The following is a 143,818-nucleotide window of genomic DNA, read 5'->3' on the forward strand; positions in this document are numbered from 1 at the left end:
GTTCAGGAAAATGAAGGAAGAAATAATGCATGTAATTCTTCCGAACTTTGTAGATGGAATAAGTACAATAAGAATCAAATGACATAATGAGAATTTAATATTTTTAACTACTTAAGTAGACTTTTGTAGTATTGTGCCTCTATAAATAGTGGTGATAATTCTCCCTGTACAAGTTTGGCAGTGTTGTCAGTAGCTTGCTATATGTACTTAGTTGCATAGCAAAGCTTATTAATTGTCTAATATAAGGCATAGTTCTTGCCTGTAACTTTGCACAGGACTTATCACAGTAGAACCATCTCTTCTCAAAAGCAGCTCAGTACATTTACAATCTTAAAGCCATTGAAAATATACAGCCAGCAGGTCTTTCCAATTACTGTGGAAGAACAAGCACAGGGAGTACCATCTGAATATGACAGGGCATTTCTTTACTGTGAGGGTGACAGAGCAGTGGAACAGGTTGCCCAGAGAGGCTGTAGAGTCTCCTTCTCCGGAGATACTCAAAACCCACCTGGATGCCATCCTGCACAATGTGCTTTAGGTGATCCTGCTTGGCAGGGGGGTTGGACTAGCTGATCTTCAGAAGTCCCTTCCAACATTCCGTGATTCTGTAACAGAAAGTAGCATGAAACATTGAAGCTGTAACTCACGTGCTTCTCCAGCAATTCATTTTCTGCTACTGCTTCTTAGAAAGCTACAGAGGAGGTAGAGCTGATGAGGGCAGGGAGGTATAAAGAGATCACTTCAGTTAAAGCTTCTTAAAACTTAACATGAAGCACCCTTGACATAGTCTCTGTCTCACAAACCAAAAATAAGTAAACAGTATACTTTCATTGAAAAGTATAAAAAACTATTGAACAGAGGACTTCAGTAAGAGTGAATGAAACTTATAAGAAATATCTTATTCTTCCTGTTGTTCCATCCCCTCCCCTCCCAGACTTTGATAGTTTTTCCAGAATTAGGTATGTTATTTTCTGAAACACAGTAGAACTATGTATTTATTGTTGCTAACTACATTTTATAGCATAAGCTGTAGTCAATTTCTGACTTACACCTGTTCGGTGACATTTCACTATCAGCTTGTTCAAATGTCATTAAATACAGTATTTTTAGTAGTTAAGCATCAGATTTCCCATCTCTACTCAGTGAATTATTTTTTACTGCTCTTTTAACATGTCAAAGCTGATCACTCTGAGCACTGCTAGACATTTAGTGGGAACATGTAACCCAGGAGGGATTGGGAACAACAGAGGAGTGAAACTTGCAGAAACAGTAAACAAGCTGTTGTATTAGCTTGCAATTTCATAGAACAGTCCAATTAGGCAGGTTCTAACAGAGCAACATTTAAGTACTTTGTTCAGAAACTATGAGCTAGAGGTTTTGTTGACTATTGGGACTTAACTGGCTGCAATACTATAGTATCATTTGAGATGGAGGTAATGGACATCAGTGAGAAACTGAAGTTGTGAAGTTACCATAGTAACTTCCGCAGTAGATATTCTTATGACTCTTTTAAAAACATAGTGGTACAACTATAAGCACAGTTAAAAGAACTGCATCTCTATCAGTGAACATGGTACAGAGCAGTGTGCTTATTCTATAGCATGTGAGAATTATTTCCTGGCTGGATGAAAACAATAGAAAATCATTACTTCTAGAGTAGAGTTCTTTACGGAGAGATGAAATGTGAAACTAGTGCACTTGGAAGCTGAGGGAAGAATATTACTGAAGAGGAAAAATAAGGCATGGAATGGTTGAAATTTACAGGAGATTGATTGTATGAGAAGCTGGTGGTTGGGTCATAGATGGATCTAAATGTGAATCATTCTTATGATTAAGGACAAAAAAAATCTGTCATTGCAATGAAATTAATCTGATAGAAAGGTAGTTATTTTCTTTACATCTATCAGAAATGATTGACTTCCTTGGCAATTAATAGTGAAAGCTTTTATTTTATGCAGACTTTTAATTTTGATTTTCAACAACTACATTGGGCAGAATACATGGAACACTACTGCATGGGAACAAAGAAAGATGCATTGAAGGAAGAAATGTCTGGCCTCCCTGCAGCTTGGAAACACTTGAATAAGTAAGTGTGCATCTTATTTTTGTTTCTCTGTCTTTGTCAAGTTTTGCTTTTCCATTTTATAATTTACTCTTCTTTATAGCACTTGTTTAGTTCCACCAGAGTTCTTCTATTCCAGGCATATTGTCTAAAGCATTTCCTAATGCTTTTGTCAGGTGCCATCTTTCTTCTTTCATTTGTAGATCTTGCTTTGTTCTCTGTATTAGTAATCCTAGTATGTCTGGGTTTATGCATATAGCTCTGATCACTAGTGTATACTGGAATCCAGGTTTCTGATGTTGTGTATACTTCCTGGAACATCAAAAAGGTACACAGTAATATGGGGTAATAATGGTTTGTTCAACTACAGTGGTTTAATACAACAATAATTGTTTCTTTTGGGAACATGACTGCTGGAAGCAGGCAATTAAACAGGCATGGACTTCTCACCTCAGCACAGGAAACTTTGATGTTGGTGCTGTAAGATGAAGTCTTTTAGCCTCTTATCTGTGGCTTAATTTCTCCAATTTGAATGTGTTGTAATTATTCAGAACTTTGATGGCATAGTTCCATTTGTTTTATTCTTGGGCGATTCATAGAGACAGTTGATAATCTTTTTGATTTTTCTCTTTAAAGAATGAAAAAAAGAACAATTTATCTTCTTCTGCAATATTGCTTATCTGTTATGCTGACAACCTGAAGGAAAGTGGACTAGATCATCTTCAAAAGAGATTGGCATGGCACAATCTCAGTGAGAATTCTGGCCAAACTTGCCAGTGTTAACCTTACAACAGCATATTCAGAGACACAGCTGTAATACATGCATGTAATATACACATGGTACAGCAACAAAGTAATCTGAATTTATGTGAGAAATTATGGGCTTCAGCTAGATGTGTTGTAGGCCTGAATTACACATTTACAGGCAATTTTTAATGAATTAACACTGATAGAATAAAAAGATTGAAAAAAAGTGAGGGATCTAAAGGACTAAGTGAATATACTAGTATGTTTACTTTGACTACATTTTTCCTGAATTCTCTTATGATGTGTCTCTTTACAAAAAAAAAAAAAAGAAAAAAAATACAAATAAATTTAAAATCTCAAATATACTCTTTAAAGATGGTGATCTTTGATAATGGTGGGCATAGCTGAAGAGGTGTCCCCTTCTAGTTTTGGACTTAGATGCAGTTCAGAAATGCGCTGAATACAATTGACATTCTTTGTACAAAGGATCATGCCAAAATAACACCCAGTATGCCTGCACAGTGACATAAGGCCAGTGAGTATTTTCTTAAGAAGAGCTGCCTTTCAAATACAAATTGTTATGGTTTAATGAACCAAAGATCTCATGTTCTTTTTAAGAAATCTGAGCAAATTCTGGTTTCAAGTCATCTTGGAGCTTCTATTTTTACATGAGAAGGTTGCTAAAAATCACAGATACCCTAAAACAGCACTTCCTTTTTCCTAATCCTTAAAGGATTAAGAAGGAAGTTCTCTGAGAAAGAACGAGTTTAAAATTGCCATGGAGACTATGAACTTTGCAGATGGAAAAATCTTAAACTTTTTTGTCAGCAGTAATAGATGTTTTTACAAATACATCATTTTAAATACATACCTATAAGTGCTAGGAAGGGAGCTAGGGTGAAATTAGCCTGGTTTTGGGTGAATGGCTGTCTTAAGGTGAGTCAATGTGGCATTCAAAGGTTTTACCAAGCAAATTCTGAAGCAGTAATATAAGTAGTTAGCTACAAGGCTGGTTCTATTCCTGAATTTTCACGCTTCTCTTTGAGCAGCGAACAATTGAAAAGGCCTTCTCTGCTTGTTCTTCAACTTACTAGCTTACTTAATGCACTAACTTAATATAAATTTAATAAAGTATCTGAGTTGAATAGATGAACAAATTAAATTCTACATTAGAAGTTATTTTAATGTTCTTTTCCCTGTAGTTCTTGGTACCTTGGCTTTTATGTTTTGTTTTGTTTTCTTTTCTTTTCTTTTTCCCCACTTAGGTTAAGGAATATATGTTATGGATTCAATACAAGTCTTGTGATCCTGATCTGGCGTATCTTTATTGCAAGATCACAAAAGGCGAGAAATATCTGGTACTTTGTGGTTAGTCTGTCTTACAAGCTCCTCTCGTACTTCAGAGCCTCCAGTACTATGAGATACTGAAGAAGAGACCTGAACATTAGGGCATGTATGCATATGGTGGTCTAACTACACAAAGCCTGTAATGTAATCATCTCACACTTTGTAAAAGCATAATTTCATCTTAAATTGGAGTGCAAAATATGTGGTATGGTATATGTACTGTTAGTTGTATATCTTCCAGAAGACATAGAAAATAAAATGGTCAAGTGCCGGTCTCAATTGGCATTAGACAAGTATTTAAATAACTTTAATTCATTGACCTGGGGAGAGAATGTTTTAGACCACTGACCAACATAACTGTGCAATTTGGAACGTTTTGATTGAAGTCTGCCTTAACATACTTATTTTTTTCTTTTAATTTTTACACCACATTGAGGAAGGTAAATATTGTCATCGTAATTGCTAGTTATTGACCTATTTATTTGAAATCCTAAAACTACAAAGGATTTTGAGTTTCAGAAGTGTATAAAAGCGGGTGGATATCCTGGAAAAAACTAGTGGAGGACTTCTATAATTTCTTTACTTTTGCCACTTCTTCCCTTCTCAAAGTAGGGTCATAATGGTGACTACTTTGCTTTTAAAAGGAAAAAAAAAAAACCTCCCGTCATTATGGAAAAGCCTTTTGTCCTATCTGTTTTTCAGAATGCACTCAGTGATTCAGTTCTGTGATCAAAATTAGCCCAAAATTTTGCTTAAAATCTGTGTTTGGCAGCATGAGCAATTTGCTTTTCCAAAAGCAGAACTGATCTTATCATTGAAAAGATGCAAGGGAACATTACCATGAGGGGGGAAAATATTAATTGATCAACCATCCTCTTTTTTTTAGTGATTTTTGTTGGGAATACAGAGCCAGCACTTGATTGTTACATTTCCGACTTCAAAAGGTAAATGTATTTAAAAAGAATTTATTATGCCTAGTTGATGCTTATGTTACTGGTAACTGTAGTTGGACAAACTGTAGGCCTTTATTGATAGATAGCTGTTCTTAAATTCTAAGTAATGCTAGCAAATACTTCATGAATTAATAGCTTTTTAAAAACTCTGAGCTATGAAATTTGATGCATGGATAAACCAATGCATAAGCACACTCTCATCCCTGCCCCAGTAAAACCGTTTTGTTTCACTGGGCAAGCAGAGCAAGAGACATCTTGCTTCAAAGTTTGAAATATGTTAATAGTTTTTCATCTATTACTTAGGTTTCTTCAGATTTAAACCTAATAATTTAAACTTTTTCTGTGTAATTTGTTTTGGTAGGTAAAACTCAGACAAATAACAAGTTGTAAGAAAAGCCTGAGTCCCTGTTTAAGGCAATACATAAAGTTTCCTTGAAACTCTGGTTGCACAGAATTCTATTTGAGAGCACTGTTCCTCTTACTGATGCACCCTTGCCCAGTGTTTGTTCATTAAAATCAATTTATACTGTGTGTGAATGTTCTGGAATCTGCTTGGAAAGGCAAATAATAACTTAACTACACAAGAGCTACATTTTACTTGCCCTTGGTAGTTTTTTGTCCTATTTGAATTAAGTATGTAAAGAACTTATTTTGCTATTCTTGTGGAAACTTACTTTAAAGAGAACACCTTTCATGCAGGTATATATCATTTTGAAAAGATAATGGCTTCCTTGTTGAAGCTAAGTATTATGTAGTTAGTAGTTCAGCTGTAATTCCTTTTTAAATTGTTCTGTGTGTGTATATATATGTAAGGCTAGCAATGGAAAGCCTAAATGTTCTGGGACCACACCTTGTGTGAGAGACCTGACTGTGGCTGAAAATAAATTATGGCTTCTGTGACTGAAGATGTTATCCTTTAACAAGTACAATAGGTATGTTACATTTTAACTTACCTCCCCAGACTTCTTACTAGATCTGAAAGTATGCTTAAGCATTCCTGCACTGCAGACGTTTTTTCAGAGGTGACTACAATCCAATGATGTCCCTCTACCTGTGTTGGCATGTGACTGAAGTTTGCAAAAATGCATGCATCATATTCTGAAAATTATGTCTATGAAGCAGTTGACTTAGAATTTTTGTTCTTTATCACCATTATACGTGATACTTTTAATGTTGATTTGTTAATACTGGGAACTATGAAGCCAATTAATTGATTATTTCTGATCCATACTGCTTAGGAATCTATTCTGTTGACTATGAAACTGAAGAAAAGAATTGCTTCAAATGTAAGGACACGTAACCTCTACTCCTTAAACACTTGGCAGTTTAGAAACCCACCTTTCTCTTTGGAGGTTGTGGTTATGTATCTGTTGACTATTGGTATCTTTACCAAGTGGATGTTGGTAATGGATGTTGGTCAGAAACAGACTTAAACTTTATTTTGATAGAGAAAGTTTGATTCACTGTACTGACTAGGAGGTTACACAAGGTATTCTAATTGGTTAGGTAAGAGAAGAAGTTGAAACAAGAAACAACTTGGTCACTTAACAGTTACTGGTATTTAAATTTGGGACCAGGGAAAATCTGCTTTTTCCTGTAATGTTTTTCTGCTATAGGAACACACGTTTGGAAACAAATGCTAAATCTGTGAGCTTTTATAAGATAAACAGAAATATTGTGTGCCTTTGTTTGTAAACCAAAAATAAACAAAACCCCTTAAAATGTTGTTAGTGTTTATTGCATTTTTGCATGGTTTTAGTGTAATTTGTAGAAAATAGCTAAAATGTATAAATTCTGTCCTACTATACATATACATGAACATGTTCTTTCCCTTACAAGAGACTTGGAAAATCAAGTTAATGGCGAAAATTGCACTTAAAAATCAAAAAAGCAATCCAACAACACCTTCTTTCTCTCCCAGCATCCTCCCAAATCAACCCAAAAATAATCAAAAGGTAAAAAATTAAATCTTCATGAGGTGATAACGAAACACGTGGTGCATGGTCATGGAAACTTTTTGAACTTCAGGTAGTTTTCTCTTTACTGTTACTGTCATCTCACTTGTAATATCAATTTCAGTTTTGCTTAAATAGGTAGGTGCTTTTTCACATAAGTTAAAGGAGCCCTGTAGTTTAGCAGTAGCTTGTGGATTACCATTTCAACAACTGCAAGCAACCACAGCTGTTGTAGCATCTACATTTTTTGGTGAGGTAGAGGAAAGTACCATTGTTAGTGTATTACCTAAATGCGGTGGCTTAGTCTGTTTGGCTTCTGTTTAAAATGTTAATTGCTCAGAATCCTCAAACTTAATGGATAACAACCTTAAGGTGCTATCCCTCATGTTTTGTGCTGTTAAACATTTTGCCCTTTCTGTGTATTACATAATGTATTTTCAAAAATGATGTACAGGCTGATAGTGGTAACTTGAATCTGGAAAGTATTCTGTACAGTGTTGGGAAGCATAACTCTTCATAATACCTTTTTTTACATATTTCACAATCTGCTGAGACTAAAAGAGAAGTGAAACAGTAACCAGAGAAAGGCTACTCAGGAAAAATGTGGTTTGCATTAAAATGTGTTTTGCTGGTTTTCCATCTCTGTGCCAACATATGTGAGATTTGTTTGGGGTCATTCATTGTGTGTTTGAATAAATCCATAGAAATTTTAAAACAGCTTCAAAGGAGCTAATATGTATTGTCTACCCCAAGTTTTAAAATATACTATAACTGTAAACTTAAACACAAAAGTTGGCAGGTACTTTAAACTCTAGGTTTTCTTGCTTTCTTTTTCTAGAGCATTCTTTAGAGCTTCTTCAGACACCTTTGTCTTCCTTTCTGTCTGGAGATGACTGCAAGTTAAAGGCTATTTAACCAAACTAACTTAACCAAACTGAGCTACTTCTGTCATCCTGAACTAAACGTAACCCTGTGCTGCTTTTTAGATATTTGTTGTCTTCTCTAATGCTATACTGGAGCTTCAGTGCATAGTTGATATGTACTTTGGCTTTCTTTGCTTTGCAACCACTATGACTTACTGATAGTAGTTATACAATTGGTGATAGTAATTATACAATAGGTTTGTGTGGAATATTGAACAGTGACAGCTTTGAATGGCTTTTATTCTGTACGTGTGTGCTCTTAATTCAGCTATATTCATTAATTGCAGGTGTAGCAATTATTACCAGAAGCTTTTAATTTCATTCTAATTGATTTTTATTTTTTTCAGGATGGTAATTCTGTAGTTACAAACAAACAAACAAACAAAAAGATAACATCCTGGTGTAGAAGCAAGATCTACTGATTTTTTTTTTTTATGGACACAAGGAAAATTAAAGCATTAACTTTTATCCTAAGTCATTATCAAATTTCCATAAGGTTCTTTGAGGAAGTGAAAAGTTAAAAACCACTGCTTGATTAACCTTTTATGGATATAGGAAAAGCATTAAATCTTCAATTGCTCTTGGCTCATAAAGTATGGCATACAAAGGACATATGGGACAGTTCTATCTGTACTGTAGAAACAGCAGTTTGGCCTCTTACCAGAAGGGTCAGAAAGTAGTTGTACTCTTGTTTTTTGTTGACAGAAGTCTTATTTACTAATTGCACTTCAGTGCAAATTATTTAATGCTTAGCCACTATTAACTTTAAAGTAGCATGTTAGCCTTAATCCAGATTCAAGACAGTGTCATGTACCTGAAAATTTTTATCCTTATGAAGTTCCATATTTCATCTGTTCCTTCATTTCTGATGAAATTATCTCAGAAATGGATGTCTAGAGACATAAATAGTTATTGTTTTAGACACATAACTAAGGTGGAATTCAAGAATCTGAAGTTAGGAGGCACGATTTGCTCTATTATAGGTATTTTCTTAGTAAGATTCAGAATCATAAGGCAAATGTTTAAAATAATCAGGGTCTTCTCAAAAGCAGTCATACTGCAGGGTGGAGAGAAATATATCCTTTGGAAGTGGAAGGAAATAGTATCAAGACTGTTCCCATCATTCAACTGTCAGTATTTGTTCTCATTTTAATAGGTATGTGGCGTGGCTGTATTGACACTGTTCTGTGGATTGTAATTTGCATTGTATATAAAGCTTCTTGTCCAAGAAGATAAATCAGGGAGCAGAAGTTAACTCTTAGTCTGAGTAAGTCTGTCATTAGGTAGGTTCTCACTTAATATACTCTCATAGGACAGTAGTCATTCCAAGTTAAGGGACAGCAGCTAAGGAGATGCCTGTTTACAATATTGCTTACAGTGCATGGAAACTTGCGGAGTCTGTGGAAGCTGAGATCTTTTTCACAATTTATGGTATAGAAACTTTTTTGCAAGTTTATTTACACGACATAAAAGGCAGCAGTGTGTTCCTCAAACACACATTAACCACTCCTATGCAATATCTTTTCAAATGGGCTTAAAATGTATCATATACTTCAAGGAGCTAACAGATCTTGAACAAATTGCGTAGGCTAGAACAAGACATCTTGGTATCTACTGCAAGTCCTTAGCAGGAAGAATGGACACTTCCAGATCCATTTGCTGTACTGTTACACTTTCTTGCTTCATGTTCCCTCAAGGACATCTTGTTCAACACAATTTTTAAATTGTAAATTAATAGGTAAGTATAATTATTCAGCTGTTAGTCTAGCTTTTTCTTTGCCTGTATCTTTCAAATCCATCTTACCTTTTCAATTTCACACAGGCCCTCCCAATTTTCATCAGCAAGATGCTTTTTGTTGCATAAAGCACACAGCACATACTTTCAGAGTTTTGTGCATAGTAACTAGGAAAAGGATTCAAGTCTAATATAGGCCAGAACAGCACAATCCTCCTGAATCTGATGAGCCTTCACAGAGTAAACTGTGAATCAACAACATATGCTATTCTGACTGTTAATGTGATGTTTTCCAAAACTGCAAGTGAAAGACCTCTCTTCTAATGCTGTGTTGGAGGATTCATAAAATAATTTCTCACTACATTGTTCGTTTGTTGTCAGAGCACTTGTCTGTAATTCTGTATCTTTTATTTAACAACAGATAGCTTAGGACTCACAATCATCACTCATCTCTATATCATACTGTACAAATGACAATCCTGTAGGTTGCTTCTGTGTTTGGATTTTTACTCTCCCATTTCTGAGGGCGTGCTTTTTTTGGCTTCTCGGGTTTCTTCCTCCACTCAAGTTTTACCATTGGTTCCTATGCTCTTGCCACCCACTCAGTTGACTGACCCTAGCCATAGTGCTAGGCTTACTGAGATTAAAAAATGGTATGCTTTTGATGGTAAACACTTCTTTAATTCCAGGCACTGAACACATCGGGAAATTGGCCAGTTTGTTACTTTAAGAAAGAATATTAAATTCTGACTCTTGGAAACAAATGAAAGACTTCTAGTTCCTCTGTGATAACAAATATCAGTCTAAATTATACACTTGTGTGGCCACTTAGCAGAGCAGATCCCTCTACTTTTCAATCCATGTGTGTGGTTTTAAGCTACAACTAATTTTCTTTATCAGTCACACCTGTGTTTTTCCTGTTAAATATTTTATTTTGAAAGAAAAACATGCAATGTAACTTCCACTCTTTGACTTCAATTTAAAACCAAGCCTATTCATTTTTAACAGGAATGTGTTGCTCTTAAGCTAGTAAGTCAGTTTCTGGATGAATTAGTTACTTTATTGCTGTTTCGTGTGCCATGTAGTTTCTGCATTTCAGAACCAATAGGTGCTTAGCATCTATATATACATACTCAAAGCGTATGAAATTACTTGAAATTAGAATAGTAGGCTGCTGAAAATATTTTATATTCTTTCCAACAGTATTCCACGAAGGCTTTCTTTATAAAAATCTTTCGTTAGAGAGAGGCAAAGAACACTTGACTTTTACAAATGTTAAGTGATAACACTTTTGGATCAGTCTCCACTATTAGAATGGAGAGAGAGTTAAACCACTAGTAGGAAATACTAACTAGCTATGTCTAAATTGAACTGTTTTTAGATCATTAAACCAACTTCATAGAAGAGAAATACTGGAAGAATTCAGAGCTGCAAAACATGGAAGCAGTTGGTGCTTTTCTCTTTAAACATAGTGCCACTACCTATCAAATAACTTTATTTTCAATTAGAACTTTACTGTTACTTTGTTAGTTTTTTTCCTTTCAAACCCAACACCAGAAAGTAAGTATTGGGGGGTGGTGTGGAAAGCAGTCCTTGACATTTTTTGTTCTTTTTCTTCTAGAATTAAGTGTAATCTTGTCATTTTAATCATTCTGTTATAGATTCGGATTTTGTGCTTCTTGTTTGTCTTTTGTGGAAACGTCAGAAGTTATTACCCTGTGTGTCAGCAGTGATCACTTTAGCTGGCAATTAAGCTGAATGGGGAATCTGAAACAGATGCTCCCTTCACTCACAGTAGCTTCACAGGTACTTGGCATCCAGATTTAGTAATTAACCTTTTTATGTCTTACATCTCTTAGAGTAAACTGGATATGAAGCTGAATATGCAATGCCATGGTAAGATAGCTTGCCTGAAAAGGCCATCTCTTTCAGTCACCTGTGGTGGGGAGAGCAGAAAAAAACAAACACAAAACAAACAAACAAAAACAACACCTAGAATAGCAATGCAAAGTGGAAAGCCGGTGTCAATGCAGCGTCACTGTATACTTTAATACCCTTTCTAACTCCTGAGGTGGTGTTTCCACCCATGAATGTTTTTGCATTTGAATGTTTTGCTCCAAGACCTGTTAAAACACAAGTGAGGGTGATGACTTGCATCTTGATTATAATATTTAAAGCATGAAATCTCTTTCAGGACATCTATCTGTTAGTTCTTCTTCCCACCAATGAAAGCATTGGATGGCTTCTATGTTATGACAGATTGCCTTAGAAACCCAGGTGGGAGAGTTTAGAACAGGTACTTAATATCTGTTTTTGTACAAAGACACAGGTATTGCACATAATTAACTGCCTGGGGCTCTGATATGGAACAAGAATCCCACCTGGGACCCCAGTCCTGGTGAAAGAATGGGCTGCTACTGCTTTCAACTGAAAGTATCTGTTGTTAGTCTTTCTGCACATTTTGCTTCCCATTCCTTTCATTCCTTGATCTTCAAGGTTGTTCACAGCTTCATCTTCTCAATCACTTTTAGAAGCTTTTGCTTACTGTCTTCATCAGCAGTTTCATAAGGTTCCATGGAAAATTGGTTTAGAGATGAACGCAGGCTTTCAGGTAAGGCAGAAGCATAAATGCATTGTTTATCTACGAGGAGAGAACAGAAAAAGACTGAGATGTTCTTCTGAATAGCCACTTGGTTGAACTGACCCACAGTGAACTCCTTGCTGATCTGCCTCTTTATCTTTTCCATGTAATAGACACGCCCCTCCATGCTGGCTTATAAAGAGTTGCTTCCAGAAAGACTGTTTGCTTCCTCCACTTCACTGCAAATAATTAAAGTATTTGTCCTCAAATGCAGGCCTTTTGGCAAGCGTAGTTGTTTTGATATGACAGTATTTTTTTTTTCTGTTAGAATTTATATTGTATTAGCTGGCATTCAAATTTGTTTAATGGATTTTGGGTTTTGTAGAGCTTCTGAACTGTCCTAATAAATATATATATATATTTTTTTAATGTGAAATGTTGTATACTTAAAAATGACTCTTTGACTTTTCCAGATGGGTAATGTGCTATTTTTTAATTGTTAAGTTTTATGTGACTAACTTTACATGCAGTACATACAGTTTCTGTTGTCCAGCCTTCTGGCTCTTCTATTTACGCTCCTTGGAAATAGTAGCCAGTAGTTTCTTGCATGATTCTTTACTTCCTGTAACAATGAAAATGGTAGACGCTAGTTGAATTATTAACTCTTCATGGTCTTAAATCTGGAATCCTTCTGGCAAGGTGAGAAGACATTTACCCAGTGTGTAACAGACCTGAAGTCTCAGTTCTGCCTGTTTTAAAAGCAGGGACCTGGACTTCATCCCAGATACCAGTTCTTGCTGCTGGTTCTTCTTGCCTCATCTCTCCACAATTCTTTTAGCAAAGACCTCAGTTGTTGTGTTTACATATTCAGAATTCTGAAAATGCTTAATATCTTGTAAGACAGACTTCTAATTCCCTTTTTTTTTTTTTTTTTTTTTTTTGTACTCATAGCTACATCTACTACTGCAGAGACAGGGAAACTGTCTCCTTGACTTCATTAGAAGGCTTTTGTACTTCTCTTTAATCCTCCTGTGTGGTATGTACTGCAGCACAGCATGCACAGTCTATTTTGCTAAAAGGGAGAACTAGTAGTTCCATTGCTGGTTGATAATACCTAAGCAGTGAGTGTCCTATGGCAGAAAGTACTGCAGGTGGTTGTAGTGGTAGAAGCAGCTTGCCCCTTCTTTGTTTCTTGGAGGCAGAGGGGTAGTTACAGAAGTGGGAAAGTAAGCATGCTAATCTAGTTAGGAAATTTTAAGCTAGCTAAAATTTAAACAATTCCAGGAAAGTTGGACAATGCTGTATCAGTGTATAACCACATGCTAGGATTATCCATGTGTACTAGGATGAATCCTGCTTAGATTTGTCAAAGGGAGAAACAATTCAGAAATGACTGTCACTTGCAGTCAGCATGGGTAAGATACAAAACTGGCAAAGCCATACAAAAATCATGTAGGGAGAGCAGTGTTGATTGTTTCACTGTTATTTCTAGTAATTTTCCTTTTGATTAGATAGCATTTTAGGCTTCTTGGTTTTCTTCAAGTTCTCTCTGCTGTCATGGAAACAGTTTAGAACTGACTTTTTGAAAGTCTGTTAAGAGGATTATGAACAAGACTTTTGATCGGTCTGATGTGACTTTAGATATTTCACTGGATTTAAATGAGGTTTGTCTTACACAACCAATAGCAGTACAGGAGGAAAAACTTTTTTCTACGGATATTTTTATTGCAGCAACTATCAGACTGTCAGATATAGCTCAACTACACCTGTGACAGAAATGGTGTTGCTCTGCCACCTTATGGCAGAGCTGAAGCCAGAAGACACCAATTCCTACTTTAATTTCAGTGGAGATTACTGTGTATGTATTAACGTGTGGAAGCTAGAACAATAAATAGGAGTGCAAATGCTTCTGAAAGGGGCTGTGTTTTAATTATAAATTAAAAAAAAAGTATTTTCTCTTATTGTTCTTATTAACTTTTCACATCTCTACTAAATTACCTGCTCTTTGGGCTTGGACTGACCTTCCTTGTACTTCCTGTATTCCTGTGTTACTGTGATAGTGTGAGATAAAAACAGAACTGTCTACTGGCTCTGTTAAAGATTTCGTCTCTGGCTTTTCTGCCTCTGTTTCCCTATTTAAATGTACGGACTGTAACTTCTGACATCTTTCACCAAGAAAAAAAAAAAAAAAAACAAAACACAAAACAAAAAACCACAACACGCCTACTGCACTCTCCCCCCAACAAAACAATAACAACAAAAAAAAACAAAAACCTATCATCCTGCTCTGATTTCAGTCTGAAAACTACCCCTAAAGTTTAAAAATCTGCCTTTCTGCACAAAAAGTTTTCTGGGCATGTTTCTTTTGCCTTTCTCTTCTTTTCATGCTGGACCTCTTAATCTAAACCAGTACCTGCAGGCTGTTACCCTGCTTTCTGCTTCTTCCTATGCTGACTACATTGCATACTGGGTCCTGAAAATAAGCTATTAAGCCACAGAGACCATGTATGGTCAAGACTGTGGTTATGTGCTACTTTTATACAATAGCAGAAGCTGTCTCATCAACTGCTCAGGAGCAAAAACAGGGATTACTTCAGGATGTCTTGCTCCTGGAATTTTGAGCTACTTTGACAAATCTTTCATCTCTAATACCACATCATTTGGACTTGGTTTTGCCTCTGCACTGGTAAAGCAGTGATACCCTCACTGAAATCAGCTGCACAATGATACTGAGTTTTAGACTTAGTATATTGGACTTAACGGCATCATAGAGTGTGGTCCTTTTATGTCCTTGTGTTGATGTGATGTGACGTACAGACATCACACTGGCAGGATATCCACGCTAATGTGCTAGACATTTATATTTAGTATGTTTCTGAAAAAATATGAAAGAATTTATCTAATTGCTGTTTGACTGAGATGGAACAGTCATGTATTTTGAGCATATTTCTTAGCACTGTAGTGCTGTAACTCCTTTTCCCGAGTGTTAAAATCAGACACTAAAATGCGCATTCACTATGTTCTCTGAAAATCAAGTTATTTGTTGGCTTTATTTTGGATGATGTGTCTGTCATGCATCAATTTAATAAGAGATGTGCAATTTAATGAGAGATGTTCTCCTTCTAGGCCTCGCTCTGTTGTATGTGTGCAAAACTGCAGACTGAGACAGCTGGTGGGAATGGACGGCCTGTTTCTTCAGTGTCAATCATTTATCTCTTGTAGTTGAAATGCCTGCTGAGTGGGGACATGCCCCATGCCCTTTGTGCTCATAATAACTGTGGTACAAGGCCTCATGAGCTCAGGTTCATTGCGTTTCAGGCTTTGTTCTTCTGGATGAGAAAGGGTGCTAAGTATAAATTCTATGTGCCTGCAGAGGAGGAAAACAAACAAACAAAAAACAGTAAAAGCTAGTATGTTAGCTCAGCATATGGTAGTACAGTTGCATGGAACTAATGCTTTAGTGTTCCTACATTTGTTTTATGTTTACTGAGGAGCTTCCACTGTTCTTGGACTACGTATTTCATTAGTAACAATACATTTCTGAGAGGATGCTATATGTCTGAGAGCTAAGCAACTAGGGTACTTCTGACCAGCACTGATTTCCTTAGTACATATGGCAGTCTTTCCTTAGCTAAAAAAGTGTAGTATTGATCTTTTCTTATGAAGCATTTTGAGATACTCTGGCCAAATACTTAAGCTAAGCCAAATTTTGTTCCTTCTTTTTCTTCATTTGTCCTTTACCAATTAATCAGTCATGCTCTAGGTCTAAGGCTGGACTTTATCCAAGGAAAGCTTTGGCCTCTTTCTTAACATGTCATGCTTTTTATAGTCTGCAGTGTTTTTGCATTTGTTGACATCATTCATCTTGATTGGTTGTGATCTTGTTTCCTCTGAAGGATAAAATCATCATCAGTTAGAAGGCTTAGTTACAGAGGGAAGAAGTATTTCATGGCATTATCCATTACAGATACAAGTAACTGAGCGTACATCTATAATACTCATATACTGCTGAGTTCTGAGAGCAGGAATAACAGAGCTACTGTGAAAAGTGGGAAAATGCTAGCAGGTGTTGTTTCTTATGGTTTTCAGTCACTTTTGGCTAGTATAGCAACTATTCCGCTTTGCGTTGCATAATGAAAAAGAGCTTAATGCATTTTCTTTTGAAGTTGCACTTTTTCTTTGCACAGGAAACTCAAATAGATTTTAATGTGTATCCAGAAGTTTGAAATGAAGACTAAATGTTCCAGGGAAATAAAGTTTTGGGTCACTTCTGAGGGCTTTTATTCTACCAAGTAGTCTTTTGAACATTCTTGCTATTGTGTGCTTTGTTTTGTGCCTTGACGGGTCAACTTAAGAATTTAGAAGGGTGTAGCAAGTTAAAGTAAAAACACTGTCAAAAGCCAACCTTTCTTGTTTTACTGCTCCCTCTGAGTCCTTGCCTTAGTTGATTAGAAGCAATAAAACATAACTAAATGTCTCTCTGTGAGGCAAGAACACTGGCCCTTTCACTTGTGCTCTAATGGGAGCACAGTGGTAATGGGGGAGGAAATGATGAACATGAAGTCTTAGAAAGTAGTCTGTATCTGAGGTAATTTGTTATATCAGGCTGACTAATGTTTGGGAGGATGAGGAGTGGGTGTAAGCTGTGCAGGGGTGGTAACAACTATCCTGTTGAAGCTATGGAGATATAGGGTGACCTTGCCCTTTAACTTTTGTTATGCTGCATTAGGATGCTTTGTCCTTTCAGGGATCTTCATGCTCTAAGAAAAAGAACTTTTTAGTTCCCAGAGTGTGGTAGTTGAGAGTTAAATATCACAGAATGTTCATCTCCGATGTATTTGCTAACCAGATAGGAGGTCGTGGCAAAGCTTAGAACAGAACTGAAAACTCTTAAGTCTGGTTTCAGGACAATATCATGTCTAAAGTCCAATCTGGCTTCAGTTTCATGGTTGGTTTAGGTATTCTTAATCATGGAGGTTGCAATCAAAAGCAGAGGTTGCAATCAAAAAGAATGAACTGATCTGTTTAATGTATGTATTCATTCCTCCTCCTTTGTGTTGGCACAAGCATTCAATTTTTGAGTAACAGCTTTAATCAAGAAGCCAATCCAGCTATAAAATCAAACCCAGCTACAATAAAAAAAGAAGAATATTCAGCTCTCCTCACATCCTGACCGTAACTGGGGCTAGTGAAAGGGGAATAGTAGTAAGAGTGGCTTTTTTTAAGATTGGCACAGCTGTCTTTTTGGTAGCAGCCTGAACTTGGGTTGGTTTAAAGCAACTGAACCTACAAGCACAAAGGGAACATACTTATCACTTGTGAAGAATTTGCCTTGTGTGTTTTTAACAGTTTGTCCTTTGTAGAGTAGCAATCCATCATCAGCGCTGTTTTTGTTAGTAGATTCAGAATGGTCAGAACAGTCCTTGCTGAACACTTTTATCTCTGGCCATTTTTAATAAATATTTATTTGCTGAATTTTCAGTCAAAATCTGTCTTCCTAAAAATGTTCTAACTGAAAAAACATGGGTATAAATCTTTCTGGAAAATGAGTTGATAGCATTGTGAGCATTATTTAGCAAAATTTTAGTTTGTTGATCTTTTCAGCAATGTTTGCCAAGCTTAGCTATAATCATAAACCATAAAATAGCTGAACTAGGAGCTGCAGGATTGATGTGGGAATATTGAGGTGAAACTCTGTGGTTTGTAGTATGCAGGAGGTCAAACAAATTTATTGAATTATCTCTGCTGGTCTAAAAGTACACAAATCCCAGCCATGTAAATCCCAGCTGAAGGTATAAAAATATGGCAGAGTAGCATGGTTATGCTCTGAGATGAAACATAATTTGTGGAGGCAGAGGAGAAAATATGTTTGAGTAGATGAATTATTGAATATTTTTGACTCTAGGAATGGATGATTTCAAGGAGGGAACTCCTCCAGCTTTTCAATACACTGCTCTCTGAAGTAAGATGAAGGTTTTGTCTGAAAAAAGTGAACAAAAAGTTAACCATTCATGTGTGCGGTTTGTTTTTATGCTCATTAAAAATGAAGTGACTGTTTTTTGTGCTGGTTACATGTGGTGTCTTTTATATGTATCTAAATTACTTTTACTTTTGGAAGATGTTAGGCAATAATGGAATTATGAAAGTTAAACTTGATTTGTTGTTACATCAGACTGAAGCATGATTTGAATCAAGTAATTGGAATTACAGTAGGCTAAAATTGCTGAAAAATGAGTTTGGAAAGTTGAAATACATTTATTTCCTATTAAACCTTAATTAAAATATTTGGTTCTGTTTTCAGTTAAGAACTACTGGATTCATAAGTGTAATACACAAATGATAACATTTATGAAGTTTAATATTTACTATTTAATATTTAAACCATATTTTCAAAATACAGAATTGTTCATTTTATCAAATAAGTTTTCCAGTTTTCAGGCAGTGACCTTGCAAACAGTTCAGATGATCGGTGACCCTTAAAAGCACAAGCCAGTGTTTTCAAAACAAAACAACAAATCTCTTATTTATAGCAATTGCTGAGCAATTGCTGCTTATGTTACCATCCTCATCCTCCATCCTTCACTCCTCATCTCTTCTCTTAAACTTCATGTTGTCACTGTTATTTTCCACCTTTCTTCTTAGATGAATGGAACAACACGAAACAACATGAAACAACTTTTCTAGTCAGGCTAGAATAATTTCTGAAATTTATGTATTTACATTTTTCAGTCTGGTCGTGTCAGTGGTCTACTGACCTTAACTGAACAGCAGCATTCATTCTCTCCTACCAGCCCCAACCACCCCCCAGACCAGAAGAACTGAGCAAACATGCTGGAAGGTTCTGATGATGAATGTTATCTATATTATTTTCATTCTTCCAGTCTTAAACTTATTTGTACTTTTTTTGTTTAATAACCTGATAGGTAGAAGTAGCTATATACGTTTCTACAGCATTAAGCATCCTATGGAGAATAAAATGTTTGTAAATCAAATGTACAGCAAAAGAAGAGACAGAACAGACAATGTTATTGATTCATGCTGTTATTCTGTGGCTAGGGACTGGATCTACCTGCTAAAATGGGGATCAAATCTAGATTTTAAGCACAAAGTAATTTTGGAAAACAGGTGATTTAGTGGCTTTGACTGGTCTTACTTTGAAGATACAGGATGCTAATGAGGTATGTAGCTAGCTCTGCACTGGGATTTGGAGCACGTGTGGATGGAGATGAAGTCTGAGATCTGATCTTTGCTGTTCTTTCAGAAACAATGCTGGTGGTGCTGCCTGCCAAAGCCACAAGTTTTAGGAGCATCAGCAGCTAGCCAGTGAGAAAAGTAGATAAAATCATTGGTGCCTTTGTCCGTGCACACAGTAACAGCTTCAGAAGGAGAAAGATAAATCAGTAGTGAATGAGGAAAACAAAGAATAGTTAGATGAGAAAGGCTGCACTCCTGTTTTGTCATCCCAGACGAAGGGCAGGTTGTACAGAACATGCCATTCTGTGCTTTGTCTTTCTGACCTTTTTGGCTGCTGCACAGTAAGTGTTGCCTCACTGTCATGAATTTGAAATGAGCTGATTGTTTCTCTGTTTGCCAGTGGGGCTGGATGTTTCTATTTCTCATCAGTAATGTGACAGGTAATGTTTGCACAGTGTCACTTAAAAATGCTGAGATTGATTCTTCTTTTTTTTTTTTTTTTTTTTTTTTATATCATCCTGTTGGATGGCATCATTCCAAGAGATGTCATTGTGGTGGTTAACCAGAGAGCTCAACATTACACAGAGCTGATCTGGGGGATTGGGACTCTTGTTTTGTCACAAAGGAACTAATGATAGAAAGCAGCCTTCAAAGTTTTTGATTATAGCTCATCCTGTCTGTTTGGAATGATGTCGGTGATGCAGGTTTCAGAAGTTGCAGAATTAGGGATCACTGTGTAACCAGTAGAAAACCTGCAATCTTAAGAAGCTCTGTATATTGATAACAGAAGAAACAACAGTTTCCATAACAGGGTTTGTATTCAATTGCTTGTTATGAAATTGCACATTCAGGGTAAAATCTTCATCTGACTGGCAGAGGAGAAGAACAACGAAAACCTAGAACTGAATAAATACATAAACGATTGTTGGGATGTTTATTGGTGCAGTATTTGGGGATAGGAGATATTGTGAAATCTTTGGTCAAATAATAGAACACAGTAGACTGGGGCTGGGTATAAGATAGTTTTCTTTGGGAGACAGAGCAGAGTCAAAAAATGTAAGTCTTCTCCGTTCGGATGATAACTACAAAAAGAGAAGCTGTTTCATTACTGTTGTAAATTATGTTAAAAGCAGATATATCTTGCTTTTTCCTGTTGGCATCTTGAAAAAATAGTTTTTTTTAATAGGTTACGTCTATGAAACTGTTCAGAATTGAAATGCATATTAGCATGCATGTATTGTTCACCTTGTATCTCTCTGTCTTCAAAGTTTAATGCATCTCTCATGTAAAAATTATGTTTCTTGTGGGATAGTTTAAGGTGAAAATATTGAATCATTTTTTTCAAAGACAGGGAAAGCTGAGGATCTCAATCAGTTAAGCTGCGGGGGGGGGGGGGGGGGGGGAACAACAACTATCCTTTTCCCTGTCTTGTATAAATATTTATTTATTCCCAGGTATAAATATCCTTTTCCCTTTCTGGCATAAATGAAACTTATTGCTTCTGTCATCTAGAGTTAGTTCTGCTGATTTTCTTGATGTTTTTAATGTCTTTCTTGGTGCTTATATTTTTCATATGGATTTAAGATTGTTTGGATAATATTTTGATTGTAATTACCACTTCATTCAGTCATTTCTAATGCAGTACCTTCTAAAAATGATGAGACAAAAGTTTTAAGTGGTGAATTCACAGGGTAATTTAACCTACGGTTTCTGTTTTGTGAAATCTCTTAATTTAGCTGCTGTGTTCTTTATCTAGGATTCAAATATCCTTCTAAGAGACTCACACTTAAATTATTTTTAAAAATGGTGCTTAGCCATTGAAGTGACTGGTGCTGCTGACTGCAAAAAAGCTGAAATTATTTTTAAAAAGCTGAGCCCTGTCTTCCTTAATTGCTTTTAAAAATGGGTTGACAACACCAGTCCTTTGGAAGAATGATGCTTTGACGCAGGGAGCTATCTTTGTTGACAGTATGCTGTGTTGTATGTGACAAAGTGATAATCTCTTGGTATGTTTCTGAGGTCTTTGAAACTGTCTAAATATAAAATATACAGGAAATATAAAGTATTGCCTGTTCAAGAGACGTAGAAATTGTCAGTGCAAATAGCAACTGATATTTTATTCAGGTGTGTTCTATGTGCAAATTAGCCTGGGTAAGTGTTGATAGAAGAGTGTGCAATGGTAACTTCTGGTTCTGTCATTTTGCTTGGAAAAAAAAAAAGTTCTGGGGGGATTTCAGCTACTATTTTACAGCAAATGCCAGTATTGAATTATAAAAGAATCATGCTCTGGTAAATTTGGAAAACATATTTGTACAGTTAAGTGCTCTATGTCTGGATTAATGAGTAACTTCTACTTCAATTAGTTGTTCTCCTGCGGTGTAATAGTTGGGCTTCTTTTTCTCTATAAAAACTCTCCTTGTTTTCATTTCATCACTTAGCACCCCAAGATGCACATTCCCCCTGGTAAGCTGCCATTACTCCTGATGGGGATAGTTTGTATTACAGAATTTCATGCTGTACCATTCGTTCTTCAGAAAGGTAGGATCAAAATTTCACACCTAACTTTAAGAGTTTTCTAAATACTAAAACTTTTGTTCATACCCAGTGAAAAGCAAAGAAGTTTTTATTCTTATGCAGCTTTTGTCAGATTCCTTAATGATTCAGTATGAATAAAATTAAATAAATGTGATTTTTTATAACTAAGTAAATAAAATTAAGTACTCTCAAAGTAGCAGCAAGTTAATGAAGGTCCTGGTTTAGCATGTTACCCTTGAGCTGCAAACAAAATACAGTGAGTCTTCTCTTACATTCTTGTATCTTACAATCCAGAGCACACTTCTTTTTGGCACAATTAATGATTGTAATTGTTCCATTTCCTTCATTAAGATTTACTAATTTGTGTAATTGTACACAAATGTACATTAGTGTACAATTGTACATTTGTGTACAAAATGTACACATTGTACATTAGTGCCTCTGTGCCAGGCCATGCCTTCCAATTTCAATCTGCTAAAAAGCAGAAAAACATTAACCCAAAATAAATCATTCCTTCTTTTTCCCCTTCTATTTCTCAGATCCTAAGTGTGGGCAGAAAGTTCATGAGACAAATCCATGGAGTTACCTTAACCTTTTCACTCGGATTGTTGGGGGAAGCCAGGTGAAACAAGGCTCACATCCATGGCAGGTTTGCACAAGCATATGTCGTTTTATCTTCAGAACAAAGTCCTTTCTTTCTTCATATTCACAGAAATGACAAAAGAAGACTGGTATACTTTGTGCTTACTGACACTTAATGACATATTGTTGAGCTCCACCTTGCATTTATGAAAAGCGGTGAAGCAGGTTGAGAGGACATGAATCTGTCCTGCTCTCTAAGAAACCTTTGCGTATTGTTTATCATTAATCTAAAGATGCTCTTTCAGAATTATTCTATGTAAAGATGCATGGGTGAAACTGCTTAGAAATAGGATTACCCCAACACCCATAAACATTGTCAGGCATCATGGATTTGCATTTTGGAAGATAGGGTACCTCATGATGCTTGTGGTGATTTAAGCTTACAAACTGAATAAAGGTTATGGAATAGATGTCAAGGGCTCTGTGGTGCTCCCAGTGACCTACAAAGGAAAAATTCTTGACTAGCCAGTAGCCTTTACAGCATGCTGAATAAGTCCGTGAATTGGCATTTTTTATATGTAAGATGCTTTTATCTAGGTATCAAGTCACAGACAATGAAAACAGCAAGGTTTAACATCTCTTAGTCTCAAGGAAAGTAGGAATACTGTGAATGCATCTTTGCTTGAAGTGCAGCATGTACCTTAGCTATCTGAATCTGCAAAGTCTTCTTTATGTGATACAGGTTTCCTTGAAACGAAGGCAGAAGCATTTCTGTGGAGGCACCATTGTTTCTGCTCAGTGGGTGATCACAGCAGCTCACTGTATCTTAGAAAGGTATGGATGTGATATTTCAGGAGCATTTTGCAGGTGCAGAAAAATATTGTGTGTGCCGTGGCATTTTTCTTTGGAGATTACTTCCAAGTACTGCTCTTCCACCAATATTTTCCATCTTTTAACAAGAAGGGAGAGGGAAAAAAAAAGACAAACAAAACCTTTGTACGTTTCAAAAACTAAGAATAAAATAGCCATACAAAGTGAGATGAAGACTGACTTTCAAGTAGGTAAAGAGTAGGTAAAAATCTATTATGGATGTAACCTAATTATAATTATCAGGTGATTGCAATATTTTTTTTCCAGAGGTAGTATCTAGCACCAGAGGTGCAATTAAATGGTGAATAGACACAGTACTTACTTATTGCATGCTGATGACATTAATGACATTCAGCCTTAGTTGAAAAACAAAAACAAAACACAAGGTTTCAGTCCTGATTCTGTTGTGGCTTCAAAGAGATTTTGAGATTCTACATTCTAATTCCCTGGCAGTTAATACTGAATCTTTATACTAATGGATCACTTAGAATTTTACATTTGATTTGAAATAGTGTGTGACCACATCTTGGTTAAATTAGCTATAACTAACTACAGAAGAACTGGCAGTACCTGAATCAGCATAAAGCCTCCTGACACAAAAGTAATACATCAAGTTGGTGAATAAATCTGAAGCAGAATAGCAAGTTCATCATTATTGTTTTTTTTTGTTTGTTTGTTTTTGTTTCCTTGCTGTACATTTTGATTCAGTACTAGGAACCCCAAAGCAGGATTCACTACGTTTGAAGGCATAAACAGGGAATGCTAAAGAAGTGGTTTTTTTTTGTTTTGTTTTGTTTTGTTTTTGTTTTTTTTTTTTTTGTACTTCCCTATACTCAAATTTTCCATTCTCTGAAAATTCAGTGTGATCAAACGTTTTTAAACAGAAGAATAGGAGCTGGTTCTATAGCGAACCACTTAAGCACAGTCAGGGGTGTAGCAAAATGTATTTCTCTCGGTCCTTTTATTTCTCAATTTCTACTGTTGGGCATGCATATTGACTGTAGATGTCCATGTAAATGCTTTAAAATTTGAAGATGAAAGGTATTAAGTATCAGTAGTAATAACTTCTCTGTTTGTAAACAACTACATTTTTACTTTCATTTTGAATATTCTATAGTTGAATTTTTATTTTACTCTTCTGCAGGAACATACTCGAGTATTTGAATGTCACTGCAGGAGAGCATGATTTGAGGATCAGGGAGAATGGAGAGCAGACACTCCCTGTTAAATATGTCATTAAGCACCCAAACTTTGACCCCAGAAGGCCGATGAACTACGACGTTGCCCTTCTGAAGCTAGATGGAGCCTTCAACTTCAGTAAGACCATAGTTAAATATGGGAAATGTGAAGATGGAAAAGCAAGGATAAATTGTCAAATACCTAATTAACATTTCAGACACCACAAAAATAATTAGAGAACTAGACAAAAAATAAAGTATTTTTTTGTTAATGCTTTTTCAAATATTTATCAAGAAACTTCATGTCCATGTGTGGCAGGTTCATCAGTTTTGCCAGCATGTCTTCCTGATCCAGGTGAGAAGTTTGAAGCAGGATATATCTGTACTACTTGTGGCTGGGGACGTTTAAATGAGAGTAAGTCACTGGAATTGTTCTTAAACATTCTAGTTTTATTGACACTGGCTGTGTCAGTCTTTACTTCCTTTGTGCATCCTTCTCTTGCCAATGGGCAAGGACTTGTATAGCAACTTTGTATCTGTGTAGCAGGTAGTTATTTTCAGATGAGCAAACATTCTCTTACCATATTGTTTGGTTTCAGATATTTACTTGAAAATTATGTCTGTCCCAACATGCAGTGTTAGCTTATTTCTGAAGCTAAGAGCTTCTTTGCATAGGCTATAGATAGCCCAGAAGAAATGATAAACTGGTCATAAGAACTGTAATCTCAAAATGGGATCTTTGCTAGCTTTTATGTCTACCTGTGAATTACCTCGATGGATCACTAGAGTACATGGACCCGTATTTCATGTTGGAGACACTTTGAAGTTTATTTAAGTAAAATTGCCTATGTATGCAAAACTGGATGTTTATCAAAATATGCTTGTAAACATAAAATGGCCCAGAGCAAGTTTCCAATTGTTTTTGTTTGTGTATTAGCAGTGACATTAAGTTCATCTCTCAACATTTCTTATGAACAGGTTTTTTGTGTTTCAGACGGAGTACTCCCTCAAGTTTTATATGAAGTCAGTCTACCAATTCTGAATAGGAAGGAATGTTCAAGAGCATTGTCATCTTTAAAGAAGCCCATCCAAGGTGACACTATAATGTGTGCTGGATTTCCAGATGGAGGAAAAGATGCCTGTCAGGTCAGCTGAACAGAGGGCATTGTCTACTTACAAGTATTCCTCTGATGCTCAAGGCTCTGTGCACATAAATGAATAAATACACTGCACATAGTGATATTTGGAGTGTATTTCTTTTGATGTGTGAATTCTTGGAAAAGTTCTGTATGGAGGAATGCTATTAATTGCATGATTCTATTTTAATTATTGTGTGAATTGCATGATAAGTGTCTGACAGCAATTTCACAGTGTATCCCACTGCAGTAATGCATAGAGCTTTCTAACTTTAGAAAACTTGATACACATTGATTGGTGAATGCAGCTAACATAGTATTGAGGAAGTTAGAAAGTTTTGCCTTGGAAGAAAGTGAGATAAGATTGATTGTTGCTTATCATGTAAAATTAAAAAAAAAAAAAAAGTTCTTCACTCCCTTTTTCATGCTGAAGCACAGCAGATGTGCGCTTCAGAGTGAATTAGTCTCTCCCCATCTTCAAAATCCTGCCTACTATGTCTTTTTTTTCTTTTTTTGCCTTTTTTTTTTTTTTTTTTTTGAAACTACTATTTTGTTTTGTGGCAATTTTATTAGTATGATTAAAAAAAGGCAACTCAAATTCTTAGAGGTTTGCTCAGTGGTTGGTATGCATGCACTTTAAGCTGTGGGTTCTGGGGGTTCTTACAGGGAGACTCAGGGGGCCCTCTTTTGTGCCAACGTAAGCATGGTGTGTGGATTCTCGCTGGTGTGGTCTCCTGGGGGATGGGATGTGCTCGTGGCTGGATAGGTAATGAGAAGAAGAAATATTATGAAAGAGGATCACCAGGAATATTCACAGACCTCAGTGCAGTACTTTCGTGGATTCAAGAAAATATGAGTGCTGGTATTAAGTCTCCACAGTAATTTCTCTTTGTGAAAACTTTTCTGTCTCATAACAACATTTCATTTATCTTTTTCAAGATACAGTACTAATATTATCCCATTATTCCTGTCAAAGTATTATAGCTTTTCACAATGCCTTTAAGTAGATGGTACTGATTGGTAATTGCCAAAACCAAACTGAGATTATTGTAAACAATTGTTTCTCTTCCACTTTGTCTTCTACCTGGATGATATATATATTTATTTATTTAGTATTACTTATTCATATATTACCTTTAAGGAAGATCCTTTTATCCAGCTAGCCAGTTAGCCTGGTATTTTTGGTTTTAAGTGGAAATTTAACCAGTTGAAAGTCTCTGAAATTCCATATGCACCTCTTTGAAGTTGCTTATTATTTTTCTCAGCTAAAATGTGTTTATTGGGCATTTGACTGCATGGGGAAAAGTCATGGTCTCAGAAGCATTTCTGCTTACTCTGCCCAAAAGGCTACATGTCCTCTGTACAACAGAGCAGCATGAAAATTATCAACCACTTCCAAAGTCATGCAGATAGAGATATAAATAACATCCTGTCTAGGTGTTAATGTCACTCAGAGCATTAAGACTCTGAATTAATATTTTCTCCCAGTTTGAGCTATGTTCTTTAAAAGATGTTTGTAATAAAATGTATGTGGAGAATTGGAAAACTGAGGAGGTGTGTTTGAGAGGTTTTGTTAGTCAATGCTTTAAAAAAAATGATGAGGAAAAAAATAAAAATGTCCTATCTTCACTTGCCACTCTTTTACACTGTTGCACTGGCGCAAAGAATCTGCAGTGTAACTGCTGTCAGGCTCAATGTCTCTGTGTCCCTGATGTGGTGGAAGCAGTTGGATTCTGCTTCCCTGAAATGTATCATATCTACTCAAAACAGAGAGAGAGTGCTGCTCAGATTGAGCAGTGGCCTATCAATGTGTGGTTAATTCTAGAAGTGGTTGCTCTAGAATTGTTTATTCTGAAATTAGCATTGCATGAACTTGCAATTTTGTTTTAGTTCCAAGCCTAATTTACTGTAGGTGCTATGTCCCCAGGAAGCATTCAAATTTGTGTCAGTGCTAGCTGTATAAACTTACTATTTCACACTGTTAAAATTAGAATGTATGTTGTGAATACAAAACTACAGTAATATATTCTTCTTTTTTTCACCCCCTTCCTCCCTTATGAGACCTGAAAATGAAAAGTTCTACACGTGAGTACAGTATTTTTTCAGAATCTTTTATCTGTGGTAGAGCATAACCAACCTGCTCCCTGAATAGTCTGATATATAATCCGTGAAGGAAGAAACATATTTATAGCATGACTCATCAATGCACTTTAAAATGTATACTTTAAAAATACACTTTTTTCTTCTGACTCAATTAAAAAAAAAAAAAAAAACAAAAAAAAACAACAAACAACTTATGTAGGATACTACTTATGTGCTGGTGACTTCAAAAAGGAATTTCCCTTAAGACAGCTACATATGAAAAGCAATACCTTTTTTTGAAATGTAAATAGGATTAATGGGAAAAATATAGAACAGAGCCTCAAGCAATGCAAGAAATCCAGTTAGTGAGGTTGATTCTGTATAATAATATAGATTATTATACAGGAAGTATGAGATAAATTGATAGTATTTCTGAGCAGTTTATGATGAATCTACTTGTCTGATGTCCATTTCTGTGAATAAAATATAAAAAACAAAATCAAAAGCAAAAATAACTAAAAAAAGGAAATATGATATAATTTGTTTTACAATTGAAGTTTTATTTTGATTTTGGTATGTTTATGTTTTTTTTGGGCACAGTTCAACTACATACAATTTCACATAAGGGTAATAGTAACTCCTGTGAACTAGATCATAGAATTTCAGTTTTTACTATCTAGAAATTTCTCAGATGACAAATGACACAGTCAGTTTGCATAGACTTGTTTATACCAATGAGCATTGGGTGTTTAAGTGCTGTCAGTCTTTTTAAAATTTTTTACTGGTCTTCCTAGGACAATTTAGGTAAGATAATCGTTAAAATTGTTAAAGTACATGACTCTTTTTTTTTTTTTTTTTTTTTTTTTTTTTTCCCCGTGAAGTGTTGATAAATGTCTTACTAGCTTATCTTGGCAAGGAGAAAGAAAGGCAAGAGGAGGTAATTTTTGTAAGTAGTTATAGTTTCCAGCAGTAGCTATCTCGACAGAAAATATTTTGCTTCTTCCAATACCATGTTATAGAAGTTTCCTTCTGTAATATAGCTAAGAACATTATTATAAATGGACAGCAATGAATACTTATGTCTTGTGATATGCATTTTTTGTCCCTGAAAAATACTTCAACCAAAATCTTAATTTAGCAAATAGTTTATTGAAGGTAAAAAGCAAGCACTGCCATTTTTACAGTAAAATATGATAGGGCACTGGCAGTGCTTGGTTTTTGCCTTCAAATTCTGTGCTTTAAAAGTGGCTTGCTGTAATTTTAAATAAAAGAAGGAAGACAGGAAAGACCCAGCATCATTCTGCCATCAGTTACAAGTTACAACATCAGTTACAGTTACAACATCAGTTACAAGTTACTGCTGAGCAGTCTTGAGTCTCACAATAGTCTCAGATAATTGCAAATGTATTCTTCCTATTTTGTTTTTACACTGCAATGCAGCATTTTGTGGTGTTCAAGATGGCAAACTCCCAGACAATGAAGGAGAATTACATTTTCCTGGAAGTCTCAAACAGTTCTATCAAAACCACCAGTGAGTAGACAATACGGAAACCTTGCCCAGAAACTCTTCCTGGTACCTGTGTGGTTGTTTTATATTGTAGTTTTGACAACAGGAACAAATCTATCATTCCAGATTGTGTGTATGGACTCTACTTGTACCAGAAGGAAATTATATATTGCTTCATTTTTCCCACTTTGATATAGAGCCAGAAACATTTTGTGACTTTGATTCTTTATCAGTATATTCAAAAGACAACAGACTTCTTGGTGAGTTACTGTCCTCTTGTTCTTTGGAATAATCTGTTAGCATAACCTTTCGTTCTAAAGGTAACCGAACCTAGAGAGGACATTGCAGTTGATGATGTTTTACTCATGTTTTCATAATAAACACATTGTGACATGTGATCTAAACTAAATGATGAGAGGTTATGAGGGGAAAAGAATGGAAGAATACCTGTTACGGAGCTGTGTCAGCATGTGAATTGATGGTGTCAAGGATTTTCAAATTTTAATATTTTAATTCTACTTTTAATATTTTTATTTTCTTTTATTTGGGCTAATGGATTAATAGTGAATAGAGGGGATTGGGTAGGCAATTTCCTTTTCATCTTTGTTTTTTTATAGCCAGGTACAAAAAATAGTACCTCAAAGTTTTCTCAAGTGACTAAATATTCTGAACTATGATTACTATGATTATTACTATGATTACTGAACTATGATTATATCTTGTTACAGGAAAATTCTGTGGAGGAGATCTTCCATTACCTATTTTGATTGGCTCCAATAGTATAAGGCTGAAATTTGTTTCTGACAGCAAGGATTATGGAACTGGTTTTTCCGTGATGTATAAAGCTCTTACACCAGATATACTTCCTAGTAAGTCTAAGTCTAGTAATATACCTGTCTGTGCTCTTGGGCGGTTGCCTGAAAAAATAAACTGGAGGAGAACACAGAAGAATTTAGCTTGCTGCTCTTTTTCTGTTTTCTTTCTCAATTGTGTGAAAGCACCATGAGAGGTTTTCTGGATTTTATTTTTATTTTTTTCCAAATGATTTAAGAGGTGCCTCCTTTTTTGTTTTTCTCTGGATTTCCAGATTCTGACTGTGAGTCCATAGCTGTCCTTTTTGAAGAAGGAGTGTTACAAAGTATGCACTATCCAGAACAGTACAGTAATCTGGCAGACTGTCAATGGATTATTTATGCACCAGAGGACCATGTAATCAAGGTATAATATGAGTGCTTCTTGTGTCTACAGAATGGAAGCGGGTAACATTTAGTAGACACGAAAGCGTGCTGCTAAGGACAAACAAGATCTCGCAGCATAACCTTTAATAATGCCACTGGATACAGTTAAGAGAAATTGCTTTCCATCCCAAAAGCCAGATAGGTTTTGATTTCTCCTTTAGGTTAATAGTAAAATAGGATTTTCTGGTTTATCATGTGTCATCTTATTTTGACACATTTTTCTATGAAATTTAATATGACGTGTCACTTGTTAGAGGTCTGAATGCCACAGAAACCAGACCCTAAAATAATCTTTGAGACTATTAAAGATATTTTTGTAGATAATTGAATTTTAATTTGTGAATTTAACAATATTTTTTTTCTTTAATGTAAAGCTTACATACAAATCTTTTGAAGTAGAAGAGAGTGAAGATTGCTCTTACGATGCTGTGACTGTATATGAAGATGTGGGAAAAGAGGAGGAAATTGGTTTGACTTTCAATTTTCAACATATTTTGGGGATGAACTATCAGTCCTATGATTTTCAGTAGCTCTGTTTTACAGTGTAAAACCAAGTTCAACATTAGAATATCGGGTGATGTTGAAGGTACCAGTCTGAGTACCTTGAAAATACATGTATTGGTTCTTCTGTTCCACTTGTTGAGGCAAAAAGACATCTAATAACTATCTGGTGTATTTAAGTTCTATATGGAATGAAATCTGAATTCATGTAAATGAAGAGAAGAATTTAGGACAATAATTTGTTTTTATAGTAATTATGTTGGTCAGATCAGGAACAGAAAGCAACCCATGGGTTTCAGAGTCCAGTTTTTCTTCACTCCAGATGTGCATTCATGTTATTCTTACCACCCTGATAGAGATTCCCCTGGCTTATATCAAAAGAAAGGAAGACCTGTGCCAATCAAATTTTTTCAACACTAATTAATGCTGTTGCTTAGATTAGCACTGGCAGATGTTAGTGCTGAAACAGCAGTAAGGAAACCAATTTAACAGTGTGTTCTATATGTAATGGCAACCTAAGAGCGTGAGTGCTGCAATATTATCTTGCAAAATGATACATGATTCTCCTTGCTCTTACGAGATAATTACTAAACAGACTGACAAAAATAATAGAATTGTCCTTCAGCCTCAGTCTGGTTATCTATTTCTCTCTTGTGTACAGTTCTTTTTTTATTATTATTTTTTAACCTTCCTATGTGGCAGCTGGAATGCACAGACTGTTGAAAGAGATAAGGATGAAAAACTACCTTCTAATCTTCTGTGAACATCTGCTTTCTGATCTCTAGCTAAGTCTTGTGGATTTGACCTACCAGCACCTGTTTTAAGCTCCTCTGCTCTGATGTTTGTTGTCTTTCACTCTGATGAAACAAAGACCTTTGGAGGATTCAAAGCTACAATCTCTTTTGTTCGTGTAACAGGTAATAGAAGTAACTTGGGAGACTGCCTCACCGGGGCAGCACAAAGGGCTCTGCACTGAATCTGGATATTCAGAATGATTTTGTTCTAGGAGATTTTCACATAATACATAGTTTCAGTGAAAAATAATATGAACCTGTTGAGACATTGAACAAATGACTTACTGAGCAGGTAAAGAGAAACAATGGATCTCCTCCAAACCTCAGGGTTTTGTTTTGTGTAAAAGTATTTTGGTGCATTTTAAATGATACTTTAGTACCATGTGAATATGTAATAACACAGGCCCCTGCTGTAGAAATCTATTCCTTCTACAAAAATGATAATAGGGAAATAAAAATAATTTTGAAATAAAAGTATCATTCAAGACAACCCACTAACACATTTGTTATTTTCATTTGCTAGATTTAGATACTCTGAATTCAACTAGTGAAGAAGTTTTTGAAGATATGGATACGACTGTAGAAGAAATACAGGTTACAACAGGTATGTCAACCTGAAGTATGTTTTCTTCATGGGAATGTGGATTACCTCTAGGACTGAAATAGTGTTTTCTCCAAATATTTAATGGCTGCATTCTGAGTTGTCCTAAGATTTTTTCCTTAGGATGCGTTGAGAAAATAAAAAGATGAATAGTAACCTTTCTATGTTTTAGCTTTTGAATAATAGAAGACTTTTTTGCTTGTTTCCTTCATCTTCTTCAGTCACTTAGAGCAATACACTGTCATTTTTACAGCCTGTCAGTCAGTTTTACACCCTGCTTCTTGGAAAATAATTGCAAAGAGTATAGGGTCTTTTCTGTTTCAGATGATATTTGTGGAGTGCCTTCAAATCAGCCCAGGTTCATCTTCAGTAGGATAATTGGAGGTGAAGAAGCAGTACCATACTCATGGCCTTGGCAGGTCAGCATACAAATTTCAAATGAGCATATCTGTGGAGGAGCTGTCCTTGCCAAAGAATGGGTTGTCACAGCTGCTCATTGCTTTAATTCTAAGTAAGTACACTGGGATGAACCCTTTGCTGTGAATATCTGCAATTGCACAGTGCATCTCTGCAGTGTGGTGGTCCTGCCTAGGGAGGCTGGTATGGTTTTGGTTACTACCTACTTGCAACTCAGTCAGGACTCTTTCTCTACACACACATATTAGCCTTACAGTGGCTACTTAGGAAGCAGCCTCATTCTGTAGGATTGGTTTCCTTTCAGATCAGTCTACAGAGGAGATGACAAGACACTGTCATCTTGTCATCCATTGTTTATTCTCAGGCAGTTTTTCTCTGGGTCATTTGCAGAGCATTATTTCCTCTAGGTAGAATCAACCTATCAAAAAGTCTTAAAATTACTAAATTTATATAGACTTTAAGAGGACATAAAGGTAGGTTTTGTGCACAGAAGCCAAGAGGGCAGTCTGTGAGACTTTCAGACTCTTTTTAAAAACACTTTATAAAATGTGCTTTAATTATTCATCTCATAGACTGAACTACCAATTTCAAATGAATCACACTTAGATTTTTAAATTAAACTTCACATACATCTTGAGTCATTAAAAATGACACATCTTGAGTCATTAAAATATTTTATAAAAATCCTCCCTGATAATGAGATATTCTGGACCAATTTTTAAATAAAGTAGTAATTACTTGAAAATGAGAGGAAGTGTTCAAAAGCTAAGAATGACAAAGATGTTTAGATATGTACATGTATATTTTCTATTGAACTCTGAAATGGAAATGTTGTTTTGAATTTTTGACTTTGTCTTTGAAGTTTCTAAATATTAGTTTGCAAAATTTTATGTCTGGAGCATTGTTGTACTGTGTTGAAAGTACTGCTCTAAGAGCAACAATAAGGAGGATTTTTCTGTCACACATTGCCATTGCATCAGAATTTGTGTACATGGCTTAATGTGATTTTATCAAGGAGTTATGACATGTTTTCAAGGAGCTGAAAGGATTTGGTTAAGATAACAGAGGATGAAATGAAATGCACCTGTTACATTTCTTCATATCATTTGATGAGTAGTTATGATGTATAGGTTACCCATTTTTTTTTCATTAAGATAGGGACCAGCGCCATCCCTGGATGGTATTGACCATGCAGGCCTTGAGTCCTGCAGCAGACACTCTAAGTCTTTTATAAAGCTTATCTTTCTGTTAGTTCACTATGTGTTTGAGATATGCTATGGCTTCATCATGAGATTTCCATAGATTTGTATGGTAGTGTGGTCCTCAGGTGGTGTTGGTCCAGGAATATGTAGGGCTCTAGTATTTGTTTTGGGTGAGGGAGGTTATAAGATTCTCACGTTTTATGAATGTTGTTATAGCAGCCTGAGAATGTGCTTATATTGTATTTACATTTTTTTGGCAGGGAATTTTACAGAGACCTATGGATGGTGGTCACAGGACTTCATGATCTTACAGAGCAAGAATACAGACAGGTACTATAAGTTCTGCTTAATAACAGAAAGCATATTAATCTTACAAAATACATTTTAAATGTAAGTGTATCTTTCAAGTTGTTCATGATGCAGCAATTTAACAGCCTGAATGCTGGTTTTAATCTGCATTTGTGCAACATTTTTTATTTGACTGACAGAGAACTTGCATCAATATAGTGTCAATTAATCCATCAATTAATGGTGTCTTCACCATTAATGAAGTGTAAAGCTCAGTATCCTGGAAGATGTCTGAGGAGTATATTGTTTCTAAATTTTGGTAATAGTTGGCTTGGTAATAGTTCCCAGAAATAATGAGGACACAGCTTTGCTTTCCACTTTGCTCAGACTGGACAAATGTTTTTCCAAGATCCTTTTCCTACATTTGGTGGATGAAGTTTCCTGCACATTTCCTGATCCATGTCCAAGAAGCATAACCCTGACTTCTTAATAAAAGCAGCTGCTGAAGTTACCTGCTTTCTTATAAATATTTCTTCCTCCTCAGACATTGTGCAAATTTATAAGAGATTTTAAAAGAGCTTTAAAAGAAGATCTATAAAACCAAAGACTCAAATTCTCAAGTCACTCAGCAAATGTCAATGTCCTTGCTTTCCTAGAAAAGATCAGTGAAGCAGTATATTATACATCCAAGCTTTAACAAAACCACAATGGACTCAGATATTGCTTTACTGCAACTGGCCAAGCCCTTAGAATTCAACCACTATGTGCGGCCAGTGTGCCTCCCTGCGAAGGACGAAGTGATTCAGCCCTCAACAGTGTGCATCGTCACAGGATGGGGGACACATGAAGAAGGTATGTAGTCTTTGCCCTTTTGAGGGCTGATCAAGCTGTGGCTGTCTCTTATGGTTCGTTCTGTGTTGTAATGTTAATTCTATCTATACTTAGTCTCCTGGAGAACTGATTTGCTAAGAAGTTTTCACTTGTGTAAGCTCAGCTAGACGTGCGTGGATCTGAGTAGGAGTAAAGCAATCAGATAATACAGATTTATGCTATTTGAAAAAGAGAAGAGTAAAGCTGCTTTCTGGAAGCCTTAAATAATCAGGCTGTCAAAAGCACTAGAGATATACTGTGGAGAGCAGTCCTGCTCTGGAGGAAGAAAAAACTGAAGGGACCCAGAGATATTTCTCCCTTTTTGTGATGTCAGGTGAGGCAGGTATTGTATCATTAATCAAAACCTCTGCTGGTTTCTAAAATGTTTTTTTTTTTTTTTTTTTTTTTTTTTTTTTAATTTTTTTAAAGACAGAGAAAAGAGTAAAAAACTACGTCAGCTGGAAGTCCCTATCCTGGTGCTTGACAGATGTCAGACCTATTACATAAATCTGCCCAGTAAAGTGACTCAGAGGATGATCTGTGCTGGATTCCCTCTGGAAGAAGGCAAGGACTCATGCACAGTAAGTTGCACACATCACCTTTGCTTTCTAATACTTGGGGTATGTCCAGATGTGTTCTGAAAAGACGGGAATGTTGAAACCTCCCTAGGAGCTGTTCTCTTGCAAACAGGTTGTAGGTGATTTACAGTGGAACACACCTTAACAGTAGGATTTTAATTAGTCATATTGTATAAAAAGGTACATCCCTTGATGAACGGTTATTTCTCTCACTGCCCTTAAAAACAGGGGCACCCAAACACGTGAGCAACCTTGAGCCTATTGTGTAGCTGAAGTTATCTTTCAAAAACATAAGGAGTGCTTTTGGATTGTAACAGGATTCCTTTGTCCTTGAGCAGGGTGATTCTGGTGGTCCATTAGTTTGTCCTTCAGAAGATGACTCACGATTTTATACCCTTCATGGAATCACTAGTTGGGGCTTGGGCTGTGGAAGGAAGAGCTACCCAGGAGTATACACAAATATCGCGTTTTTTGTGGACTGGATCAAGCAGAGTGTTAATACTAGTGGTATGTATGCAAGCAAGCAAAAACTGATTAAATTAATCCTTTTGCTGTTGCTAGCGGCTCTCTTTGAGGCCTTTTCCAGGATGCCACTTTTATACTTGGGCGTCTAGCACTTTCTGAAATCTAGGCTGCTTAAAATACAACTAGCTGAGTGCCCAGAAGCTGGTGAATCTAAATCAATAGTCAGTTCTGAAAATCTTACTACTTCAGGATGTATTGTTATTCCTCTTCACCGCATTTCCCCTCCTGAAGAACAGTGCTTTTTATTGTTGCTGCTTTGCTGCCTCATTTCTAAGGGTTGGGGGAGGTAGGGAGGTGTGAAATGACACTTGATGACAGGTGAGTCCACTTCGAGGAGTTGACTGACAGACTTTGGTGTTTGCAAAGTTTACCTGGTGTTTTTTTTTTCCTTTCTTGTAGATCTTCCCATGTTCATGGTGTAGCTGTCAAAAGAGCAGTTCTGATGGACTACATTGTAAAACACTTCCAAAGTACAAATGTCGTTGAAAGCAACATTTGGTGAAGCGTATTAGATTATGACTGGTGAACAGATTACAAAGTAGCTGATACTTAGCTTGATTCTTGTACTGCCTATTTATCCAAGAGAGACTTTGACCATACCTGTATGTTCTTGGGAAATACAAAGGTTACTCACATGCTTCTGGCACTGTCAGTCTGTATTAGAAGGAACGATAGGAAAAATGAGTCACCGTATACATGTACTGTATGTCAAGCATGTCCTTGAATGTAGCACTGGAGAGAACAAAAACGAAGATGAAATAAGCACTTGTGTAAAACAGCTCGAGGAATAGTCCGTTATCTTTCCATTAAGGTCAATGAGAGTGTTACCCCTGGCTCTGAAAGGACCTAGGCAGTGGCAGTAGTAGTGCATTTGTGAGGAGCAGAAGAACATTGTCTAGTGATTAGTCAATCAAATTGCTGTGAAAATTATATTTTAATATGACCAAGCGATGGTCCCTATAGGCCTGATCTGACCAATTTGATTGTTAAAATACTCTTTTCAGCTGAAAAACCTGGCCAGTCATACCAGTAATAAAGGTACCCGCTGCAGCAAGGAAGTTGAATTGCAGTGTAAAATACATTTTTTTTTCCCTCTGGTTCTTTCCTATTATTTTTAATTTTTAAAAGCAATGTTTTGTTTAAAGAAGTCATGCAGTTTTGAGGAGTTAGAATGTGCTTACACCATCAATCCCCCATTGTTGTAACAATTTTTCTACATGTAACTGCATCAAAAGTACTTCAGTGCTTGTAGAAAGCCACTACCAAATGAGGAGAAGGCATAACTATCTCCAAAACTATTCAGGCTTTTAAGATGTAAGGTAGGATCAGCAATGAGCCAGGATGACTTGCATGACCACTACCTTCTGGTCTGCCTTCACAGTGGAATTGTCCATTAGTGTGAAGCCCTATGTATTAGCTCATGTATTCTGCAAGATTTTCATGGCTTGTTAAGATTAAAATTCCTCTGAAAGACATTTTCTTGACATTACATAAGTTGTTGTGGATGTATGGAATTCTACAAAGTCAGGGCCGTGCTAGGTGGAAATGCTGATCTCAGCTATCCACAACTTTTCAATAATCTCTACAACCTGGGATGATGGAGGTATGCTTAATCAAAGGTTTCCCTTGCATCAGCCATGCACCCACTTTAATTCCATGGTTGCAATATTTTTTTATTGATTGAGAGAAAAGAGAATCTGGGTCATTAGCTTAAGTTTTCACTATACTTTTGTGAAGTCTGTATTTAACTGAACTGTTTGACATCAGTTATGTAAAGTATATTACTTAAGGTCGGTTCATCTTGGTTAGCAATGCAAGTATAGACTGAGGTCTAAATGAAGTCTTGATGACTTGTCCAATATTTGTAGTGTGGTGTTGCTATGCCTGTGGGGAATCTGAAAATGGCTGAGATTCCAATTACTTGTATTCAGGACTTCAGTAATGGTCATCAAAGTTAACAGATGTGCTCACAAAGCATTAGGTATTGGATTGTCTTTGGAATCAAACCACTTGCTGGTTGCAAACTGTTGCAATTTTCTGGATTGAAGGAAAGTTGATGTTTTGATTAAAAAGTAACATCAGTTTTTCAAGCTGCTGGACATTTCATATATTCATTAAGTTTTGAAAACAACAACTAGTATTTGCTATTTTAACAAATCGTTTGTTGTTCAAATAGAAATATTTGAAAACTCTGGTGTTCTAGGCCAACCACCTTTGGCACCATGCAATAACTGGCAAATTAATCTATTAATTAATATATCCATATAGCCCAATTAATCTATCCATATAATCAAAGAGGTACTGTGTAATCCACATGGTAATAAGTGAGCACGTCTGCTTGTAAACAGCAATTTGTTTAATGCCTCAATGGCTGCTTGCACAAAAAGATGTGATGACAAGCTCCAACTAGATTTGCAAATTGTGGTGTGTGAGGGGTTGCATAGAGGCTCCCAAAGGGGGTTCAGGTCCACCCAAAGGCTTCCATTGGGAGCACTTTTTGATGGGAGAAACTGACGACATATATGTTTTTTAGGGTCATATTTAGTGTTAGGGTTCCATTTAGAGTTGTTTGGAAAGAGAGAAAATGCAGAGTGCTGTTGTGTGTCAGGTTGCATAAAGGCTACCAGAGGTAGTTCAGGTCCACTCAAAGGTTTCCACTGGGAGCACTTTTTGATGGGAGAAACCGGTGACGCATGGTTTTTTTTTTTTTTTTTTAGGATCCTAATTACAGCTAGGCTTAGTATTTCATTTAGGGTTACATTTAGTTTTGTTTGGAAAGAGAGAAAGCAAAGAGTCCTGTTATGTGTTGTGTTGGAGCGTGGCCATGGGGGTCGACAAGCCCCATGGTTGGCGATAACATTGGACTCAATCATGAGGCCAGGAGGAATGTAAAGTGTTTAGAAGGAACAAAGAAGGACTATTCAGGAGACGCTTTGCCATCTGTGACTGCTTTTTCTTCAGTTGTTAAGACACGGAAGTTTCTGGGTGTTAGTGGTTGGTGGGCAAAGTTGTTTTACCAATTAATATTTAGTGGAAAAGTAACGCTGTAGAGCGAATGCTATAAGAAGGGAGGCTGTCCTCAATAAGAGATAGTTAAAGTTATGTCCTCAGTGAGAGAGTCCTGTCATCTGGAATGAGCCTGAGAAAGTGCATTTTGATAGGGGACTGCCCTGCACTCAGATTTTGTCCTTCCTTCTTGCCTTCCCCTCCTCACCTTCGCCTTTTCCAGCTGTGAGCATTTCTGTGCTCTCAAGACCTTTTCCAGGCACTGCTGTAGACCTGCAGTTTGCTGACCACAGCAGCGGACAGATGTGAATTTTGGATCAGCTGACAGGATGGACTGCTCAGGAAGAGCATCCTTAGCCTTTCCTCACTTGTGAGGTAGACATCAAGGCTAATCTGTCCTGTGTTACCCTCGTGACAAGCTGATCAAGTCAAATAAGGCCTGGCTGGAGTGAACGCAGTTTCATTAACATTAACCCACTTCACACGCAGTTCTTCCCTCACTTAGCCATATGAGGGTAGTGCTTTGTTTTCACCCCAGACCAGTGCTAGAATAGTTGTCTAGATGCTCTAAAACAGCATATGAACATTCAGTACATCTGTGAGAAATCAACCAGGGAAGTTAGGAAGACAAACAGTACTCCCTGACCTCTTCCAACTCCTTCATTTAATGTTGACCTCATTTTGATATGGGTTTGTCTTGCCATTTCTCTTCATTATTTCACCAGATTGGTACCTGTGTCGACTTAAAGGGAAAACAAGCATAAAGTCAATTGCACTTCCTGTAATTACCTAGTTATTAAAAGGGAAAGACATTTATTTAATTTGCTTTGAAACCTATGAGCTCATGAGGTTTGTTAATTTTGTAGGAAGTAAATAAGTTCCAGTGTTCTGTTCTGGAATTTATCACTTTTTACCTATTTCCATTTGAACTCATAGTTCAAGCTCTGCAGGGGTTATGGGTTAGGGTAAGGGTTATGGGTAAGGGTAAGAGTTAGGGCAAGGGTAAGGGTAAGTGTTAGGTTATGAGTTAGGGTAAGTGTAAGGTAAGGGTAAGCTTTAGGGTATGGGTAAGGGGTAGGCTAAGTGGAAGGGTTAGGGTAAGGGTCAGGGTTAGAGTAAGGGTAAGGGTATGGATAAGGGTAAGGGTTAGTGTAACTGTTAGGCTTACGGTAGGGGTGAAGGTAAGGATATGGGTTAGCATAACGGTATGGGTAAGGGTAAGGGTTAGGGTAAGTGTAAATATAAGTGTTAGGGTAAGGTTTGGAGTAAGGGTTAGTGTTAGGGTAAGTGTTAGGGTAAGGGTTAGGTTAAAGGTATGATTTAGGGTTAGGGTACCGGAAAGGGTAAGGGTTAGTGTAAGGGTTAGGGTTAGGTTAAGGATAAATGGAAGGGTATGGGTTAGCGAAAGGGTATTGGTATTGGTACAGGTAAGGGTAAGTGTACAGTTTATGGTAAGAGTAAGATTAAGGGTAAGTGTAAGGCTTAGGGTAAGTGTAAATTAAGTGTTAGGGTAAGGTTTAGAGTAAGGTTAAGGGTAAGAGTTAGTGTTAGGGTAAGGGTAAGGCTAATTGTTAGGGTAAGGGTTAGAGTAAGTGTTAGGGTTGCGATAAGGGTAAGGGTTAGTGTAAGGGTTAGATTAAGGGTAAAGGTAAGAATATGGGTTAGCCGAAGGGTATGGGCACAGATAAGGGTAAGTGTTAGGGAAAGGGTTAAGGTAAGGATAAGGGTAAGGGTTAGGGTAAGGTTAAGGGTAAGGGTAATTGTTAAGGTTATGGTAATCATAAGAGTAAGGTAACGTTTATTGTAAGGGTAAGTGTAAGGCTAATTGTTAGGATAAGGGTAAGAGCAAGGGTTAGGATAAGGGTAAGTGTAAGGGTTAGGGTAAGTGTAAGTGCTAAGGGTAAGGGTAAAGGTAAGTGTTACGGCAAGGTTAAGGGTAAGGGTAAGAGTAAGAGTAAGGTTTAGACTAAGAGTTAGGGTTAGAGTAAGGGTTAGGATAAGGATAAAGGTAAGAGTAAGTGTAATTGTAAGGTTAAGGGTAAGGATAAGGGTAAGGTTTAGTGTAAGGGTTAGGGTTAGAGTAAGTGTAAAGTTAACGGTATGGGTTAGCATAAGTGTATGGGTACAGGTTAGGGTAAGGGTTGCGGTAAGGGTTAGGGTAAGAGTAAGGGTTAGGGGTAAGGGTTTGGTTAAGCATTAGTATAAGGGTTAGGGTAAGGATAATGGTAAGTGTACTGGTAAATGTAATGGTAAGGGTAAGAGTAAGGATAAGAATAAGGGTAAGAGGAATGGTAAGGGTAAGAGTGAGGTTAGGGTAAAGGTAAAGGTAAGAGTAAGTTTAGGGTAAGGGTATAGCTTATGGTATGGATTAGCATAAGCTTATGGGTAAGGGTAATGGTTAGGGTAAGGGTAACATTAAGGGTAAGCATAAGGCTAAGTGTAAGTTTAACAGTTAGGGTTAGGGTAAGGGTAAATGTAAGGGTTAGGGTGAGGGTAAGGGTAAGGTTAGGGTAAGGGTTAGTGTAAGGTTTAGATTAAGGGTAAGGGGTAGGTGTAGCAGAAAGGGTAAGGGGTAGGGTAAGGGTAAGGTTAAAGGTTAGGGTAAGTGTTAGGGTAAGGGCAAGCATAAGGGTAAGGATTAGGGTAACGGTTAGGGTAAGGTTTACTGTAAGGGTAAGCATAAGGGTAACGGACAGGGTAAGGGTTAGTGTAAGGGTAAGGGTAAAGGGTAAGGGTAAGGATAAGTGTAAATGGAAGTGTTAGGGTAAGGGTAACTGTAAGGGTAAGGGAAAGGGTTAGTTTAAGGATTCTGGTAAGGGTTACGTTAAGGTTAAGGTAACAACGGTTAGTGTAAGGGTTACAGTAAGGGTTAGGTTAAGCGTTATTGTAAGTGTAAGGGTTAGGGTAAGGGTAACGGTAAGGGTTAGGGTAAGCTTAAGATTCAGGGTAAGGATAAGGGTAAGGGTATGGGTAAGGTTAAGGGTAAGGGTTATGGTTACTGTAAGGGTAAGGTTATGGATTACCATAAGTGTATGGTTATGGATAAGGGTAAAGGTAAGTGTTATGGTAAGGGTTAGGGTAAGGGTAATTGTAAGGGTAAGCGTAAGGGTAAGGTTTAGGGTAAGGGTAAGCGTACGGTTTACGGTAAGGGTTAGGGTAACTGTAAGGTAAGGGTTAGAGTAAGGGTAAGGGAAAGAGTAAGGCTAAGGGTAAGATTTACTGTAAGGGTTAGGGTATGGGTTAGCATAAGTGTATGATTACGGGTAAGGGTTACGGTAAGGGAAAGGGTAAGGTTTAGGGTAAGGGTAAGAGTAACGTTAAGGGTAACGGTACCGGTAAGGGTAAGTGTAAGGGTTAGGGTTTTGGCAAGGGTTGGGGTAAGGATAAGGGTAAGGGTTAGGGTAAGTGTTTGGGTAATGTAAGTGTTAGGGTATGGGTTAGGGTAAGGGTTAGGGTAAGGGTAAGTAGGGTTAGGGTAAGGGTTATGGTAAGGGTTACTTTAAGCGTTATTGTAAAGGTAAGGGTCAGGGTAATAGTAAAAGTTAGGGTAAGTATAAGAGTAAGGGTAAGGCTAAAGGTAAGTGTAATGGTAAGGGTAAATATAAGGGTATGGGTTAGCATAAGGGTATGGTTACGGTTAAGGGTAAAGGTAAGGGTTAGGGAAAGTGATAAGGTAAGGGTAAGGATAAGGGTAAGGGTAAGTGTTAGGGTTAGGGCAAGGATTAGATTAAGTGTTAGAGCAAATTTTAGGGTAAGGGTTAGGGTAACGGTAAGTGTAAGGGTTCGGGTAAGGGTATAGGTAATCGTACTGGTAAGGGTATGGGTAAGGGTAAGGATTAGGGTTAAGGTTTCGGTAAGGGTGAGGTTAAGGTTTAAGGTAAGATTAAGGGTAAGAGTTAGGGTAAGGGTGTTAGGGTATGGGTAAGGTGATGGTTAGGGTTAGGGCAAGTGTTAGGGTAAGGAAAAGAGTAAATGTTAGGGTAATGGTTTGGGTTATTGTAAGTATTAGGGTATGGGTTAGAGTAAGGGTTAGGGTAAGGGTAAGTGTAAAGGTTAGGGTAAGTTTAAGGGTAAGGGTAAGGGCAACGGTAAGGGTAACCTTAAGGGTAGGGGTAAGGGTAAGGCTAATGGAAGGTTAAGGATTAGGGTAAGGGTTAGGGTAAAGATAAGATTAAGGGTAAGAAGGGATATGGTAATGGTTACGGTAAGGATTAGGTTAAGCATTAGGGTAAGGGTTATGGTAAAGGTAAATGTAAGGGTTAGGGTAAGGGTACGGCTAAGGGTTAGGGTACGGATAAGGTTAAGAGTAAGGGTTACGGTAAGGATTAGGTTAAGCATTAACGTAAGGTAAGGGTTAGGGTAAGTGTAAGGTTTAGGGTTAGGGCAAGGGTAAGGGTAAGTGGTAGGGTAATGGTTAGGGTAAGGATAAGTTTTAGAGTATGTATTAGCGTAAAGGTTAGGATAAGTGTAAGTGTAAGCGTTAGGGTAAGGGTATGGGTAAGGGTTTAGGTAATGGTAAGTGTTAGGGGAAGGGTTAGGGTAAGGGTAATAGTAATGTTTAGGGTAAAGGTAAGGGTAAGAGTAATGGTAAGTGTATGGGTAAGGGTATGTGTATGGGAAAGCGGAAGTGTTAGAAAAAGGGTTAGTGTAATTGTTAGTGTAAGGGTTAGGGTAAGGGTAAGGCAAAGGGTAAAGGTAATGCTAAGGGTTAGGGTAAGGGTAAGGCAAAGGGTAAAGGTAATGCTAAGGGTTAGGGTAAGGGTAAGGCAAAGGGTAAGGGTAAAGATATTCATAAGGGTAAGGATAAAGGTATGGGTAAGGGTAAAGCTAAGGATAACGGTAAGGCTTAGGGTATGGTTTAGTGTAACTGTTATGGTTAGGGTAAGGGTAAAGGTAAGGTTATGGATTAGAATAAGTGTATGGTTATGGGTAAGGATTAAGGTAAGTGTTACGGTAAGAGTAAGGATAAGGGTTAGGGTAAGGGTAGGTGTAATGTTTACAGTAAGGGTCAGGTTAAGGGTAAGGTGAGGATAAGGGTAAGGTTTAGGGTAAGGGTAAGAATAAAGGTTTGGGTAAGGGTAAAGGAAAAGGTAAGGGTAAGATTAACTTTTATTGTTTAGGGTTAAGGGTAAGAATAAAGGTAAGAGTATGGGTTAGCATAAGTGTATGGTTTAGGGTAAGGGTAAATGTAAGGGTTAGAGTAAGGGTAAGGATAAGGGTAAGAAGGGTTAGGGTAAGGGTTACGGTAGGGGTTTGCTTAAGCGTTAGGGTAAGGGTAAGGGTTAGGGTAAGGGTAAGGGTTAGGGTAAGGGTAATGGTAAGTATATGGATAAGTGTAATGGTAAGGGTAAGGACCCTTATGGTAATGGTAGGGACCCTAACGGTAATGGTAAGGACCCTTACCATTACACTTATCCATACACTTACCATTACCCTTAGGTGAAGGGTAAGGTTAAGAGTAAGGGTAAGAGTAACGATAAGAATAAGGGGAAGGGGAAGGATACGGGTAAGGTTAAGAGTTAGGGTAAGGGTAATGTTAAGGGTTAGGGTAAGGGATAGGGAAGGGATAGGGTAAGGGTAAGGTTAGGGCAAGGGTTAGGGTAAGGGTAAGTGTAAGGGTATGGGTAAGGTCATCGGTAACGGTAAGTGTAAGGGTAAGTGTAATGGTAAGGGAAAGGGTTAGCGTAAGGCTTAGGGTAAGGGTATTGTTTAGGGTAAGGATAAGGGTAAGCTTTAGGTTTAGGGTAAGGGTAAAGGTAAGGGTATGGGTTTGCATAAGTGTATGGTTACGGGTAAGGGTAAAGGTAAGGGTTAGGTTAAGGGATAGGGTAAGGTTAAGGGTAATGGTAAGGGTAAGAGTTAGGGTTATGGCAATGATTAGGGTAAGGATAAGAGTAAGTGTTAGGGCAATTGTTAGGGTAATGGTAAGTGTTACGTATGGGTTAGGGTAAGGGTAAGGGTAAGAAGGGATAGGGTAAGGGTTAGGGTAAGGATTAGGTTAAGCATTAGGGTAAGGGTAAGTGTTAGGGTAAATGTTAGGGTAAGGGTAAGTTTTAGAGTATGGGTAGCGTAAGGGTTAGGATAAGGGTAAGTGTACGTGTTAGGGTAAGGGTAATAGTAAGGTTTAGGTTAATGGTAAGGGTAAGGATAAGGTTAAGGGTAAGTGTAATAGTAAGGGTAAGGGTACAGGTTAGGGTAAGGGTAAGAGGGTATGGGTAAGTTCAGGGTAAGGGTAAATGTAGAGGTTAGGGTAAGGATAAGTGTTAGGGTAAGGGATAAGATAAGGGTAAGGGTAATGGTTAGGGTTAGGGTAAGGATAAGGGTAAGGGTAAATGTTAGGGTAAGGGTTTGGGTTATTGTAAGTGTTTGGGTTAGAGTAAAGGTTAGGGTAAGTGTAAGCGTAAGGGTTAGGGTAAGTTTAAGGGTAAGGGTAAGGATATCGTTAGGGTATGGGTAAGTGTTAGGGTAATGGTAAGTGTAACGTTTAGGGTAAGAGTAAGGGCGAGGGTTAGGGTAAGGGTACAAGTGTTAGGGTACAGGTTATTTTAAGGGTAACGGTAAGAGTAAGGGTTAGGTTAAGGGTAAGGGTTAGGGTAAGTGTAAGGGTTATGGTTAGTGTAAGGGTAAGAGTTAGGTTTAATGTAAGAGTAAGGGTAAGGATAAGTGTAAATGTAAGTGTTAGGGTAAGGGATAGGGTAAGGGTAAGAGTAAGTGTTAAGGTAGGCGTTAAGGGTAAGTGTAACGTTAAGGGTAAGTTTAAAGGAAAGGGGAAGGGTAAGGATTTGGGTAATGTTAAGGATAAGAAGGGTTAGAGTAAGTGTTACGGTAAGGGTTAGGTAACGCAGTGTACAACCTGGGACATCACACCCAGAGCTGCCTCTGGCAAGGTGAGTGAGGAACAGATGTAGCAGTTGTTGTGTTGTAGGTCTCACTGTTACTCTAAGCATCCCCTCTTTGTCTTTTAGAGGTGGTGTAGCTGTTTGAAGAGGGTAGATTGAAGCATACGCCTTGGGGGCTGGTAAGCAGGCAGAGGTAAGGGAGCAGATGAGAGTAACTTACCTAGTTGTGCTGTGTGTTTGGATGCTGCCTCGGCCTATGCTTTTCTTTTTCTTTTACAGGTGTCTCGCACAGGCTCAAAGGAGCAAACTGTACTCTGAAGAGCTGTGTAAGAAGAGGGGCTGGTCATGAGCTGGGTTGGAGCAGAACGGCCAAGTAGCACAAGGTGACTATGAAAGGTGTCAGTCTTGCTTTGCGGGTGCCGTGGCAGGCTCTCCACAGAAGCGACTGAGGATATGAGATAAAGCCAGAGTGCGACAAGGAGCGGCACGTGCAGGGATGGTTGCCAGGCGCTGCGGTGGCTTTCTCTTCTGTTCATCAGGTGCCACAGGCAAGGTGGGTTGTAACATCAGTCTTTATATTCACATGAAAGCAGTTCACTTGAATGCCACAGTGCATCTGAGAAGGGTGTTCTAGCAGAAAAAGCTTGTCTGGCACGGTGGTTCCTGATGGCAGCGTGTTTCCTCAGGTGAAGAGGTTCCTGGAGCCCCATCTCACGTAGTCTGCGTGTGCCTTGAGGAGGAATTCTGCTTTCCAGCCGTCCCTAAAGCTAAGTTTGGCTTGAAATGCCCTGTCTGTGTGTTGGGTGGGGTTGTACCTTGGCATGTGCGTGGTATGTGCATGGGGATGGCTTTTAAGTCAGTGCAGCAGGGGAAAGGGATCCAGTAACAACTGGGTAAAGAGGCTATGGATTCATCCTTTTCAGCCCAGCGTGTGGCAGTCAGGGCAGTTCTGGTATGTGTTCTATGGTGTATGGTTGTTTCTGTGTACTATAGTATCCATTACCAGGTCTTGTTCCCATAGTTGTTGGCTTCTGCAGTGCTTGCTGAGCGGGACTTGGAAAGGCTGATCTCTCTCAAGAGCTTGATGTTGTCTGCTTTTCTTGATGGTAGCCATCATGGCCTGCAGTCTCTTGCTTGTGTGTGTTCGTGCTCATGTACGGTTTGGGAGCCTGGCTCCATGTGGTTTTGGGTCCCGGTTCTGTACTTCTTGACTGCTGTTTCTGGTCTGGGGGGAGGGATGGCTCCCTGCATTGCTCTGGCTGGCCCGCCCTGCGCCGCCCCCCTCCCGCTGCCGCCGCCGCGTGGTGCCGGTCCCCCCGCCCCCGCCACCCACTTCCCCCGCCGCCGCCGCGTGGTGCCGGTCCGCCCTGGCCCGGCCGCATTGAAGCTGTGAGGAGCTGAAGAAGACCTAGTGAAAGAGAGGTATTGCAGCAGGTAGGCTGTGCCTGTGAGGTGCCTGAGGATCTGCCTTTTTTTTTTTTTCTTTTGTGGCTGCTTCTTGCAGTCTCGGAGAGGTGAATCCTCTCCAGAGTGCTGAGGAAACGCGGGAGGGTCGTCAGCCTAGTCAGTGTCCCTAAGTAAGGGTCCCCCTAAGGCAAGTCTCTGAAGTGTTTCCCCTCTGTTTTAGTGGTGCTGTGGTAGGCGTTGCTCAGAATCTGCTGAGGGTCTGAGGTGGGGGGGGGGGGGGGAGCTGCTTGTACACTGTTGGAGCCTGGGTTGGGGGGGGAGGTTTGGAGCTGCTTCTACACCTTTGGGGCTGGCCTCGGGGATGGAGGGGTTGGGTGCAGGTTGTATACTGTAGGGGCCTGTGTTTGGGGGGGCTTGGGGCCTCCGTCTGGGGGAGGGGTGGGAGCTGTTTGTACACCTTTGGGGCCTGCATCTGGGGGTGGTTGGGAACTGCTTGTACACTATGGGGGCCTGCATCTTGAGGGAGGGTTGGGGCTGTTTGTACAACTTTGGGGCCTGCATCTGGGGGTGTTGGGAGGTGCTTGTACACTGTAGGGGCCTATGTTTAGGGGGGCTTGGGGGCCTCCCGGGGGAGGGGTTGGGAGCTGCTTATATAGGGTAGGGGGCCTGCCTTTTGCAGGGGTTGGGAGCTGCTTGTAGAATTTGGGGCCCTGTGTCTGGGGGGGTGGGTTGGGGCCTGTGTCTCAGGGGTGTCGGGGACTGGTTGTACGCCTTTGGGGCCTGTCTCTGGGGGGGGGAGCTACTTGTGCACTTTTTGGGCCTGTATTTGAGGGGGGTTGGGAGCTGCTTGTACACTTTAGCGGCCTGGGTCTCAGAGGGGGGTCTGGGCTGTTTGTACACCTTTGTGGCCTGTGTTTGGGGGGGGGGGCTGTGCCTGGGGGAGTTGGGAGGTGCTAGTACACTCTAGGTGCCTCCATTTGGGGGTCTTTGGGGCCTCCCTTTGAGAGGGAGGGAGTTGGGAGTTGGTTGTACACCTCTGCGTCCCATGTTTTGAGGAGGGGGGCGGGGGGTTGGGACCTCTCTGAAGGGGTGGCTTGTGAGCTGCTTGTACACCTTTGGGACCTGTGTCTGGGGGAGGGGGGGGGGGGGGGCGGGTCTGGGGCCAGTGTCTGGGTGGAGTCCAGTTCTTGGGAGGGGGTGGGAGCTGCTTGTGGGCAGTTGGGGTCTGCATCTGGGTGTGGTTGGTGCCTGCTTCTGTTGGCAGTTTGGGGCCTGCTTGTAGACTTCTGCAGCCTGGGTTTGGGGGCTTTTCTGTAACATTTGGGGTCTGCATTTTTTCTTTGGGATGCATCTTGAGCTTTTGAGGCCTAGCTGTAGCGTTCGGGGCCTGCGTCTGGGGCTTTTCTGTAGCATTTTGGTCACGTATTTGTGATTTGGGGCCTGTATCTACGCTTCCCACTATACCTCCTATTATTTTCCTTAACATGGTAATTCCTGCTCTGGCAATTTCTCTAGGACACTTCTTAAACAGAAGTCTAGGCATATAAGTCACATTTCAAGTAATCTATTTCAATTCAGACAATTTCAAGAGTTAAATACATAGCTTATCCATGAGTTCCTTGAGAACTCCGTAGTGAAATGCTGCCTGAGCCTTTTGACTTGTTACTTCTGTTTCTGTGTCAAAACTTGTTCTGTATCATTTCAGTTGGAGATGGATTCTTTGATATCTGTGCCAAGAAAAACCTTCCTTCTGTAGGAGCCCTTCAGTGTACACAGAGCAGAGAAAGAGCAGCTATTCTGCAAGTTGGTACTCAGGCTGGTTTTGGCTTCCCATGTTGTTAGTACATTCCCATGTTGTTTTGCAATCTTTTCTCTTTTCAGTAGTTACATAATAAAACTTTTTCAAAGGATGCCTCCCTGTTTTCAGTAGCCTCCTTATGCCCTGAGATTTAGCTGTCCTTGTATTCTTTTGCTCTTCATCTTTTGATATAAGTCGTATAGTTGTTGGACCCCCGGACTCCGGGACGGCCACCGTGCTGAGCTCTAGGTTGCCTACCTCTGGAGGGGCGGGAGGCGGCTGTCCTGATCTTCTGGGTTCTGGCCTCGGGCGGTGCGGGGGCTGCTGTCAAAGGGCCAGGGAGTCTGGCAATGGGTGGCACAGGGGCTGGCTGCCCCGTGGTCTGTCCTCGGGCAGATGGGGGGGCAGCATTCCCAGGGCCCAGAGAACCGGCCTCGGGCAGCCTGGCGGCCAGCAGTCCCAAGCCCCGAGGGGGCAAGTTTCGGGTGGCAAGGGGGCCCAGCTGTCCCTTTACCTGGGGTGGACGTCCTCAGGCTCATGAGGCCCAGGTTTCCCGGGATCCTGGGAGCCGGCTTCTGGAGGCACGGTGGCCAGTTGTCCCGTGTCCTGGGGGGCCATCCTTGGGTGCCGTCGGTACTGGCCGTGCCATGAAGCGGGAGGCTGTGGTCTGCCGGCTCGGGGACTGGCTGTCACGGAGACCGGGGGTTCTCTCCCGCAGAGCGGCGGCCTGCCTTCCCGACCTCCTGGTTGCCCCCATCCGGAGGCACGGGATCCCACTGTCCCGAGCCCCTGGGCTCCGGTCTTGGGCGCCATGTGTTCTATCCGCATTGTCGTCCGGGTACAACGTCAGGCGGCTCGGGGACGGCGATCCCAGGACATGGGTATCCGGCCACAAGCGGCGTGGGGGTTGGTGTACAGTGAAGCAGGAGGCTGTCCTCTGCCGGCTTGGGGACTGGCCGTCCCGGAGACTGGCGGTTCTGTCCTGTGCGGAGCGGCAGCCAGTGGTCCCAAGGCCCTGGGCTCCAGTCCTGGGCGACGTGTGTGCTAGCCGCACTGGGGTCCGGGGCCAACCTCAAGCAGCTCTTGGACGTGGTCCCGTGTGCGGGAGTTCGGCCACAGGCTGAACGGGTGCTGGCTGTCCCGTGTTCCTGGGGTCCATCCTTGGGTGCCATGGGTGCCGGCCGTGCCGTGATCGGGAGACTGGCTGTCCTGGAGACCAGCGGATAGGTCCCGTGCGGAGCAGCCAACATCCTTCCCAAGCTCACGGTTGCCTCCTTCCGGAAACGCGGGATCCGACTGTCCTGAGCCCCTGGGCTCCGGTCTTGGGCGACGTGTGTGCTAGCCGCACCAGGGTCCAGGGCCAAACTCTAGTGGATCGGGGACTGGCCCAGCCGGAGACTGCCGATTCTGTCCTGTGCGGAGCGGCAGCCGGCGGTCCTGAGTCCCTGGGCTCTGGTCTTGGGTGACGTGTGTGCTAGCCGCACCGGGGTCCGGAGCTGACCTCAGGCGGCTCGGGGACGGCAGTCCCAGTTGCAGGAATTGGGCCACGGGCTGCGTGGGGGCTGTCCCGTGTCCCGGGAGGTCCGTCCTCGGGCGCCGTCTATGTCGGCCATGCCGTGATCGGGAGGCTATCTTCCGCCCAGCTCAGGGACTGGTTGTCCCGGAGACCAGCGGATCGGTCCCGTGCAGAGCTGCAGACGTTCCCGGTTGCCTCCATCTGGAGGTGCGGGATCTGACCGTCCCGAGCTCCTGCTCTCCGGTATTGTTCGCCTTGTGTGCTAGCCGTACTGGGGACCTGGGCTGACCTCGAGTGGTTCGGGGACAGCGGTCCTGTGTGCCGGAGTTCGGCCACGGGCTGCGCGGTGGCTGGCTGTCCCGTGTTCCGGGGGTCCGTCCTCAGGCGCTGTGGGTGCTGACCATGCCGTGAAGCGGGAGGCTGTCTTCCACCGGCTCGGGGACTGGCTGTCATGGAAGATGGGGTTACTGTCCCATGTGGTGCGGTGGCCGGCCTTCCCGAGTTCCCTGTGTCCTCCATCCGCAGGCGCGGGATCCGACCATCCTGAGCCCCTTGGCTATGGTCTTGTACGACGCGTGTGCTAGCCACACTGGGGTGCGGGGCCGACCTAGAGCGGCTTGGGGATGGTGGTCCCGTGTGCGGGAGTTCGGCCATGGGCTGTGCAGGGGCCAGCTTTCCCATGTTCTGGGGGTCCATCCTTGGGCGCCGGCCGTGCCGTGAAGCGGGAGGCTGTCATCCACCGGCTCGGGGACTGGCCATCACAGAGACCAGGGTGTTCTGTCCTGTGCGGAACTGTGCCCTGCTGTCCCGAACCACTGGGCTCCGGTCTTGAGCGACGTGTGTGCTAGCTGCACCGGTGTCCGGGGCCAACCTCAACTGGTTCAGAGAGAGTCGTCCCATTTTGTGGGAGTTGGGCCATGGGCTTCATGGGGGCCAGCTTTCCTGTGTTCCAAGGGTCCGTCCTCGGGCACCGTGGGTGCCGGCTGTGCCGTGAAGCGGGAGGCTGTTGTCCGCAGGCTCGGGGACTGGCCATCCCGGAGACCGGGGTGTTCTGTCCCGTGCAGAGCGGCGGACGGCCTTCCCGAGCCCCTGGGCTTCGGTCTTGGGCGACGTGTGTGCTAGCCGCACCAGGGTCCGGGATCGACCTTGAGCGCCTCGGGGACGGCGGTCTCGTGTGCGGGAGTTCGGCCACGGGCTGCGCGAGGGCTGGCTATACTGTGTCCCGGGGATCCATCCTCGGGCGCCATGGGTTTCGGCCGTCCTGTGATCGGGTGGCTGTCGTCCAACAGCTTGGGGACTGGCTGTCCTGGAGACCGGGGGGTTCTGTCCCGTGCGGAGCAGCGCCTGGCCGTACCAAATCCCTGGGCTCTGGTCCTGGGCGAAGTGTGTGCTAGCCGCACTGGGGTCCTGGTGCCATCTCGGCCAGCTTCTGGACGGCAATCCCAGGACACTAGTGTCCGGCCACAAGCGGCGTAGGGACTGGCCATGCCGGGAAGCCGGAGGTTGTCGTCTGCCGGCTCGGGGACAGCCGTCGTGGAGACAAGTGGATCGGTCCCGTGCGGAGCGGCGGACGGCCTTCCCGAGCTCCCAGTTACCTCCATCCGGAGGCACAGGATTTCACCGTCCTTAGCCCCTAAGATCCGATTTTGGGTGCCGTGCGTGCTATCCGCTACGTCATCCGGGTCCGACGTCGGGCGACTGGGGTATGGTGATCCCAGGACACGGATGTCCGGTTATGAGCGGCATGGGGGTTGGCCATGCCGGGAAGCCGGAGGCTGTCATGTGCCAGCTCGGGAATGTGCTGTCCTGGAGACCGAAGTTTGGGTCCCGTTCGGAGCGGTGGCCGGTCTTCACGAGCTCCCGGTTGCCTTCATGCGGAGGCGTGGGATCCGACCGTCTGGAACACCTGGGATCCTGTCCTGGGCAACATGTATGCTAGCCGCACCAGGGTCCAGGTGCCATCTCGGGTAGCTTTTGGACGGCGATCCCAGGACACTGGTGTCCAGCCACCGCCGATGTTAGGGCCGGCATTCCGGAGCCCCTTGGATCCAATCCTGGGCGACGTGTGTGCTAGCCGCACCAGTGAATGGAGCCGACCTCGAGCGGCTCGTGGACGGCGATCCCTGAAAACAGGTGTCTGGCCACGAGCAGTGTGGGTGTCGGCCTTGCCGTGAATCGGGTGGCTGTCGTCCACCGGCTTAGGGACTGGCTGTCCTGGAGACCGCGGGGTTCGGTTCCGTGCGGAGCAGTGGCCAGCCGTCCCAAACCCCTGGGCTCTGGTCCTGGGCAACGTGTGTGCTAGCCACACTGGGGTCCAGGGCCGACTTCGTGAGTTTTGGGGACGGCGATCCCGGAGACTGCGTGCCCAGCCATGGGCGGTGTGGGGGCCGGCTGTTCCATGTCCCGAGGGTCCTCAAACTCTTCCAACATCCTGTTCCAGATAAAATAAATACCATGAAGCTAGTCTGATCCTTTTTTTTTTTTCTTTTTCATCTAGCTTAAGCAGTCAGACTTTTGCTGTATTCCTTACAGTACTTTTGCTGCTCGTTAGTATTTGCTAGATGTCATCAATGCTGCTATTACAGGCAGAACTCCACACACACACTTCATAGCAATACTTCATTGCCACTGCTGTGGTTTTTCATCCTGACTATCACATTAGGTCAGTTATAGTCAAGCTTTCTCCATTCTTCTTGATCTCTCTACTGCTCCATCTAAAAGGTCTTTCTGTGTCTTTCAGGATACCTAAATATGTGTCTGTTCAGGTTCTTCAAACAAGTTTTCTAATCAACTATACACGTATACACGTGTATTCAACTACTATCAAACTATCATTTAATCATGTTAAATCATGCTAGAATAGCAGAAGTGAACCTCTGCAATACATTTAAAATCTGATAATCTAAAAGTTCAAAGCAAACTTTCCAGTTCAAATTTTATTAAATTGAAATTAAAGCCTGAGTTTTGCAGCACACTAGTACAGTCTTCAAAAACACCCACACAACAGAAATAGAAATACTACACTGAGAAACCTGTTTATGGAAAAAGGTGATGCTTCTGCTTTCTAAAAATACCCAAGCCCAAACAGTGCTTCCCCTAAAATTGATTCGACGAGTCCACACAAGTGGTTACAACTTGCAGCAGAATAAGGACTACACAATACTTTGAGAGTGATTTTTTTTTAAACCATAGCTAACCAGGTAAGTAGAACAGAGAAAATGGATACTGTTCCTACCCTCTCCCCCCCCCAAGACATTCTCAAAAAGAATTACAAGTTCTTGCAAAGACTCTGAGGTGGCACTTCCAGGTGTTTACTAAGGTTCACTCCATACATATTTAGGTGCAAAAATACAAGTAGCCACTGGTTAATACTGCTTCTGTTCCTGTACTAATTAATGTTTAAAATATTGCTTCTTTTCTTGATCAGCCACTCTGACTGAGAATAAAGTCATCATATACCATGAAACTTTGCAAAAAAAAAAAAAAACAACAAACAAAACAGTTTTACATTCAGACAGACTGAAGCAAAAGGCACAAATCACCAGGTGTCATGCTTGGACAGGGGAAATCATGACACATAAATGGTATTACAAAATAAATCAAGGATACAGAAATATTTCTACATAAAGAGCAAGAAATACCCTAATTAAGCGCAAATCTTCATATATAAAAAGCCTGGAAGCATCACTTTTTAATGAAAAACAGCAAACCCCTTCAAAACATTGTATAAAATTGATTTTTGGCATGGAGGAAAGGGTTAAAAAAAATCAAGCTTTAATGATGAAATACTGTCCTTTAACAAAACAAAAGATCTAATATGACTATTTCACCACAGAAAACTAGCTTCTTGGCAGTAAAACGTCAGCCCAGTCCATTTAGAAAAATATGTTTACTTGGAGCAATGAATTCTATTGTTGGTGTAAAAGCAGACAACAATTAATTCTGATGCCAGCACAGGAATCTTTGTGTAGTCAGAAAGAAAATCAGGGAACGGGCTTCTGCCTGTAATGAGGAAATCTGCAGGTGCACTACAGGAACAGCATTCCCTTTGTGGAGAAATACAATGTGTTTTTAACTTCCAATTTTACGGAAGATTTGAAAGCTTGTATTTTCTTATAAAAAGTCATTCTACTCAAAGATTCTTAATACCAAAACAGTTTTCAAGTTTCTTTAAAAAAAAAAATGTGCAAGGACAGGTCTGAGAAAAGAAAACAGCACGTTTGTGTTACCTGATCTTTATAGAGTAACCATCATTCCTCAGTGAATAAAACAGCTCCGTCATTTCAAGGACAGACTGCACTTGCATTGTCTGGAAAGACCTTGTCTAAAAGCTTTTTTTTTTTTTTTTTTTTAAGAATTAAAAAACGAAATGAGTCATTTACATCATCAAATTCTTCTTTCTACATGGTGCACACCAGCTCAAGATATTAGTAACAGCAATTAACTGAATGCCACTTTCATTCAGGTACTTCAATTATAAGAAGCTCAGAATAAATAATACTTCTTACTTCATTTTCAGCCTGAAGCTATCATTGATTACCTACCTTTAGAAAGCCACAAAAAGTAATGTTTCATGAACTGAGATAAGAAAACATACACATGTCAAAGATGTAAGCATCACCAAATCAGGCTAAGCAAGCTAGAACAACATGGGATCTATGAAGATTAATCACCAATACTTCCAGCCACATTTTACCACTAGAAGCAGTGTTTGTGACATTCCTACAGAGCTCACAGATCTGTAAGAAAAGGTGAGGTAAGGAACAGTCTGTCTGTCTTCACTTCACGTCAATGATGTCCTCATTGTATAAAGAAGTCAGATGGAACGGATAGCTAGACCGTGAGCTCTCCTCTCTGTTTGCTACAGTATCAGGATCTGAACTAGTGGAAAGATGATGACTCAGAAAAGCTTTCAAAAGTGGCTGAGATTATTCTGCAAAGGTGAAGACAAAAGTTACGGAGAAACAATACACAGGTAAGGGCAAGCAGGGTCAGTGGCTATTTCTGCATACAATCAAGTTATCCTAAAGGCAGAGACAAACCATTAAAACTGAATTTCTCTCTGTTTTACTCTGCTTCCACACCAGGCTAGCACTGAACCAGAGCCTTGATAACAACTCATATTAAAACAGAGATTACATACATCAGATTATTGCCCGAAGGTAATGTTAATGAATTCTCCCCTCCATATAATTTTCCAATAGTGGAATAAATATAATAAAGTCTTACATTGCAGTAGATTGAAAAAAAATAATCTCAGTCTACTGTATCTTGGCTGAATTCTGCTTCTACTTATCACAAATGCAGGTTAAAAAACAATGAAAGAAACACAATGGCGGGGGTCTGGTAAGCAGATACAAACAGACATATGCAATAGTGTTTCTTTACAAAATTTATTTTGGCGATAATGAGACACAAGGATATGAAGAAAATAGCAAGTGAGTCTGCACAGTGCAGACGCTGTAGGCCTGATGACTGTCTCAACTGCACCAGGTCCCCACAAAGTCCCATTTAATCTTGCTTTGCTCATAACATATCTTTAGCAAGAGGAATAACCATTTCAGTACTGATGGTATTCAGATACTCTAATACACATTAGGATGAAATTCTCAGTAGTATGCAAGGGCCTCAGTCAGTCTATACCGAACTAAGATTAGAGTAAAAAGGTTGAGAAACAATCAATTCCCAAAATACAGTCTAACTTAGGTTATTTTCTAAAGCCCATATATTTACCTGTCGCTACTAGTTGATCTTACCACTCCCTGCTTGGGATCTGACTGTCTTCGAGGAGCCTTTTTTTGCTTCTGTGCACCTTCTGTCTTGGGAATAGGTTCATGCAAAAGGACTCAATAAAGGAATAAAAGTCTTAATACTCTCAAAAGGAAATAAAACATTCACAAAAAACATTGTGATCTCTCTTGATGGTTTTCATTACTAACTAAAAAGTTCGTAGCTGGCTTAGAATACGGTTACAATAGAATCATCATAGAATGGCTTGTGTTAGAAGGGATCTTAAAGATCATCTAACTCCAACCCCCCTGCCATAGATAGGGACGCCACCCACTAGATCAGGTTGGCCAAAGCCCCATCCAGCCTTGCCTTGAACCCCTCCAGGTATGGGGCATCGACTTTTGGTAACACGTTCCAGTGCCTCGCTACCCTTACAGTGAAGCATTTCCTCCTAGTCTAGTCTAAACCTATCTTCTTTTAGTTTAAGACCACTTTCCACATCCTATCATTATCTACCCGAGTAAAGAGTCCTTCTCCATCTTTTTTACAAGATTCCTTTAATTATTGAAAGGTCACAGTGAGGTCCTCCCTGTAACCTTCTCTCCTCCAGGCTGAACAGTCGCAGCTCTCTCAGCCTTTCTTCATAGGAGAGGTGCTCCAGTCCTCTGATCATCTTTGTAGCCCCGCCTCTGTACTCACACTAACAGGTCCAAATCTTTCTTGTGCTGGGGGTCCAGACCTGGATGCAGTACTCCAAGTGAGGCCTCAGAAGGGCGGAGTAGAGGGGGGACAATAATCCCCTCCCTTAACTGGCTGGCCACTTGTCGTGGTTTAACCCGGCCAGCAGCTAAACACCACACAGCCGTTCGCTCACCTTCCCCCTCCCTCTCTGGGACAGGGGAGAGAAATGGAAAGTGAAGCCCATGAGTTCAGATAAAGACAACAGGTTTGATTGGGCAGGTCCAGCTCGGTTGGTAGATCCCCTAGTATTGACTAACCAGGTGGCCTTTGCCAAATGCGTATCCCAATTTTGAATGTCCCAGCACCCATTGCTTTCAATGTAGTCTTTAACAGTCCATTGTATCGTTCAATTTTCCCGGAGGCTGGTGCATGATAGGGGATGTGATATACCCACTCAATACCATGCTCTTTGGCCCAAGTGTCTATAAGGTTGTTTCGGAAGTGAGTCCCATTGTCTGACTCTATTCTTTCTGGGGTGCCATGTTGCCGTAGGACTTGCTTTTCCAGGCCCAGGATGGTGTTTCGGGCGGTGGCATGAGGCACAGGATATGTTTCCAGCCATCCGGTGGTTGCTTCCACCATGGTTAAGTACATGGCGTTTGCCATTGCGAGTTTGAGGGAGTGTGATGTAATCAATCTGCCAGGTCTCTCCATATTTATATTTCAGCCATCGTCCTCCATACCGAAGAGGCTTTGACCATTTGGCTTGCTTGATTGCAGCACACGTTTCACAGTCATGAATAACCTGTGCTATGGCATCCATGGTCAGGTCCACCCCTCGATCACGAGCCTATCTGTATGTTGCATCTCTACCTTGATGGCCTGAGGTGTCATGGGCCCATCGGGCTATAAATAATTCACCTTTATGTTGCCAATCCAGGTCCACCTGAGCTACTTCAATCTTAGCAGCCTGATCCACCTGCTGGTTGTTTTGATGTTCTTCAGTAGCCCGATTCTTGGGCAAATGAGCATCTACGTGGCATACCTTTACAGCCAGGTTCTCTACCCGAGCAGCAATATCTTGCCACAATGCAGCAGCCCAGATGGGTTTGCCCTTGCGCTGCCAGTTGTTTTGCTTCCATTGCTGTAACCATCCCCACAGGGCATTTGCTACCATCCATGAATCAGTGTAGAGATAGAGAACTGGCCATTTTTCTCATTCAGCAATGTCTAAAGCCAGCTGAATGGCCTTCACTTCTGCAAACTGACTCGATTCACCTTCTCCTTCAGCAGCTTCTGCAACTCGTCGCGTAGGACTCCATACAGCAGCCTTCCATCTCCGATGCTTCCCCACAATATGACAGAACCCATCAGTGAACAGGGCATATTTCTTTTCATTCTCTGGTAACTGGTTGTACAGTGGGGCTTCTTCAGCACGACCCACCTCCTCCTCTGATGATATCCCAAAGTATTTGCCTTCTGGCCAGTCCATAATCACTTCCAATATTCCTGGGCGACTGGGGTTTCCTATTCAAGCCCGCTGAGTAATCAATGCAACCAACTTGCTCCATGTAGCATCAGTTGCATGATGTGCAGAGGAGACCCTTCCTTTGAACATCCAGCCTAGTACTGGCAATCGGGGTGCTAGGAGGAGCTGCACTTCAATACCGACCACCTCCAAAGCAGATCGAACTCCTTTGTATGCTGCCAATATCTCCTTTTCAGTTGGAGTATACCGGGCCTCAGATCCTCTGTATCCCCAACTCCAAAACCCCAGGGGCTGACCTTGAGTTTCTCCAGGTTCTTTCTGCCAGAGGCTCCAGGTGGGGCCGTTCTCCCCGGCTGCAGTGTAGAGCACATTCTTTACATCTGGTCCTGTTCAAACTGGCCCAAGGGCTACTGCATGAACTATTTCCTGCTTGATTTGTTCAAAGGCTTGTCGTTGCTCCGGGCCCCATTCAAACTCATTCTTCTTATGGGTTACTTGGTAGAGCGGGTTTACAATCAGACTAATTTGGGATGTGCATTCTCCAAAACCCCACAACACCTAGGAAAGTCTGTGTTTCTTTTTTGCTAGTTGGTGGAGACATAGCTGTTATTTTGTTGATCACATCCATTGGGATTTGACGACGTCCATCTTGCCATTTTATTCCTAAAAACTGGATCTTTCGTGCAGGTCCTTTGACTTTATTTTGTTTTATGGCAAAACCGGCTTTCAGAAGGACTTGGACTATTTTCTTCCCTTTCTCGAAAACTTCCTCTGCTGTGTCACCCCACACAATAATGTCATCGATGTATTGCAGGTGTTCAGGAGCTTCCCCCTGCTCTAGCGCAGACTGGATCAGCCCATGGCAAATGGTAGGGCTGTGTTTCCACCCCTGGGGCAGCCGATTCCAAGTATATTGGACTCCCCTCCAAGTGAAAGCAAATTGTGGCCTGCACTCTGCTGCTAGAGGGATGGAGAAAAATGCATGAGCGATATCAATTGTGGCGTACCACTTGGCTGCCTTCGATTCAAGTTCGTACTGAAGTTCCAGCATGTCCGGCACTGCAGCACTCAGTGGTGGCGTGACTTCGTTCAGGCCATGATAGTCCACTGTTAGTCTCCACTCGCCATTAGACTTTCGCACTGGCCATATGGGACTATTGAAAGGTGAATGAGTCTTTCCGATCACTCCTTGGCTCTCCAATTGACGAATTAGCTTATGGATGGGAATCAGGGAGTCTCGGTTAGTGCGATATTGCCGCCGGTGCACAGTTGTGGTAGCAATTGGCACTTGCTGTTCTTTGACCCTCAGCAACCCCACAACAGAGGGGTCCTCTGAGAGACCAGGCAAGGTAGATAATTGTTTAATGCCCTCTGTCTCTAAGGCAGCTATACCAAAAGCCCACCGGAACCCTTTTGGGTCCTTGCAATATCCTCTTCTAAGATAGTCTATGCCAAGGATACATGGAGCATCCAGGCCAGTCACAATGTGGTGCTTTTCCCACTCATTCCCAGTCAGACTCACTTCAGCCTCCAATACAGTCAACTGCTGGGATCCCCCTGTCACTCCACAAATACAGATGGGCTCTGGTCCTTTATAGCTCGATGGCATTATAGTACATTGTGCACCAGTGTCTACTAAAGCCTTATACTTCTGTGCGTCTGACGTGCCAGGCCATCGAATCCACACAGTCCAATAAACTCAATTGTCCCTTTCCTCCCCCTGGCTGGAGGCAGGGCCCCCCTAATCCTGGTCAGAATCTTCTTCGTTTCTGTGTTTGAAGGACTGTCTGCTGGAAGTTGGAGCAGCAAACTTTTCGGAGAATCCCTTTTTCCTGATTGTTTTCTTTTGCAACTCACGTACCCGTGCCTCTAGGGTCGCGGTAGATTTTCCATCCCATTTTCTCATGTCCTCTCCATGGTCTCGTAAGTAAAACCACAGGGTGGCACGGGGTGAGTACCCACCATATCGTTTTCCTTGTGTGGGTGAACGCCTACCCCTGACAGCTGAGACACTGCTTTGTACAGGTGCGGAGGAGAATAATCTCTCTTCAAGTTGGTGAACCTTTTCAGAAAGTTTCTCCCAGGTGTTCTCTTTTGGTCGGTGGACACTGGTTGGTTCAGGTGGGGTGGAAGATAGATTCTCTTCAAGTTGGTGAACCTTTTCAGAAAGTTTCTCCACAGCTGAGACGCAGGCCTGTAAGGAAGAGGAGAGACTTTCTTCGTACTGCCGGAGTTGTTTAGCCACTTCATCCACTGTGGGTTCCTCATCCTCTTTCCAGGCCATTATTGCCAATGAGCTGGCATATGATGATGGTGCACTCCATACAAACTTCCGCCACATGGGTCGTGTACACCTGACTTCATCTGGATCTTTGGATGTTTGTCCGAGGTCTGGATCCTCATAAATCACTTCCCGTATGGCTAATTCCCTCAGGTACTGGATTCCTTTCTCCATAGTGGTCCACTTGCCTGGTAGACATAAAAGTTCTTCCTTGAAGGGATACCTTTCCCTCACAGCTGAGAGGAGACGCCTCCAGAGGCTGTTAGATTGTGCTCCATCTGCAATTGCTTTGTCAATGCCGGCGTCTTGAGCAAGGGATCCCAGCCACCTGGCTTCCCTGCCATCTAATTCCACACAATTGGCTCCAGAGTCCCAGCACCGGAGCAGCCAGGTGACAAGCTGCTCACCTATACAACGACCAAAATCTTTTCGCACATCTCGTAGCTTGTGCTCGTATAGGCTTCGGGTAGTTACTGTTGATCTTTCGGCATCCTCATCTTCCTCCTCCTGAATCCTTGATGGCCCAGCGTTGTCGTCGTCTCTATACCTAGATTTGGCAGAAGGCTCTCTGCGTTCTAAACAACCTGAATCTCTATACCATTTTTTCACCTTCTCTACAGGGGCAGCTTGCACTGCTACAGCTCATTTCTCTGACCCCGTTACAGGGTCTGCCACAGGGGTTGGAATACCCTCTGCAGGGTCAACTGCTACAGCTAATTTCTCTGACCCAGCCACAGGAGCTGGAGCAGCTGCAGGAGCTGGAGCGGCTGCAGGAACTGGAGCTGAGGTGGATGCAGGAGCTGGAGCTGGAGCGGCTGCAGGAGCAGCTGCAGAGTCCACCGTAGGGGTCACAGTGGCCGCTGGATCTGTCACAGGGCTTGGAGTGGCCGCAGGGTCTGTCACTAAGTTGATAGTATCAATGGCAGCTCGATAGGCATGAGCCAGGCCCCAGCACGTTACAATGATCTGTGTTACTTTGGAACTGCCAGAATCATGACACTTTTTTTCAAGCATTCTGCCAGTTTTTTAGGATTTTGCAGTTGTTCAGGGGTGAATTTCCAAAACAATGGGGGTGCCAACTGCTCTAGATGCCTGCCCATATCCTCCCACACTCCCTGCCACCCACAACTATACTGCCTCTGGGCAGATCTCCGGATGAACTTCCTAAGTAGTTGTTTAACTTTAAGCAGAATCTGAAGTGCATTCAGGAGGCAGAACAACAAGACTATGGTGGTCTGAGTATCCCAAGGATATTCAATATCTTGGAGAGCTATTGTAACAAGCTCGGAGGATAAGAGAGTGGTGAAGGAGGAAGGGAGAGTGATCAAGGAGGATACAGGGGTGGTGAAGGAGAAAGGGAGAGTAATCAAGTAAGAAAAAATATCTTCCTCTTTCCCCTCCACAGATTGACTCTCTAATGGAAAAAAACAATAGGTATAATTGCTAATAGTTTCCAAGATACAGTTTCCAAAGTACAGAGTCGACGATGTTACTGAGTACAAATACCAAGTTAGAGTCATGACCAGACATCTCATCGTCTCGTAAGCCATTGCTACGAGACAATGCAGTACCATAATGATCTGAGACCAGGGCCCGGAGAGGATAAACAACATGACAGAGAGCAAATACGGAAAATAATGTGCTATAATACTCAATTTGGAAAACAGGCACAGCAGAGTTGAGATTAAAGCAATCAGCATTATGAGAAGTGACTATTAAGCAGGTCTAATACTTACACCAATTTTAGTTTAACACCCTGTGGTCAGATCTGCTGTTATCTCAACCTTTCGGGCCCCATGTTGGGCACCAAAAAGACTGTCGTGGTTTAACCCGGCCGGCACCTAAACACCACGCAGCCGTTCGCTCCCCCTCCCCCACCCTGTCTGGGACAGGATGGAAAGTGAAGCCCGTGAGTTGAGATAAAGACAGTTTAATAAGACAGGAAAATAATAATAACAATAATAACAATAATAACAACAACAACAACAACAAATAATAATAATAATAACAATAACAATAACAATAATAATAATAATAATAATAATAATAATAATACAATGGTGATAATAGTACTACTACTACTAATATGTACAAACAAGTGATGCACAATGCAATTGCTCACCACCTGCTGACCGATGCCTAGCCTAACCCCGAGCAGTCCGGCCCCCTCCCCCCGGCTAGCCACCCCTATATATTGTTTAGCATGACGTCAGATGGTATGGAATACCCCTTTGGCTAGTTTGGGTCACCTGTCCTGGGTCTGTCCCCTCCCAGCTCTTACTGCACCCCCAGCCTGCCTGTTGGCAGGACAGAGCAAAAGGCTGAGATGTCCTTGGCTTGGTATAAGCACTGCTCTGCAACAATTAAAACATCAGGGTGTTATCAGCACTCTTCTCATCCCAAGCCAAAACACAGCATTCCACCAGCTACTAGGAAGAAAATTCTGTTCTAACTGAAACCAGGACACCACTCCTCTGTTGATACAGCCCAGGATGCAGTTGGCCTTTTGGCCTGCAAGTGCACGCTGCTGGTTCATGTCGAGCCTTTTGTCCACCAGAACTCCCAAGTCCTCCTCTGCAGGTCTGCTCTCAATGAGTGCTTCTCCTAGTCTGTCCTCATATCTGGGATTTCCCTGACCCAGGTGCAGCACCTTGCACTTGGACTTGTTGAACCTCATCAGGTTCACGTGGGCCCACTTCTCCAGCCTGGAACTTCACCTGAAATGCAGAAGGAAAAAAGAACATTACACTTTCATACCAGTATCAGTTCTAAATACTTCCAATGAAAAGTTATACAGAAAAGTTATAAACATTATGTGGGGTGCTTTTTAACCCAAGTAACAAAGATCTTCCTTGTACTCTACCTTTCACTATAAATAGGCTAGGAGGAGGAAGAAATACGTCCACATTTTGCAGACTGACAACTTGTCTTACTGAGAAAAAGCATATTGCCTGTCTTAAAAACTGAAATTCAGATTCCTTTCTCTTTTCCTCTTCTGTCAACAGTGCAGCAGCAGATTTAAATACATCTAAATGAACAAGATCTACATACATCTTGCATTATCTAGTTGGTGTTCGTTTCTCTATTATTTATCCCTGTAGATCGATTGTTGGTGAGACCATGTCACACCAAATTTACTGTGCATTTATTAACTTTAAATTTATTAACTCTTTTGAGACTAGAAATACTTCTTGCCTTTAGTTTTCATTAGTTTAATTAGCTATCGATAGTTTAGCTGTTCATAAATGAAAGGAATGGCATATGTGAAGTCTGAAAGTTTTCCCACAATTTTATACCTCTTTTTGCTTTATAGTCTTGGCCATATTGCCAAAGGCTCATTAAGGTAGTGAAGCTTAATTCTTCCCCTCCTACAGACATGATTTCTTCAAAACAGTGCTGCTGTGCATTCAGAAGAGATACTATGGGGCAAAAGCTCAGCCAGGTGTTTCAGATCTCTGGATAAGGTTTCCATCTTCCAGACTCAGCCATGAAAACAAAATCTTTTAACAGATTGATTTCATTTTACTAAAGATAATAATCAAAGCTTCAAGCAGCCTGGAAACCATGTTACCTTCTGAAGAAGAAAGAGGACATTCTGGTATTTCATAAGCCGTCGGTGCTTGAGGAGAACTTGAACTCGTTTCCTTAGAACTGCTATGAGATGATCCCCTTACTGCAGCAGTAGCTTTCAAATAAATATCTGACTGAAATCACAAAGAACTCATCATTAGTACAGCAAAACTTTCTTAAACACTTGCTGAAGAAGAGCTTAAATGTTTGTCCACTATGTTCTATTGCCACTGTTGCTGTATTGCTGCTAAGTTAACTACAGCTGGCCACAGAAAGGCTATCTCACTGTAAATGGGGAGAACTTCTGTGATGTTCAGAAGAGCATTTGCCCTGTAAATAATCAAATACTTCAGCTCTGCATTACTGCAAGCAATAAAGGACAGTTAGATCAATATTGATTCTCACTGTACTCACTACAAGCTAAGAGCACACAAATTAACAGTTAATGCAAATCAGAAAATGTGTCAGTTTTGGTTTGGTTTGGGCTTCAGCAACTCTTTATGTGAATTAGGTCCCAACACCTCACAAATAGTCAAACATGCTTTTCTCGTGTCTTACCGTTGATACTGCAAGCTGAAGCTCAGGCACAACTGCTGTGTGGACTAAGTTTCCACTCACCACTAATCGGATCTCAATGGAATCAGTAGTGAAGGCAAGGATAGAAGGGAAAGCACAGACTGCAATGAAACAAAAATTATTTTGCAAGGAAGAATGACTAATGTAAATGTTTCTCAGATGCTCCCTGAAAACAATTCTTGAGTATCTGACCTACTCTGGTATCTCCCTTTCCTATGACAAGATTTGTCAACTGTACTGATGGACATTCAGATACAAGCCTGAAGAAAACTTCACTCTCCATGCCTGGCAGAATATAAACTGAATGGAAAATAAAAAACAGAAAAAAAGAGAAAGGAAAAAAAAAAGTTTATCAGAGGAAAAACTTGGCCCCAAGGCTCCACTTATTAAAGATACCATATGCAGAATCGTAGCTGAAGTGGCATCATGAATGCAACACACTTAGAGAATCACAGAATCATCTAGGTTGGAAAAAACGTTCAAGTCCAACAATCAACCTGACCTACCAAGTTCCATCATTATGTCCCTTGGTGTTGCAGGAAGCACGGCTGAAAGCATGACAGATACCAGTAGAGTCAGATCATGCTCCATTTTATTGCTCGAATAGCCTAACTTTTATAGAGAACTTAACAGGGGTGGATAGTGTTTCACACAAAATTATTGGTCAGATAAAAAAACTACAAGAAAACAACCCCACCTGCAAGAAAACAACCCCTCTTGTGATTAGCAGTCACGTAGACCTTGTCCTTGAAGCCAGAGGCTGGTAACAATATTTTTCTAAATTCCTCAATTGGGCAATGTGGGAACACTGTCATGGGAACTTCTCATAGTTGCCCTGGTAGCTTGGTTTGCTCAGCTGCAGCAAGCCATGGGATTTTTGCTGTTTCAGAAAATCCTTCAACACCTTGGTGTTATGTCAACACCTCTCCAGGCATAGGGATTCCACCACTTCCCTGGGCAGTCCATTCTAATGGTTAACCACCCTCTCCATGAAGAAATTCTTATTTATAGGAATTTATTAACCCATATTTATTAAATTTTATTATATTAAAAATAGATGTATGTATGTTAAATTATTTTTATTTTTATATTTATTCTTATATATTCCTAGCACACATGCTGCAATTCCACCAACAGCCAAGTGCAAGCCTAAACAGTAATGAAAAAGGGTAAAAGAGGTATGTTCTTACCAACAGCATAAGGAACTTGATTCCAGCTAAAGTGAAAGTCGTAAGCCGATGACTGGACGAGTGGAGAACCTCCATTAAAAGGATACACCTTTCTATATTGGCAAACATATGTAACAAAAAAAGGAAAAAAAGAAACCTCCAATATCTTACAGCACAAATGACAAACACCAACATTAAAGGTAGATTTTACAGAAGTGTGGATAATACACAGATAAATATCAAACACTTATGTAGAAGTCCCTCTATATCTAAACAGACCATAAGGGAAACGTGCTTCCTTTGTGAATACATTTACAAGATAAAAATAGTAGTGCTACATTTTAATAACTTGTCAGATTTCACAAAGTAAGTATTGTTCTGTTTCAGCAATCATCAGCTCCTTACTTTGTCTATGGATGGAGGAATAGTTAAGAACATTTCTGAAAGTGATGTAAGCAGAGCTGTACCCCTCTGACTGTAAGAACTACCCTTCAAGCAGCTACATACTAGCACAGTTTGTGTTCTTTGAGGATTGTAATACCCATGGGATACTACAGATACCAAGATTTCATTAATCATATAACTTGTGAATCTACTACTTCTCTATTTTTAGGTAAAATCTCTTTTTTTTTTTTTCTTCTGTAATCGCTGTCCTTAAACTTAAACTAACTTTATATCCACAAGTGTTAAAAAAAGGTCTTGTTTGAAATCCAAACTTAGAACACTGTCAAATCATGTGTTTTCATACTTGTTCCATGATGATACTTTCATAATTGTAAAACTAGCACAAGACCATAAGAGGTTTCCCTGTGACAGGGCCCTACAAATAGGGATTCAAGTTGCTGCAACCCTGTGCAACAGGCGTTAGGACCTTAGGATCAACCAAGTTTGTTAGCTTTGGCTCTGTGACGAGCCTACTAGAGTAGGACTGATTCTGCACAGAAGTACAGGTTTGGGAATTCACACTACTCTGTCTCAGACCTTTTAGTTCTGAAGCAGTACTGAGTGAACCAGAACTAGGTAGGATTTGTTAAACTACCGAAACCAATGAGGCCTCACAGAGCATACAAAGATACGCTTTAGAGACTTTTTCTCTGTGGTACCAATCTAATGGCCAATGCTAGAATACGTAGATGTATTTATCCTGTTTCCATCAATGCTCTCTTTGGAAAGGCAAATAGGGCATGCCATCTGAAACAGAAAGTTGTGCTTTGTCCTTCAGCATCGCCTCATAAAGGACATTTCATACTCATAACTTTGATTTTCCTGAGGACTGAAAGCAAAACTACATGTGTACAGCACAGAAGAGCATATCCATACGAAATCCAAGGCCATTTTATAAAAAGAGATTAAGAGAATTACAATTTTAAAATGTGCCAGCACAAAGAAGTGTGCAGAAGGAAAGAAAGCACAATGACAGAATGGGAAAGCACAAAGAAGAAAAGGGGTGGAATACTAATTTGTACATGTCCTAGAAACACCCAGTGTGAGACTAGGCAAAGAATAAGATAGATCTGAAGAAACAGGACTTTTGTGAGTAAGATGGTAATGTCTGTCCAATTACACACACCACAATAAAACAGTACTTCCATTTCTAGTCCTTCTAATATGCACTTAAATTGAAAAAAAAAAAGTATTTTGAAATACTTTCCATGAAACACTGAAACTTTAAAATACAGATCTAAACTCCAATGAAGAAAGAATTACATGTTGAAATATTATCATTTCCAGCCTTCCCTAACTACTTACAGTTATAACATAACAGTAGGCCAGCTTCACCATCTTCATATACATCAATAGCTGCAACAAAATTTACCTGCAATGATAATAGGAAAGGGTAATGATCAGGCAGATAGGATACTGATGTTACTATGACCAGGTTTTGACTAAGAAGCAATCAAATCAGTTGGTGCACAATTACAGATAAAAGAAAAAAATATATATTTCTTTTTTGTGATTCATTTTCAGGATGCCGATAGGATGGAAATCAATTTCTTTTGTATTCAATGCCGTATTTCAGTAATGCATATTCAATTTTGTACCTTCAGTATAAATACATACCTACAGTATAAAATGATACAAACATACCTAACTTACTTGACAATATAAATTTTGGGAAACTGAGTTATTTCAGGGTAGCTTTGAATTAACATGCTATGCTAAAAATAGCAATTCTTTCCAAAAAGTGAAATCTAAAAAGCTTGACTGAAAATCATGACTAGCAGAAAGATCAAAAGTGTCAATTACTGGATCAAAACCACTAACAGGTACATTGATTGACGTGGATGTACTTCAAGAATTACTGAATAAGCTGAATTTAGAAACTGAGAACCACTGCTGGATAAACTAAAATGGTTTTTGCATAGCATAGGCTACTTATATTCTCATACTTTAATCCTGTCTTTGTCTTTTACAGTTAAATTAAAAGAAAAACAAGACACCCATGTATATAGTAGTATATACATTCAGAAAGGAGACCTCCCTGATGAAATACTTAAGACTGGATTAGACAAATGTCTCCTAGACCACATTATTTGCTACTTGGGCAGGGCTGGAGATTGATTTCATGAACTTCATGGCTTTCCTTTGTGCAATAAAGTAGGTGTTCTCTTGATTTAAGACAAATATAAGGCAAGAACTGTTAAACAGACCTGGAAGCTTATATATATCTATACAAAACACTTTTTGACCCATCCTTTGTAGCAACTGAAAGACATTTCTGCTTTGTGACCTGTGGAAATAATTTGGTAACCAATTTCAACAACACAAAAATCACTAGCACAGATCTAATTAACTTCCTGCTTTGTCTGTGTTCTCAAAGGAAATAAGGGTTACTGGGGAAGAGAACAGAGGGGGGCGATTCTTGACTGTCCACATTCTTTAATTGTATTTCCTTCTTAATCCAGATTAAAATATATTCCCATTGCTGTGGAGAATCTTAACACTGTATTGCCAATGCTAGGAGTACCAACCCTCTTCATCATCAAATCTGAATAAAAACACAGATGATTTAAAAAAAATCAACAAGAAGCATCAAATCAAAAGAGACGTCCCTTATACCATTATGAGCAGAGAAGTCAACAGAACACAAGAGTAACCCTGTAAAAGATTCTTCTTTTTTTTTAAATTACGCTTAAAGCTATACATTCACATCCATATTAAGAAATTATTGAAATTATTTGATTTTCAAAATGCTGAAGATCATTATCTTCCCAGCAACAGGAAACATTTGAACCCTTTTCCAAAAATCAGGATGTTTACTTAAATCCCAACCCTATGTCCCAGTTAGTAAGATACAGTTAATGTATTACTTGGCTGGGCAGCAGTTTAGAACTAAATGATATACGCAAATATTTCAGTTTTAGTACATGCAAATAGGCAAATCTGAATGAGATAATGGTGGCCAAAACCTGAAATTATTTTGCTGCAACCTCCTAAAGAATAAAACACTGAGACCATGAAGAAAAGACAAAAATCAAAATATTGACTAAGGAAGGAGAAAAAATGGCTTTGCATTTATACTGACAACAATATTCCAGAGCTTGAAACACAGGCTCTTTCCTAATATGTCATACCTTATAACTACCTCTCTTAGGAGTGATTATTATCACACATTCCAAAAGGAAAAAATGCCTCCGAGTACTCTAAAGTAGAAGTTAAAAAAAGTGAAAAGTAAAGGAGAAGAGAGGATCTCCGTAAATGCTGCTCCCAGGAGGTCAGCACAGCATGGACCTATTCTGCAAGAAAATAGTTTAAATGCTAGAAATTTACTTTGTTTGCTTCAACATGATGCAGTCTATAGGACTCCCCAATACTTTCATTAACTAAATCAAACTGATGCCGATATGCCACACAGATCATATCGTCACTGTCTCCAGTAGGTCCATCCACCAGTGTCATAACCACTGGAGGGTCAGAAAGGCGTATTTCCTATGAGATAAATAATAGTATTATTCTCTTTTTCAGGCTCTTAGTGTGAATATTGAATTACTCCATGAATTTACAAAGATGTAATCTAAGCAGAGAAGCATGATACAGAACAAGATGACAATTTAAGAAGTCTGAAATATTTCTTTGGCATATCAATGATGGATCTCCATCGTATTGCTTCTCATTTACATCTGTCTGGAGGTTCCAGACGATAAAATGCATGCTCTTTGCCTTTTTCCTCCACTAGCTGAGTGCTGCCCAGTCTGTAAAAGTGATTAGTGATTAGATTACACATACCCAGATGTACTGGAACTCGTCTACTGGAGATTCAGGTAATGACAGCAGAGAGCTGCTGGTTAAACTGTTGCATGGATTGTATTTCTTTGTGATGAGAAGTAGTTTGTTCCCAATAGCCACAACAATCCTCAGTTCACTGCCATGGTGAGTATTAATGGCATACAAATGGCATCCTAAGAAAAAAAACAATTTAGGTTGTAAGTATTTGGGGTAAAGACTGTTTTTTTTTTTTTTATTTTTTAATTTTTGTTCTGTATTTGTATGATGGTTAGTACAATGGGTATCTGATACCTGAGCACCACACAATTACAAACATCCCAACAGGATAATATTAAATTCTAGAAAAAGACAAGAGGCAGGAACTCTTTTGAAAACAATTTTCCCCCGTACTCCTTTTGCAAGTAAAAGAGTAAATATGTTTTTTTCTTTACTATTCTGCAGTTTCCAGCTTTCCAAGGAAGCTTGATGCTGAATATCAGAAAATGTTTACATCTACTAATATAATCTGCAATACCCAAACTATTCTAAGCATTACTAATTAAAAAAGATTTGCCATTGTTCTTCTACCTCACAGTGACCTTTATTTCAGTCTTACATCCATGCGTAATTTTTCTTACACCCCTCAATCCTGAAAGCAACATATCTGTTTTTCACCAGAGCTTTTCATCAGCAGTAATTGCCAAGTAACACGGTATTTTTTTTACCAAGTTCTCAAATGACAGGCTGGACTGTACCCTATGTTATTTTCACACATAAACTTAAAGTTTGAATTAACTGTCCAGGGATAAAACTAAAGGTGAATACCTACAACAGCCTCAAGGGAGCTAATAAACCCTGGCAACTACTGGCACAATACCACAGTGGACACTTTTAATACAAGATAATACAGCTACCTTTTGTTCTCTCCAATTTATTTTCTCTGCAGTCATATTTGCTTCTTATCATCTGCTTTGTTTCTGTATCTTTTTGGACAGCACTCAATCTGAAGACAAGGAGACGAGAGTCTTTTCCTGAAGATGGAGAAAGTCAGGAAACAGCAAATTAGAAAAAGACAGTGGTGGTTTGAAATTAATACTTCCAAAGAGATGAATCACCTAACAGACAGCATTGACATAAAAGCAAAGTTAAACAATTTTGCTTCTCTGAGTGTAAGCAGCAATGTGACAGGAAGACTGTTCGTGAACTCTATCTAGACTCTACAGTTCCAGTAAGCAACCCTTTCAGTTCACTAGCAGAGTTTCCCATCAGATGGAGCTGTGGCAATAAATAATAGGAGCCTCAAAACAGTGAAACCTACACTGCTAGGAGACGGTGAAAATACGACAGATACAAACTAAAGGCAAGAGAAGAAGGGTTAACTTTAAATTCTGGAACCATCCAGCCTAGCAGCTGATATCTGGATCCTTAACAGAGTCTGAAAACCTTTTGGATGCGGACTGGTTTTGCTTATCAGTTCTTCAAAGTTAGACAAGTTAGGTTCAAGGCATATTCCAACTGCAAAAATAGCACAGCATCCATCACCATGGCTAAATGTTTTTTTCCACAAAGATAGACATGAGTGGAATACACAACTCTGAAATTTAAAATAAATAAATAAATAAATGATACACTACTATTTGCAGTTGGAAATAAGCTATTGTTAAGAGTAGTTTCTTAACTAAAAGCCAAGTTTCTTAAAATGGAAGTAAAACAAGATTTTCTGACAAAAGTATACTCTCTTACTAGTCTAGCTGGTATAGCTGGAAACATAAGCACGCTTTCTTAATATACATGTATAGTCAGTGTGTATCCAACCATAAATACAAAAGCAAGATAACATGTGCTGCCTTCAATTCTGATAATAGATAAACATGAATCCAGCTTCTGGAACCTTTATGACCTTCTTTTCCTATAGAAAGTGTAAGAGAAAAGAAGATGCAATGTTTCCTTAAGTCCACCACAACTTGAAACACTGATCAACCAGCAAATTCTTACTGTCAACACCGATAAAAGGAAAATGAAATATATGCAATCTCTCTCTTTTCAAGAATGTACATACAAGAATGCGTGCTTCCATGAATGAGTTCATGGAGGAAGAATGGCAAGCAAAATTCACCCTTTTGAAAGGAAGGCTAGAAAACATAAGCTAAATCAAATGTTCAAGAACAGCGTTACTACTCATTAATTCAGCTCTGTCTCTTTGTCAGGTGTGTCCTATAGGATGCATCCTAGAGATTGCACTCCTCAATGCGTTCCTCTTTCAGGATACTCGTTGTTTTGCAAATATCCCAAATAACCCCACTGCGGTGTTACATCTGTGGCTGCTCATGAAACTGACTATCATCCAAGCTTTTCTTTGGTGTCGTTTTTTTTAAGAGAGTTTTTCTTCACCTCCTACAGACTTGATTATTCCAAGTGAAGGAGCTCTTCCTCCTTCCCCCTCACCATGTCTAAGTGTTTCACAAAATAAGTTGTAGCAAAAAAATAAACAAACATGTTTGGAGGACAAAGTGGATCCACTTCTATAACTCGTCTCTCATTACTAAGTCAAATTTAATTAACATTAGAAAAGAGAGCACTGCTACCAAAGCAATTTCTGCATCTGTCATTAATACCAGATGTATTGCTGGTGCCTGAAATACCCCCTTCTTTTGGTATGCTGACCTGAAAAATCTCAGTGATAGCATTATCTTCAGTTCTAGTTTCACTGTTAACATTTCCTCCCTCCCAGAAATGCAGAGGGTACTAGAAAGCAGTAGAAACAGGATTTTCTTCTGAAATGAGCTACCTTAAAGTGATCTCAAACCTGGTTGTTAGAACTGAGTGCTGGATAATACCACATTCTATAGGAACATTTTCATAACACAAACATCAGTCTTTCTGCTTGAGTCTTAAAATACCAGTTCTACATCGATGCACTTAAAGTACATCAGAAGGACACATTTAAAGTACATACAAAATTAACCTTTTAATATATTATTGTATCCTAAAAACCCATGTAGTCTTTAATACCAATTTGTACACCCAATATAAGATTGCTTTTACCCATCTAACATTTAACTAGACTAAGGCATAGTCTGAAAATAAAGGGCAATGATAACTTCCACTCCAGATCTCAGTTTCACTATGGTATACAAATACAAAACAAGAGGCAAGGATACTAGCAAGAACAAAAGACCTTTCTCTCCTCTAAATGATTCAGAAAGCACCCACAACAGCAGTCAAAAATCTCTTCAACTTTTTACACAAAAACTCTTTATCAAAATATGCTTGAAGCATCATGAATTGATGCCAGTAATGCCTAATCCTGTTACCTCAAAATGGCTTGTAATATCTCTCTCTTCAGGTTTAACCAATCATCACAGAGTTTTGACTATTAAATGCAATTATCTATTCTAGAAGTTTCATAAACTAAGCTTCAGATACAACTACCCTTTTCAGATCTTCAAAAATGTCACCCACCCGCCAGGTGTCTTCAGAGATGACTGCAAATGCCTCTCAGGTAATCTCAGCTGGTTCTGCAAGGGTTCCAGGATGAATTTCATCAGGTCCAGCCAAAATGGGCAACTCCCAATGGTATGAAAGGAACCACATTTTACCCTTAGCTTGGGTAAATGTCATTTCAGCTAATATTGAGCAAACAGACATAATGTGGTAAAAAACAATAAAACAACCAGATTTCTAATTATTTTATCTGTGTTACACATACAGATCCTGTTCTTGCACTGTGCGTATTCACTTCACAGACTTTTGGGTAAAAAGTACCTAACTGAAAAAGTGCATATTTTAGGGACATTTAATCCTTTTGAAAAGAGGGTAAAAAAAAATAAAAATAAAAATAAAAAATTGTTTGGACAGACGGGTTTTAAGTTTTTTTTTTTGTTTGTTTTTTGTTTTTTAATACCAGAATATTTAAGGGAATATAATCTATAGCACTAGAATGTGGTTACACATCACAGAACAAAAACCAGTAACACATTTGGTAGAACAGTGACAGCATAAGTAATTTCCTCCACGTTTTTGTACAACTGAACAAACACATTATTCAGCTAGGGAGATTTCCAGAGTGTTGAGTTCTAAGAGTAGCTGGAGACCAACTATATACTGGTGGATGACAAATCTGACATGAGCCAGTAATGTCTACCTTCAGCCCAGAAACTTAATCATATCCTGTGCTGCACAAAAAGAAGTGTGGCCTAGAAGGTCGAGGGAAGTGATACTCCCCCACTTCACACTGCCCCTGTAAGATACAACCTGGAGTACTGTGTTCAGCTCAGGTGCGCCCAGCACAAGAAGGACATGGACCTGTTAAAGTGGATCCAGAGAAGGGTCACAAAAATGATAAGAGGGCTGGAACACCTACAAGAAAGGCTGAGAAAGCTGTGTTCTTTTAACCTGGATAAAAGAAGGCTCTGAGGAGACGTTATTGTGGCCTTTCAATACTTAAAGGAGGCTTATAAGAAAGAGAGAGAGAGACATTTTACAAGGGCACGTAGTGACAGCACAAAGCGTAATAGTTTCAAACAGAAAGACGGTAGATTTAGCGAAGAATTTATTCCTTTTATCTAATCTATGAGAGTGGTGAGGCACTGGAACAGGTTGCCCAGAGAAGATGTGGATGTCCCATCTCCTGAAGTGTTCAAGGTCAGGCTGGATGAGGCTTTGGGCAACCTCATTACTGAAAGATGTACCTGACCATGGCAGGGAGGTCGGACTAAAAGGTCTTGAAAAGTTATTTCCAACCAAAACCATTGGATGATTCAATATGGCCAGTTTCAGGTTTGCTCTGAAGCATGATTCTGAGCATCTAGAGATTTTTTTCCACACCTTTTAGAAAAACAAGCAAACAAACAACAAACAGTACTTGTTGTATGCACTCCCTTATTCTAAATAAGACATCTAATGCACTTGCCACTGATAAAAACATGATTACCTCAAGACACTTACAAACCCTAAAGCCATAGGGCATGTACATAAGCAGCCCAGGGGAAATCAGCAAAGGGAAAGTAGTGGAAAGATCTGAAAAGGAGAACAATAAACTCAGAGCTCAAAAACCTAATTACAATAATTAAGAATAGCTATGTGATGTGACAAAAGGACAAAAGGTGATTATATAAATCTAGTGCTGTGGGAATTAAAATTCTACAGCATGCTTCCAAGTTAAAAAACAAAAACAACTCTTAAAGAAAAGCACCTAAGGCATTCCCTTCTACTGATATGTCTGCCAAATAAACAGTTAAACAGACATTCAAATAAGAACCAAATAACAAGGACCTTTCCTACTTTCGTCTGTTCGGGCAATCAAAAGATCCAGAGCTTCCAACACATGCATCTGCTTTATTTGGAGAGTTTTATCAAATACTTGAACTGATGGCTGACCATCTAAAAAAGAAAACACACATATTTCTTTAAAATTCTGCTAAAATTTGGTAGTAATGGTTCTGAACTATTTATTTCTAATAAAATAAGTCTTGTTTTTCTCATGAAAATGAAACATTCTGCACAAAGCTCGTATGTATGCTGCAGCATCATAACCAGTACTTATAGGAGTGTTTTATCATTGCCATGGATGAAATTATGCAACTGAAGCCTGAAAGGGACCTTTCTTTCAAAAGTCTGAAAATTTTCACTGATAATTAACTTCATTCCCTTAGTCCCAATGGTCTTATGTGGCACACAGAAGATAAGAGGTCAAACTAGTAAAAGCACTGCTATGGAAGAAACAGGCTTTCATCACCACATAAGCCTTGTGCTTCATGTTCATTAGTATCATCAAGGGCTAAAAAATCCAGACGCTCCTTGAGTTTGGGTTTGACTTCATAAATCTTTTCAGATGGCCACGATAACAGCATCTGAAATAACAAAACATTCAGAAATCTGCACGAAAATTGGCTCCAAATAAGAATTCTGATGCAGAGAAAAAATTTGCAGCTAGATTACATAAATGTAATAGATTCACTTGGATTGGTACTCTCCTTGCAGGTGAGGACTTACCAATTACCTAAACAGAGCTTATGAACATTTATTTTGAAGAAAATGGTCAGATACATAAATAATTGACACAAGAACACAGCATCATTTACTAACCATCAATTAACAAGATGCCAGCGTCTGTAGAAACCAGCAAGGACTGGCCCCAGGAATCTGAACAGACAACTTCATGAGGGCCTCAGAAGGGCAGAATAGAGGGAGACAATCCCCTCCCTTAACCTGCTGGCCATTCCTCTGTTGATGCAGCCCAGGATTCAGTTGGCATTCTGGCCTGCAACCATGCACTCCTAGCTCATTTCAAGCTTTTCATTCACCAGAACCTCCAAGCCCTTCTCTGCAGGACTGCTCTCAAAGAGTGCTTCTCCTAGTCCGTCTTCATGTCCAGGATTGACCCAAACCACGGAGGCCATGTTGGGTGCACGGAGCATGCCGGGAGATGCAGTTCTCGGGCACTGGACTTCCTGGAGGCCATGTTGGGTGCCCAGAGCATGTCGGGAGATACAGTTCTCCAGCATGGGCTTTCGGGCGGCCATGTTGGGTGCCTCTTTTGTTCAAAAACACTGCTGCAAAGCTCATGTAACCATCTCCTGATAAGTTGATAAACTAGTGTATCAACATCCTGCCTTCCTGTCTCACGCTGGGCCAAATAAAGAAAGAAGTTGAACCACAACGCCGAGGAAGACTACGGCCTTCATCTTCATGACCACCAGAGGGACAGAGACGACCCCCTACCAACAGTGCGTGCAGTCGCAGAATATACCAGGATGTGCTGCGTAATCCTGAAATTACCAAGATATAAAAAGGGACCCTGGGGGGGGTGAGGTGCTCGCCGTTGGCGGAGCTGAGACTCCCCGGCTGCCCAGCGCTGTTTTGCTTGCTGTTGCTTACTCAATAAATTCCTTTCTATTATTAATGCAATGCTCTCTGAGAATTAATTACGGGGGCAACTTATAACAAATTTGGTGCTGTGACTTGGATGAAGGCAAGTTGATTGAAAGACCTTCAGAGGGGTCGCCCCGCTGATTTCAGCGGCCTTCGCTTGGACTACTTTCATTCAAACCCTTCACCGACGAACCCAAGATTCGGCAGCAAGCAAATAAAGCCAGCAACCCCTAGTAATCTTTGTGCACGAAGACCGAACGAAGACTCGGGAGTGAGTAAGTATAGGCCGGTGATCCGTTCGGTTGGGGTTGGGTATCCTGGAGTGTAGCATTGTGAGACGTCCAATTGCGGACAAAGTGAGTGCGGACCCCTCGGTAGTGCGGTTCCCACATCCCGCGAGGGACTGGGCCATGAAAAGGGGGAAGCGATTTGTGTGTGTGTGTGTGAAGGCGCTCCAGAAGATGGGACAGAAGAAGAGTAAGCCTTCTGGTCCCATGGGCGGGGTAACGACAGATGTTAGGTTACCCCCTATTCCTCCAGATAGTGGAGGAATAATGGGATTAATTGGGATTAATGATCAAAAATTGGGATGATTCCCCTTTTAGGCAGGGAAGAAATAAAGTAAAAATGATACATTATTGCATTGAAGTTTGGGATGGTAAACAGATTCGAGGAGACCACCTTTACTGGCCTGTATTTGGGTCCTTTGATGATTGGGTTTGCCAGGCCCTAAATATTTATGTGAACTCAAAGGAACCCTTTAGTTTAGAAGAGAGTGAGTATGCACATTTGTGGATCAGTTCGGAAACTCAGACCAAATTATACCCTCTAAAAGAAAAAGGAGGGGACGGGAGGCATAAGAAAACCCGAGAATTAGAGATCCCAGCCCCACCGCCTCCCTATGTTTCACCAATCCCACCTGCAGCCCCTCCGACTCCCGGGCCTCCTAATCCGCAGCCCCAGGGAGATGCCGACAGCGACTCTGACTCTAGTGCTCAGGGACCAATAACTAGGAGTCAGGCCAGAAGACAGCAGCTTAAAAATGAAGAGGGGTTGTATCCACTAAGGGAAATAGCAATGGGAGGACCACAACCCGGTATGGGATATGTGGCCATCCCCATGAACTCCGGAGATGTCCGAGACTTTAAGAAAGAAATGGGAAACCTATTGGAGGACCCCTTAGGGGTGGCAGAATGGGTAGATCAGTTCTTAGGGCCCAATATCTACACCTGGGAAGAGATGCAATCTATTTTAGGGGTATTATTTACATCGGAAGAGAGAGGAATGATTAGAAAAGCTGGAATGTGAATTTGGGATCAGCAACACCAGCAAGGTCCTGCAGCAGATGTTAAATGGCCATTACAGAGGCCCAATTGGGATAATCAGGACCCTATACATCGTGGCCATATGCAGGACCTTAGGACCATTATCATTCAGGGAATTAGGGAATCAGTCCTGAGAGGGCAAAACATTAATAAGGCCTTTAATGAGCAACAAAAGAAAGATGAAACGCCAACAGAATGGTTGGAGAGATTACGCAAAAGTTTGCAACTATACTCGGGATTAGATCCAGGAACCCCTGTTGGAGAGGCTTTGCTAAAAACTCAGTTTGTAGCAAAGTCTTGGATAGACATTAGGAAAAAATTAGAGAAAATAGAGAATTGGCAAGACCGGGGTCTAGACGAATTGTTAAGGGAGGCACAGAAAGTGTATGTAAGGAGGGAAGATGAAAAGGAGAAGAAGCAAGCACGAATAATGATGGCTGTGATGCGGGAGGGGCAGAGAAGAGGCGAATACAGAAAAGATTCAAAGGTGGTTCGCCAAAAACTAGAGGGAGAAGGGAAAGTGACGGGAGGATTGAGGGATGTGACTTGTTTTTACTGCAATAAGAAAGGTCATAAGAAGAAGCAATGTCGACTGAGAATGGAGGATAAGAAGATGTTTAAGGAAGACTAGGGGTGTCAGGGGCTCTATCTGCTGGGGACCCGAAAGAAAACTGAGCCCTTGATAAAGTTAAAAATAGGTCCCCAGCGTGAGGAAATTGAGTTCCTCATAGATACAGGGGCTGAAAGATCTACAGTCCAAAATCTGCCTTTAGGATGTAAAATCTCGACAGAAAAGGTTCAAGTAATTGGAGCAAAAGGGGAACCCTTTGGGGTCCCTGTTATCAAAGAGGTGTTAATTGAATCGGATTCTAAATTAGGGGTGGGATCCTTACTCTTAGCACCTGAGGCAGAATATAACTTGTTAGGGAGAGACCTAATAGTAGAATTAGGCATAAGTTTAGAGGTAGTAGATAAAGAGCTAAAAATTATGTTGTGTCCTCTTAGAGCTGAGGACAAGCAAAGTATAAATCCTGAAGTCTGGTACACTCCAGAAAGTGTAGGAAGATTAGATATTAAACCTTTTAAGGTAACTATAACCAACCCGGGTGTACCAACGAGAATTAAACAATACCTCCTGTCTGAGGAAGGCAGACAAGAGTTAAAACCTGAAATTCAAAGGTTGTTACAACAAGGGTTGCTAGAACCTTGTACGTCCCTGTTTAATACTCCAATATTACCAGTGAAAAAGAAAGATGGCAAATATAGATTGGTACATGATTTAAGAGAAATTAATAAGAGAACCGTGACCAGATTTCCTGTTGTGGCAAATCCCCATACCCTATTAGGTCAATTGCACCCAGATGATCAGTGGTATAGCGTAGTGGATTTAAAGGATGCATTTTGGGCATGTTCTCTGGAGGAAGGTAGTAGGGATTATTTTGCCTTTGAATGGGAAGACCCAGATACCCACCGAAAGCAGCAATTACGGTGGACTGTCCTTCCTCAAGGAATCACTGAATCACCTAATTTATTTGGACAAGCCCTGGAGCAAATTTTACAAAACTACAATAAGCCACCAGGAGTAACAGTACAGTATGTAGATGATTTGTAATTAGCATGGAGAGACGAAGATACTGTTAGGCAGGCCAGCATACAGCTGTTGAATTTTCTTAGCTTGCAGGGACTGAAAGTCTCGAAATCAAAGCTGCAGTTTGTAGAACAAGAGGTAAAATACTTGGGCCACCGACTAAGTGAGGGAACTAAGAAATTAGACCCGGACAGAATCAGTGGGATATTGGCTTTAACGACCCCACGAACTAAGAGGCAGGTACAACAATTATTAGGGTTGACTGGCTATTGTAGACAATGGATTGAAGATTACAGCGGCAAAGTTAAATTTCTTTATAAAAAATTGACTAAGGATGGGTTGCTAAAATGGACCAAAGAAGATGAAAAACAATTAGAAAAATTAAAAGAAGAATTAGCACGCCCTCCGGTGTTGAGTCTTCCGGATTTGAGGAGATCGTTTTTCTTATTTGTTAACAGCAATGAGGGCACTGCATATGGAGTATTAGCCCAAGAATGGTCAGGGAGTTAAAAACCTGTGGCTTACCTATCCAAATTGCTGGACCCAGTTAGTCGGGGCTGGCCAAGTTGTTTACAGGTAGTAGTAGCAGCTGCTTTATTAGTAGAAGAAGCACAGAAAATTACCTTCGGAGGAGAAATCAAGGTGATATCCCCACACAATATCCGGGGAGTACTACAGCAAAAAGCATAAAAATGCATCACAGATGCTAGGTTACTAAAATATGAAGGAATTTTAATTTCCTCCCCAAAACTAACGTTAACAACAACTTCCCTGCAAAATCCTGCTCAGTTTCTTTATGGGGAACCGAACTAGCCCTTAGAACATGATTGCCTCCAAAATATAGAAGAGCAAACAAAATTGAGACCTGATTTGGAGGAAGAAGAGTTACTTATAGGGGAACAGATATATGTAGATGGTTCTTCACGAATAGTGGAAGGGAAACGGAAATCGGGGTACGCATTAGTGAATGGGAAAACTTTTGAAATAATTGAATCCGGACCTTTAAGTCCAAGTTGGTCTGCCCAGGCTTGTGAATTATATGCTGTACTATGGGCCTTAAGACTGTTAAAGGGCAAAAGTGGCACAATATATACAGATTCAGAATATGCATATGGGGTATTACATACATTTGGTAAAATATGGGAAGAGCAAGGGCTCATTAATTCACAGGGAAAGGGATTAGTACACCAAGAACTGATTACCCAAGTCTTACAGGCTATCAGAGGACCTAAAGAAATTGCTGTAGTACACGTTAAAGGACACCAGCGAGGCCTCACCCCTCAGATCAGAGGGAATAATTTGGCAGACCAGGAGACTAAAAGAGCAGCAATAATGACCGTGCGAATTATAAAAACAAGGGAAGACTGCTCAGACTGTGGGAATGATTCAATGAAATTTCCATGCTATGATTATGAATGGGGGGACAGGAAGAAATATACACATTGTTATCATCATAGGCCAATTTATACTCTGCTTAGCTTCACATTACAAGAAAAAAGCAAAATGATTCAAATGGGGATAAAAGAAACAGATAAAGGCAAATGGGTGCTGCCTGATGGATGGGGAATGCTTTGAAAATCCGCAGCTCTGAGGGTATTACAAAGGTTTCACGAAAACACCCACTGGGGAACTCAAGCATTGGTGGATCAATTTGCAATAAAGTATATGTGTATTGGAATTTATAATATAGCAAAACAAATTGTAAATGATTGTTTAACTTGCAGAAAGGTAAATGCCCAACACTTGAGAAAAAAAGTATCGGGAGGTCGGGAATTGGCTCACCGACCTTTTGCTAAAATTCAATTGGACTTTACAGACCTCCCAAAAACAGGGAGGTACAAATACCTATTAGTGATTGTAGATCATCTTACACATTTTGTGGAAGCTTTTCCGACAGCAAGGCCACGGCTCAAACCGTGGTAAAAATACTACTTGAGAATATTATTCCTAGATATGGAATTGTAGAAACAATTGACTCTGACCGAGGCCCTCATTTTGTCTCCAAAGTGTCTCGAGAGACCATGAAAGCTCTAGGAACAAGCTGGGAATACCACACTCCATGGCATTCCCAAAGTTCTGGAAAGGTGGAGTGAATGAATGGTGAAATTAAAAAACAACTAACTAAACTAATGCTGGAAACAAAAGCCTCTTGGGTAAAATGTTTACCTCTTGCGCTGTTAAACATACGGACACAGCCCAGGACTGATGTAGGAATTTCTCCTTTTGAAATGTTATATGGTATGCCCTATGAGTGGGAATTGCCGCTTGATCACCCTCAGTTACAGGATGCCCAGTTAAGACCTTATTTAATACAACTCACGAACCGACAGAGGGAGCTCCGAGCGAAAGGTTTGGTAGCACAACGCCCTCCGTTACACATAGCAATTCACAAGATACAACCCGGGGACAAGGTTTTAATTAAGACTCGGAAAGAGTCCAAGCTCAGGGAAGGATTGGAGAAGATAAAATGGGAATATGAAGACTGACAGAATTGGTAGGAATCTTGGTTTAATTATTCACCTTGGCTTACTACCTTACTATCAACTATAGCAGGACCTTTATTGTTATCAATAGCAGCGCTAACTTTCGGGCCATGTATTTTTAATAAACTGATTGCGATTGTAAAAGGTGGTTTAGAAGCGGCACATATAATGCTCATACGTGCCAAATATGAATCAGTAAGTACTAACGAAGAAATCGAGGAAACATTAGTTCTTAGTAGCCAAGCATTGCAGAGATTCAATGAACAAAATGAGTAACTAAAACAAAGAGGAGGGATTGTAATACACAATAAATGTTTGTTCATTGTCTTTTGTATCCTGCGTAAAAGCTCCCCTGAGGAGTTCAGTTATACCCAAAGCCCATCTTGGGTGAAGCTCAACTCACCAGGGGAGCCTTTACGCAGCCCCACATGCAACTGGACCCTCTGTGTTCGCTCTTTCCGAGCAACTCTAAACATATCCCTAGCCAGCATCGGAGACGACTGAAAAATCAGGCCCCAGAAAAAGATTTCCGGGCTCCTTTCGCCCATCCAAAAGTGCCCCCAAAGGAAGGCTTTGGGTACAGCTGAACTCCCAGGGGAGCCTTTACGCAGCCCCACATGCAACTGGACCCTCTCTGTTTGCTCTTTCCGAGCAACCCTAAACATAGCCCTAGCCGGCATGGGAGATGATTGAAAGATCAGGTCCCAGAAAACGCATTCTGAGACCCATTTGCCCATCCAAAAGTGCCCCCAAAGGAAGGCGTTGGGAACAACTGAACTCCCCAGGGGAGCCTTTATGCAGCCCCTCATGAAACTGGACCCTCCGGGTTTGCTCTTTCCGAGCAACCCTAAACATAGCCCTAGCCGGCATCAGAGACGACTGAAAACTCGGGCCGCAGAAAACGCGTTCCGAGCCCCTATCGCCCATCCAAAAGTGGCCCCAAAGGAAGGCTTTGGGTACAGCTGAACTCCCCAGAGGAGCCTTTATGCAGCCCCACATGCAACTGGACCCTGCGTGTTCGCTCTTTCCGAGCAGGCCTAAACATATCCCTAGTCAGCATCGGAGACGACTGAAAAATTGTGCCCCAGAATACGCGTTCCGAGCCCCTTTCGACCATCCAAAAGTGCCCCCAAAGGAAGGCTTTAGGAACAACTGAAATCCCCAGGGGAGCATTAAGGCATCCCCACATGCAACTGGACCCACCGTGTTCGTTCTTTCCGAGCAAGCATAAACATAGCCCTAGCCAGCATCGGAGACGACTGAAAAATCGGGCCCCAGAAAACACGTTCCGAGCCCCTTTCGCCCATCCAAAAGTGCCCCCAAAGGAAGGCTTTGGGTACAATTGAACTCCCCAGGGGAGACTTTACGCAGCTCCATATGCAACTGGACCCTGGGTGTTTGCTCTTTCCGAGCAACCCTAAACATAGCCCTAGGCGGCATGGGAGATGACTGAAAAATCAGGTCCCAGAAAACGCGTTGCGAAACCCTTTCGCCCATCCAAAAGTGCCTCCAAAGGAAGGCTTTGGGTGCAAGAGAACTCCCCAGAGGGAGCCTTGACACAGCCCCACATGCAACTGGACCCTCTGTGTTCGCTCTTTCCAAACAACACTAAACATATCCCTAGCCAGCATCGGAGACGACTGAAAACTTGGGCCCCAGAAAACACATTCCGAGTCCATTTTGCCCATCCAAAAGTGGCCCCAAAGGAAGGCTTTGGGAACAACTGAACACCCCAGGGGAGCCCTTACGCAGCCCCACATGCAACTGGACCCTGCATGTTTGCTCTTTCCGAGCAACCTAAACATAGCCCTAGCCGGCATGGGAGATGACTGAAAGACCAGGTCCCAGAAAACGCGTTCCGAGAACCTTTCGCCCATCCAAAAGTGCCCCCAAAGGAAGGCTTTGAGAACAACTGAACTCCCCAGGGGAGCCCTTACGCAGCCCCACATGCAACTGGACCCTGCGTGTTTGCACTTTCCGAGCAACCTAAACATAGCCCTAGCCGGCATCGGAGACGAATGAAAACTCGGGCCACAGAAATCGTGTTGAGAGCCCCTTTCGCTCATCCAAAAGTGCATTCACAGGAAGGCTTTGGGTACAACTGTACTCCCCAGGGGAGCTCTTACACAGCCCCACATGCAACTGGACCCTGCGTGTTTGCTCTTTCCGAGCAACCCTACACATAGCCCTAGCCGGCATCGGAGACGACTGAAAAATCGGGCCCTAAAAAACGTGTTGCGAACCACTTTCGCTCATCCAAAAGTGGCCCCAAAGGAAGGCTTTGGGAACAACTGAACTCCCCAGGGGAGCCTTTACACAGCCCCACATGCAACTGGACCCTCCGTGTACGCACTTTCACAGCAAGGCAAAATATAGCCCGAACCGGCATCGGAGACAACTGAAATATCGTGCCCCAGAAAACATGTTGCGAGCCCCTTTCACCCATCCAAAAGTGCCCCCAGAGGAAGGCTTTGGGTACAAGTGAACTCCCCAGGGGAGCCTTTACGCAGCCCCACATGCAACTGGACCCTCCGCCTTCGCTCTCTCCGAGCAACCCTAAAAATAACCCTAGGCAGCATAGGAGACAATTGAAAAATCGGGCCCCAGAAAACGTATTCCGAGCCCTTTTCACCCATCCAAAAGCACCCCCAAAGGAAGGCTTTGGGTACAGCTGAACTCCCCAGGGGAGCCTTTACGCAGCCCCACATGCAACTGGACCCTCCGCCTTCGCTCTCTCCGAGCAACCCTAAACGTAGCCCTAGCCAGCATCGGAGACGACTGAAAAATCGTGCCCCAGAAAACACGTTGCAAGCCCCTATCAACCATCCAAAAGTGGCCCCAAAGGAAAGCTTTGGGTACAGCTGAACTCCCAGGGGAGCCTTGACTCAGCCCCACATGCAACTGGACCCTCTGCGTTCGCTCTTTCCAAACAACCCTAAATAAACCCTAGCCGGCATCAGAGACGACTGAAAACTCGGGCCGCAGAAAACGTTTCCGAGCCCCTATTGCCCATCCAAAAGTGGCCCCAAAGGAAAGCTTTGCATACAGCTGAACTCCCCAGGGGAGCCTTTACGCAGCCCCACATGCAACTGGACCCTGCGTGTTCGCTCTTTCCGAGCAAGGCTAAACATTGCCCTAGTCAGCATCGGAGAGGACTGAAAAATCGTGCCCCAGAAAACACGTTGCAAGCCCCTTTCAACCATCCAAAAGTGCCCCCAAAGGAAGGCTTTAGGAACAACTGAATTCCCCAGGGGAGCATTAAGGCATCCTGACATGCAAGTGGACCCTCCAGGTTTGCTCTTTCCGAGCAACCCTAAACATAGCCCTAGCCGGCATCAGAGACGACAGAAAACTCAGGCCGCAGAAAACGCGTTCCGAGCCCCTAACGCCCATCCAAAAGTGGCCCCAAAGGAAGGCTTTGGGTACAGATGAACTCCCCAGGGGAGACTTTACGCAGCCCCACATGCAACTGGACCGTTTGTGTTCGCTCTTTCCAAACAACCCTAAACATAGCCCTAGCCAGCATCGGAGACGACTGAAAAATCGGGCCCCAGAAAACACGTTCCGAACCCCTTTTATTCCATCCAAAAGTGCTCCCAAAGGAAGACGTTGGGAACAACTGAACTCCCCAGGGTGCCTTTACGCAGCCCCACATGCAACTGGACCCTCTGTGTTCGCTCTTTCCAAACAACCCTAAAAATAGCCCTAGCCGGCATAGGAGACGATTGAAAAATCAGGCCCCAGAAAACACGTTCCGAACCCCTTTTGGCCATCCAAAAGTGCCCCCAAAGGAAGATTTTGGGTACAGCTGAACTCCCCAGGGGAGACTTTACGCAGCCCCACATGCAACTGGGCTCTCCGCCTTCGCTCTCTCCGAGCAACCCTAAACGTAGCCCTAGCCAGCATCGGAGAAGACTGAAAAATCGGGCCCCAGAAAACACGTTCTGAGCCCCTTTCGCCCATCCAAAAGTGCCCCCAGAGGAAAGCTTTGGGTACAGCTGAACTCCCCAGGGGAGCCTTTACGCAGCCCCACATGCAACTGGACCCGCCGTGTACACACTTTCACATCAAGGCCAAATATAGCCTTAGCCTGCATCGGAGATGACTGAAAAATCAGGCCCCAGAAAACGCGTTTTGAGCCCCTTTCGTGCATACAAAAGTGCCCCCAATGGAAGGCTATAGGTACAGCTGAACTCGCATGGGAGTCTTTTGGCAGCCCCACATGCAACTGGACCCTCCATGTTCGCTCTTTCCAAACAACCCTAAATAAACACTAGCCGGCATAGGAGACGACTGAAGAATCAGGCCGCAGAAAACGCGTCCTGAGCCCCTAACGCCCATCCAAAAGTGGCCCCAAAGGAAAGCTTTGGGTACAGCTAAACTCCCAGGGGAGCCTTGACTCAGCCCCACATGCAACTGGACCCTTTGTGTTCGCTCTTTGCAAACAACCCTAAATAAATGCTAGCCGGCATCGGAGACGACTGAAAAATCGGGCCCCAGAAAACGTTTCCGAGCCCCTTTCGCCCATCCAAAAGTGCCCCCAAAGGAAGGCTTTGGGTACAGCTGAACTCCCCAGGGGAGCCTTTACGCAGCCCCACATGCAACTGGACCCTGCGTGTTCGCTCTTTCCGAGCAAGGCTAAACATTGCCCTAGTCAGCATCGGAGACGACTGAAAAATCGTGCCCCAGAAAACACGTTGCAAGCCCCTTTCAACCATCCAAAAGTGCCCCCAAAGGAAGGCTTTAGGAACAACTGAATTCCCCAGGGGAGCATTAAGGCATCCTGACATGCAAGTGGACCCTCCAGGTTTGCTCTTTCCGAGCAACCCTAAACATAGCCCTAGCCGGCATCAGAGACGACAGAAAACTCAGGCCGCAGAAAACGCGTTCCGAGCCCCTAACGCCCATCCAAAAGTGGCCCCAAAGGAAAGCTTTGGGTACAGCTGAACTCCCAGGAGAGCCTTTACGCAGCCCCACATGCAACTGGACGCGCCGTGTACAAGCTTTCACAGCAAGGACAAATATAGCCCTAACCGGCATCGGAGACGACTGAAAAATAAGGCCCCAGAAAACACGTTCCGAGCCCCTTTCGCCCATCCAAAAGTGCCCCCAAAGGAAGGCTTTGGGTACAGCTGAACTCCCCAGGAGAACCTTTACGCAGCTCCATATGCATCTGGACCCTCAGGGTTTGCTGATTCTGTGCAACGCTAAACACAGCCCTTCTCCGCATCGTACACGACTGAAAAATCGGGCCCCAGAAAACGCTTTGCGAGAGCATTTCGCCCATCCAAAAGTGCCCCCAAAAGAAGACTTTGGGCACAGCTGAACTCCCAGGGGAGCCTTGACTCAGCCCCACATGCAACTGGACCCTCCGTGTACGCACTTTCACAGCAAGGCAAAATATAACCCAAACCGGCATCGGAGACGACTGAAAAATCAGGCACAAAAAAAAGGCGTTCCGAGCCCCTTTCGCCCATCCAAAAGTGCCCCCAAAGTTAGGCTTTGGTTACAAGTGAACTCCCCAGGGGAGCCTTTACGCAGCCCCACATGAAACTGGACCCTCCGCCTTCACTCTCTCCGAGCAAACCTAAACGTAGCCCTAGCCAGCATAGGAGACGACTGAAAAATCGGGCCCCAGAAAACGTGTTGGGAGCCCTTTTTGCCCATCCAAAAGTGCCCCCAAAGGAAGGCTTTGGGTACAGCTGAACTCCCCAGGGGAGCCTTTACACAGCCCCACATGCAACTGGACCCGCCGTGTACACACATTCACATCAAGGCCAAATATAGCCTTAGCCTGCATCGGAGACGACTGAAATATCAGGCCCCAGAAAACGCGTTTTGAGCCCCTTTCGTGCATACAAAAGCGCCCCCAATGGAAGGCTATAGGTACAGCTGAACTCCCCAGGGGAGCCTTTTGGCAGCCCTACATGCAACTGGACCCTCTGTGTTCGCTCTTTCCAAATAACCCTAAATAAATGCTAGCCGGCATCGGAGACGACTGAAAACTCGGGCCGCAGAAAACGCGTTCCGAGCCCCTTTCGCCCATCCAAAAGTGGCCCCAAAGGAAAGCTTTGCGTACAGCTGAACTCCCAGGGGAGCCTTGACTCAGCCCCACATGCAACTGGACGCTCTGTGTTCGCTGTTTCCAAACAACCCTAAATAAATGCTAGCCGGCATCGGAGACGACTGAAAAGTCGGGCCGCAGAAAACGCGTTCTGAGCCCCTATCGCCCATCAAAAAGTGCCCAAAAAGGATGGCTTTAGGAACAACTGAACTCCCCATGGGAGCATTAAGGCATCCCCACATGCAAGTGGACCCTCCAGGTTTGCTCTTTTCGAGGAACCCTAAACATAGCCCTAGCCGGCATCAGAGACGACTGAAAACTCGGGCCGCAGAAAACGCGTTCCGAGCCCCTAACGCCCATCCAAAAGTGGCCCCAAAGGAAAGCTTTGGGTACAGCTGAACTCCCAGGGGAGCCTTGACTCAGCCCCACATGCAACTGAACCCTTTGTGTTCGCTCTTTCCAAACAACCCTAAATAAATGCTAGCCGGCATCGGAGACGACTGAAAAATCGGGCCCCAGAAAACGCATTCCGAGCCCCTTTCGCCCATCCAAAAGTGCCCCCAAAGGAAGGCTTTGGGTACAGCTGAACTCCCCAGGAGAACCTTTACGCAGCTCCATATGCATCTGGACCCTCAGGGTTTGCTGATTCTGTGCAATGCTAAACACAGCCCTTCTCCGCATCGTACACGACTGAAAAATCGGGCCCCAGAAAACGCTTTGCGAGACCATTTCGCCCAACCAAAAGTGCCCCCAAAGGAAGACTTTGGGCACAGCTGAACACCCAGGGGAGCCTTGACTCAGCCCCACATGCAACTGGACCCTCTGTGTTCGCTCTTTCGAAACAACCCTAAATATAGCACTAGCCGGCATCAAAGATGACTGAAAAATCAGGCCCCGGAAAACACGTTCCGAGCCCCTTTCGGCCATCCAAAAGTGCCCCCAAAGGAAGGCTTTGGGTACAGCTGAACTCCCCAGGGGAGCCTTTACGCAGCCCCACATGCAACTGGACCCTGCGTGTTCGCTCTTTCCGAGCAAGGCTAAACATTGCCCTAGTCAGCATCGGAGACGACTGAAAAATCGTGCCCCAGAAAACACGTTGCAAGCCCCTTTCAACCATCCAAAAGTGCCCCCAAAGGAAGGCTTTAGGAACAACTGAATTCCCCAGGGGAGCATTAAGGCATCCTGACATGCAAGTGGACCCTCCAGGTTTGCTCTTTCCGAGCAACCCTAAACATAGCCCTAGCCGGCATCAGAGACGACAGAAAACTCAGGCCGCAGAAAACGCGTTCCGAGCCCCTAACGCCCATCCAAAAGTGGCCCCAAAGGAAAGCTTTGGGTACAGCTGAACTCCCAGGAGAGCCTTTACGCAGCCCCACATGCAACTGGACGCGCCGTGTACAAGCTTTCACAGCAAGGACAAATATAGCCCTAACCGGCATCGGAGACGACTGAAAAATAAGGCCCCAGAAAACACGTTCCGAGCCCCTTTCGCCCATCCAAAAGTGCCCCCAAAGGAAGGCTTTGGGTACAGCTGAACTCCCCAGGAGAACCTTTACGCAGCTCCATATGCATCTGGACCCTCAGGGTTTGCTGATTCTGTGCAACGCTAAACACAGCCCTTCTCCGCATCGTACACGACTGAAAAATCGGGCCCCAGAAAACGCTTTGCGAGAGCATTTCGCCCATCCAAAAGTGCCCCCAAAAGAAGACTTTGGGCACAGCTGAACTCCCAGGGGAGCCTTGACTCAGCCCCACATGCAACTGGACCCTCCATGTACGCACTTTCACAGCAAGGCAAAATATAACCCAAACCGGCATCGGAGACGACTGAAAAATCAGGCACAAAAAAAAGACGTTCCGAGCCACTTTCACCCATCCAAAAGTGCCCCCAAAGTTAGGCTTTGGTTACAAGTGAACTCCCCAGGGGAGCCTTTACGCAGCCCCACATGAAACTGGACCCTCCACCTTCACTCTCTCCGAGCAAACCTAAACGTAGCCCTAGCCAGCATAGGAGACGACTGAAAAATCGGGCCCCAGAAAACGTGTTGGGAGCCCTTTTTGCCCATCCAAAAGTGCCCCCAAAGGAAGGCTTTGGGTACAGCTGAACTCCCCAGGGGAGCCTTTACACAGTCCCACATGCAACTGGACCCGCCGTGTACACACATTCACATCAAGGCCAAATATAGCCTTAGCCTGCATCGGAGACGACTGAAATATCAGGCCCCAGAAAACGCGTTTTGAGCCCCTTTCGTGCATACAAAAGCGCCCCCAATGGAAGGCTATAGGTACAGCTGAACTCCCCAGGGGAGCCTTTTGGCAGCCCTACATGCAACTGGACCCTCTGTGTTCGCTCTTTCCAAATAACCCTAAATAAATGCTAGCCGGCATCGGAGACGACTGAAAACTCGGGCCGCAGAAAACGCGTTCCGAGCCCCTTTCGCCCATCCAAAAGTGGCCCCAAAGGAAAGCTTTGCGTACAGCTGAACTCCCAGGGGAGCCTTGACTCAGCCCCACATGCAACTGGACGCTCTGTGTTCACTGTTTCCAAACAACCCTAAATAAATGCTAGCCGGCATCGGAGACGACTGAAAAGTCGGGCCGCAGAAAACGCGTTCTGAGCCCCTATCGCCCATCAAAAAGTGCCCAAAAAGGATGGCTTTAGGAACAACTGAACTCCCCATGGGAGCATTAAGGCATCCCCACATGCAAGTGGACCCTCCAGGTTTGCTCTTTTCGAGGAACCCTAAACATAGCCCTAGCCGGCATCAGAGACGACTGAAAACTCGGGCCGCAGAAAACGCGTTCCGAGCCCCTAACGCCCATCCAAAAGTGGCCCCAAAGGAAAGCTTTGGGTACAGCTGAACTCCCAGGGGAGCCTTGACTCAGCCCCACATGCAACTGAACCCTTTGTGTTCGCTCTTTCCAAACAACCCTAAATAAATGCTAGCCGGCATCGGAGACGACTGAAAAATCGGGCCCCAGAAAATGTTTCCGAGCCCCTTTCGCCCATCCAAAAGTGCCCCCAAAGGAAGGCTTTGGGTACAGCTGAACTCCCAGGGGAGCCTTTACGCAGCCCCACATGCATCTGGACCCGCCGTGTACAAGCTATCACAGCAAGGCAAAATATAGTCCGAACCGGCATCGGAGACGACTGAAAAATCAGGCCCCAGAAAACGCATTCCGAGCCCCTTTCGCCCATCCAAAAGTGCCCCCAAAGGAAGGCTTTGGGTACAGCTGAACTCCCCAGGAGAACCTTTACGCAGCTCCATATGCATCTGGACCCTCAGGGTTTGCTGATTCTGTGCAATGCTAAACACAGCCCTTCTCCGCATCGTACACGACTGAAAAATCGGGCCCCAGAAAACGCTTTGCGAGACCATTTCGCCCAACCAAAAGTGCCCCCAAAGGAAGACTTTGGGCACAGCTGAACACCCAGGGGAGCCTTGACTCAGCCCCACATGCAACTGGACCCTCTGTGTTCGCTCTTTCCAAACAACCCTAAAAATAGCCCTAGCCGGCATAGGAGACGATTGAAAAATCAGGCCCCAGAAAACACGTTCCGAACCCCTTTTGGCCATCCAAAAGTGCCCCCAAAGGAAGATTTTGGGTACAGCTGAACTCCCCAGTGGAGACTTTACGCAGCCCCACATGCAACTGGGCTCTCCGCCTTCGCTCTCTCCGAGCAACCCTAAACGTAGCCCTAGCCAGCATCGGAGAAGACTGAAAAATCGGGCCCCAGAAAGCACGTTCTGAGCCCCTTTCGCCCATCCAAAAGTGCCCCCAGAGGAAAGCTTTGGGTACAGCTGAACTCCCCAGGGGAGCCTTTACGCAGCCCCACATGCAACTGGACCCGCCGTGTACACACTTTCACATCAAGGCCAAATATAGCCTTAGCCTGCATCGGAGATGACTGAAAAATCAGGCCCCAGAAAACGCGTTTTGAGCCCCTTTCGTGCATACAAAAGTGCCCCCAATGGAAGGCTATAGGTACAGCTGAACTCGCATGGGAGTCTTTTGGCAGCCCCACATGCAACTGGACCCTCCATGTTCGCTCTTTCCAAACAACCCTAAATAAACACTAGCCGGCATAGGAGACGACTGAAGAATCAGGCCGCAGAAAACGCGTCCTGAGCCCCTAACGCCCATCCAAAAGTGGCCCCAAAGGAAAGCTTTGGGTACAGCTAAACTCCCAGGGGAGCCTTGACTCAGCCCCACATGCAACTGGACCCTTTGTGTTCGCTCTTTGCAAACAACCCTAAATAAATGCTAGCCGGCATCGGAGACGACTGAAAAATCGGGCCCCAGAAAACGTTTCCGAGCCCCTTTCGCCCATCCAAAAGTGCCCCCAAAGGAAGGCTTTGGGTACAGCTGAACTCCCCAGGGGAGCCTTTACGCAGCCCCACATGCAACTGGACCCTGCGTGTTCGCTCTTTCCGAGCAAGGCTAAACATTGCCCTAGTCAGCATCGGAGACGACTGAAAAATCGTGCCCCAGAAAACACGTTGCAAGCCCCTTTCAACCATCCAAAAGTGCCCCCAAAGGAAGGCTTTAGGAACAACTGAATTCCCCAGGGGAGCATTAAGGCATCCTGACATGCAAGTGGACCCTCCAGGTTTGCTCTTTCCGAGCAACCCTAAACATAGCCCTAGCCGGCATCAGAGACGACAGAAAACTCAGGCCGCAGAAAACGCGTTCCGAGCCCCTAACGCCCATCCAAAAGTGGCCCCAAAGGAAAGCTTTGGGTACAGCTGAACTCCCAGGAGAGCCTTTACGCAGCCCCACATGCAACTGGACGCGCCGTGTACAAGCTTTCACAGCAAGGACAAATATAGCCCTAACCGGCATCGGAGACGACTGAAAAATAAGGCCCCAGAAAACACGTTCCGAGCCCCTTTCGCCCATCCAAAAGTGCCCCCAAAGGAAGGCTTTGGGTACAGCTGAACTCCCCAGGAGAACCTTTACGCAGCTCCATATGCATCTGGACCCTCAGGGTTTGCTGATTCTGTGCAATGCTAAACACAGCCCTTCTCCGCATCGTACACGACTGAAAAATCGGGCCCCAGAAAACGCTTTGCGAGACCATTTCGCCCAACCAAAAGTGCCCCCAAAGGAAGACTTTGGGCACAGCTGAACACCCAGGGGAGCCTTGACTCAGCCCCACATGCAACTGGACCCTCTGTGTTCGCTCTTTCCAAACAACCCTAAAAATAGCCCTAGCCGGCATAGGAGACGATTGAAAAATCAGGCCCCAGAAAACACGTTCCGAACCCCTTTTGGCCATCCAAAAGTGCCCCCAAAGGAAGATTTTGGGTACAGCTGAACTCCCCAGTGGAGACTTTACGCAGCCCCACATGCAACTGGGCTCTCCGCCTTCGCTCTCTCCGAGCAACCCTAAACGTAGCCCTAGCCAGCATCGGAGAAGACTGAAAAATCGGGCCCCAGAAAGCACGTTCTGAGCCCCTTTCGCCCATCCAAAAGTGCCCCCAGAGGAAAGCTTTGGGTACAGCTGAACTCCCCAGGGGAGCCTTTACGCAGCCCCACATGCAACTGGACCCGCCGTGTACACACTTTCACATCAAGGCCAAATATAGCCTTAGCCTGCATCGGAGATGACTGAAAAATCAGGCCCCAGAAAACGCGTTTTGAGCCCCTTTCGTGCATACAAAAGTGCCCCCAAAGGAAGGCTATAGGTACAGCTGAACTCGCATGGGAGTCTTTTGGCAGCCCCACATGCAACTGGACCCTCCATGTTCGCTCTTTCCAAACAACCCTAAATAAACACTAGCCGGCATAGGAGACGACTGAAGAATCAGGCCGCAGAAAACGCGTCCTGAGCCCCTAACGCCCATCCAAAAGTGGCCCCAAAGGAAAGCTTTGGGTACAGCTAAACTCCCAGGGGAGCCTTGACTCAGCCCCACATGCAACTGGACCCTTTGTGTTCGCTCTTTGCAAACAACCCTAAATAAATGCTAGCCGGCATCGGAGACGACTGAAAAATCGGGCCCCAGAAAACGTTTCCGAGCCCCTTTCGCCCATCCAAAAGTGCCCCCAAAGGAAGGCTTTGGGTACAGCTGAACTCCCCAGGGGAGCCTTTACGCAGCCCCACATGCAACTGGACCCTGCGTGTTCGCTCTTTCCGAGCAAGGCTAAACATTGCCCTAGTCAGCATCGGAGACGACTGAAAAATCGTGCCCCAGAAAACACGTTGCAAGCCCCTTTCAACCATCCAAAAGTGCCCCCAAAGGAAGGCTTTAGGAACAACTGAATTCCCCAGGGGAGCATTAAGGCATCCTGACATGCGAGTGGACCCTCCAGGTTTGCTCTTTCCGAGCAACCCTAAACATAGCCCTAGCCGGCATCAGAGACGACAGAAAACTCAGGCCGCAGAAAACGCGTTCCGAGCCCCTAACGCCCATCCAAAAGTGGCCCCAAAGGAAAGCTTTGGGTACAGCTGAACTCCCAGGAGAGCCTTTACGCAGCCCCACATGCAACTGGACGCGCCGTGTACAAGCTTTCACAGCAAGGACAAATATAGCCCTAACCGGCATCGGAGACGACTGAAAAATAAGGCCCCAGAAAACACGTTCCGAGCCCCTTTCGCCCATCCAAAAGTGCCCCCAAAGGAAGGCTTTGGGTACAGCTGAACTCCCCAGGAGAACCTTTACGCAGCTCCATATGCATCTGGACCCTCAGGGTTTGCTGATTCTGTGCAACGCTAAACACAGCCCTTCTCCGCATCGTACACGACTGAAAAATCGGGCCCCAGAAAACGCTTTGCGAGAGCATTTCGCCCATCCAAAAGTGCCCCCAAAAGAAGACTTTGGGCACAGCTGAACTCCCAGGGGAGCCTTGACTCAGCCCCACATGCAACTGGACCCTCCGTGTACGCACTTTCACAGCAAGGCAAAATATAACCCAAACCGGCATCGGAGACGACTGAAAAATCAGGCACAAAAAAAAGGCGTTCCGAGCCCCTTTCGCCCATCCAAAAGTGCCCCCAAAGTTAGGCTTTGGTTACAAGTGAACTCCCCAGGGGAGCCTTTACGCAGCCCCACATGAAACTGGACCCTCCGCCTTCACTCTCTCCGAGCAAACCTAAACGTAGCCCTAGCCAGCATAGGAGACGACTGAAAAATCGGGCCCCAGAAAACGTGTTGGGAGCCCTTTTTGCCCATCCAAAAGTGCCCCCAAAGGAAGGCTTTGGGTACAGCTGAACTCCCCAGGGGAGCCTTTACACAGCCCCACATGCAACTGGACCCGCCGTGTACACACATTCACATCAAGGCCAAATATAGCCTTAGCCTGCATCGGAGACGACTGAAATATCAGGCCCCAGAAAACGCGTTTTGAGCCCCTTTCGTGCATACAAAAGCGCCCCCAATGGAAGGCTATAGGTACAGCTGAACTCCCCAGGGGAGCCTTTTGGCAGCCCTACATGCAACTGGACCCTCTGTGTTCGCTCTTTCCAAATAACCCTAAATAAATGCTAGCCGGCATCGGAGACGACTGAAAACTCGGGCCGCAGAAAACGCGTTCCGAGCCCCTTTCGCCCATCCAAAAGTGGCCCCAAAGGAAAGCTTTGCGTACAGCTGAACTCCCAGGGGAGCCTTGACTCAGCCCCACATGCAACTGGACGCTCTGTGTTCGCTGTTTCCAAACAACCCTAAATAAATGCTAGCCGGCATCGGAGACGACTGAAAAGTCGGGCCGCAGAAAACGCGTTCTGAGCCCCTATCGCCCATCAAAAAGTGCCCAAAAAGGATGGCTTTAGGAACAACTGAACTCCCCATGGGAGCATTAAGGCATCCCCACATGCAAGTGGACCCTCCAGGTTTGCTCTTTTCGAGGAACCCTAAACATAGCCCTAGCCGGCATCAGAGACGACTGAAAACTCGGGCCGCAGAAAACGCGTTCCGAGCCCCTAACGCCCATCCAAAAGTGGCCCCAAAGGAAAGCTTTGGGTACAGCTGAACTCCCAGGGGAGCCTTGACTCAGCCCCACATGCAACTGAACCCTTTGTGTTCGCTCTTTCCAAACAACCCTAAATAAATGCTAGCCGGCATCGGAGACGACTGAAAAATCGGGCCCCAGAAAACGTTTCCGAGCCCCTTTCGCCCATCCAAAAGTGGCCCCAAAGGAAAGCTTTGGGTACAGCTGAACTCCCAGGAGAGCCTTTACGCAGCCCCACATGCAACTGGACGCGCCGTGTACAAGCTTTCACAGCAAGGACAAATATAGCCCTAACCGGCATCGGAGACGACTGAAAAATAAGGCCCCAGAAAACACGTTCCGAGCCCCTTTCGCCCATCCAAAAGTGCCCCCAAAGGAAGGCTTTGGGTACAGCTGAACTCCCCAGGAGAACCTTTACGCAGCTCCATATGCATCTGGACCCTCAGGGTTTGCTGATTCTGTGCAACGCTAAACACAGCCCTTCTCCGCATCGTACACGACTGAAAAATCGGGCCCCAGAAAACGCTTTGCGAGAGCATTTCGCCCATCCAAAAGTGCCCCCAAAAGAAGACTTTGGGCACAGCTGAACTCCCAGGGGAGCCTTGACTCAGCCCCACATGCAACTGGACCCTCCATGTACGCACTTTCACAGCAAGGCAAAATATAACCCAAACCGGCATCGGAGACGACTGAAAAATCAGGCACAAAAAAAAGACGTTCCGAGCCCCTTTCGCCCATCCAAAAGTGCCCCCAAAGTTAGGCTTTGGTTACAAGTGAACTCCCCAGGGGAGCCTTTACGCAGCCCCACATGAAACTGGACCCTCCACCTTCACTCTCTCCGAGCAAACCTAAACGTAGCCCTAGCCAGCATAGGAGACGACTGAAAAATCGGGCCCCAGAAAACGTGTTGGGAGCCCTTTTTGCCCATCCAAAAGTGCCCCCAAAGGAAGGCTTTGGGTACAGCTGAACTCCCCAGGGGAGCCTTTACACAGCCCCACATGCAACTGGACCCGCCGTGTACACACATTCACATCAAGGCCAAATATAGCCTTAGCCTGCATCGGAGACGACTGAAATATCAGGCCCCAGAAAACGCGTTTTGAGCCCCTTTCGTGCATACAAAAGCGCCCCCAATGGAAGGCTATAGGTACAGCTGAACTCCCCAGGGGAGCCTTTTGGCAGCCCTACATGCAACTGGACCCTCTGTGTTCGCTCTTTCCAAATAACCCTAAATAAATGCTAGCCGGCATCGGAGACGACTGAAAACTCGGGCCGCAGAAAACGCGTTCCGAGCCCCTTTCGCCCATCCAAAAGTGGCCCCAAAGGAAAGCTTTGCGTACAGCTGAACTCCCAGGGGAGCCTTGACTCAGCCCCACATGCAACTGGACGCTCTGTGTTCGCTGTTTCCAAACAACCCTAAATAAATGCTAGCCGGCATCGGAGACGACTGAAAAGTCGGGCCGCAGAAAACGCGTTCTGAGCCCCTATCGCCCATCAAAAAGTGCCCAAAAAGGATGGCTTTAGGAACAACTGAACTCCCCATGGGAGCATTAAGGCATCCCCACATGCAAGTGGACCCTCCAGGTTTGCTCTTTTCGAGGAACCCTAAACATAGCCCTAGCCGGCATCAGAGACGACTGAAAACTCGGGCCGCAGAAAACGCGTTCCGAGCCCCTAACGCCCATCCAAAAGTGGCCCCAAAGGAAAGCTTTGGGTACAGCTGAACTCCCAGGGGAGCCTTGACTCAGCCCCACATGCAACTGAACCCTTTGTGTTCGCTCTTTCCAAACAACCCTAAATAAATGCTAGCCGGCATCGGAGACGACTGAAAAATCGGGCCCCAGAAAATGTTTCCGAGCCCCTTTCGCCCATCCAAAAGTGCCCCCAAAGGAAGGCTTTGGGTACAGCTGAACTCCCAGGGGAGCCTTTACGCAGCCCCACATGCATCTGGACCCGCCGTGTACAAGCTATCACAGCAAGGCAAAATATAGTCCGAACCGGCATCGGAGACGACTGAAAAATCAGGCCCCAGAAAACGCGTTTTGAGCCCCTTTCGTGCATACAAAAGCGCCCCCAATGGAAGGCTATAGGTACAGCTGAACTCGCATGGGAGTCTTTTGGCAGCCCCACATGCAACTGGACCCTCCATGTTCGCTCTTTCCAAACAACCCTAAATAAACACTAGCCGGCATAGGAGACGACTGAAGAATCAGGCCGCAGAAAACGCGTCCTGAGCCCCTAACGCCCATCCAAAAGTGGCCCCAAAGGAAAGCTTTGGGTACAGCTAAACTCCCAGGGGAGCCTTGACTCAGCCCCACATGCAACTGGACCCTTTGTGTTCGCTCTTTGCAAACAACCCTAAATAAATGCTAGCCGGCATCGGAGACGACTGAAAAATCGGGCCCCAGAAAACGTTTCCGAGCCCCTTTCGCCCATCCAAAAGTGCCCCCAAAGGAAGGCTTTGGGTACAGCTGAACTCCCCAGGGGAGCCTTTACGCAGCCCCACATGCAACTGGACCCTGCGTGTTCGCTCTTTCCGAGCAAGGCTAAACATTGCCCTAGTCAGCATCGGAGACGACTGAAAAATCGTGCCCCAGAAAACACGTTGCAAGCCCCTTTCAACCATCCAAAAGTGCCCCCAAAGGAAGGCTTTAGGAACAACTGAATTCCCCAGGGGAGCATTAAGGCATCCCGACATGCAAGTGGACCCTCCAGGTTTGCTCTTTCCGAGCAACCCTAAACATAGCCCTAGCCGGCATCAGAGACGACAGAAAACTCAGGCCGCAGAAAACGCGTTCCGAGCCCCTAACGCCCATCCAAAAGTGGCCCCAAAGGAAAGCTTTGGGTACAGCTGAACTCCCAGGAGAGCCTTTACGCAGCCCCACATGCAACTGGACGCGCCGTGTACAAGCTTTCACAGCAAGGACAAATATAGCCCTAACCGGCATCGGAGACGACTGAAAAATAAGGCCCCAGAAAACACGTTCCGAGCCCCTTTCGCCCATCCAAAAGTGCCCCCAAAGGAAGGCTTTGGGTACAGCTGAACTCCCCAGGAGAACCTTTACGCAGCTCCATATGCATCTGGACCCTCAGGGTTTGCTGATTCTGTGCAACGCTAAACACAGCCCTTCTCCGCATCGTACACGACTGAAAAATCGGGCCCCAGAAAACGCTTTGCGAGAGCATTTCGCCCATCCAAAAGTGCCCCCAAAAGAAGACTTTGGGCACAGCTGAACTCCCAGGGGAGCCTTGACTCAGCCCCACATGCAACTGGACCCTCCGTGTACGCACTTTCACAGCAAGGCAAAATATAACCCAAACCGGCATCGGAGACGACTGAAAAATCAGGCACAAAAAAAAGGCGTTCCGAGCCCCTTTCGCCCATCCAAAAGTGCCCCCAAAGTTAGGCTTTGGTTACAAGTGAACTCCCCAGGGGAGCCTTTACGCAGCCCCACATGAAACTGGACCCTCCGCCTTCACTCTCTCCGAGCAAACCTAAACGTAGCCCTAGCCAGCATAGGAGACGACTGAAAAATCGGGCCCCAGAAAACGTGTTGGGAGCCCTTTTTGCCCATCCAAAAGTGCCCCCAAAGGAAGGCTTTGGGTACAGCTGAACTCCCCAGGGGAGCCTTTACACAGCCCCACATGCAACTGGACCCGCCGTGTACACACATTCACATCAAGGCCAAATATAGCCTTAGCCTGCATCGGAGACGACTGAAATATCAGGCCCCAGAAAACGCGTTTTGAGCCCCTTTCGTGCATACAAAAGCGCCCCCAATGGAAGGCTATAGGTACAGCTGAACTCCCCAGGGGAGCCTTTTGGCAGCCCTACATGCAACTGGACCCTCTGTGTTCGCTCTTTCCAAATAACCCTAAATAAATGCTAGCCGGCATCGGAGACGACTGAAAACTCGGGCCGCAGAAAACGCGTTCCGAGCCCCTTTCGCCCATCCAAAAGTGGCCCCAAAGGAAAGCTTTGCGTACAGCTGAACTCCCAGGGGAGCCTTGACTCAGCCCCACATGCAACTGGACGCTCTGTGTTCGCTGTTTCCAAACAACCCTAAATAAATGCTAGCCGGCATCGGAGACGACTGAAAAGTCGGGCCGCAGAAAACGCGTTCTGAGCCCCTATCGCCCATCAAAAAGTGCCCAAAAAGGATGGCTTTAGGAACAACTGAACTCCCCATGGGAGCATTAAGGCATCCCCACATGCAAGTGGACCCTCCAGGTTTGCTCTTTTCGAGGAACCCTAAACATAGCCCTAGCCGGCATCAGAGACGACTGAAAACTCGGGCCGCAGAAAACGCGTTCCGAGCCCCTAACGCCCATCCAAAAGTGGCCCCAAAGGAAAGCTTTGGGTACAGCTGAACTCCCAGGGGAGCCTTGACTCAGCCCCACATGCAACTGAACCCTTTGTGTTCGCTCTTTCCAAACAACCCTAAATAAATGCTAGCCGGCATCGGAGACGACTGAAAAATCGGGCCCCAGAAAACGTTTCCGAGCCCCTTTCGCCCATCCAAAAGTGCCCCCAAAGGAAGGCTTTGGGTACAGCTGAACTCCCAGGGGAGCCTTTACGCAGCCCCACATGCATCTGGACCCGCCGTGTACAAGCTATCACAGCAAGGCAAAATATAGTCCGAACCGGCATCGGAGACGACTGAAAAATCAGGCCCCAGAAAACGCATTCCGAGCCCCTTTCGCCCATCCAAAAGTGCCCCCAAAGGAAGGCTTTGGGTACAGCTGAACTCCCCAGGAGAACCTTTACGCAGCTCCATATGCATCTGGACCCTCAGGGTTTGCTGATTCTGTGCAATGCTAAACACAGCCCTTCTCCGCATCGTACACGACTGAAAAATCGGGCCCCAGAAAACGCTTTGCGAGACCATTTCGCCCAACCAAAAGTGCCCCCAAAGGAAGACTTTGGGCACAGCTGAACACCCAGGGAACCCTTGACTCAGCCCCACATGCAACTGGACCCTCTGTGTTCGCTCTTTCGAAACAACCCTAAATATAGCACTAGCCGGCATCGGAGATGACTGAAAAATCAGGCCCCGGAAAACACGTTCCGAGCCCCTTTCGGCCATCCAAAAGTGCCCCCAAAGGAAGGCCTTGGGTACAGCTGAACTCCCCAGGGGAGCCTTTACGCAGCCCCACATGCAACTGGACCCTGCTTGTTCGCTCTTTCCGAGCAAGGCTAAACATTGCCCTAGTCAGCATCGGAGACGACTGAAAAATCGTGCCCCAGAAAACACGTTGCAAGCCCCTTTCAACCATCCAAAAGTGCCCCCAAAGGAAGGCTTTAGGAACAACTGAATTCCCCAGGGGAGCATTAAGGCATCCCGACATGCAAGTGGACCCTCCAGGTTTGCTCTTTCCGAGCAACCCTAAACATAGCCCTAGCCGGCATCAGAGACGACAGAAAACTCAGGCCGCAGAAAACGCGTTCCGAGCCCCTAACGCCCATCCAAAAGTGGCCCCAAAGGAAAGCTTTGGGTACAGCTGAACTCCCAGGAGAGCCTTTACGCAGCCCCACATGCAACTGGACGCGCCGTGTACAAGCTTTCACAGCAAGGACAAATATAGCCCTAACCGGCATCGGAGACGACTGAAAAATAAGGCCCCAGAAAACACGTTCCGAGCCCCTTTCGCCCATCCAAAAGTGCCCCCAAAGGAAGGCTTTGGGTACAGCTGAACTCCCCAGGAGAACCTTTACGCAGCTCCATATGCATCTGGACCCTCAGGGTTTGCTGATTCTGTGCAACGCTAAACACAGCCCTTCTCCGCATCGTACACGACTGAAAAATCGGGCCCCAGAAAACGCTTTGCGAGAGCATTTCGCCCATCCAAAAGTGCCCCCAAAAGAAGACTTTGGGCACAGCTGAACTCCCAGGGGAGCCTTGACTCAGCCCCACATGCAACTGGACCCTCCATGTACGCACTTTCACAGCAAGGCAAAATATAACCCAAACCGGCATCGGAGACGACTGAAAAATCAGGCACAAAAAAAAGACGTTCCGAGCCCCTTTCGCCCATCCAAAAGTGCCCCCAAAGTTAGGCTTTGGTTACAAGTGAACTCCCCAGGGGAGCCTTTACGCAGCCCCACATGAAACTGGACCCTCCGCCTTCACTCTCTCCGAGCAAACCTAAACGTAGCCCTAGCCAGCATAGGAGACGACTGAAAAATCGGGCCCCAGAAAACGTGTTGGGAGCCCTTTTTGCCCATCCAAAAGTGCCCCCAAAGGAAGGCTTTGGGTACAGCTGAACTCCCCAGGGGAGCCTTTACACAGCCCCACATGCAACTGGACCCGCCGTGTACACACATTCACATCAAGGCCAAATATAGCCTTAGCCTGCATCGGAGACGACTGAAATATCAGGCCCCAGAAAACGCGTTTTGAGCCCCTTTCGTGCATACAAAAGCGCCCCCAATGGAAGGCTATAGGTACAGCTGAACTCCCCAGGGGAGCCTTTTGGCAGCCCTACATGCAACTGGACCCTCTGTGTTCGCTCTTTCCAAATAACCCTAAATAAATGCTAGCCGGCATCGGAGACGACTGAAAACTCGGGCCGCAGAAAACGCGTTCCGAGCCCCTTTCGCCCATCCAAAAGTGGCCCCAAAGGAAAGCTTTGCGTACAGCTGAACTCCCAGGGGAGCCTTGACTCAGCCCCACATGCAACTGGACGCTCTGTGTTCGCTGTTTCCAAACAACCCTAAATAAATGCTAGCCGGCATCGGAGACGACTGAAAAGTCGGGCCGCAGAAAACGCGTTCTGAGCCCCTATCACCCATCAAAAAGTGCCCAAAAAGGATGGCTTTAGGAACAACTGAACTCCCCATGGGAGCATTAAGGCATCCCCACATGCAAGTGGACCCTCCAGGTTTGCTCTTTTCGAGGAACCCTAAACATAGCCCTAGCCGGCATCAGAGACGACTGAAAACTCGGGCCGCAGAAAACGCGTTCCGAGCCCCTAACGCCCATCCAAAAGTGGCCCCAAAGGAAAGCTTTGGGTACAGCTGAACTCCCAGGGGAGCCTTGACTCAGCCCCACATGCAACTGAACCCTTTGTGTTCGCTCTTTCCAAACAACCCTAAATAAATGCTAGCCGGCATCGGAGACGACTGAAAAATCGGGCCCCAGAAAACGTTTCCGAGCCCCTTTCGCCCATCCAAAAGTGCCCCCAAAGGAAGGCTTTGGGTACAGCTGAACTCCCAGGGGAGCCTTTACGCAGCCCCACATGCATCTGGATCCGCCGTGTACAAGCTATCACAGCAAGGCAAAATATAGTCCGAACCGGCATCGGAGACGACTGAAAAATCAGGCCCCAGAAAACGCATTCCGAGCCCCTTTCGCCCATCCAAAAGTGCCCCCAAAGGAAGGCTTTGGGTACAGCTGAACTCCCCAGGAGAACCTTTACGCAGCTCCATATGCATCTGGACCCTCAGGGTTTGCTGATTCTGTGCAATGCTAAACACAGCCCTTCTCCGCATCGTACACGACTGAAAAACCGGGCCCCAGAAAACGCTTTGCGAGACCATTTCGCCCAACCAAAAGTGCCCCCAAAGGAAGACTTTGGGCACAGCTGAACACCCAGGGGAGCCTTGACTCAGCCCCACATGCAACTGGACCCTCTGTGTTCGCTCTTTCGAAACAACCCTAAATATAGCACTAGCCGGCATCGGAGATGACTGAAAAATCAGGCCCCGGAAAACACCTTCCGAGCCCCTTTCGGCCATCCAAAAGTGCCCCCAAAGGAAGGCTTTGTGAACAACTGAACTCCCCAGTGGAGCCTTTTGGCAGCCCCACATGCAACTGGACCCTCCGTGTACGCACTTTCACAGCAAGGCAAAATAGTACCTAAACCGGCATCGGAGATGACTGAAAAATCAGGCCCAAAAAAAAGGCGTTCCGAGCCCCTTTTGCACATCGAAAAGTGCCCCCAAAGTTAGGCTTTGGTTACAAGTGAACTCCCCAGGGGAGCCTTTACGCAGCCCCATATGCATCTGGACTCTCCGAGTTCGCTCTTCCCCAGCAACCCGAAAAATAGCCCTTCACCGCATCGGAGATGACTGAAAACTCGGGCCGCAGAAAACGCGTTCCGAGCCCCTATCGCCCATCCAAAAGTGCCCCCAAAGGAAAGCTTTGGGTACAGCTGAACTCCCAGGGGAGCCTTGACTCAGCCCCACATGCAACTGGACCCTGCGTGTTCGCTCTTTCCGAGCAAGCCTAAACATAGCCCTAGTCAGCATCGGAGACGACTGAAAAATCAGGTCCCAAAAAACGCGTTGCAAGCCCCTTTCGCCCATTCAAAAGTGCCCCCAATGGAAGGCTATAGGTACAGCTGAACTCCCCATGGGAGCCTTTTGGCAGCCCTACATGCAACTGGACCCTCTGTGTTCGCTCTTTCCAAACAACCCTAAATAAATGCTAGCCGGCATCGGAGACGACTGAAAAGTCGGGCCGCAGAAAACGCGTTCTGAGCCCCTATTGCCCATCAAAAAGTGCCCAAAAAGGAAGGCTTTAGGAACAACTGAACTCCCCATGGGAGCATTAAGGCATCCCCACATGCAAGTGGACCCTCCAGGTTTGCTCTTACCAAGCAACCCTAAACATTGCCCTAGCCGGCATCAGAGAAGACTGAAAACTCGGGCCGCAGAAAACGCGTTCCGAGCCCCTATTGCCCATCCAAAAGTGGCCCCAAAGGAAAGCTTTGGGTACAGCTGAACTCCCAGGGGAGTCTTGACTCAGCCCCACATGCAACTGGACCCTCTGTGTTTGCTCTTTCCAAACAACCCTAAATATAGCCCTAGCCGGCATCGCAGAGGACTGAAAATCAGGCCCCAGAAAACACGTTCCGAACCCCTTTTATTCCATCCAAAAGTGCTCCCAAAGGAAGGCTTTGGGAACAACTGAACTCCCCAGGGGAGCCTTTTCGCAGCCCCATATGCATCTGGACTCTCCGAGTTCGCTCTTCCCCAGCAACCCTAAAAATAGCCCTTCGCCGCATCGGAGACGACTGAAAAATAGGGCCCCAGAAAAAACTTTCCGAGCCCCTTTTATTCCATCCAAATGTGCCCCCAAAGGAAAGCTTTGGGTACAGCTGAACTCCCCAGGGGAGCCTTTACGCAGCCCCACATGAAACTGGACCCGCCGTGTACACACTTTCACGTCAAGGCCAAATATAGCCTTAGCCTGCATCGGAGTCGACTGAAAAATCAGGCCCCAGAAAACGCGTTTTGAGCCACTTGCGTGCATACAAAAGCGCCCCCAATGGAAGGCTATAGGTACAGCTGAACTCCCCAGGGGAGCCTTTTGGCAGCCCTACATGCAACTGGACCCTCTGTGTTCGCTCTTTCCAAACAACCCTAAATAAACCCTAGCCGGCATCAGAGACGACTGAAAACTCGGGCCACAGAAAACGCGTTCCGAGCCCCTATCGCTCATCCAAAAGTGGCCCCAAAGGAAACTTTTGGGTACAGCTGAACTCCCCATGGGAGCCTTTTGGCAGCCCCACATGAAACTGGACCCTCCGCCTTCGCTCTCTCCGAGCAAACCTAAATATATCCCTAGCCAGCATAGGAGACGACTGAAAAATCGGGCCCCAGAAAACGCGTTCCGAGCCCTTTTTGCCCATCCAAAAGTGGCCCCAAAGGAAGGCTTTGGGTACAGCTGAACTCCCCAGGGGAGCCTTTTTGCAGCCCCACATGCAACTGGACCCTCCGCCTTCGCTCTCTCCGAGCAACCCTAAACGTAGCCCTAGCCAACATAGGAGACGACTGAAAAATTGGGCCCCAGAAAACGTGTTCCAAGCCCTTTTCGCCCATCCAAAAGTGCCCCCAAAGGAAGGCTTTGGGTACAGCTGAACTCCCCACGGGAGCCTTGACTCAGCCCCACATGCAACTGGACCCTCTGTGTTTGCTCTTTCCAAACAACCCTAAATATAGCCCTAGCCGGCATCGCAGAGGACTGAAAATCAGGCCCCAGAAAACACGTTCCGAACCCCTTTTATTCCATCCAAAAGTGCTCCCAAAGGAAGGCTTTGGGAACAACTGAACTCCCCAGGGGAGCCTTTTCGCAGCCCCATATGCATCTGGACTCTCCGAGTTCGCTCTTCCCCAGCAACCCTAAAAATAGCCCTTCGCCGCATCGGAGACGACTGAAAAATAGGGCCCCAGAAAAAACTTTCCGAGCCCCTTTTATTCCATCCAAAAGTGCCCCCAAAGGAAAGCTTTGGGTACAGCTGAACTCCCCAGGGGAGCCTTTACGCAGCCCCACATGAAACTGGACCCGCCGTGTACACACTTTCACGTCAAGGCCAAATATAGCCTTAGCCTGCATCGGAGTCGACTGAAAAATCAGGCCCCAGAAAACGCGTTTTGAGCCACTTGCGTGCATACAAAAGCGCCCCCAATGGAAGGCTATAGGTACAGCTGAACTCCCCAGGGAAGCCTTTTGGCAGCCCTACATGCAACTGGACCCTCTGTGTTCGCTCTTTCCAAACAACCCTAAATAAACCCTAGCCGGCATCGGAGACGACTGAAAACTCGGGCCACAGAAAACGCGTTCCGAGCCCCTTTTGCCCATCCAAAAGTGCCCCCAAAGTTAGGCTTTGGTTACAAGTGAACTCGCCAGAGAAGCCTTTACGCAGCCCCACATGAAACTGGACCCTCCATGTTCGCTCTTTCCGAGCAAGCCTAAACATAGCCCTAGCCAGCATAGGAGACGACTGAAAAATCGGGCCCCAGAAAACGTGTTGGGAGCCCTTTTTGCCCATCCAAAAGTGCCCCCAAAGGAAGGCTTTGGGTACAGCTGAACTCCCCAGGGGAGCCTTTATGCAGCCCCACATGCAACTGGACCCGCCGTGTACACACTTTCACGTCAAGGCCAAATATAGCCTTAGCCTGCATAGGAGACGACTGAAAAATCGTGCCCCAGAAAATGCGTTCCGAGCCCCTTTCGCCCATCCAAAAGTGCCCCCAAAGGAAGACTTTAGGAACAACTGAACTCCCCATGGGAGCATTAAGGCATCCCCACATGCAAGTGGACCCTCCAGGTTTGCTCTTTCCGAGCAACCCTAAACATAGCCCTAGCCGGCATCAGAGACGACTGAAAACTCGGGCCGCAGAAAACGCGTTCCGAGCCCCTATCGCCCTTCCAAAAGTGCCCCCAAAGGAAAGCTTTGGGTACAGCTGAACTCCCAGGGGAGCCTTGACTCAGTCCCACATGCAACTGGACCCTCTGCGTTCGCTCTTTCCAAACAACCCTAAATAAATGCTAGCCGGCATTGGAGACGACTGAAAAATCGTGCTCCAGAAAACATGTTCTGAGCCCGTTTCGCCCATCCAAAAGTGCCCCCAAAGGAAGGCTTTGGGTACAGCTGAACTCCCCAGGGGAGTCTTTTGACAGCCCCACATGAAACTGGACCCTCTGTGTTCGCTCTTTCCAAACAACCCTAAAAAAACCCTAGCCAGCATCGGAGACGACTGAAAAATCAGGCCCCAGAAAACACGTTCCGAGCCCCTTTTGCCCATCCAAAAGTGCCCCCAAAGGAAGGCTCTGGGTACAACTGAACTCCCCAGGGGAGCCTTTACGCAGCCCCACATGAAACTGGACCCTCCATGTTCGCTCTTTCCGAGCAAGCCTAAACATAGCCCTAGCCGGCATCGGAGACAACTGAAATATCGTGCCCCAGAAAACGCGTTGCGAGCCCCTTTCGCCCATCCAAAGGTGCTCCCAAAGGAAGGCGTTTGGAACAACTGAACTCCCCAGGGGAGCCTTTACGCAGCCGCACATGCATCTGGAAACTCCGAGTTCGCTCTTCCCCAGCAACCCTAAAAATAGCCCTTCGCTGCATTGGAGACTACTGAAAAAGCAGGCCCAGAAAACACTTTCCGAGCCCCTTTTATTCCATCGAAAAGTGCCCCCAAAGGAAGGCTTTGGGTACAGCTGAACTCCCCAGGGGAGCCTTTACGCAGCCCCACATGCAACTGGACCCTCCGCCTTCGCTCTCTCCGAGCAAACCTAAACGTAGCCCTAGCCTGCATAGGAGACGACTGAAAAATCGGGCCCCAGAAAATGAGTTCCGAGCCCCTTTTGCCCATCCAAAAGTGCCCCCAAAGGAAGGCTTTGGGTACAGCTGAACTCCCCAGGGGAGCCTTTATGCAGCCCCACATGCAACTGGACCCTCCGCCTTCGCTCTCTCCGAGCAAACCTAAACGTAGCCCTAGCCAGCATAGGAGACGACTGAAAAATCGGGCCCCAGAAAACGCGTTCCGAGCCCTTTTTGCCCATCCAAAAGAGCCCCCAAAGGAAGGCTTTGGGTACAGCTGAACTCCCCAGGGGAGCCCTTTGGCAGCCCTACATGCAACTGGATGCTCTGTGTTCGCTCTTTCCAAACAAACCTAAATAAACCCTAGCCGGCATCAGAGACGACTGAAAACTCGGGCCGCAGAAAACGCGTTCCGAGCCCCTATCGGCAATCGAAAAGTGCCCCCAAAGGAAAGCTTTGGGTACAGCTGAACTCCCCAGGGGAGCCTTGACTCAGCCCCACATGCAACTGGACCCTGCGTGTTCGTTCTTTCCGAGCAAGCCTAAATATAGCCCTAGTCAGCATCGGAGACGACTGAAAAATCAGGCCCCAGAAAAAGCGTTCCAAGCCCCTTTTGCCCATCCAAAAGTGCCCCCAAAGTTAGGCTTTGGTTACAAGTGAACTCGCAAGAGAAGCCTTTACGCAGCCCCACATGAAACTGGACCCTCCATGTTCGCTCTTTCCGAGCAAGCCTAAACATAGCCCTAGCCAGCATAGGAGACGACTGAAAAATCGGGCCCCAGAAAACGTGTTGGGAGCCCTTTTTGCCCATCCAAAAGTGCCCCCAAAGGAAGGCTTTGGGTACAGCTGAACTCCCCAGGGGAGTCTTTTGACAGCCCCACATGAAACTGGACCCTCTGTGTTCGCTCTTTCCAAACAACCCTAAAAAAACCCTAGCCAGCATCGGAGACGACTGAAAAATCAGGCCCCAGAAAACACGTTCCGAGCCCCTTTTGCCCATCCAAAAGTGCCCCCAAAGGAAGGCTCTGGGTACAACTGAACTCCCCAGGGGAGCCTTTACGCAGCCCCACATGAAACTGGACCCTCCATGTTCGCTCTTTCCGAGCAAGCCTAAACATAGCCCTAGCCGGCATCGGAGACAACTGAAATATCGTGCCCCAGAAAACGCGTTGCGAGCCCCTTTCGCCCATCCAAAGGTGCTCCCAAAGGAAGGCGTTTGGAACAACTGAACTCCCCAGGGGAGCCTTTACGCAGCCGCACATGCATCTGGAAACTCCGAGTTCGCTCTTCCCCAGCAACCCTAAAAATAGCCCTTCGCTGCATTGGAGACTACTGAAAAAGCAGGCCCAGAAAACACTTTCCGAGCCCCTTTTATTCCATCGAAAAGTGCCCCCAAAGGAAGGCTTTGGGTACAGCTGAACTCCCCAGGGGAGCCTTTACGCAGCCCCACATGCAACTGGACCCTCCGCCTTCGCTCTCTCCGAGCAAACCTAAACGTAGCCCTAGCCTGCATAGGAGACGACTGAAAAATCGGGCCCCAGAAAATGAGTTCCGAGCCCCTTTTGCCCATCCAAAAGTGCCCCCAAAGGAAGGCTTTGGGTACAGCTGAACTCCCCAGGGGAGCCTTTATGCAGCCCCACATGCAACTGGACCCTCCGCCTTCGCTCTCTCCGAGCAAACCTAAACGTAGCCCTAGCCAGCATAGGAGACGACTGAAAAATCGGGCCCCAGAAAACGCGTTCCGAGCCCTTTTTGCCCATCCAAAAGAGCCCCCAAAGGAAGGCTTTGGGTACAGCTGAACTCCCCAGGGGAGCCCTTTGGCAGCCCTACATGCAACTGGATGCTCTGTGTTCGCTCTTTCCAAACAAACCTAAATAAACCCTAGCCGGCATCAGAGACGACTGAAAACTCGGGCCGCAGAAAACGCGTTCCGAGCCCCTATCGGCAATCGAAAAGTGCCCCCAAAGGAAAGCTTTGGGTACAGCTGAACTCCCCAGGGGAGCCTTGACTCAGCCCCACATGCAACTGGACCCTGCGTGTTCGTTCTTTCCGAGCAAGCCTAAATATAGCCCTAGTCAGCATCGGAGACGACTGAAAAATCAGGCCCCAGAAAAAGCGTTCCAAGCCCCTTTTGCCCATCCAAAAGTGCCCCCAAAGTTAGGCTTTGGTTACAAGTGAACTCGCAAGAGAAGCCTTTACGCAGCCCCACATGAAACTGGACCCTCCATGTTCGCTCTTTCCGAGCAAGCCTAAACATAGCCCTAGCCAGCATAGGAGACGACTGAAAAATCGGGCCCCAGAAAACGTGTTGGGAGCCCTTTTTGCCCATCCAAAAGTGCCCCCAAAGGAAGGCTTTGGGTACAGCTGAACTCCCCAGGGGAGCCTTTATGCAGCCCCACATGCAACTGGACCCGCCGTGTACACACTTTCACGTCAAGGCCAAATATAGCCTTAGCCTGCATAGGAGACGACTGAAAAATCGTGCCCCAGAAAACGCGTTCCGAGCCCCTTTCGCCCATCCAAAAGTGGCCCCAAAGGAAAGCTTTGGGTACAGCTGAACTCCCAGGGGAGCCTTGACTCAGCCCCACATGCAACTGGACCCTCTGCGTTCGCTCTTTCCAAACAACCCTAAATAAATGCTAGCCGGCATCGGAGACGACTGAAAAATCGTGCTCCAGAAAACATGTTCTGAGCCCGTTTCGCCCATCCAAAAGTGCCCCCAAAGGAAGGCTTTGGGTATAGCTGAACTCCCCAGGGGAGTCTTTTGACAGCCCCACATGAAACTGGACCCTCTGTGTTCGCTCTTTCCAAACAACCCTAAAAAAACCCTAGCCAGCATCGGAGACGACTGAAAAATCAGGCCCCAGAAAACACGTTCCGAGCCCCTTTTGCCCATCCAAAAGTGCCCCCAAAGGAAGGCTCTGGGTACAACTGAACTCCCCAGGGGAGCCTTTACGCAGCCCCACATGAAACTGGACCCTCCATGTTCGCTCTTTCCGAGCAAGCCTAAACATAGCACTAGCCGGCATCGGAGACAACTGAAATATCGTGCCCCAGAAAACGCGTTGCGAGCCCCTTTCGCCCATCCAAAGGTGCTCCCAAAGGAAGGCGTTTGGAACAACTGAACTCCCCAGGGGAGCCTTTACGCAGCCGCACATGCATCTGGAAACTCCGAGTTCGCTCTTCCCCAGCAACCCTAAAAATAGCCCTTCGCTGCATTGGAGACTACTGAAAAAGCAGGCCCAGAAAACACTTTCCGAGCCCCTTTTATTCCATCGAAAAGTGCCCCCAAAGGAAGGCTTTGGGTACAGCTGAACTCCCCAGGGGAGCCTTTACGCAGCCCCACATGCAACTGGACCCTCCGCCTTCGCTCTCTCCGAGCAAACCTAAACGTAGCCCTAGCCAGCATAGGAGACGACTGAAAAATCGGGCCCCAGAAAATGAGTTCCGAGCCCCTTTTGCCCATCCAAAAGTGCCCCCAAAGGAAGGCTTTGGGTACAGCTGAACTCCCCAGGGGAGCCTTTACGCAGCCCCACATGCATCTGGACCTGCCGTGTACACACTTTCACATCAAGGCCAAATATAGCCTTAGCCTGCATCGGAGACGACTGAAAAATCGTGCCCCAGAAAATGCGTTCCGAGCCCCTTTCGCCCATCCAAAAGTGCCCCCAAAGGAAGACTTTAGGAACAACTGAACTCCCCATGGGAGCATTAAGGCATCCCCACATGCAAGTGGACCCTCCAGGTTTGCTCTTTCCGAGCAACCCTAAACATAGCCCTAGCCGGCATCAGAGACGACTGAAAACTCGGGCCGCAGAAAACGCGTTCCGAGCCCCTATCGCCCATCCAAAAGTGGCCCCAAAGGAAAGCTTTGGGTACAGCTGAACTCCCAGGGGAGCCTTGACTCAGTCCCACATGCAACTGGACCCTCTGCGTTAGCTCTTTCCAAACAACCCTAAATAAATGCTAGCCGGCATCAGAGACGACTGAAAACTCGGGCCGCAGAAAACGCGTTCCGAGCCCCTATCGCCCATCCAAAAGTGGCCCCAAAGGAAAGCTTTGGGTACAGCTGAACTCCCAGGGGAGCCTTGACTCAGTCCCACATGCAACTGGACCCTCTGCGTTAGCTCTTTCCAAACAACCCTAAACAAATGCTAGCCGGCATTGGAGACGACTGAAAAATCGTGCTCCAGAAAACATGTTCTGAGCCCATTTCGCCCATCCAAAAGTGCCCCCAAAGGAAGGCTTTGGGTACAAGTGAACTCCCCAGGGGTGTCTTTTGACAGCCCCACATGAAACTGGACCCTCTGTGTTCGCTCTTTCCAAACAACCCTAAAAAAACCCTAGCCAGCATCGGAGACGACTGAAAAATCAGGCCCCAGAAAACACGTTCCGAGCCCCTTTTGCCCATCCAAAAGTGCCCCCAAAGGAAGGCTTTGGGTACAACTGAACTCTTCAGGGGAGCCTTTACGCAGCCCCACATGAAACTGGACCCTCCATGTTCGCTCTTTCCGAGCAAGCCTAAACATAGCCCTAGCCGGCATCGGAGACAACTGAAATATCGTGCCCCAGAAAACGCGTTGCGAGCCCCTTTCGCCCATCCAAAGGTGCCCCCAAAGGAAGGCGTTTGGAACAACTGAACTCCCCAGGGGAGCCTTTACGCAGCCGCACATGCATCTGGAAACTCCGAGTTCGCTCTTCCCCAGCAACCCTAAAAATAGCCCTTCGCTGCATTGGAGACTATTGAAAAAGCAGGCCCAGAAAACACTTTCCGAGCCCCTTTTATTCCATCGAAAAGTGCCCCCAAAGGAAGGCTTTGGGTACAGCTGAACTCCCCAGGGGAGCCTTTACGCAGCCCCACATGCAACTGGACCCTCCGCCTTCGCTCTCTCCGAGCAAACCTAAACGTAGCCCTAGCCAGCATAGGAGACGACTGAAAAATCGGGCCCCAGAAAACGCGTTCCGAGCCCTTTTTGCCCATCCAAAAGAGCCCCCAAAGGAAGGCTTTGGGTACAGCTGAACTCCCCAGGGGAGCCCTTTGGCAGCCCTACATGCAACTGGATGCTCTGTGTTCGCTCTTTCCAAACAACCCTAAATAAACCCTAGCCGTCATCAGAGACGACTGAAAATTCGGGCCGCAGAAAACGCGTTCCGAGCCCCTATCGGCAATCGAAAAGTGCCCCCAAAGGAAAGCTTTGGGTGCAGCTGAACTCCCCAGGGGAGCCTTGACTCAGCCCCACATGCAACTGGACCCTGCGTGTTCGTTCTTTCCGAGCAAGCCTAAATATAGCCCTAGTCAGCATCGGAGACGACTGAAAAATCAGGCCCCAGAAAAAGCGTTCCAAGCCCCTTTTGCCGATCCAAAAGTGCCCCCAAATGTAGGCTTTGGTTACAAGTGAACTCCCCAGAGAAGCCTTTACGCAGCCCCACATGAAACTGGACCCTCCATGTTCGCTCTTTCCGAGCAAGCCTAAACATAGCCCTAGCCAGCATAGGAGACGACTGAAAAATCGGGCCCCAGAAAACGTGTTGGGAGCCCTTTTTATTCCATCCAAAAGTGCCCCCAAAGGAAGGCTTTGGGTACAGCTGAACTCCCCAGGGGAGCCTTTATGCAGCCCCACATGCAACTGGACCCGCCGTGTACACACTTTCACGTCAAGGCCAAATATAGCCTTAGCCTGCATAGGAGATGACTGAAAAATCGTGCCCCAGAAAACGCGTTCCGAGCCCCTTTCGCCCATCCAAAAGTGCCCCCAAAGGAAGACTTTAGGAACAACTGAACTCCCCATGGGAGCATTAAGGCATCCCCACATGCAAGTGGACCCTCCAGGTTTGCTCTTTCCGAGCAACCCTAAACATAGCCCTAGCCGGCATCAGAGACGACTGAAAACTCGGGCCGCAGAAAACGCGTTCCGAGCCCCTATCGCCCATCCAAAAGTGGCCCCAAAGGAAAGCTTTGGGTACAGCTGAACTCCCAGGGGAGCCTTGACTCAGTCCCACATGCAACTGGACCCTCTGCGTTCGCTCTTTCCAAACAACCCTAAATAAATGCTAGCCGGCATTGGAGACGACTGAAAAATCGTGCTCCAGAAAACATGTTCTGAGCCCGTTTCGCCCATCCAAAAGTGCCCCCAAAGGAAGGCTTTGGGTATAGCTGAACTCCCCAGGGGAGTCTTTTGACAGCCCCACATGAAACTGGACCGTCTGTGTTCGCTCTTTCCAAACAACCCTAAAAAAACCCTAGCCAGCATCGGAGACGACTGAAAAATCAGGCCCCAGAAAACACGTTCCGAGCCCCTTTTGCCCATCCAAAAGTGCCCCCAAAGGAAGGCTCTGGGTACAACTGAACTCCCCAGGGGAGCCTTTACGCAGCCCCACATGAAACTGGACCCTCCATGTTCGCTCTTTCCGAGCAAGCCTAAACATAGCCCTAGCCGGCATCGGAGACAACTGAAATATCGTGCCCCAGAAAACGCGTTGCGAGCCCCTTTCGCCCATCCAAAGGTGCTCCCAAAGGAAGGCGTTTGGAACAACTGAACTCCCCAGGGGAGCCTTTACGCAGCCGCACATGCATCTGGAAACTCCGAGTTCGCTCTTCCCCAGCAACCCTAAAAATAGCCCTTCGCTGCATTGGAGACTACTGAAAAAGCAGGCCCAGAAAACACTTTCCGAGCCCCTTTTATTCCATCGAAAAGTGCCCCCAAAGGAAGGCTTTGGGTACAGCTGAACTCCCCAGGGGAGCCTTTACGCAGCCCCACATGCAACTGGACCCTCCGCCTTCGCTCTCTCCGAGCAAACCTAAACGTAGCCCTAGCCAGCATAGGAGACGACTGAAAAATCGGGCCCCAGAAAATGAGTTCCGAGCCCCTTTTGCCCATCCAAAAGTGCCCCCAAAGGAAGGCTTTGGGTACAGCTGAACTCCCCAGGGGAGCCTTTACGCAGCCCCACATGCATCTGGACCTGCCGTGTACACACTTTCACATCAAGGCCAAATATAGCCTTAGCCTGCATCGGAGACGACTGAAAAATCAGGCCCCAGAAAAGGCGTTTTGAGCCCCTTTCGTGCATAGAAAAGTGCCCCCAATGGAAGGCTATAGGTACAGCTGAACTCCCCATGGGAGCCTTCTGGCAGCCCTACATGCAACTGGACCCTCTGTGTTCGCTCTTTCCAAACAACCCTAAATAAACCCTAGCCGGCATCAGAGACGACTGAAAACTCGGGCCGCAGAAAACGCGTTCCGAGCCCCTATCTCCCATCCAAAAGTGGCCCCAAAGGAAAGCTTTGGGTACAGCTGAACTCCCCAGGGGAGCCTTGACTCAGCCCCACATGCAACTGGACCCTTTGTGTTCGCTCTTTCCAAACAACCCTAAATAAATGCTAGCCGGCATCGGAGACGACTGAAAAATCGGGCCCCAGAAAACGAGTTCCGAGCCCCTTTCGCCCATCCAAAAGTGCCCCCAATGGAAGGCTTTGGATACAGCTGAACTCCCCAGGGGAGCCTTTACGCAGCCCCACATGCAACTAGACCCGCCGTGTACACGCTTTCACAGCAAGCCCAAATATAACCCTAACCGGCTTCGGAGACGACTAAAAAATCAGGCCCCAGAAAACACGTTCCGAGCCCCTTTCACCCATCCAAAAGTGCCCCCAAAGGAAGGCTTTGGGTACAGCTGAACTCCCAGGGGAGCCTTGACTCAGCCCCACATGGAACTGGACCCTCTGTGTTCGCTCTTTCCAAACAACCCTATATATAGCCCTAGCTGGCATCGGACACGACTGAAAAATCGGCCCCAGAAAACACGTTCCAAGCCTCTTTCGCAAATCCAAATGTGCCCCCAAGGGAAGGCTTTGGTTACAAGTGAACTCCCCAGGGGAGCCTTTACGCAGCCCCACATGAAACTGGACCCTCCATGTTCGCTCTTTCCGAGCAAGCCTAAACATAGCCCTAGCTGGCATCGGAGACGACTGAAAAATCAGGCCCCAGAAAACGCGTTGCGAGCCCCTTTCGCCCATCCAAAAGTGCCCCCAAAGGAAGGCTTTGGATACAGCTGAACTCCCCCGGGAAGCCTTTACGCAGCCCCACATGGATCTGGAAACTTTGAGTTCGCTCTTCCCCAGCAACCCTAAAAATAGCCCTTCGCCGCATTGGAGACGACTGAAAAATCAGGCCCCAGAAAACACGTTCCGAGCTCCTTTTATTCCATCCAAAAGTGCCCCCAAAGGAAGGCTTTGGGTACAGCTGAACTCCCCAGTGGAGACTTTACGCAGCCCTACATGCAACTGGACCCTCCGCCTTCGCTCTCTCCGAGTAAACCTAAACGTAGCCCTAGCCAGCATAGGAGACGACTGAAAAATCGGGCCCCAGAAAACGTGTTCCGAGCCTTTTTCGCCCATCCAAAAGTGCCCCCAAAGGAAGGCTTTGGGTACAGCTGAACTCCCGAGGGGAGCCTTTACGCAGCCCCCCATTCATCTGGACCCGCCGTATACACGCTTTCACATCAAGGCCAAATATAGCCCTAGCCTGGATCAGAGACGACTGAAAAATCAGGCCCCAGAAAACACGTTCCGAGCCCCTTTCACCCATCCAAAAGTTCCCCCAAAGGAATACTTTGGATACAGCTGAACTTCCAAGGGGAGCCTTTACGCAGCCCCACATGCAATTGGATCCGCCGTGTACACGCTTTCACAGCAAGGCCAAATATAGCCCTAATCGGCATCGTACACGACTGAAAAATCGGGCCCCAGAAAACGCTTTGCGAGACCATTTCGCCCATCCAAGAGTGCCCCCATATAAAGACTTTGGGTACAGCTTAACTCCCAGGGGAGCCTTGACTCAGCCCCACATGCAACTGGACCCTCTGTGTTTGCTCTTTCCAAACAACCCTAAATATAGCCCTAGCCGTCATCGGAGACGACTGAAAAGTCAGGCCCCAGAAAAGGTGTTCCGAGCCCCTTTTGCCCATCCAAAAGTGCCCCCAAAGGAAGGCTTTGGGTACAGCTGAGCTCCCCAGGGGTGACTTTACGCAGCCCCACATGCAACTGGACTCTCCGCCTTCGCTCTCTCCGAGCAACCCTAAACGTAGCCCTAGCCAGCATAGGAGACGACTGAAAAATCGGGCCCCAGAAAACACGTTCTGAGCCTTTTTCGCCCATCCAAAATTGCTCCCAAAGGAAAGCTTTGGGTACAACTGAACTCGCCAGGGGAGCCTTTACGCAGCCCCACATGCAACTGGACCCGCCGTGTACACACTTTCACATCAAGGCCAAATATACCATTAGCCTGCATCGGAGACGACTGAAAAATCGTGCCCCAGAAAACGCGTTTTGAGCCCCTTTCGTGCATACAAAAGCGCCCCCAATGGAAGGCTAAAGGTACAGCTGAACTCCCCATGGCAGCCTTTTGGCAGCCCTACATGCAACTGGACCCTCTGCGTTAGCTCTTTCCAAACAACCCTAAATAAACCCTAGCCGGCATCAGAGACGACTGAAAACTCGGGCCGCAGAAAACGCGTTCCGAGCCCCTATCGCCCATCCAAAAGTGGCCCCAAAGGAAAGCTTTGGGTACAGCTGAACTTCTAGGGGAGCCTTTACGCAGCCCCACATGCAACTGGACCCGCCGTGTACACGCTTTCACATCAAGGCCAAATATAGCCTTAGCCTGCATCGGAGACGACTGAAAAATCAGGCCCCAGAAAACACGTTGCGAGCCCCTTTCAACCATCCAAAAGTGCCCCCAAAGGAAGGCTTTAGGAACAACTGAACTCCCCATGGGAGCATTAAGGCATCCCCACATGCAAGTGGACCCTCCAGGTTTGCTCTTTCCGAGCAACCCTAAACATAGCCCTAGCCGGCATCGGAGGCGACTAAAAATCGGGCCCCAGAAAACACGTTCCGAGCCCCTTTCGCCCATCCAAAAGTGCCCCCAAAGGAAGGCTTTGGGTACAGCTGAACTTCCCAGGGGAGACTTTACGCAGCCCCATATGCATCTGGACCCTCAGGGTTTGCTGATTCTGTGCAATGCTAAACACATCCCTTCTCCGCATCATACAAGAGTGAAAAATCGGGCCCCAAAAAAAGCTTTGCGAGACCATTTCGCCCATCCAATAGTGCCCCCAAAGGTAGACTTTGGGCACAGCTGAACTCCCCAGGGGAGCCCTTTGGCAGCCCTACATGCAACTGGATGCTCTGTGTTCGCTCTTTCCAAACAAACCTAAATAAACCCTAGCCGGCATCAGAGACGACTGAAAACTCGGGCCGCAGAAAACGCGTTCCGAGCCCCTATCGGCAATCGAAAAGTGCCCCCAAAGGAAAGCTTTGGGTACAGCTGAACTCCCCAGGGGAGCCTTTACTCAGCCCCACATGCAACTGGACCCTCTGTGTTCGCTCTTTCTAAACAACCCTAAATAAAGCCCTAGCCAGCATCGGAGACGACTGAAAAGTCAGGCCCCAGAAAAGGTGTTCCGAGCCCCTTTTGCCCAGCCAAAAGTGCCCCCAGAGGAAGACTTTGTGTACAGCTGAACTCCCCAGGGAAGACTTTACGCAGCCCCACATGCAACTGGGCTCTCCGCCTTCGCTCTCTCTGAGCAACCCTAAACGTAGCCCTAGCCAGCATAGGAGACGACTGAAAAATTGGGCCTCAGAAAACACGTTCCAAGCCCCTTTCGCCCATCCAAAAGTGCCCCCAGAGGAAGGCTTTGGGTACATCTGAACTCGCCAGGGGAGCCTTTACGCAGCCCGACATGCAACTGGACCCTGCGTGTTCGCTGTTTCTGAGCAACCCTAAACATAGCCCTAGTCAGCATCGGAGATAACTGAAAAATCTTGCCCCAGAAAACGTGTTACAAGCCCCTTTCAACCATCCAAAAGTGCCCCCAAAGGAAGGCTTTAGGAACAACTGAACTCCCAATGGGAGCATTAAGGCATCCCCACATGCAAGTGGACCCTCCAGGTTTGCTATTTCCGAGCAACCCTAAAGATAGCCCTAGCCGGCATCAGAGACGACTGAAAACTCGGGCCGCAGAAAACGCGTTCCGAGCCCCTATCGCCCATCCAAAAGTGGCCCCAAAGGAAAGCTTTGGGTACAGCTGAACTCCCAGGGGAGCATAGACTCAGCCCCACATGCAACTGGACCCTCTGTGTTTGCTCTTTCCAAACAACCCTAAATATAGCCCTAGCCGGCATCGGAGACAACTGAAAAATCAGGCCCCAGAAAACACGTTCCGAGCCCCTTTTGCCCATCCAAAAGTGCCCTCAAAGGAATGCGTTGGGAACAACTGAACTCCCAGGGGAGCCTCTACTCAGCCCCACATGCTACTGGACCATCCGCCTTCGCTCTCTCCGAGCAACCCTAAAAGAGAAAACGCGCTATTAGACCATTTCGCCCATCCAAAAGTGGCCCCAAAGGAAGGCTTTGGGTACAGCTGAACTCCCCAGGGGATCCTTTTTGCAGCCCCACATGCAACTGGACCCTCCTTATTCAATCTTTCACATCAACCCTAAATATAGCCCTAGCCGGCATCGGAGACGACTGAAAAATCGGGCCCCAGAAAACGCGTTACAAGCCCCTTTCGCCCATCCAAAAGTGCCCCCAGAGGAAGGCTTTGGGTAAAAGTGAACTCCCCAGGGGAACCTTTACGCAGCCCCACATGCAACTGAACCGTCCGTATTCGCTCTTTCACAGCAACACTAAATATAGCCCTGGCCCACATGGGAGATGACTGAAAATTCGTGCCCCATAAAACGCGTTACAAGCCCCTTTGCCCATCCAAAAGAGCCCCCAGAGGAAGGCTTTGGGTAAAAGTGAACTCCCCAGGGGAGCCTTTATGCAGCCCTACATGGAAGTGGACCCTCCGTATTTGCTCTTTCACAGCAACACTAAATATAACCCTGACCCGCATGGCCGACTACTGAAAACTCATGCCCCAGAACACCAGTTCTGAGCCCCTTTTGCCCATCCGAAAGTGCCCCCAAAGGAAGGCTTTGGGTACAAGTGAACTCCCCAGGGGAGCCTTTACGCAGTCCCACATGCAACTGGACCCTCCAGGTTTGCTTTTTCCAAACAACCCTAAATACATCCCTGGCCGGCATGGGAGACGACTGAAAACTCGGGCCACAGAAAACGCCTTTCAAGCCCATTTCGCCCATCCAAAATTGCCCCCAAAGGAAGGCTTTGGGTACAACTGAACTCCCCAGGGGAGCCTTTACGCAGCCCCACATGCAGCTGGACCCTCCATATTTGCTCTTTCACAGCAAGCCTAAATAAACCCTGGCCCGCATAGCAGACGACTGAAAATTCAGGCCCCCTAAAACGCGTTCTGAGTCGCATGCGCCCATCCAAAAGTGCCCGCAAAGGAAGGCTTTGAGTACATATGTACTCCCCAGGGGAACCTTTACACAGCCCCACATGCAACTGGACCCTCCGTATTCGCTCTTTCACGACAAAAATAAATACATCCCTGGCCGGCATGGGAGACGACTGAAAACTCGGGCCACAGAAAACGCGTTACAAGCCCCGTTCGCCCATCGAAAAGTGTCCACAAAGGAAGGCTTTGGGTACATCTGAACTCCCCAGGGGAGCCTTTTTGCAGCCCCATATGCAACTGGACCCTCCGGGTTAACTCTTTCAGCGCAACCCTAAATATAGCCCTAGCCAGCTTGGGAGACGACTGAATAATTGGGCACAAGAAACGCATTACGAGTCGCTTTGGACCATCCAAAAGTGCCCCCAAATGAAGGCTTTGGGTACAACTGAACTCCCCAGGGGAGCCTTTTGGCAGCCCCACATGCAGCTGGACACTCCGGGTTTGCTGTTTCCAAGCAACCCTAAATATAGCTCTAGCCGGCATCGTAGACGATTGAAAACTCGAGCCCCAGAAAACGCGTTACAATCCCGCTTTCGCCCATCCAAAAGTGCCCCCAAAGGAAGGCTTTGGGTACAGCTGAACTCCCCAGGGGAGCCTTTATGCAGCCCCACATGCCACTGGACCCGCCGGGTTCGCTCTTTCCCAACAAAACTAAATAAATCCCTGGCCGGCATCGGAGACGACTGAAAACTCGGGCCACAGAAAACGCGTTATTAGAACCTTTCGACCACTGAAATGTGCCCCCAAAGGAAGGCTTTGGGTACAAGTGAACTCCCCAAGGGAGCCTTTACGCAGACCCACATGCAGCTGGACCCTCCGTGTTCGAACTTTCCCAAGAACCCTAAATACAGTCCTGGCCCTCATGGCAGACGAGTAAAAACTCATGCCCCAGAACACGCATTACAAGCCCCTTTCGCCCATCCAAATGTGTCCCCAGAGGAAGGCTTTGGGTACAACTGAACTCCCCAGGAGAGCCTTTACGCAGCCCCACATGCAACTGGACCCTACGTATTCGCTCTTTCCTAGCAAGCCTAAATATAGCTCTGGCCCACATGGCGGACAACTGAAAATTCGGGCCCCAGAAAACGCGTTCTGAGCCCCTTGCTCCCATCCAAAAGTGCCCCCAAAGGAAGGCTTTGGGTAAACCTGAACTCCGTCGTCGTTTAACCCGGCCGGCAGCTAAACAACACGCAGCCGTTCGCTCACCCTCCTTCCTCCCTCTCTGGGACGAGGGAGAGAAATGGAAAGTGAAGCCCGTGAGTTGAGATAAAGACAGTTTAATAAGACAGGAAAATAATAATAACAAAATAATAATAACAATAATAACAATAATAACAATAATAACAATAATAACAATAATAACAATAATAATAATATGGTGATAATAGGGAAATAATAATAATATGTACAAACAAGTGATGCACCATGCAATTGCTCACCACTCGCTGACCGATGCCCAGCCTAACCCCGAGCAGTCCGGCCCCCTTCCCCCGGCTAGCCACCCCTATATATTGTTTAGCATGACGTCAGATGGTATGGAATACCCCTTTGGCTAGTTTGGGTCACCTGTCCTGGGTCTGTCCACTCCCAGCTCTTACTGCACCACCAGCCTGTCCGTTGGCAGGACAGAGCAAAAGGCTGAGATGTCCTTGGCTTAGTATAAGCACTGCTCTGCAACAATTAAAGCATCGGGGTGCTATCAGCACTCTTCTCATCCTAAGCCAAAACACAGCATTCCACCAGCTACTAGGAAGAAAATTAATTCTGTGCTAACTGAAACCAGGACACCTGGGGAGCGTTTTTGCAGCCCCATATGCAACTGGATCTTCCGTGTTCGCTGTTTCCGAGAAACACTAAATATAGCCCTAGCCGGCATGGGAGACGACTGAAAACTCGGGCCCCAGAAAAAGTGTTATTAGACCCTTTGGACCAACCAAAAGTGCCCCCAGGGGAAGGCTTTGGGAACATCTGAACTCCCCAGGTGAGCCTTTAGGCATCCCCACATGCAACTGGACCATCCGGGTATGCTGTTTCCGAGCAAACTTCAATATAGCCCTAGCCGGCATCGGAGACGATTGAAAAATCGGTACCCAGAAAAAGATTTTCTAGTCCATTTCGCCCATCCAAAAGTGCCCCCAGAGGAAGGCTTTGGGTACAAGTGAACTCCCCAGGAGAGTCTTTTTGCAGCCCCACATGCAGCTGGACTCTCTGTAATCGCTCTTTCACAGCAACACTAAATATAGCCCTACCCGGCATTGGAGACGAGTGAAAAATCGGGCACCAGAAAATGCGTTACAAGCCTCTTTTGCCCATCCAAAAGTGCCCCCAGAGGAAGGCTTTGGGTACAAGTGAACTCCCCAGGGGAGCCTTTTTGTAGCCCCACATGCAACTGGACCCTCCTTATTCGCTCTTTCACAGCAACCCTAAATAGAGGCCTAGCCCGCATGGCCGCGAACTGAAAACTAATGCCCCAGAACACGAGTTCCGAGCCCATTTCGTTCATCCAAAAGCGCCCCCAAAGGAAGGCTTTGGGTACATCTGAACTCCCCAGGGGAGCCTTTTTGCAGACCCACATGCAAATGGACCCTCCGGGTTCGCTGTTTGCGAGCAACCCTAAATATAAACCTAGCCGGCATCGGAGACGACTGAAAATTCGGACCCCAGAAAACGCGTTATTAGACCCTTTTGTCCATACAAAAGATACCCCAAAGGAAGGCTTTGGGTATAAGTGAACTCCCCAGGGGAGCCTTTACGCAGCCCCACATGCAACTGGACCCTCGGTATTCGCTCTTTCACAGCAAGCCTAAATATATAACTAGCCGGCATCGGAGACGACTGAAAATTCAGGCCCCAGAAAACGCGCTATTAGACCTTTCGCCCATCCAAAAGTGTCCCCAAAGGAAGGCTTTGGGTACATCTGAATTCCCCAGGGGAGCCTTTTTGCAGCCCCACATGCAACTGGACCCTCCTTATTCGCTCTTTCACAGCAACCCTAAATAGACCCCTAGCCCGCATGGCCGCGAACTGAAAACTCATGTCCCAGAACACGCGTTCCGAGCCCTTTTCGCCCATCCAAAAGTGCACCCAAAGGAAGGTTTTGGGTACATCTGAACTCCGCAGGAGAGCCTTTATGCAGCCCCACATGCAACTGGACCCTTCGGGTTGGCTGTTTTCCGAGCACCCCTAAATATAACCCTAGCCGGCATGGCAGACGACTGAAAAATCGGGCCCCAGAAAACGTGTTCTCAGCCCTTTTCCCCATCCAAAAGTGCCCCCAGAAAAATTCTTTGGGAACAAGTGAACTCCCCAGGGGAGCCTTTACGCAGCCCCACATGCAACTGGACACTCCGGGTTCACTCTTTCCGAGAAATCCTAAATATAGCCCTAACCGGCATTGGAGACGACTGAAAAATCGGGATCCAGAAAACGCGTTCTGAGCCCAATTTGCCCATCCAAAAGTGCCCCCAAAGGAAGGCTTTGGGTACAAGTGAACTCCCCAGGGGAGCCTTTATGCAGCCCCACATGCAACTGGACCCTCCGTGTTCGCTCTTTCACAGCAACACTTAATATAACCCTGGCCCGCATGGCCGATGACTGAAAACTTAAGCCCCAGAACACTCGTTCCGAGCACATTTCGCCCATCCAAAAGTGCCCCCAAAGGAAGGCTTTGGGTACAAGTGAAATCCCCAGGGGAGCCTTTTTGCTGCCCCACATGCAACTGGACCCTCCGGGTTCACTGTTTCCGAGCAACCCTAAATATATCCCTAGCCGTAATCGGAGACGACTGAAAATTCAGGCCCCAGAAAACGCTTTACAAGGCCTTTTGTCCATCCAAAAGTGTCCCCAAAGGAAGACTTTGGGTACATCTGAAATCCCCAGGGGAGCCTTCACGCAGCCCCACATGCAACTGGACCCTCCGGGTTCGCTCTTTCTGAGCAACCCTAAATAGAACCCTGGCCCGCATGGCAAACGACTGAAAACTCGGGCTCCAGAAAATGTGTTTCAAGCCCCATTCGCCCATCCAGAAGTGCCCCCAAAGGAAGGCTTTGGGTACAAGTGAACTCCCCAGGGGAGCCTTCTTGCAGCCCCACATGCAACTGGACTCTCCGTATTCGCTCTTTCACAGCAAACCTAAATATATCCCCGGCCAGCATGACAGACGACTGAAAAATCGGACCTCAGAAAACGCGTTACTAGCCCCTTTCGCCCATCCTATAGTGCCCCCAGAGGAAGGCTTTGGGTACAAGTGAACTCCCCAGGGGAGTCTTTACGCAGCCCCACATGCAATTGGACCCTCCACGTTCACTCTTTCACCGCAAGCCTAAATATAGCCCTAGCCGCAAAGGGAGAAGACTGAAAAAGCGGGCCTCAGAAAATGCATTGCGATTCCCTTTAACCATCCAAAAGTGCCCCCAAAGGAAGGCTTTGGGTACAAGTGAACTCCGCAGGGGAGCCTTTATGCAGCCCCACATGAAACTGGACCCTCTGTATTCACCTTTTCACAGCAAACTTAAATATATCCCTGGCCCGCATGGCAGACGACTGAAAAATCGGGCCAAAGAAAACGCGTTACAAGCCCCTTTTGACCATCCAAAAGTGCCCCCAAAGGAAGGCTTTGGGTACATCTGAACTCCCCAGGGGAGCCTTTTTGCAGCCCCACATGCAACTGGACCCTCCGGGTTCGCTGTTTTCCGAGCACCCCTAAAAATAACCCTATCCGGCATGGCAGACGACTGAAAACTTGGGCCCCAGAAAACGCGTTATTAGACCCTTTCACCCATCCAAAAGTGCCCCCAGAGGAAGGCTTTGGGTACAACTGAATTCCCCAGGGGAGCCTTTTTGCAGCCCCACATGCAAGTGGACCCTACGTACTCGCTCTTTCACAGCAACCCTAAATAGAACCCTGGCGCGCATGGCAAAGGACTGAAAACTCGGGCCCCAGAAAACGCGTTACTAGCCCCTTTCGCCCATCCTATATTGCCCCCAGAGGAAGGCTTTGGGTACAAGTGAACTCCCCAGGGGAGCCTTTTTGCAGCCCCACATGCAACTGGACTCTCCGTATTCGCTCTTTCACAGCAAACCTAAATATAACCCAACCCGGCATGGGAGATGACTGAAAACTCGGGCCCCAGAAAACACGTTACTAGCCCCTTTCGCCCATCCTAAAGTGCCCCCAGAGGAAGGCTTTGGGTACAAGTGAACTCCCCAGGGGAGCCTTTTTGCAACCCCACATGCAACTGGACCCTCCGTGTTCGCTCTTTCAAAGCAACCCTAAATATAGCCCTATCCGGCATCGGAGACGACTGAAAAATTGGACCAAAGAAACCGCGTTACAAGCCCCTTTCGCCCATCCAAAAGTGCCCCCAAAGGAAGGCTTTGGGTACAAGTGAACTCCCCAGGGGAGCCTTTACGCAGCCCCACATGTAACTGGACCCTCCGGGTTCACTCTTTCACCGCAAGCCTAAATATAGCCCTAGCCAGCACGGGAGACGACTGAATAATCAGGCACAACAAACACATTGCGTGTCACTTTGGACCATCCAAAAGTGACCCCAAAGGAAGGCTTTGGGTACATTTGAACTCCCCAGGGGAGCCTTTTTGCAGCCCCACATGCAACTGGACTCTCCTTATTCACTCTTTCACAGCAAGCCTAAATATAGCCCTACAAGGCATCGGAGACGACTGACAACTCAGGCCCCAGAAAACCCGTTACAAGCTCCTTTCGCCCATCCAAAAGTGCCCCCAGAGGAAGGCTTTGGGTACAACTGAACTCCCCAGGGGAGCCTTTACGCAGCCCCACATGCAAGTGGACCCTCCTTATTCGCTCTTTCACAGCAAGCCTAAATATATCCCTAGCCGGCATCAGAGACGACTGAAAAATCGGGCCCCAGAAAACGCGTTCTCAGCCCCTTTCCCCCATCCAAAAGTGCCCCAAAGGAAGGCTTTGGGTACAAGTGAACTCCCCAGGGGAGCCTTTTTGCTGCCCCACATGCAACTGGACCCTCCGGGTTCACTCTTTCTACGCAAGCCTAAATATTGCCCTAGCCGCAAAGGGAGAAGACTGAAAAAGCGGGCCTCAGAAAACGCATTTTGAGTCCCATTTAACCATCCAAAAGTGCCCCCAAAGGAACGCTTTGGGTACATCAGAACTCCCGAGGAGAGCCTTTACGCAGCCCCACATGCAACTGGACCCTCCGGGTTCGCTCTTTCCGAGCAACACTAAACATAGCCCTAACCGGCATGGGAGACGACTGAAAAATCGGGCCCCAGAAAACGTGTTCTCAGCCCTTTTCTCCCATACAAAAGTGCCCCCAGAGGAATTTTTTGGGTACAAGTGAACTCCCCAGGGGAGCCTTTATGCAGCCCCACATGCAACTGGACCCTCCGGGTTCGCTCTTTCCGAGCAACCGTAAACATAGCCCTAACTGGCATGGGAGACGACTGAAAAATCGGGCCCCAGAAAACGTGTTCTCAGCCCTTTTCCCGATCCAAAAGTGCCCCCAGAAAAATTCTTTGGGAACAAGTGAACTCCCCAGGGGAGCCCTTATGCAGCCCCACATGCAACTGGACACCCCGGGTTCACTCTTTCCGAGCAATCCTAAATATAGCCCCAACCGGCATCGGAGACGACTGAAAAATCGGGATCAAGAAAACGCGTTACAAGCCCCTTTTGCCCATCCAAAAGTGCCCCCAAAGGCAGGCTTTGGGTACAAGTGAAATCCCCAGGGGAGCCTTTTTGCTGCCCCACATGCAACTGGACCCTCCGTATTCGCTCTTTCACAGCAACCCTAAATAGAACCCTGGATAGCATGGCAAACGACTGAAAAATCGGGCCTCAGAAAACGCGTTACTAGCCCCTTTCGCCCATCCTAAAGTGCCCCCAGAGGAAGGCTTTGGGTACAAGTGAACTCCCCAGGGGAGTCTTTACGCAGCCCCACATGCAATTGGACCCTCCACGTTCACTCTTTCACCGCAAGCCTAAATATAGCCCTAGCCGCAAAGGGAGAAGACTGAAAAAGCGGGCCTCAGAAAATGCATTGCGAGTCCCATTTAACCATCCAAAAGTGCCCCCAAAGGAAGGCTTTGGGTACAAGTGAACTCCGCAGGGGAGCCTTTATGCAGCCCCACATGCAACTGGACCCTCCGGGTTCACTCTTTCCGAGCAATCCTAAATATAGCCCTACCCGGCATGGGAGATGACTGAAAACTCGGGCCCCAGAACACGCGTTATAAGCCCCTTTCGCCCATCCAGAAGTGCCCCCAAAGGAAGGCTTTGGGTACAACTGAACTCCCCAGGGGAGCCTTTTTGCAACCCCACATGCAACTGGACCCTCCGTATTCGCTCTTTCACAGCAACCCTAAATATAGCCCTGGCCCGCATGGCAGACGACTGAAAAATCGGGCCCCAGAAAACGTGCTACAAGCCCCATTTGACCATCAAAAAGTGCCCCCAAAGGAAGGCTTTGGGTACAAGTGAACTCCCCAGGGGAGCCTTTATGCAGCCCCACATGCAACTGGACCCTCCGGGTTCGCTGTTTTCCGAGCACCCCTAAAAATAACCCTGTCCGGCATGGCAGACGACTGAAAACTTGGGCCCCAGAAAACGCGTTATTAGACCCTTTCGCCCATCCAAAAGTGCCCCCAGAGGCTGTCTTTGGGTACAACTGAATTCCCCAGGGGGGCCTTTTTTCAGCCCCACATGCAACTGGACTCTCCGTATTCGCTCTTTCACAGCAAACCTAAATATATCCCCGGCCAGCATGACAGACGACTGAAAAATCGGGCCTCAGAAAACGTGTTACTAGCCCCTTTCGCCCATCCTCAAGTGCCCCCAGAGGAAGGCTTTGGGTACAACTGAACTCCCCAGGGGAGCCTTTACGCAGCCCCACATGCAAGTGGACCCTCCTTATTCGCTCTTTCACAGCAAGCCTAAATATATCCCTAGCCGGCATCAGAGACGACTGAAAAATCGGGCCCCAGAAAACGCGTTCTCAGCCCCTTTCCCCCATCCAAAAGTGCCCCAAAGGAAGGCTTTGGGTACAAGTGAACTCCCCAGGGGAGCCTTTTTGCTGCCCCACATGCAACTGGACCCTCCGGGTTCACTCTTTCTACGCAAGCCTAAATATTGCCCTAGCCGCAAAGGGAGAAGACTGAAAAAGCGGGCCTCAGAAAACGCATTTTGAGTCCCATTTAACCATCCAAAAGTGCCCCCAAAGGAACGCTTTGGGTACATCAGAACTCCCGAGGAGAGCCTTTACGCAGCCCCACATGCAACTGGACCCTCCGGGTTCGCTCTTTCCGAGCAACACTAAACATAGCCCTAACCGGCATGGGAGACGACTGAAAAATCGGGCCCCAGAAAACGTGTTCTCAGCCCTTTTCTCCCATACAAAAGTGCCCCCAGAGGAATTTTTTGGGTACAAGTGAACTCCCCAGGGGAGCCTTTATGCAGCCCCACATGCAACTGGACCCTCCGGGTTCGCTCTTTCCGAGCAACCGTAAACATAGCCCTAACTGGCATGGGAGACGACTGAAAAATCGGGCCCCAGAAAACGTGTTCTCAGCCCTTTTCCCGATCCAAAAGTGCCCCCAGAAAAATTCTTTGGGAACAAGTGAACTCCCCAGGGGAGCCCTTATGCAGCCCCACATGCAACTGGACACCCCGGGTTCACTCTTTCCGAGCAATCCTAAATATAGCCCCAACCGGCATCGGAGACGACTGAAAAATCGGGATCAAGAAAACGCGTTACAAGCCCCTTTTGCCCATCCAAAAGTGCCCCCAAAGGCAGGCTTTGGGTACAAGTGAAATCCCCAGGGGAGCCTTTTTGCTGCCCCACATGCAACTGGACCCTCCGTATTCGCTCTTTCACAGCAACCCTAAATAGAACCCTGGATAGCATGGCAAACGACTGAAAAATCGGGCCTCAGAAAACGCGTTACTAGCCCCTTTCGCCCATCCTAAAGTGCCCCCAGAGGAAGGCTTTGGGTACAAGTGAACTCCCCAGGGGAGTCTTTACGCAGCCCCACATGCAATTGGACCCTCCACGTTCACTCTTTCACCGCAAGCCTAAATATAGCCCTAGCCGCAAAGGGAGAAGACTGAAAAAGCGGGCCTCAGAAAATGCATTGCGAGTCCCATTTAACCATCCAAAAGTGCCCCCAAAGGAAGGCTTTGGGTACAAGTGAACTCCGCAGGGGAGCCTTTATGCAGCCCCACATGCAACTGGACCCTCCGGGTTCACTCTTTCCGAGCAATCCTAAATATAGCCCTACCCGGCATGGGAGATGACTGAAAACTCGGGCCCCAGAACACGCGTTATAAGCCCCTTTCGCCCATCCAGAAGTGCCCCCAAAGGAAGGCTTTGGGTACAACTGAACTCCCCAGGGGAGCCTTTTTGCAACCCCACATGCAACTGGACCCTCCGTATTCGCTCTTTCACAGCAACCCTAAATATAGCCCTGGCCCGCATGGCAGACGACTGAAAAATCGGGCCCCAGAAAACGTGCTACAAGCCCCATTTGACCATCAAAAAGTGCCCCCAAAGGAAGGCTTTGGGTACAAGTGAACTCCCCAGGGGAGCCTTTATGCAGCCCCACATGCAACTGGACCCTCCGGGTTCGCTGTTTTCCGAGCACCCCTAAAAATAACCCTGTCCGGCATGGCAGACGACTGAAAACTTGGGCCCCAGAAAACGCGTTATTAGACCCTTTCGCCCATCCAAAAGTGCCCCCAGAGGCTGTCTTTGGGTACAACTGAATTCCCCAGGGGGGCCTTTTTTCAGCCCCACATGCAACTGGACTCTCCGTATTCGCTCTTTCACAGCAAACCTAAATATATCCCCGGCCAGCATGACAGACGACTGAAAAATCGGGCCTCAGAAAACGTGTTACTAGCCCCTTTCGCCCATCCTCAAGTGCCCCCAGAGGAAGGCTTTGGGTACAACTGAACTCCCCAGGGGAGCCTTTACGCAGCCCCACATGCAACTGGACCCTCCGGGTTCACTCTTTCTCCGCAAGCCCAAATATAGCCCTAGCCGCAAAGGGAGAAGACTGAAAAAGCGGGCACAACAAACGCATTGCGTGTCACTTTGGACCATCCAAAAGTGACCCCAAAGGAAGGCTTTGGGTACAAGTGAACTCCCCAGGGGAGCTTTTATGCAGCCCCACATGCAACTGGACCCTCCGGGTTCGCTCTTTCCGAGCAACCGTAAACAGATCCCTAACCGGCATCGGAGACGACTGAAAAATCGGGCCCCAGAAAACGTGTTCTCAGCCCTTTTCCCCATCCAAAAGTGCCCCCAGAAAAATTCTTTGGGAACAAGTGAACTCCCCAGGGGAGCCTTTATGCAGCCCCACATGCAACTGGACCCTCCGGGTTCACTCTTTCCGAGCAATCCTAAATATAGCCCCAACCGGCATCGGAGACGACTGAAAAATCGGGATCCAGAAAACACGTTCTGAGCCCCATTTGCCCATCCAAAAGTGCCCCCAAAGGAACGCTTTGGGTACAAGTGAACTCCCCAGGGGAGCCTTTTTGCTGCCCCACATGCAACTGGACCCTCCACGTTCACTCTTTCTACGCAAGCCTAAATATTGCCCTAGCCGCAAAGGGAGAAGACTGAAAAAGCGGGCCTCAGAAAACGCATTGTGAGTCCCATTTAACCATCCAAAAGTGCCCCCAAAGGAACGCTTTGGGTACATCAGAACTCCCGAGGAGAGCCTTTACGCAGCCCCACATGCAACTGGACCCTCCGGGTTCGCTCTTTCCGAGCAACCCTAAACATAGCCCTAACCGGCATGGGAGACGACTGAAAAATCGGGCCCCAGAAAACGTGTTCTCAGCCCTTTTCTCCCATACAAAATTGCCCCCAGAGGAATTCTTTGGGTACAAGTGAACTCCCCAGGGGAGCCTTTATGCAGCCCCACATGCAACTGGACCCTCCGGGTTCGCTCTTTCCGAGCAACCGTAAACATAGCCCTAACTGGCATGGGAGACGACTGAAAAATCGGGCCCCAGAAAACGTGTTCTCAGCCCTTTTCCCCATCCAAAAGTGCCCCCAGAAAAATTCTTTGGGAACAAGTGAACTCCCCAGGGGAGCCTTTATGCAGCCCCACATGCAACTGGACACCCCGGGTTTACTCTTTCCGAGCAATCCTAAATATAGCCCTAACCGGCATGGGAGGCGACTGAAAAATCGGGATCCAGAAAACGCGTTCTGAGCCCCATTTGCCCATCTAAAAGTTCCCCAATAGGAAGGCTTTGGGTACAAGTGAAATCCCCAGGGGAGCCTTTTTGCTGCCCCACATGCAACTGGACCCTCCGTATTCGCTCTTTCACAGCAACCCTAAATAGAACCCTGGATAGCATGGCAAACGACTGAAAATTCGGGCCCCAGAAAACGCGTTACAAGCCCCTTTTGCCCATCCAAAAGTGCCCCCAAAGGAAGGCTTTGGGTACAAGTGAAATCCCCAGGGGAGCCTTTTTGCAGCCCCACATGCAACTGGACTCTCCGTATTCGCTCTTTCACAGCAAACCTAAATATATCCCCGGCCAGCATGACAGATGACTGAAAAATCGGGCCTCAGAAAACGCGTTACTAGCCCCTTTCGCCCATCCTAAAGTGCCCCCAGAGGAAGGCTTTGGGTACAACTGAATTCCCCAGGGGAGCCTTTTTGCTGCCCCACATGCAACTGGACCCTCCGGGTTCGCTGTTTCCAAGCAACCCTAAATATATCCCTAGCTGGAATCGGAGATGACTGAAAATTCAGGCCCCAGAAAACGCGCTATTAGACCCTTTCGCCCATCCAAAACTGCCCCCAAAGGAAGGCTTTGGGTACATCTGAACTCCCCACGGGAGCCTTTTTGCAACCTTTCATTCAACTGGACCCTCCGTGTTCGCTCTTTCACAGCAACCCTAAATATAGCCCTATCCGGCATCGGAGATGACTGAAAAATTGGACCAAGGAAACCACGTTACAAGCCCCTTTCGCCCATCCAAAAGTGCCCCCAAAGGAAATATTTGGGTACAAGTGAACTCCCCAGGGGAGCCTTTACGCAGCCCCACATGCAACTGGACCCTCCGGGTTCACTCTTTCACCGAAAGCCTAAATATAGCCCTAGCCAGCACGGGAGACGACTGAATAATCGGGCACAACAAACGCATTGCGTGTCACTTTAGACCATCCAAAAGTGACCCCTAAGGAAGGCTTTGGGTACATTTGAACTCCCCAGGGGAGCCTTTTTGCAACCCCACATGCAACTGGACTCTCCTTATTCACTCTTTCACAGCAAGCCTAAATATAGCCCTACAAGGCATCGGAGACGACTGACAACTCAGGCCCCAGAAAACCCGTTACAAGCTCCTTTCGCCCATGCAAAAGTGCCCCCAAAGGAAGGCTTTGGGTACATCTGAACTCCCCACGGGAGCCTTTACGCAACCCCACATGCAACTGGACCCTCCTTATTCGCTCTTTCACAGGAAGTCTAAATATATCCCTAGCCGGCATCGGAGACGACTGAAAAATCGGGCCCCAGAAAACGCGTTCTCAGCCCCTTTCCCCCATCCAAAAGTGCCCCAAAGGAAGGCTTTGGGTACAAGTGAACTCCCCAGGGGAGCCTTTTTGCAGCCCCACATGCAACTGGACCCTCCGGGTTCACTCTTTCTACGCAAGCCTAAATATAGCCCTAGCCGCAAAGGGAGAAGACTGAAAAAGCGGGCCTCAGAAAACGCATTGTGAGTCCCATTTAACCATCCAAAAGTGCCCCCAAAGGAACGCTTTGGGTACATCTGAACTCCCCAGGAGAGCCTTTACGCAGCCCCACATGCAACTGGACCCTCCGGGTTCGCTCTTTCCGAGCAACCGTAAACATAGCCCTAACCGGCATCGGAGACGACTGAAAAATCGGGCCCCAGAAAACGTGTTCTCAGCCCTTTTCCCCATCCAAAAGTGCCCCCAGAAAAATTCTTTGGGAACAAGTGAACTCCCCAGGGGAGCCTTTATGCAGCCCTACATGCAACTGGACCCTCCGGGTTCACTCTTTCCGAGCAATCCTAAACATAGCCCTAACTGGCATGGGAGACGACTGAAAAATCGGGATCCAGAAAACGCGTTCTGAGCCCCATTTGCCCATCCAAAAGTGCCCCCAAAGGAAGGCTTTGGGTACAACTGAACTCCCCAGGGGAGATTTTACGCAGCCCCACATGCAACTGGACCCTCCGTGTTCGCTCTTTCACAGCAACACTTAATATAACCCTGGCCCGCATGGCCGATGACTGAAAACTCATGCCCCAGAACAAGCGTTCAGAGCCCATTTCACCCAGCCAAAAGTGCCCCCAAAGGAAGGCTTTGGGTACAAGTGAACGCCCCAGGGGAGCCTTTTTGCTGCCCCACGTGCAACTGTACAATCCGGGTTCGCTGTTTCCGAGCAACTTTAAATATAACCCTAGCCGGAATCGGAGACGACTGAAAATTCAGGCCCCAGAAAACGCGCTATTAGACTCTGTTGCCCATCCAAAAGTGTCCCCAAAGGAACGCTTTGGGTACATCTGAAATCCCCAGGGAAGCCTTTTTGTAGTCCCACATGCAACTGGACCCCCCGTGTTCGCTGTTTCACAGCAACCCTAAATATAGCTCTATCCGGCATCGGAGACGACTGAAAAATCGGACCAAATAAACCGCGTTACAAGCCCCTTTTGCCCATCCAAAAGATACCCCAAAGGAATGCTTTGGGTACAAGTGAACTCCACAGGGGAGCCTATACGCAGCCCCACATGCAACTGGACCCTCCATGTTCTCTGTTTCCGAGCAACACTAAACATATCCCTAGCCGGCATGGGAGACTACTGAAAAATCGGGCCAAAGATAACGCGTTACAAGCCAATTTGGCCCATCCAGAAGTGCGCCCAAAAAAGGCTTTGGGTACAACTGAACTCCCCAGTGGAGCCTTTTTGCAGCCCCACATGCAACTGGACCATCCTTATTCGCTCTTTCACAGCAACCCTAAATAGACCCCTAGCCCGCATGGTCGCGAACTGAAAACTCATGCCCCAGAACACGCGTTCCGAGCCCCTTTCACCCATCCAAAAGTGCCCCCAAAGGAAGGCTTTGGGTACAAGTGAACTCCCCAGGGGAGCCTTTTTGCAGCCCCACATGCAACTGGACTCTCCGTATTCGCTCTTTCACAGCAAACCTAAATATATCCCCGGCCAGCATGACAGACGACTGAAAAATCGGACCTCAGAAAACGCGTTACTAGCCCCTTTCGCCCATCCTATAGTGCCCCAAGAGGAAGGCTTTGGGTACAAGTGAACTCCCCAGGGAGTCTTTACGCAGCCCCACATGCAATTGGACCCTCCACGTTCACTCTTTCACCGCAAGCCTAAATATAGCCCTAGCCGCAAAGGGAGAAGACTGAAAAAGCGGGCCTCAGAAAATGCATTGCGATTCCCTTTAACCAAACTGCCCCAAAGAAAGGCTTTGGGTACAAGTGAAATCCCCAGAAGAGCATTTATGCAGCCCCACATGCAACTGGACCCTCCATATTCGCTCTTTCACAGCAAACTTAAATATATCCCTGGCCTGTATGGCAGACGACTGAAAATTCGGGCCAAAGAAAACGCGTTACTAGCCCCTTTCACCCATCCTAAAGTGCCCCCAGAGGAAGGCTTTGGGTACAACTGATCTCCCCAGGGGAGCCTTTTTGATGCCCCACATGCAACTGGACCCCTCCGGGTTCGCTGTTTCCAAGCAACCCTAAGTATATCCCTAGCTGGAATCGGAGACAACTGAAAATTCAGGCCCCAGAAAATGCGCTATTAGACCCTTTCGCCCATCCAAAAGTGCCCCAAAGGAAGGTTTTGGGTACATCTGAACTCCCCACGGGAGCCTTTTTGCAACCCCACATGCAACTGACCCTCCGTGTTCGCCCTTTCAAAGCAACCCTAAATATAGCCCTATCCGCATCGGAGACGACTGAAAAATTGGACCAAAGAAACCGCGTTACAAGCCCTTTCGCCCATCCAAAAGTGCCCCAAAGGAATGCTTTGGGTACAAGTGAACTCCCCAGGGGAGCCTTTACGCAGCCCCACATGCAACTGGACCCTCCGGGTTCACTCTTTCACCGCAAGCCTAAATATAGCCCTAGCCAGCACGGGAGACGACTGAATAATCGGGCACAACAAACGCATTGCGTGTAACTTTGGACCATACAAAAGTGACCCCAAAGGAAGGCTTTGGGTACATTTGAACTCCCCAGGGGAGCCTTTTTGCAGCCCCACATGCAACTGGACTCTCCTTATTCACTCTTTCACAGCAAGCCTAAATATAGCCCTACAAGGCATCGGAGACGACTGACAACTCAGGCCCCAGAAAACCCGTTACAAGCTCCTTTCGCCCATCAAAAGTGCCCCCAGAGGAAGGCTTTGGGTACAAGTGAACTCCCCAGGGGAGCCTTTACGCAGCCCCACATGCAAGTGGACCCTCCTTATTCGCTCTTTCACAGCAAGCCTAAATATATCCCTAGCCGGCATCAGAGACGACTGAAAAATCGGGCCCCAGAAAACGCGTTCTCAGCCCCTTTCCCCCATCCAAAAGTGCCCCAAAGGAAGGCTTTGGGTACAAGTGAACTCCCCAGGGGAGCCTTTTTGCTGCCGCACATGCAACTGGACCCTCCGTATTCGCTCTTTCACAGCAAGCCTAAATAGAACCCTGGATAGCATGGCAAACGACTGAAAACTCGGGCCCCAGAAAACGCGTTACAAGCCCCTTTGCCCATCCAAAAGTGCCCCAAAGGAAGGCTTTGGGTACAAGTGAAATCCCAGGGGAGCCTTTTTGCTGCCCCACATGCAAGTGGACCCTCCGTATTCGCTCTTTCACAGCAACCCTAAATAGAACCCTGGATAGCATGGCAAACGACTGAAAAATCGGGCCCCAGAAAACGCGTTACAAGCCCCTTTCGCCATCCTAAAGTGCCCCCAGAGGAAGGCTTTGGGTACAATTGAACTCCCCAGGGGAGCCTTTTTGCAGCCCCACATGCAAGTGGACCCTCCTTGTTCACTGTTTACGAGCAACCCTAAATATACCCCTAGCCACCATGGCAGAAGACTGAAAACTCGGGCTCCAGAAAATGCGTTTCAAGCCTCATTCACCCATCCAGAAGTGCCCGCAAAGGAAGGCTTTGGGTACAAGTGAACTCCCCAGGGGAGCCTTTATGCAGCCCCACATGCAACTGGACCCTCCGGGTTCACTCTTTCACCGCAAGCCTAAATATAGCCCTCGGCGCAATGGGAGAAGACTGAAAAAGCGGGCTCAGAAAACGGATTGCGATTCCCCTTGGACCATCCAAAAGTGTCCCCCAGAGGAAGGCTTTGGGTACAACTGAACTCCCCAGGGGAGCCTTAACGCAGCCCCACATGCAACTGGACCCTCCTTGTTCACTGTTTACGAGCAACCCTAATATACCCCTAGCCACCATGGCAGAAGACTGAAAGCTCGGGCCACAGAAAATGTGTTACGAGCCCCATTCGCCCATCCAGAAGTGCCCCCAAAGGAAGGCTTTGGGTACATCTGAACTCCCCAGGGGAGCCTTTATGCAGCCCCACATGCAACTGGACCCTCCTTGTTCACTGTTTACGAGCAACCCTAAATATACCCCTAGCCACCATGGCAGAAGACTGAAAACTCGGGCTCCAGAAAATGCGTTTCAAGCCCCATTCACCCATCCAGAAGTGCCCCCAAAGGAAGGCTTTGGGTACAACTGGACTCCCCAGGGGAGCCTTTATGCAGCCCCACATGCAACTGGACCCTCCGGGTTCACTCTTTCACCGCAAGCCTAAATATAGCCCTAGCACGCCTGGCAGTCGACTGAAAGCTCGGGCCACAGAAAATGTGTTACGAGCCCCATTCGCCCATCCAAAAGTGCCCCCAAAGGAAGGCTTTGGGTACATCTGAACTCCCCAGGGGAGCCTTTACGCAGCCCCACATGCAACTGGACCCTCCGTGTTCGCTCTTTACAGCAACCCTAAATATAACCCTAGCCACCATGGCAGAAGACTGAAAACTCGGGCCACAGAAAAAGCGTTTCAAGCCCCATTCACCCATCCAGAAGTGCCCCCAAAGGAAGGCTTTGGGTACAACTGAACTCCCCAGGGGAGCCTTTACGCAGCCCCACATGCAACTGGACCCTCCAGGTTCACTCTTTCACAGCAACCCTAAATATATCCCTGGCCCGCCTGGCAGTCGACTGAAAACTCGGGCCACAGAAAATGCATTAAAAGCCTAATTCGCCCATCCAAAAGTGCCCCCAGAGAAAGGCTTTGGGTACAACTGAACTCCCCAGGGGAGCCTTTACGCAGCCCCACATGCAACTGGACCCTCCGTATTCGCTCTTACACAGCAACCCTAAATATAACCCTGGCCCGCATAGCAGACGACTGAAAAATCGGGCCCCAGAAAACCTGCTACAAGCCCCATTCGACCATCCAAAAGTGCCCCCAAAGGAAGGCTTTGGGTACAACTGAACTCCCCAGGGGAGCCTTTACGCAGCCCCACATGCAACTGGACCCTCCGGGTTCACTCTTTCACAGCAACCCTAAATATATCCCTGGCCCGCCTGGCAGTCGACTGAAAACTCGGGCCCCAGAAAATGCATTAAAAGCCTAATTCGCCCATCCAAAAGTGCCCCCAGAGGAAGGCTTTGGGTACAAGTGAACTCCCCAGGGGAGCCTTTACACAGCCCCACATGCAACTGTACCTCCCGTGTTCGCTGTTTACAAGGAACCCTAAATATAACACTAGCCAGCATGGCAGAAAACTGAAAACTCAGGCCACAGAAAAACTGTTAAAAGCTTAATTCGCCCATCCAAAAGTGCCCCCAGAGGAAGGCTTTGGGTACAAGTGAACTCCCCAGGGGAGCCTTTACGCAGCCCCACATGCAACTGGACCCTCCTTGTTCACTGTTTACGAGCAACCCTAAATATACCCCTAGCCACCATGGCAGAAGACTGAAAACTCGGGCTCCAGAAAATGCGTTTCAAGCCCCATTCACCCATCCAGAAGTGCCCCCAAAGGAAGGCTTTGGGTACAAGTGAACTCCCCAGGGGAGCCTTTATGCAGCCCCACATGCAACTGGACCCTCTGGGTTCACTCTTTCACAGCAACCCTAAATATAGCCGTGGCCCGCCTGGCAGTCGACTGAAAACTCGGGCCCCAGAAAATGCGTTAAAAGCCTAATTCGCCCATCCAAAAGTGCCCCCAGAGGAAGGCTTTGGGTACAACTGAACTCCCCAGGGGAGCCTTTACGCAGCCCCACATGCAACTGGACCCTCCGTGTTCGCTCTTTACAGCAACACTAAATATAACCCTAGCCAGCATGGCAGAAGACTGAAAACTCGGGCCACAGAAAAAGCGTTTCAAGCCCCTTTCACCCATCAAGAAGTGCCCCCAAAGGAAGGCTTTGGGTACAACTGAACTCCCCAGGGGAGCCTTTATGCAGCCCCACATGCAACTGGACCCTCCTTGTTCACTGTTTACGAGCAACCCTAAATATACCCCTAGCCACCATGGCAGAAGACTGAAAACTCGGGCTCCAGAAAATGCGTTTCAAGCCCCATTCAACCATTCAGAAGTGCCCCCAAAGGAAGGCTTTGGGTACAACTGAACTCCCCAGGGGAGCCTTTATGCAGCCCCACATGCAACTGGACCCTCCGGGTTCACTCTTTCACCGCAAGCCTAAATATAGCCCTCGGCGCAATGGGAGAAGACTGAAAAAACGGGCCTCAGAAAACGCATTGCGATTCCCCTTGGACCATCCCAAAGTGCCCCCAAAGGAAGGCTTTGGGTACAAATGGACTCCCCAGGGGAGCGTTAACGCAGCCCCACATGCAACTGGACCCTCCGGGTTCACTCTTTCACCGCAAGCCTAAATATATCCCTAGCACGCCTGGCAGTCGACTGAAAACTCGGGCCCCAGAAAATGCGTTAAAAGCCTAATTCGCCCATCCAAAAGTGCCCCCAGAGGAAGGCTTTGGGTACAAGTGAACTCCCCAGGGGAGCCTTAACGCAGCCCCACATGCAACTGGACCCTCCTTGTTCACTGTTTACGAGCAACCCTAAATATACCCCTAGCCACCATGGCAGAAGACTGAAAACTCGGGCTCCAGAAAATGCGTTTCAAGCCCCATTCACCCATCCAGAAGTGCCCCCAAAGGAAGGCTTTGGGTACAGCTGAACTCCCCAGGTGAGCGTTTATGCAGCCCCACATGCAACTGGACCATCCGGGTTCACTCTTTCACCGCAAGCCTAAATATAACCCTAGCACGCCTGGCAGTCGACTGAAAGCTCGGGCCACAGAAAATGTGTTACGAGCCCCATTCGCCCATCCAAAAGAGCCTCCAAAGGAAGGGTTTGGGTACAAGTGAACTCCCCAGGGGAGCCTTTACGCAGCCCCACATGCAACTGGACCCTCCGTGTTCGCTCTTTACAGCAACCCTAAATATACCCCTAGCCACCATGACAGAAAACTGAAAATTCGGGCCACAGAAAACGTGCTACAAGCCCCATTCGACCATCCAAAAGTGCCCCCAAAGGAAGGCTTTGGGTACATCTGAAATCCCCAGGGGAGCCTTTATGCAGCCCCACATGCAACTGGACCCTCCGTGTTCGCTCTTTCACAGCAACCCTAAATATAACCCTAGCCAGCATGGCAGAAGACTGAAAACTCGGGCCACAGAAAAACCGTTTCAAGCCCCATTCACCCATCCAGAAGTGCCCCCAAAGGAAGGCTTTGGGTACAAGTGAACTCCCCAGGGGAGCCTTTATGCAGCCCCACATGCAACTGGACCCTCTGTATTCGCTCTTTCACAGCAACCCTAAATATAGCCGTGGCCCGCCTGGCAGTCGACTGAAAACTCGGGCCCCAGAAAAACTGTTAAAAGCCTAATTCGCCCATCCAAAAGTGCCCCCAAAGGAAGGCTTTGGGTACAAGTGAACTCCCCAGGGGAGCCTTTACGCAGCCCCACATGCAACTGGACCCTCCTTGTTCACTGTTTACGAGCAACCCTAATTATAACCCTAGCCACCATGGCAGAAGACTGAAAACTCGGGCCACAGAAAATGCGTTTCAAGCCCCATTCACCCATCCAGAAGTGCCCCCAAAGGAAGGCTTTGGGTACAAGTGAACTCCCCAGGGGAGCATTTATGCAGCCCCACATGCAACTGGACCCTCCGGGTTCACTCTTTCACAGCAACCCTAAATATATCCCTGGCCCGCCTGGCAGTCGACTGAAAACTCGGGCCCCAGAAAATGCGTTAAAAGCCTAAATCGCCCATCCAAAAGTGCCCCCAGAGGAAGGCTTTGGGTACAACTGAACTCCCCAGGGGAGCCTTTACACAGCCCCACATGCAACTGGACCCTCCGTATTCGCTCTTTCACAGCAACCCTAAATATAGCCCTGGCCCGCCTGGCAGTCGACTGAAAACTCGGGCTACAGAAAATGCATTAAAAGCCTAATTCGCCCATCCAGAAGTGCCCCCAGAGAAAGGCTTTGGGTACAACTGAACTCCCCAGGGGAGCCTTTATGCAGCCCCACATGCAACTGGACCCTCCGGGTTCACTCTTTCACCGCAAGCCTAAATATAGCCCTCGGCGCAATGGGAGAAGACTGAAAAAGCGGGCCTCAGAAAACGCATTGCGATTCCCTTTGGACCATCCAAAAGTGCCCCCAAAGGAAGGCTTTGGTTACAACTGAACTCCCCAGGGGAGCCTTAACGCAGCCCCACATACAACTGGACCCTCTGTATTCGCTCTTTCACCGCAACCCTAAATATAGCCCTGGCCCGCCTGGTAGTCGACTGAAAACTCGGGCCCCAGAAAAACTGATAAAAGCCTAATTCGCCCATCCAAAAGTGCCCCCAGAGGAAGGCTTTGGGTACAACTGAACTCCCCAGGGGAGCCTTTACGCAGCCCCACATGCAACTGGACCCTCCTTGTTCACTGTTTACGAGCAACCCTAAATATAACCCTAGCCACCATGGCAGAGGACTGAAAACTCGGGCTCCAGAAAATGCGTTTCAAGCCCCATTCACCCATCCAGAAGTGCCCCCAAAGGAAGGCTTTGGGTACAACTGAACTCCCCAGGGGAGCCTTTATGCAGCCCCACATGCAACTGGACCCTCCGGGTTCACTCTTTCACAGCAACCCTAAATATAGACCTGGCCCACCTGGCAGTCGACTGAAAACTCGGGCCCCAGAAAATGCGTTAAAAGCCTAATTCGCCCATCCAAAAGTGCCCCCAGAGGAAGGCTTTGGGTACAACTGAACTCCCCAGGGGAGCCTTAACGCAGCCCCACATGCAACTGGACCCTCCGTATTCGCTCTTTCACAGCAACCCTAAATATAGCCCTGGCCCGCCTGGCAGTCGACTGAAAACTCGGGTCACAGAAAATGCATTAAAAGCCTAATTCGCCCATCCAAAAGTGCCCCCAGAGAAAGGCTTTGGGTACAACTGAACTCCCCAGGGGAGCCTTAACGCAGCCCCACATGCAACTGGACCCTCCGTATTCGCTCTTTCACAGCAACCCTAAATATAACCCTGGCCCGCATGGCAGACGACTGAAAAATCGGGCTCCAGAAAACGTGCTACAAGCCCCATTCGACCATCCCAAAGTGCCCCCAAAGGAAGGCTTTGGGTACAACTGAACTCCCCAGGGGAGCCTTTTCACAGCCCCACATGCAACTGGACCCTCTGTATTCGCTCTTTCACAGCAACCCTAAATATAGCCCTAGCCAGCCTGGCAGTCGACTGAAAACTCGGGCCCCAGAAAATGCGTTAAAAGCCTAATTCGCCCATCCAAAAGTGCCCCCAGAGGAAGGCTTTGGGTACAACTGAACTCCCCAGGGGAGCCTTAACGCAGCCCCACATGCAACTGGACCCTCCGTATTCGCTCTTTCACAGCAACCCTAAATATAGCCCTGGCCCGCCTGGCAGTCGACTGAAAACTCGGGCCCCAGAAAAACTGTAAAAGCCTAATTCGCCCATCCAAAAGTGCCCCCAGAGGAAGGCTTTGGGTACAACTGAACTCCCCAGGGGAGCCTTTACACAGCCCCACATGCAACTGGACCCTCCTTGTTCACTGTTTATGAGCAACCCTAAATATACCCCTAGCCACCATGGCAGAAGACTGAAAAGTCGGGCCCCAGAAAATGCGTTTCAAGCCCCATTCACCCATCCAGAAGTGCCACCAAAGGAAGGCTTTGGGTACAACTGAACTCCCCAGGGGAGCCTTTATGCAGCCCCACATGCAACTGGACCCTCCGTATTCGCTCTTTCACAGCAACCCTAAATATAGCCCTGGCCCACCTGGCAGTCGACTGAAAGCTCGGGCCAGAGAAAAAGCGTTTCAAGCCCCTTTCGCCCATCCAGAAGTGCCCCCAAAGGAAGGCTTTGGGTACAA

General features: G+C 45.8%; 1 protein-coding gene and 3 long non-coding RNA genes across 6 annotated transcripts; 3 read left to right on the top strand and 1 right to left on the bottom strand.

Moving 5' to 3' along the window:
* Positions 1-1,564: 1,564 nt before the first annotated feature.
* Positions 1,565-6,835, top strand: LOC137862407 (uncharacterized). Its single transcript, XR_011100243.1, has 2 exons — positions 1,565-2,086; positions 4,075-6,835. It is a non-coding gene; the product is annotated as an uncharacterized lncRNA (long non-coding RNA).
* Positions 6,836-10,566: 3,731 nt separating this feature from the next.
* OVCH2 (ovochymase 2) lies at positions 10,567-38,419 on the top strand. 2 transcript variants are annotated; one of them, XM_068694653.1, is made up of 22 exons: positions 11,949-12,333; positions 21,936-22,035; positions 22,572-22,681; positions 23,357-23,448; positions 24,629-24,801; positions 24,982-25,077; positions 25,657-25,808; positions 26,465-26,660; positions 27,860-27,883; positions 29,321-29,411; positions 29,514-29,647; positions 30,116-30,256; positions 30,475-30,605; positions 31,000-31,093; positions 31,912-32,043; positions 32,444-32,524; positions 32,846-33,032; positions 34,401-34,470; positions 35,085-35,280; positions 35,728-35,879; positions 36,215-36,383; positions 36,801-38,419. In XM_068694653.1, exons 1-22 carry the CDS (start codon positions 12,316-12,318, stop codon positions 36,821-36,823), a joined length of 2,562 nt encoding a protein of 853 aa, XP_068550754.1. In that variant the 5' UTR covers positions 11,949-12,315; the 3' UTR covers positions 36,824-38,419. The 2 variants fall into 2 exon arrangements, with proteins under 2 accessions (XP_068550753.1, XP_068550754.1); XM_068694652.1 differs by lacking the exons at positions 11,949-12,333; positions 27,860-27,883; positions 29,321-29,411; ... (10 more) ...; positions 36,215-36,383; positions 36,801-38,419 and adding an exon at positions 10,567-10,751 and having other exon boundaries at positions 26,465-27,848.
* A 9,121-nt stretch (positions 38,420-47,540) lies between these two features.
* On the top strand, positions 47,541-77,573 carry LOC137862363 (uncharacterized). Of its 2 annotated transcripts, none has more exons than XR_011100208.1 (5): positions 47,541-47,680; positions 66,851-66,940; positions 68,880-69,061; positions 70,430-70,725; positions 71,665-77,573. It is a non-coding gene; the product is annotated as an uncharacterized lncRNA (long non-coding RNA). The 2 variants fall into 2 exon arrangements; XR_011100209.1 differs by having other exon boundaries at positions 70,641-70,725.
* Positions 67,915-71,700, bottom strand: LOC137862364 (uncharacterized). The gene is made up of 3 exons (XR_011100210.1): positions 71,584-71,700; positions 70,691-70,863; positions 67,915-68,279 (listed from the first exon to the last, which is right to left on the bottom strand). It is a non-coding gene; the product is annotated as an uncharacterized lncRNA (long non-coding RNA).
* Positions 77,574-143,818: the final 66,245 nt, after the last annotated feature.

The sequence above is a fragment of the Anas acuta genome, chromosome 11 (genome assembly GCF_963932015.1).
Source record: "Anas acuta chromosome 11, bAnaAcu1.1, whole genome shotgun sequence".
NCBI classification, from domain to species: domain Eukaryota; kingdom Metazoa; phylum Chordata; class Aves; order Anseriformes; family Anatidae; genus Anas; species Anas acuta.

Bases quoted from the DNA above. Each gene is read 5' to 3' on its own strand.
- OVCH2 (XM_068694653.1), top strand. The intron at 22,682-23,356 runs GTTTGCACAAGC...TATGTGATACAG, and splicing joins AAGGCTCACATCCATGGCAG to GTTTCCTTGAAACGAAGGCA. The intron at 29,412-29,513 runs GTGAGTAGACAA...CTATCATTCCAG, and splicing joins CAGTTCTATCAAAACCACCA to ATTGTGTGTATGGACTCTAC.